Source organism: Leptodactylus fuscus, chromosome 3 (assembly GCF_031893055.1).
Source record: "Leptodactylus fuscus isolate aLepFus1 chromosome 3, aLepFus1.hap2, whole genome shotgun sequence".
Lineage (NCBI taxonomy): Eukaryota > Metazoa > Chordata > Amphibia > Anura > Leptodactylidae > Leptodactylus > Leptodactylus fuscus.
This window is the reverse complement of record NC_134267.1, coordinates 187,849,322-187,993,500: the sequence shown is the minus strand read 5'-3', so window position 1 is coordinate 187,993,500 and position 144,179 is coordinate 187,849,322. Positions and strand designations below refer to the sequence as shown.

At 43.3% G+C, this 144,179-nt stretch overlaps 3 protein-coding genes across 3 annotated transcripts in view; all 3 read right to left on the bottom strand.

The window, feature by feature from the left end:
• Window positions 1-24,318: 24,318 nt before the first annotated feature.
• KCNE4 (potassium voltage-gated channel subfamily E regulatory subunit 4) lies at window positions 24,319-28,526 on the bottom strand. The gene is made up of 2 exons (XM_075266738.1): window positions 28,448-28,526; window positions 24,319-26,311 (listed from the first exon to the last, which is right to left on the bottom strand). The coding sequence occupies exon 2, from the start codon at window positions 26,279-26,281 to the stop codon at window positions 25,790-25,792; it is 492 nt and encodes a 163-aa protein (XP_075122839.1). The 5' UTR covers window positions 26,282-26,311; window positions 28,448-28,526; the 3' UTR covers window positions 24,319-25,789.
• A 34,810-nt stretch (window positions 28,527-63,336) lies between these two features.
• Window positions 63,337-113,259, bottom strand: ACSL3 (acyl-CoA synthetase long chain family member 3). Its single transcript, XM_075268882.1, has 15 exons — window positions 113,131-113,259; window positions 97,269-97,667; window positions 94,130-94,307; window positions 80,842-80,951; window positions 79,676-79,808; window positions 77,760-77,910; window positions 77,460-77,583; window positions 75,025-75,096; window positions 74,003-74,142; window positions 72,285-72,457; window positions 71,962-72,036; window positions 70,731-70,922; window positions 67,685-67,799; window positions 65,968-66,125; window positions 63,337-65,508 (listed from the first exon to the last, which is right to left on the bottom strand). The coding sequence occupies exons 2-15, from the start codon at window positions 97,617-97,619 to the stop codon at window positions 65,351-65,353; spliced, it is 2,130 nt and encodes a 709-aa protein (XP_075124983.1). The 5' UTR covers window positions 97,620-97,667; window positions 113,131-113,259; the 3' UTR covers window positions 63,337-65,350.
• Window positions 113,260-142,252: 28,993 nt separating this feature from the next.
• LOC142198079 (diacylglycerol O-acyltransferase 2-like) overlaps window positions 142,253-144,179 on the bottom strand; it is an 11,396-nt gene continuing 9,469 nt past the window's right edge. The window contains exon 9 of the mRNA XM_075268889.1: window positions 142,253-142,751. Within this exon, the coding sequence (XP_075124990.1) occupies window positions 142,597-142,751 (155 nt within the window). The 3' untranslated portion in view covers window positions 142,253-142,596. The remainder of the gene's footprint in view (window positions 142,752-144,179) is intronic.

Below are 144,179 nucleotides of genomic sequence, written 5' to 3'. Positions count from 1 at the left end.
CCCGGATCAAACCTGCTGAAGTCTATTGTAATAATAATTATTATTATAGTTAATTAACTTAAAACTTCTAATATTAGAATTATTATTGAAATCACTATTACTATTCTATATTGTCATTTTATAATTATCACTATCAATATTGTTAGTTGCCTATTATATTTTTTTTTACTATTTTTATTCCTGTTTCTATTATTATGTTACTATAAACTACATCCCTATCCCTAAAGCTGTTGATCCAGAAGAAGGCGAAAACCCCTGGACACATTTAGCCAATTCGTGTCACAGGGGGAAAATTCCTTCTTGACCCCGGGAAAAGGTGATCAGTCCGAGGACCCCGGATCAAACCTGCTGTAGTCAATTATAATCTAATAATCATTATAGTTCATTAACCTAAATGCTTATTTTTTTTCCTATTAATATAACTAATATTAAAATAATATTACAAGTCTATATTGGAATCTTACAATTATTGTTATCAATATTACTATTTCTGTTTTATATATTACGATATCTATGAATTAAGTCTACTACTATTTTTTTTTTAGTTGATTACTACTATTACTATTCTATTTATTTTTTTTTAATTTTTAAAAATGTTTTTTTTTAATATTAATGTATAATTAGAGTAATCTAGCAATAATACCAGTAAGTCCTATCTCTAAAGCTGTTGATCCAAAAGAAGGCGAAAACCCCTGGACACATTCGGCCAATTCATGTCACAGGGGGAAAATTCCTTCTTGACCCCGGGAAAAGGCGATCGGTCCGAGGACCTTGGATCAAGCCTGCTGATTCCTATTCTAATTAATAACTAAGTAACCTTAATATTAATATTATTTTATACTATTTTTTTCTAAGATTATTATTATACTACTATTACTATTATTACTATTTTATGGCTATGAATATAATTACTATTAATACTATTATATCTGCTGCTGGTGTTATTACAGCTTGGGACTCACATACTTTACCTGCACCATGGATGGAGGAGAATATTGGACAGGATGTTTTTCTTTCCTCCAAGCATCATGTGGATGTACCAGAGGAGGGCATATAGATGAGTCTGGCTGGTTTCTCCATCTTCCCTTTTCTTCTTCCTTGCCATCTCTTCTTCCTCTTCACTGGTCTCCTCAGGGGTCTTCTTTTCTTCTTTCTCTACTCGCTTCCTCTTCACTTGACACTTTTGAGCCTTTTCTTGTATCTTCTCTGTCTCTTCCTTCTTCTCTTGGGACGGCCCAGGTTCTTCCTCCTTCTCTTGGGATGACCCAGGTTCTTCCTTCTTCTCTTGGGACGGCCCAGGTTCTTCCTCCTTCTCTTGGCACGGTCCAGGTTCTTCATCATCCAGCGGAAAAGGCAGATATTTCTTCTGGGCTTCACGGTTGGTCGGCATGAGGCGCTAACGAATAAGGAATTAGTCAACTGTCTATTGAGACTTTCTTATACAACTTTTACATCTATAGTAAGGACATGTGTGAATCTAATGATAACATAGTAGGTTAGTAGGGGTGAACCTAGCCCCATGATGGCGAACCTATGGTACGCATGGCAATAAGGGCATGCAGAGCCCTCTCTGCTGGCACGTGCGCTGTCGCCCGGATCGCTCACTATCGAGGAATCTGGTTCAGATTCCCTGTTAGTGAGCAATCTCTGCTTTCAGCTGTATGTGCAAATTCACATACAGATGAAAGCTGTCAGTGTAAGCTCCGGTTTGCACAACTGCGGTCTACACTGATTGCAGAGAGTGTTCTCTGACGTGACGCAAGTGCGATGACATAAGTCATCAGCGCCTTCTGTCAGAAGAAGGAGGATGCCTGGCGACTTTTCATGGATAAGTTTAATACTGTGTGTGTGTGGGAGGAGGGGGGTGTATTGAGGAGCATATAATACTGTGTGTGTGTGGTGGGGGAGCCCTACTGAAGAGCATATAATACTGTGTTTGTGGGGGGCTACTGTAGAGCATATAATATTGTGGGGGGGCTACTGTAGAGCATATAATATCGTGGGGGGCTACTGTGGAGCATGTAATACTGTGAGGTGGCTACTGTGGAGTACATAATACTGTGCGCAGGGCTACTGTAGAGCATAAAATACTGTGGGAGGGACTACTGTGGAGTATATAATACTGTGTTAGGGCCCCTTCACTATTTGTATCACACAGTATCTGTTGCATAGCAGACATGATATTATTACAAGCTGTAATAACATTGCACGGTGACTATAAAGCTGATCCTGTGCAATATAAATAGCGAACATTAATTGTTCAAAAGTACTAAATGCAGAGACCTTTACCTTTCAGTACAAAGTTGTTGGTATTATTGAAAGCTCTGCAAAGCCCCATTCATGCGATTTGTGGGTCCATTACTGTCTGCAATTGTGGATTCGCACAGTATTAAGGTTAAATTACCGTGTTGGCACTTTGCGATAATTTTGTGGGTTGCAGTTTGGGCACTCGGTCTCATAAAGGTTCTCCATCACTGATCTAGCCTCTCTGCTGCCTGAGGCGAACTATAGAAAGGTGACCCCCATACCGTTCCCCCAAAAAAATAAATAAATAAATTTGAGTTTACATCCGACTAGCATCACATACTCCTATCGTCACACAATAAATGTACTATAACTCATGACAGAAATCTGAGAGGAGATCAGTGCTGCGGAGGGGAGACTATAACTTACTGACAGCTTCACTGTAAAATTATTTAGTAACGTTGTACTACGCAAATGTTCATTTGGAAAAAAAATAATAATAAGACCGCACACAGACCCATTATGGTCAATGGAGCCTCTCACACATCCACAGTCTTTCAAGGATGGAGAGACACTGAGAAAAAAAAAAAACTGTCAATTCCACCTGCCACCCCCCACTTCAATGCAATTGGGTTACTCGCAGTCATATTGACAGTGACACAGCTAGTGCAGGGATTCCTATGTAGCATTAAGGGTATGTTCACACTGACAAATTTGCCGCTGAATTTACCTCTCATTTAGTATCTACCTGAGGTACAAGCCGGATGCTTCCTTTTTCTGCTAGCTGGAAAAAAATCAGCTGCCAGAAAATTTCTGCTTCTTTCTTCCATTAAAATGAATGGGAGGCAGATTTCAGGTGGAATTTGGAGGACATTTTGAGGCAGAATATGGTCCAAATTTCTCTGTATGAACATACCATAAGAGTTCTTGCTGTAGTTCATTCTGGCAGGGGACATGCAGATGTATAAGTATTAACTAGTGACTCCTAAAGCTACAAAGGAATCCCTGCATTAGCTGGGTGACTGCTGTTACTGTCAGACAGATTAAAATGAACCTACTGAAGTGCCTACTAGTGAATTCCATCCACACATTGCAGAAAATTAATCAAAGCAGAAATGCTGTGATTTCCAAAACCATTGTGTTTTTGGAAATCTCATCATGTCAATTATACCTATAGAAATGGTTTCCCTATACGTATAATTGATGCAGAAAAGCCCGCAGAGAAAAACTGCTGGCTTTCTGTGAAAAGTGCTGTGTGAAAAACCGCGATACCTTGCCGCCACAGTTTTTCCTACAACACTTTTTCACTGCGGCCCACTACATGGGGCCTTAGCCTAAAAGAGTTTATGCCATGAGAAATATTTATCCTCTACCCTTAGGATAGAGGATAAATACCTAATTGTTGGGGGTCTGACTGCAGAGAGCCCCAGTGATTCTGAGGACGGGTAGGGGTAATGGTAATCATTATCTCCATTATGAATTCAGCCTGACTGCAGCCAGCATGACTATAGAAGTACCACTTGGTGGATATACAAACCTGCACTCCTATTCACTTGGATAGCAGTGCCAAAGATAGCCGAACTACAGTACTCAGCTATCTGTGGCACTCCCATTGAAGAGAATAGGAGCGAGGATTTGTATATCCACCAAGTGACACTCCTATAATCAGGCTGGCTGTAGTCAGGCTGAATTCACAACAGAGGGAAAAAGACCCCCGTCCTCAGGATCAGTGAGGGTCTCAGCGGTCAGACCACCACCTATCCAGTATTTATCCTCTATCCTAAGCATATAGGATAAATACACTTCTTAGTATTACTAGTATCTATATTCAGGGCCGCCATCAGGAATTTTGGGGCCCCATACAGCCTAAGTGTCTGCCCCCCCCCCCCCCCCCATTTTAAGACTACTTCATTTTGCGACAATAAACCAGTGATTTTCAACCTTTTTTGAGCCGCGGCACACTTTTTACACTTCAAAAATCCCGGGGCACACCACCAACCAAAATGGCACAAAATGACTCTAAAACAGTACATATTATACATATATTTAATAATATAGATTCTAAATGGTTGAATCTTTGGTTGAAATAAACTGCAGCAAAATCTGCAACAAAAACGCTGCGTTTATGCAACGTGGGGCCTCAGCCTTACGCCTCCTGCATACAAGTGGCACGCATGTGGTTTTCACTGATATAAACATTAAAAATTAATTGACAGGGCCACAAATGCAGACAGATATAGGGTATATATAGGACAGATATAGGGTAGGTATAGGACAAATATAGGGTATATATAGGACAGATATAGGGTAGGTATAGGACAGATATAGGGTATATATAGGACAGATATAGGGTACGTATAGGACAGATATAGGGTATGTATAGGACAGATATAGGGTAGGTATAGGACAGATATAGGTGATGTATAGGACAGATATAGGGAATGTATAGGACAGATATAGGACCTGCTCTATAATTTTCAGCTCTTCAATTTGGCCCAGATATACAGCCACAAAAAGAATGGCTGTATATATGGGTCCTTAGAAATGTATAGGTCTGTACTCTTATCCACAGTTGTGTATAAAAAGTCTGGTCATGTATATTACAGGTTACAACTCAATGTGCCTCATATTAATACATGAGTCCCCCTTTGACAACAATAACAAAGGATTAAGTCCCGCCCTTCCTATTTCCGGTCGAAGATCTCTTTCCGGTTTTGAGAGTTTGCCATGTCTAGCAGGGGTATAGGCATACTGTTTCGTGGTTACGACGAGCCTGCTGCAGAACCTCATTTGCTAAATGCTATACAGTATATATATTTATTTGCCGAATGCTATATATATGTATAGCATTCGGCAAATGAACACTGATTCTGCAGCAGGCACGTCCTTGCCACGGGCAGGCAAGAGTTTTTCTCATTGGAATGAATAGTCCGATGTTAGACTCCGCCTCCTCAGACGAGCCTCTGGCAGAACCAGCGTTGATTGGCCAAATCACTGGCAACTGGCCAATCAACGCTGGTCTATTCATTTCAATGAGAAAAAGTCAACTGGTAACAGCATACTTACCTGCTCGTAGCAAGGACGAGCCTGCTACACAATCAGCCTTCATTTGCCGAATGCTATACACTGTATAGCATTCAGAAAATGAGGTTCTGCAGCAGGCTCGTCGTAACCCGAGGACCATACCCTGAAGTACATACCCAGCCCTGGTTAATTCACTAAGGAACAGGAAGTCTTCTTGCCGCCCTTCCATTGCGCATGTGCCAACCGGAAGTTCGCAGGGGGACTCATGTATAGCAGTGAACCCCATCATGTCCCTCACATTAACCCCCTGTGTGCTTTACATAAGGGACACTGATATGTGAGACATATGGAGGTAATAATTAAGTAAATATCTTCATTATATAGTACCCCCATATGTCACACATGTTATTAACTCTTATGTGAGCCACACAGGGGTTAATATGAGGGACATGATGGGGTTAATTGCTATTAATGTGAGGTACATGGAGTTACTAAAACTAAATTAATAACCCCAAATGCCTGACATTAATAAGAATAGTTACTAACCTGGTGTTTTCTTTTACTTTCACTTTGTTCAGCTTCCTCTCCTCCTCTCCTATTCAGGGCTGCAGACGGCAGGAGCTCCTCACGTGTAGCAGCAGGTCCAGGGAGCCCTTATCCTGTGCAGTGAGAGGCTCATCTCTGATTGGTGGGCAGGGAGAGAAGGGGGCGTGTCCTACACCTGAGCTCTAGCAGAGCAGTGTAAGGACGCTCCGTCTACAGTTACAAGTACGCGGGGACTGGCTGCTGTGCCTGCAATATACAGTAGGTCTCCCGTGCCAATCTTGGCACGCGTTTGGGGAACTTTCCCCGCGGCACACCCGGCACACTGGCTTAAACAACCTCCTCTGACCTGGGGCCTGGGCAGTGGGCACTGCAGGGGGCCCGATCGAAATGTCAGGGCCCCGATCGGTCCCCGTCCCCCAATCCAGCCCTTGGACTGCTGGCGCCAGGGGCCGGGCCCCCCCAATTTTTCAATTTGGCCGGGCCCCTGACGCCAGTAGCGGTAGTACTGCCCTATCGGCGGCCCTGTCTATATTTACATAGTATTGATGCTTTCGTGTTGTGTAAGGTGGTGAACCAGGGGGCACAGGGAGGGCTCCAGGCAGACAGAAGGACTAGACCAGATATAGTTGAGAGAAGAGAGACTGCAGGAGCCTTACAGCAAACTAGTGCTGGACAGATAGAAGGAGTTTTCCCCACTGTAAGAGTATGTTCACACAGAGTTTTTTTGCAGGCAGATTTTTTTGTGGAATCTGCCTCCAAATCTACCTGCAAAAATGGCTCCTATTCATTTGAATGGGAGCCGCACGCTTTTTTTTCCTGCTAGCGGGAAAAAGAAGCGAGATGTCCCTTCTTCCTGCGGATTCAGCGGCGCGAGACTCCGTCCTGGTTAGGCCCATTCATTTGGGTCTAATCAGAAGCAGAATGCTGCCACTGAATGCCAGTGCACTGCATTGGCATCCCGTCGCGGCTAGCCGCGTGCAGTTCACACGGCAGAATTTGGTGACCTGGGCTGTGTCAGGTCACTCCACTGCTCAATTGACCTGGTTGACGTGGCTGACGGCAGCAACAGAGAGATGCACTGAGGAGGCGGAGCCAGGGGAGCAGGGATGAGTCATCATCCAGGAGGCGGAGCAGCCCTAATGGAGCAGGAGCAGTGCTGGTGATGCTGCTGCTGAGTGAGTGTGCAGCGCTGTGCTAATATCTGTCTACACACTGCCGAACTCCCTTCATGTCCGTCTTCTCCCCTGGTGTCTACACCTGCCCAGGACTGGTCCCGCTCAGCATGTTTTGAAATCACTAACCTCCATATTGAAGATAGGTAACGGCAGGAACTTGACGGAGTAGATGAGGAGTTGTGCATTTCTTTCTTCCACGGTGCAGGGATAATCTGAAGAGAGAAAAAATAAATAATGGGATCAGTCATAACAGTAATCATAATATCCCAAAAAATACAGTAAAATTCATTTATCCACCAACAATGCAGCCTGCTAGGTGCTGGATTATCAAATATGCTGGATTATAGGATGGGCATAAAACCATATAAATAAACAACATTCAATTTCATCAATGAAATTATGGGGTTAAAAATACTCACTTAAGAAGGGTGTGAGTCCATAAATGCATTCCTGGCGGCGGTAGACGTGCTAAGGAGAAGAGAATACAGTAAGTGTCACTTATCAGGGATGGAGGAGCAGAGGACAATAGGACAAGGGATCAGGTTATAATGAAGACACTGACCTCCATTGATCTGCGATCCATAACTGTAATCCGTAGCAAAATCTGTAAACCCAAACACAAACTCACAGATGAGATAAAGTCTCAAACACTGCAGCTTTCCCGATGTACAGACAGGGGGTGTACGTCCTGGTGTCGCCCCCCTGTATAATGAAATACTGCTATACTATCCCAGTGGTGTTACCCCTATCATTTCTTATTATAGCTTTATAGCAGTCAGACAGTTTCTCCCCCACAGAGGTCACAATCCCCTGAAATGCCACAGAATAAAACTATAAATTCTAGCTGCCTGCAGCCACCACTAGGGGGAGAATAGAGGCATACTGGTGACTGTTATGTAAGTTCAATGTCTAAGTCAGGGATCGGCAACCTTTTATGTACAGCGTGCTGATATAAAGCAACACTGATTCCTGATAATGTGAATGAGCCCCCATGGGAGATAAATCGGGGTCAGTCCTATCAGATGATGGGAAGATCTTACCTCGGCGTTGCTCTGTAACAAACTGAGGAAAACTGCCAGTTGTTTTTTTTCAAATTCTTTTCCAGCGATCCTATTGGCTGCTGACCAGTGATGTAAATTTAACCCTTTAATGGCCAGACACTTTTCTAGCATTTCTCTGCACATAGTGGTTTATTGGCCCTTTCTCATTGGTTAGGCTACCAGAATAATTTTACAACATTCCTTCATGAAATATAGGGCAGTGTATTAACACATTACTTAAAGAGTTTCTGTCTTGCTAGCTTTATTCTGGGTTACCTGTATAAAAGGTGAGAAAGCTAGCCTCTTTTTTAATTTGTAATGTTGGGTATGCCTCAGTTCTGCCATGCCAAGGGGCACCTGGTAAATATGTAATGGCTGAGTCCTATAGAGACAGTGGCTCTGCCGCCTCCGCTACTCACTACATAGCAGACACTGAGCGATATTTACCCTGGTACAGAAAAGACAGTAGTGTTTATCTGTGTGACGTGGGCACTAGATGTGCTCGCCATGTCCCCTTTTCAGACGTGATCAGAACATAAAGTGTACAAGTTACATATAACATGTCTGCTACTCTGCTAGCGTAGGAGATTTGCCTGCTGTTTGTGAAGACATTCCTTTCTTCACAAGCTAATGGAAGAGTAGGCAGGTATGTATGTATATAAGTATCACTTCTCCTATACTGTATATATGGACACTGTACAGAATCACTTCTCCTATACTGTATATATGCACACTGTACAGAATCACTTCTCCTATACTGTATATATGCACACTGTACAGAATCACTTCTCCTATACTGTATATATGGACACTGTACAGAATCACTTCTCCTATACTGTATATATGGACACTGTACAGAATCACTTCTCCTATACTGTATATATGCACACTGTACAGAATCACTTCTCCTATACTGTATATATGCACACTGTACAGAATCACTTCTCCTATACTGTATATATGCACACTGTACAGAATCACTTCTCCTATACTGTATATATGGACACTGTACAGAATCACTTCTCCTATACTGTATATATGCACACTGTACAGAATCACTTCTCCTATACTGTATATATGCACACTGTACAGAATCACTTCTCCTATACTGTATATATGGACACTGTACAGAATCACTTCTCCTATACTGTATATATGCACACTGTACAGAATCACTTCTCCTATACTGTATATATGCACACTGTACAGAATCACTTCTCCTATACTGTATATATGCACACTGTACAGAATCACTTCTCCTATACTGTATATATGGACACTGTACAGAATCACTTCTCCTATACTGTATATATGGACACTGTACAGAATCACTTCTCCTATACTGTATATATGGACACTGTACAGAATCACTTCTCCTATACTGTATATATGGACACTGTACAGAATCACTTCTCCTATACTGTATATATGCACACTGTACAGAATCACTTCTCCTATACTGTATATATGCACACTGTACAGAATCACTTCTCCTATACTGTATATATGCACACTGTACAGAATCACTTCTCCTATACTGTATATATGCACACTGTACAGAATCACTTCTCCTATACTGTATATATGGACACTGTACAGAATCACTTCTCCTATACTGTATATATGCACACTGTACAGAATCACTTCTCCTATACTGTATATATGCACACTGTACAGAATCACTTCTCCTATACTGTATATGTGGACACTGCACAGTATCACTTCTCCTATACTGTATATATCAGACCTGGGCAATGTGCGGCCTGCATAGCTACTGCATACCTCCCAACCGTCCCGATTTCCGCGGGACAGTCCCGATTTGGGTGACATGTCCCGCGGTCCCGGTTGGAGGGAGGTATGTCCCGATTTCAACTCAGATCTGCGTCCAGAGGACGCAGATCTGAGTTGAACACACATGCGGCTGAAGGAAGGAGCTGACACAGGTCAGCTTCTCGCTTCGCCGCTGCCCGCGTCTCTCCCTGACACACGCGGCTGAAGCTGCTCGCGTGCTCGCTTCGCCGCTGCGTCTCTCTCTCGCTGACACATACAGCTGAAGCGAGGAGCTGACCTGTGTCAGCTCCTCGCTTCACCGCTGCTGCCGGCTCCTGGCTTGTACATCGCGTCTACAAGCCAGGAGCCGGCGGCAGCAGCGAAGCGAGGAGCTGACACAGGTCAGCTCCTCGCTTCAGCTGTATGTGTCAGCGAGAGAGAGACGCAGCGGCGAAGCGAGCACGCGAGCAGCTTCAGCCGCGTGTGTCAGGGAGAGAGGCGGGCAGCGGCGAAGCGAGGAGCTGACCTGTGTCAGCTCCTTCCTTCAGCCGCATGTGTCAGCGAGAGAGGCGGCGAGGGAGCGGAGGAGAAGGTAAGTTTAATGTGGAGGTGGAACGTGAATCTGGGGGCAGATGAAGAAGAGGACGGCATGACATTGGGGCAGAGATGGGGGACATGAATCTGGGGGCAGAGATGGAGAGGACATGAATCTGAGGGCAGAGATGGGGGACATGAATCTGGTGGCAGAGATGGAGGGACATAAATCTGGGGGCAGAGATGGGGGACATGAATCTGGGGGCAGAGATGGAGAGGACATGAATTTGGGGGCAGAGATGGAGGGACATGAATCTGGGGGCAGAGATGGAGGGACATGAATCTAGGGGCAGAGATGTGGGACATGAATCTGGGGGCAGAGATGTGGGACATGAATCTGGGGGCAGAGATGTGGGGACATGAATCTGGGGGCAGAGATGGAGGGACATGAATCTGGGGGCAGAGATGGGGACATGAATCTGGGGGCAGAGATGGAGAGGACATGAATTTGGGGGCAGAGATGGAGGGACATGAATCTGGGGGCAGAGATGGAGGGACATGAATCTGGGGGCAGAGATGTGGGACATGAATCTGGGGGCAGAGATGTGGGACATGAATCTGGGGGCAGAGATGTGGGGACATGAATCTGGGGGCAGAGATGGAGGGACATGAATCTGGGGGCAGAGATGGGGGACATGAATCTGGGGGCAGAGATGGAGGGACAGGAATCTGGGGGCAGAGATGTGGGACATGAATCTGGGGGCAGAGATGGAGAGGACATGAATCTGGGGGCAGAGATGGAGGGACATGAATCTGGGGGCAGAGATGGAGGGACATGAATCTGGGGGCAGAGATGGAGGGACATGAATCTGGGGGCAGAGATGGAGGGACATGAATCGGGGGCAGAGATGGAGGGGACATGAATCTGGGGGCAGAGATGGAGGGACATGAATCTGGGGGCAGAGATGTGGGACATGAATCTGGGGGCAGAGATGTGGGACATGAATCTGGGGGCAGAGATGGAGGGGACATGAATCTGGGGGCAGAGATGGAGGGGACATGAATCTGGGGGCAGAGATGGAAGAGGGACATGAAACTGGGGGCAGATGAAGGGTGTATATGAAACTGGGGGAGAGATAGAGGGGGGACATATAATTTACAGGTGACTGTAGGAGGATTATACTGTGTGCGGGCACATGAAAAATTAACGAGTGGGCGGAGTCAACACAAAAGTGGGTGGGGCTAAATTTGCCGCGGCGCGCTATGCGCGCCACACATTTTGTCCCTCTTTCGGTTCTTCAAAAGTTGGGAGGTATGCTATTGTAAGACTCTTCAAGGACCTGTGATAATGTCACCAGGCTGCTGGCAATGGGGGCTGCTGAATGATAGAGAGAGGACCTGTGATGATGTCATCACAGCCTATCACCATGATAGGCTATGGCTCGTTAGTGGGCAGAGCCACACGGGACTGTGTGCTCTCTGTAAGCTGCTGGCAATGGAGGCTGCTGTACAGAGAAGAGACAGCATGTGAGAGCATGAAGAGAGAAGAGACAGCATGTGTGAGCATAAAGAGAGAAGAGACTGCATGTGTGAGCATGAAGAGAGAAGAGACAGCATGTGAGAGCATGAAGAGAGAAGAGACAGCATGTGAGAGCATGAAGAGAGAAGAGACAGCATGTGAGAGCATGAAGAGAGAAGAGACAGCATGTGTGACCATGAAGGGAGAAGAGACAGCATGTGAGAGCATGAAGAGAGAAGAGACAGCATGTGTGACCATGAAGGGAGAAGAGACAGCATGTGAGAGCATGAAGAGAGAAGAGACAGCATGTGTGACCATGAAGGGAGAAGAGACAGCATGTGTGAGCATGAAGAGAGAAGAGACAGCATGTGTGAGCATGAAGAGAGAAGAGACAGCATGTGTGACCATGAAGGGAGAAGAGACAGCATGTGTGAGCATGAAGAGAGAAGAGACAGCATGTGTGAGCATGAAGAGAGAAGAGACAGCATGTGTGACCATGAAGGGAGAAGAGACAGCATGTGTGAGCATGAAGAGAGAAGAGACAGCATGTGTGAGCATGAAGAGAGAAGAGACAGCATGTGTGACCATGAAGGGAGAAGAGACAGCATGTGTGACCATGAAGGGAGAAGAGACAGCATGTGAGAGCATGAAGAGAGAAGAGACAGCATGTGTGACCATGAAGGGAGAAGAGACAGCATGTGTGAGCATGAAGAGAGAAGAGACAGCATGTGTGAGCATGAAGAGAAAAGAGACAGCATGTGAGAGCATGAAGAGAGAAGAGACAGCATGTGAGAGCATGAAGAGAGAAGAGACAGCATGTGTGAGCATGAAGAGAGAAGAGACAGCATGTGTGAGCATGAAGAGAGAAGAGACAGCATGTGTGACCATGAAGGGAGAAGAGACAGCATGTGTGAGCATGAAGAGAGAAGAGACAGCATGTGTGAGCATGAAGAGAGAAGAGACAGCATGTGTGACCATGAAGGGAGAAGAGACAGCATGTGTGACCATGAAGGGAGAAGAGACAGCATGTGAGAGCATGAAGAGAGAAGAGACAGCATGTGTGACCATGAAGGGAGAAGAGACAGCATGTGTGAGCATGAAGAGAGAAGAGACAGCATGTGTGAGCATGAAGAGAAAAGAGACAGCATGTGAGAGCATGAAGAGAGAAGAGACAGCATGTATGAGCAAGAGGGGGGACCTAGGGGCAGATGTAGGGGGGCAGTTAATCTGAATACACATGGGGGGGACATTCAACTAAGGGACAGATGGAGGGTGACATTAAACTGGGGCAGCTGAAGAAGGATATTAAACCATGGGGGGTAGCTGGAGGGGGACATGTCTGCCTCTAGTTGCCCCCAGTTTAATGTCCCCTCTAGTTTCTGCTAGTTTATACTGGGGCACCAGGAGAGGGACTTAATACTGTGGGACATTTGGAGGGAAACGTTATAATGGGGGGGGGTATAATGTTAGGGTGACTGCAGGACGATTTTACTTTGTGGGGCACATGGAAAAATGATTGAGAATGGGCGGAGTCAGCAGAGAAGTGGGTGGAGCTAAATTTGCCACGGCGCACATGGCCCTCTAGAACTAGAGATGAGCGAACAGTGTTCTATCGAACACATGTTCGATCGGATATCAGGGTGTTCGCCATGTTCGAATCGAATCGAACACCGCGTGGTAAAGTGCGCCAAAATTCGATTCCCCTCCCACCTTCCCTGGCGCCTTTTTTGCACCAATAACAGCGCAGGGGAGGTGGGACAGGAACTACGACACTGGGGGCATTGAAAAAAATTGGAAAAAGTCATTGGCTGCCGAAATCAGGTGACCTCCATTTTAGACGAATAGTGGATTTCAAATCCGGGTCATATGAGAATGTGAACTTTGTGACTATGAGACAGGGATAGCTGTACAGGCAGGGATAGCTAGGGATAACCTTTATTTAGGGGGGAATGTTATTAAAAATAACTTTTTGGGGCTCTATCGGGTGTGTAATTGTGATTTTTGTGAGATAAACTTTTTCCCATAGGGATGCATTGGCCAGCGCTGATTGGCCGAATTCCGTACTCTGGCCAATCAGTGCTGGCCAATGCATTCTATTAGCTTGATGAAGCAGAGTGTGCACAAGGGTTCAAGCGCACCCTCGGCTCTGATGTAGCAGAGCCGAGGCTGCACAAGGGTTCAAGCGCACCCTCGGCTCTGATGTAGGAGAGCCGAGGGTGCACTTGAACCCTTGTGCACCCTCAGCTCTGCTACATCAGAGCCGAGGGTGCGCTTGAACCCTTGTGCACACTCTGCTTCATCAAGCTAATAGAATGCATTGGCCAGCGCTGATTGGCCAATGTATTCTATTAGCCTTATGAAGTAGAGCTGAATGTGTGTGCTAAGCACACACATTCAGCTCTACTTCATCGGGCTAATAGAATGCATTGGCCAGCGCTGATTGGCCAGAGTACGGAACTCGACCAATCAGCGCTGGCTCTGCTGGAGGAGGCGGAGTCTAAGATCGCTCCACACCAGTCTCCATTCAGGTCCGACCTTAGACTCCGCCTCCTCCGGCAGAGCCAGCGCTGATTGGCCGAAGGCTGGCCAATGCATTCCTATGCGAATGCAGAGACTTAGCAGTGCTGAGTCAGTTTTGCTCAACTACACATCTGATGCACACTCGGCACTGCTACATCAGATGTAGCAATCTGATGTAGCAGAGCCGAGGGTGCACTAGAACCCCTGTGCAAACTCAGTTCACGCTAATAGAATGCATTGGCCAGCGCTGATTGGCCAATGCATTCTATTAGCCCGATGAAGTAGAGCTGAATGTGTGTGCTAAGCACACACATTCAGCACTGCTTCATCACGCCAATACAATGCATTAGCCAGTGCTGATTGGCCAGAGTACGGAATTCGGCCAATCAGCGCTGGCTCTGCTGGAGGAGGCGGAGTCTAAGGTCGGACCTGAATGGAGACTGGTGTGGAGCGATCTTAGACTCCGCCTCCTCCAGCAGAGCCAGCGCTGATTGGTCGAGTTCCGTACTCTGGCCAATCAGCGCTGGCCAATGCATTCTATTAGCCCGATGAAGTAGAGCTGAATGTGTGTGCTTAGCACACACATTCAGCTCTACTTCATCAGGCTAATAGAATACATTGGCCAATCAGCGCTGGCCAATGCATTCTATTAGCTTGATGAAGCAGAGTGTGCACAAGGGTTCAAGCGCACCCTCGGCTCTGATGTAGCAGAGCCGAGGCTGCACAAGGGTTCAAGTGCACCCTCGGCTCTCCTACATCAGAGCCGAGGGTGCGCTTGAACCCTTGTGCAGCCTCGGCTCTGCTACATCAGAGCCGAGGGTGCGCTTGAACCCTTGTGCACACTCTGCTTCATCAAGCTAATAGAATGCATTGGCCAGCACTGATTGGCCAGAGTACGGAATTCGGCCAATCAGCGCTGGCCAATGCATTCTATTAGCCCGATGAAGTAGAGCTGAATGTGTGTGCTAAGCACACACATTCAGCACTGCTTCATCACGCCAATACAATGCATTAGCCAGTGCTGATTGGCCAGAGTACGGAATTCGGCCAATCAGCGCTGGCTCTGCTGGAGGAGGCGGAGTCTAAGATCGCTCCACACCAGTCTCCATTCAGGTCCGACCTTAGACTCCGCCTCCTCCAGCAGAGCCAGCGCTGATTGGCCGAATTCCGTACTCTGGCCAATCAGCACTGGCTAATGCATTGTATTGGCTTGATGAAGCAGTGCTGAATGTGTGTGCTTAGCACACACATTCAGCTCTACTTCATCGGGCTAATAGAATGCATTGGCCAGCGCTGATTGGCCGAATTCCGTACTCTGGCCAATCAGCACTGGCTAATGCATTGTATTGGCTTGATGAAGCAGTGCTGAATGTGTGTGCTTAGCACACACATTCAGCTCTACTTCATCGGGCTAATAGAATGCATTGGCCAATCAGCGCTGGCCAATGCATTCTATTAGCGTGAACTGAGTTTGCACAGGGGTTCTAGTGCACCCTCGGCTCTGCTACATCAGATTGCTACATCTGATGTAGCAGTGCCGAGTGTGCATCAGATGTGTAGTTGAGCAAAACTGACTCAGCACTGCTAAGTCTGCATTCGCATAGGAATGCATTGGCCAGCCTTCGGCCAATCAGCGCTGGCTCTGCCGGAGGAGGCGGAGTCTAAGGTCGGACCTGAATGGAGACTGGTGTGGAGCTATCTTAGACTCCGCCTCCTCCAGCAGAGCCAGCGCTGATTGGTCGAGTTCCGTACTCTGGCCAATCAGCACTGGCCAATGCATTTCTATGGGGAAAAGTTAGCTTGCGAAAATCGCAAACTGACAGGGATTTCCATGAAATAAAGTGACTTTTATGCCCCCAGACATGCTTCCCCTGCTGTCCCAGTGTCATTCCAGGGTGTTGGTATCATTTCCTGGGGTGTCATAGTGGACTTGGTGACCCTCCAGACACGAATTTGGGTTTCCCCCTTAACGAGTTTATGTTCCCCATAGACTATAATGGGGTTCGAAACCCATTCGAACACTCGAACAGTGAGCGGCTGTTCGAATCGAATTTCGAACCTCGAACATTTTAGTGTTCGCTCATCTCTATCTAGAACCATTAAAATTTCTCATGTGGCCCCATGGGAAAATGAATTGCCCACCCCTGCTCTAAATGATAAAACTAATATTGATAGGCTGCATCTAAAAATATATATCCCACACCAACTTCGTCATTGTTTTTCTAGAAGTGCCAATTACTTCATGTTCATTTGCATGTATTCATAACATCCTAAAGAGAGGAGGACTGTAATAAGCTGTCTAGATGGGGAACAGAGGATATGTTTGGCAGTGTTCCCGGTAATATTCCATTGTAAATCTACAAAATGTAGATCCTTGTCCTTGGTATGTAGGAAAATGAAATGTCTAAATATGCAAACAACCTGTTTTATTTCAGTAAGCGAGACAGGATCTAAATCTATTGTTTCCATTATTCCGCCCTGGACCATCTTCGGTCAAAAAAGCAATATCACTGTTTATTAAAAAAGACAATCTTATTCTGGCTCTTATTTAAGCACAGTCCCATTCAGTGTTGGATTAGCAATGTTTTATATGATGGAAACATACCGAGATCACTGTCCAATGATTGGTGGCAATGGTCACATGTCAGGATGTCATCACTGCAGTAGGAATTGCATATACCAGCAGTAGACTGTGTGCATCAGAGGATCAGTAAGGTGAGTACTATATTTAACCCATTCTGAACTATTTTTAGGCTATTCAACCTATTTTTTAGGGGGTGACACCCTCTGTAAGACAAGATCACAGACCTAAATTTTGCAAACCATTAAAAACCAAAGTGAAAGACAGACAAAGAACAATTGGACATATTTACTATATTGGGGTTACGACAAGACTCTGGAGAAAACATGGCACATCTTAGGTGAATCTTGGCACATCTAACTTGAACTAAAATGCTAGCAGTGCAATTCCATAACGGGTCACACGCACCGTATCATTGTTGCTAATATTATTGTTGGTACTCCAATTGTCATAGCCGTTTGCACTTCTATATGTATACTGACCTCCTTGTCATTGCCATTCCCATTTGAATTGCACCGTTCTGCTCTAAACATGCGGTGTTTCTTTATTTTTTTTTTTGTTGCTCTTAGATACTTATTGACTTTATTATGCCAAATTTGTTTTTACTTTTAACAATGTTTGTTTTCCTCCCTGCCCTCTCTTCCCTCTCTCTTTTCCAGTCCACACATAGCCAGGTGTCAGTGGCTATTCTCTGTCAGACCAAGCACCACTTACTGTAGCATAATTCCTGTTGCCACTTGTGTTTGCCGCAATCTTTAGACTTTTTAGATATTATGGCTTAGGATACTACTCACACTCATGAAACACTAGTCAACTCTGCATCAGCTAACTTTGACAAGAGGGCCATCCCTATTTGAAGGTAGTCTGCCACCAGGGTGAAGCATATTACACCAGCAACACAATTAGGGTATGTTCACACAGCGAAAAATGGATTCCATGTGTAAACATACCACACAGCTAGCCACAATGTAATGCCTATGTAGTGCCCCAACATCCCGTCGCAGCATTCTGCTCCAGATTAGGCCTGAATGAATGGGCCTACATACCCCTAATCGGGAGGGAGTCTTGCGCTGCGGACAATGCGGCTCAGTCAGCCGTGGAATCCGTGGCAAGATAGGTCATCTCGCTTCTTTTTTTCCGCTACTAGCTAGCGGAAAAAGAAGTAAGCGGCTCCCATTGAAGTGAATGGGAGCTGTTTTGGCAGGCGGATTTTAAGGCGGATTCCGCGTCAAAATCTGCTGCCAAAAAACTCGTGTGAACAGACCCTTAGATAGGTCAAGCTTACCTGAAAGTAACTTGTTATTCCCCATGAATACCTGTGCCTTCATTGCCAAGGTATTCACTTATTTCACAATATGCAAATGAAAAATCTGGAGCACCAGGGGCAATTCCCTTGCTCCAAACTACTATACCCCACACTGCTCTAATATGAACCCTTGTTCAGGAATTGAAGTAACCCAAGTGGCGGCTGGGGGTAATAGAGTGGGGCAGGTGTAAAAAAAACACATAAAGCATACTCACTTGTCCCCGTTGCTGCGGTGTTGGTTTGGTGTTGTGTCAATCCATCGATGCTGGAAGTCCCTAGCCTCACGTCACTCTTCTGAGACCAATCATTAGTCTCAGCAGTCACTGGAGAGGGTCGAGTGATATAACTCACAGCAGATTCCAACTATCTGATAAAATATAATGAAAATGAACCTGGACGTGAATGTACCATCTGCATGCTGAGGTCCGAGCTCATTTACAACTTTCTCAGTAACAATATCATGAAATGGACTTTGTGTAGGAATGGAGATGATGGAAATGGCTTTGGGTGTGACACTGGGTAAAATGACATTTGCATTCTTTGCAAGTGTCCTATGTTAAACTCTAATAACATTGTCGCTTTTGGTAAATTTTATTTGAAGCCAGAATAACATATAAATTCTGGAGGCTCCTGAGTAGACCCCACAGGAAGAACTTGCTTGTATCATGTAGTTCAGCCTGCTCTTCGGTCTATCAACATGACATGGAGAGTTGTTCCAGACAAGTATTTTCTTTGGCTCCACTGGACGGTGTGTTAGATGCTCTGTAATCTGTGGTCTGGGGGAGGGGAGACTTTCCATTCCTTGAGATGAAACAGCAGCTTTTCAGCTTCAGAAGGCAACACTTGGAACTGGATCAAGAGACATTTCTTAGTTGTTAATTTAGTTTTAGGGATCTTAATTTTTGTGGTTTATTCATAACACTAAGGTGTGATTTGGTAGTGTAGTGAAGATATGTGGACAGTAACGGCCTAGGCTCTGGCAAGGTCAAGAAAAAACTTTACTGTATATGGAAACAACCACATGGATGAAAAGCATACAGACGTCTCAGGATGAAGTTCAACCATAGTGCAAACAATCTTGAAAGATAGATGGTGGAGGGTTCTCAATGCGTTGCCTATGCAATTTTTACTACCTTGCTTTAAAGGAGTCTCCCTGATCTGTGAGATACTAGAGCAGGATCAGTGACTACTTTATGTCAGACTGTGTGCCACCAAGCAGCACTCCAGCTGCCACTCTTATTGTCTGCAATCTTTAGATAGATACTCTGACTTTATGACGCTGCTCCCAGCTATGAGCCCATGTCAAATTATGCATCAACTAACTCTTTGATGGAAGGCCATCTTCTTTTAAACTATGCTACAGGTCCACCCTAGTAATGTAGCCATCTTGCATCATTGAGTCTTCTGTGGGCCAGACTAATTGTTGTTCCCCTCCGCCATTATGGCATCCATGTCAAGTCTTTCACAGCGCCACATGAGGTGGACAACAGCTTATAGTACCAGAAAAACTACCTTGTCATACACCAAAATACAACAATGATAATCCCTGCAAGAGAGTAACACCTCCACCAATTCCAACTCCTTATATCCTTTAATTGGTGCTGCTCCACTAATTCTGGAACTGTGGAAATTTTTTCTGTAGCAATTCCTGTGCAATAAGTGCTGTTAGTTTTAGTAGCCAATATGCTAATTAGGCTGTCTACTGTCAGGTGGGTGGTTCTGGTTTGAAGCAGCTAGTCTGGGACCATCCATTGGACAGTAGAGAGCTTAATTAGCATAATGGGTACTGACAACTAACAGCACCAAATGCTCAGAAATGATGGGGGCTACAAAAAATACACGTGCACCAGAATCAGTGGAGTAGCACCTATTGAAGGAAGCAAAGAGTTGGAATTGTTGGAGATGGTGAAAGGTCCTCTGGATATAGAAGTCCTGGAAGTCCCCTAGTTAAAGGGACTTCCAGCTCAGTATTGGATATATAGATAAACACAGTAGCTTGTAGGGCTTGTAGAGGCAGTAATCTGCTCAAAGCCCAAACTGCGGACTACATGCCCCTAAAGTCCTTTTCAGTAAATTTACATATTTATAGAACTCTATATCTCTGCAACAGAGCGGCAGTAAGAAGTAAGAAAAGCAGTTTAAAAAACCTTACAAGGTATTGCAATGATTAATTAATGGATCGGTGACCAAGTGTGTGTACCACCACTTAATCACATGGGGTAGTAGGGTGAGTTCACACGGGTTTTTTTGGTCAGGATTTTGAGGCTGTATTCGCCTCAAAATCCTGATGAAAAAGATGGCTCTCATTGAAATCGATGGGAGCCGTTCAGGTGTTTTTGCTAGAAGTCGGCTTGTTCCGGTTCCCGGAAAAAGAAGCCTGATGCTCATTCGGCCTGAAGACACTCCCTCCTCCCGACTAGGCCCATTCATTGGGACTAATCCAGAGCATAGTGCGCGAAAGAATGCCGGTGCAGTGCACTGGCATTCAGTTGCAGCAACCCGTCTTTTGGACCGGAACCTGAGATGGCCTCCGCTTCAGGTTCCGGTCCAAAGAACCCTGTCCGAACTTACCGTTACATGCCCTGTTCTTGCGATTGCTGGGAGCCAACTGTCGTCTACAGTGAGATAACTCCTTTAAGTCATCAAGTACTCAAACACTTTGTCAGCTTCACTCTATCATACGCCAAATCCCTATCCCTGCACCCCTACAGTTTCTCACAAAGGAAGTACACCTCTCACAGTTTTGTAATTATTTCATTGAATATTTGCATGGGACAACACTAAAGATATGACACTTTGATACAATATAAAGTAGTCATTGCGCAGCTTATATAACACTGTAAATGTGGTGTGCCATCAAAATCACTCAATACACAGCCATTAATGTCTAAATAACAAAAGTGAGTACACCCCTAAGTGAATATGGACAAATTGTGCCCCAAGTATTAATATTTTGTATGGACACCATTATTTTCCAGCAATGCTTTAACCCTGTTGGGCTTGGAGTTCATTAGAACATCACAGGTTGCCACTGTAATCTTCTTCTACTCCTCCCTGTTGACATTATGGAGCTGGTGGATGTTAGAGACCTTACACTCCTCCACCTTATGTTTGAGGGTACCCTACAGATGCTCAATAGGGTTTAGGTTTGGAGACATGCTTGGCCAGTCGAGCATCTTTACCCTAAGTTTCTTTAGTAAGGCAGTGGTCATTGCAGAGGTGTGTTTGGGTCATTATCGTGTTGGAATACTGCACTGTGGCCCAGTTTCCAAAGGCAGGGGATTATGCTCTGTTCCAGTATGTCACAGTACATGTTGGCATTCAGTAAACTGTAGCACCCCACAGCAGGCAGGCAGCACTCATGCAGCCCCAAACCATGACATCCCACCACCATGCTTGACTTTAGGCAAGACACACTTGACTTTGTATCCCTCACATTATTCCTGCCATACACAATTGACACCATCTGAACCGAACTAACCGCTGTAAGGTCTTGGCCTCTGTACTGCAGCTCAGTTTCAGGCTGTTTGCAAACTTCTTATACCCTAGATAATCTATATTTAGAGCAATGATTCTTTATTTCAGAGATCCTCACAGTTCTTTGCCATGAGGTTCCATGTTGAACTTCCAGTGACCAGTACAAGAGAGTATGAGAGCGATAATACCAAATTTAAGACTTCTGCTCCGCATTCACAGCTGAGACCTTGTAACACTAACATGGACTGATTGGTCCCTCACTTAGGGGTGTACTTACTTCTGTTGCCAGGGGTTTAGACATTAATGGCTATGTATTGAGTGACTTTCAGAGCACAACTGTTATACGACTATTTTACATTGAATCAAAGTGTCATATCTTAAGTGTTGTCCCATGCAAATATATAATTAAATAATTACAGAAATGTGAGGGGTGTACTTACTTTTGTGTGATACTGTACATAACATGATAAGGGACATTTACTGAGCAAAATGCAGTACTATAAACTTGGCATTAAGTGAAAACGCCCTTGGAAGCCAGAGTCTGTCGTTGAACTTAAATTCCCATACTAGTCTGAGGCCCCACTTTGTGGAAATGCAGCTTTTTTGCTGCAGATTTTGCTGCGTTTTTTGAGCCATAGCTAGGAGTGAATTGAGCACAAGGTAGAAGTATTAGAACTTCCTATATATTCCCCATTCTTGGTTTTGGCTCAAAAAACGCAACAAATTCAGCGTTTGCACAACGTGGGGCCTCAGCCTTAATGTTCTACTTATACAGTCCTATGAAAAAGTTTGGGCACCCCTATTAATCTTAATCATTTTTAGTTCTAAATATTTTGGTATTTGCAACAGCCATTTCAGTTTGATATATCTAATAACTGATGGACACAGTAATATTTCAGGATTGAAATGAGGTTTATTGTACTAACAGAAAATGTGCAATATGCATTAAACCAAAATTTGACCGGTGCAAAAGTATGGGCACCTCAACAGAAAAGTGACATTAATATTTAGTAGATCCTCCTTTTGCAAAGATAACAGCCTCTAGTCGCTTCCTGTAGCTTTTAATCAGTTCCTGGATCCTGGATAAAGGTATTTTGGACAAACAATTCAAGTTCAGTTAAGTTAGATGGTCGCCGAGCATGGACAGCCCGCTTCAAATCATCCCACAGATGTTCAATGATATTCAGGTCTGGGGACTGGGATGGCCATTCCAGAACATTGTAATTGTTCCTCTGCATGAATGCCTGAGGATTTGGAGCGGTGTTTTGGATCATTGTCTTGCTGAAATATCCATCCCCGGCGTAACTTCAACTTCGTCACTGATTCTTGAACATTATTCTCAAGAATCTGCTGATACTGAGTGGAATCCATGCGACCCTCAACTTTAACAAGATTCCCGATGCCGGCATTGGCCACACAGCCCCAAAGCATGATGGAACCTCCACCAAATTTTACAGTGGGTAGCATGTGTTTTTCTTGGAATGCTGTTTCTTTTTGGACGCCATGCATAACGCCTTTTTTTATAACCAAACAACTCAATTTTTGTTTCCAAAATGAAGCTGCCTTGTCCAAATGTGCTTTTTCATACCTCAGGCAACTCTATTTGTGGCGTACATGCAGAAATGGCTTCTTTCTCATCACTCTCCCATACAGCTTCTATTTGTGCACAGTGCGCTGTATAGTTGACCGATGCACAGTGACACCATCTGCAGCAAGATGATGCTGCAGCTCTTTGGAGGTGGTCTGTGGATTGTCCTTGACTGTTCTCACCATTCTTCTTCTCTGCCTTTCTGATATTTTTCTTGGCCTGCCACTTCTGGGCTTAACAAGAACTGTCCCTGTGGTCTTCCATTTCCTTACTATGTTCCTCACAGTGGAAACTGACAGGTTAAATCTCTGAGACAACGTTTTGTATCCTTCCCCTGAACAACTATGTTGAACAATCTTTGTTTTCAGATCATTTGAGAGCGGGCTGTCCATGTTCGGCGACCATCAAACTTAACTGAACTTGAATTGTTTTGTAGAAAGAAATGGTCCAAAATACCTTCATCCAGGATCCAGGAACTGATTAAAAGCTACAGGAAGTGACTAGAGGCTGTTATCTTTGCAAAAGGAGGATGTACTAAATATTAATGTCACTTTTCTGTTGAGGTGCCCATATTTTTGCACCGGTCAAATTTTGGTTTAATGCATATTGCGCATTTTCTGTTAGTACAATAAACCTCATTTCAATCCTGAAATATTACTGTGTCCATCAGTTATTAGATATATCAAACTGAAATGGCTGTTGCAAACACCAAAATATTTAGAACTAAAAATGATTAAGATTAATAGGGGTGCCCAAACTTTTTCATAGCACTGTATGCAAGTGCTAAGCTGCAGACGGAGCACGGGGCCAGGACAAGGCTCTTCTGGTGCCCCCCTTTTGTAAGCTTTCTATATAAGGTAGCGCTACATCTGATGTGCCCTGGCAGCTTCTGCTCGTGAATATGATGGAAATAAAAGACCTGCAGACATTGTTTTATTAGAATCATCATCTTTAATTTACATAGCACCAAATGAATCTGGAGCCTTTACAATCTCTATCACATAGAGTAACATGAGACAAGCACAGAACACAAAGGGAGGAATAAGAAGAGGAGCCGGCTCTCTGCTATGTACATTGTAATATAAATATTAATGTTAAATACTCGAAAGATCACAGCACAATGTCTGAACATAGTCATATCATGGGGATCTGCTAGCTCAGGTTTCTTTATTTTACGTTCTGGGATTTATAGGTAATTATGGGATTTATACACAAGGATTATTAGTGTTACAACTGTTAAAGGGGCTGTCTGAGATTAAAAGGTTTGGATCCCAAAACAGCGCCACTCCTGGCTTTTGGATATATCTGGTACTGCAGTTGTCAGATTGTACTGACCGGTCGATGTTACATTCGGTCCAGGGAGGGCCAGAGTTGTATTATCTAGCATGCTCCTATTCACACAACAGTGAAAAACGGCCATGTGACAGCTGTTTGTATATTGGCAAAGCAGCTATTAAAAATGGAGGCGTCTAATACAGAACGGTCATGTGAATAAGGCCCAACCTGGGCCGGAGAACCACTGATCTCAGCAGTAAAGATAACTCACTGCTGAGAGATCCTGAGGACTAAGTTTGCCTATTACTTCCATAGAGCGAGAGAATGGAAATTGACACATTTTGTGTTCCCTGGGGAATTTTCCTAGATATAGTTCACTATGGGGACTTCGGTCCGGTCAATACCCTACAATTCATTCAGAAAAACTGTATTAAATAAGTTTCTAAAAGTGTACATGGTTCAAGTATAGGTCCTAAAAGACATGAATCCTGCTCATGGAAAAAGATAGTCTTCTTTAGTTACATATCATAGCAGAACATGTTGAATTAATGTAATGGGGCCCCCAGTCAGGACCCCTACCCACTATAGGTAAAAGTAAAACCCTTAGCTAGCAGAAGATAGATCCAATCATGATGAATGTTACAAAAATACACAAATATATAAACATTTTCCAAAAAGTGCTATACAATAGGATACATTTTGTGTCATGAGAAATGGAATATAACACTAATATATACACAACCCTGATATCCTGATTTACAGTCTTCAATAAACTGGATTTCTTTACAATGTCCTGACATCAAATCTACAATTTATAGCAATTTCTGCTCTCCTGTTGCCATAACAGAACAAGGTATATGATACTAGCAGGAGTGTCTAATGCCATCTATAGACCTTGCCTTATTCCTATCACCCCATGCTATAGACTGTCAAAGGTACAGGACCAGCTCGTTCTATGCTTCTAGGGCCAATGCCATTGCTAAACCCTACGATACCTTTTAGTTCACTGCATCTGAAAGGAAGACCATGCTATCCCTGTATACACAGCAGTCCATCTTTACATGCCCCACCTATAGCATTAGTACTGCCTTTCTCTAAAAGGAGCATGTTAGGCATCAAGACCTTAAACACAAGAACCCATACACAGATCCTATAGATTCCTGAGCTTTTGCTGTCTCTATAGTACATCGCTAGGAAATCTGTGTTGTGTCCTTAGATTTTTCTTCATCTGTCTTTTCTGGAACAGGTCCCTCTGTGGCTTCTTCTTGGATGGTAAAGTGGATCTCAGAGGAGGAAGACTCAGAGCTAATACTACTGTCCACTATGTTGTAGTCAGTGCAGAAACGGCTCGGCACAAAACTGTCCTGCAGGATGGTGAACATAGTGCTGGGCTGGGGAGGCTTGGAGACCGACAGAGACGATGTACTTTTTCTGATCTCTGTCCACAGCTTCTCTTCATCCTGATAGAGTAGGAGTAGTTTTGATTCTTTCTCCCTCTTCTTTGATCGCATGTAGACCAGCATGATGCCCATCAGAAATATTCCATAGAAGGACATGACGATGACAATGTAAAGATACTCATTGTTATCTTTCCCATTGTTCACTTGGCTTGGCAGATTCTGGTCCGAGCTGAGGTCTAGGCTCGTCATGGTCGCATTAGCTATTTCATCCATCCTCAACATTGAAGCAGAAAATCGATTTATCCGCTAGATCTGCGTAGAGACAAAACATCTTACTAACTCTTTCATACGCGAAACAGCGGTAGAAATTGTTACAAGCACACATAGATATTGCATGTTGTATTGGTTTCCCAATAAAAGCATAACATAAACTGAAAAGTTGCCCACAATCTGCCATGTGGCATAACAAACAATAAAATGGGTTTGGGATTTGATTTGTTATGAAATTTGAAGGGGACTTTTCACCAACTCCAATGCTTTGCATCTTGACTAGGCACTGCTCCAACTATTTTGGTGCAAATGGAATTTCTTCTCTAGTCCCAACCATTCCATTGCAATCATTTTATTATTATTATTATTATTATTATTTATATAGCACCATTAATTCCATGGTGCTTTACATTTCTTTTAGTTTTAGCACCATTATGCTTATTAGAATATTTAATGTCAAGTAGGAGGTCCCTATCTGTCTCCTCCAGCTGAGGACCGCCCACTTGACAGTGTAGAGACCAATTAGCATATCGGATGTTAAAACTAGCAGCACAGACTGCTCAGGAATGGAGGGGACTGGACTTAAAATTCCAACTCTGGTGGAATCAGTGGAGCTGGTGAAAGGTCCTTTTTAAGTGGACCCTTATTGCATCATCATTGTTGCCACTGGTAATGCTCCCTATGATCATGGCTATGAATAATGAATATATAGTAGATAATATTACTACTTTTATGGGAATTGCTCTATAAGTGCAAACAAATACAAACCTTGATCTATGTATCTATATCAGTAAAAACTCTCCCTATTAGACTGTAATAACATACGTATATCTCATAGGATTCTTTATGACCGAACACACATATAACATAGACTCCTCAATTACTGATCATCTTATCTGGATTATCTTATCTTATCTATCTTACTTAGATTTTCTTTAGTCTGAATACTTCATGATGTGCATATCCCTACTTCATGTGTAATACATTGATGTCCATGGAATTGGAATTTTCCAGCATAGGAAGTGGTGAGTGTGGTTAGTAAGCATAGTCCTGATGCCGGAGAGGCCGCATCAACTTCTGACAACTGTCATGTACAATAGTAAGTGTAACAAAGCCACTATACTATGCTGAAGGTTACTGTATATAGGACAGGTTGTAAACTCGTCACATTGTAGGTACAATGCTAAAGACTGTCTTCAAGAAAGTTCCGGAAATTAAAGCCTTCCTTTGCTAAAATTGCGGAGGATAATCCTGTTTCCATCCCCACAATGCAGTGCGTGGCGTGTCCAGCTTTCCTTACAGTGTTGCTAGGTATTAATATTGACAGTAGGGCCGTGTATTATGATGATGGATGGATTAAGGTTGGATTTTTCCTGGGGTAGAGTTTCACGCTCCCCTTCCTGTGTTATTAAACCTTTAATATTGTTTCACATACACATTCATTCTTTTCAGATTCCCATCTTGCTGCTGGACAGGACATAAAGGAACCTTGCCATTTTCCCTATGTATAATCCATCCACATTATAATTTTCTTCTATCACCACCACTATGACATAAGATTAATTTTTATACAACTACTACTAGTGACTTTCAATTACAATGTATTAGTGGCACACTATAGTGCGAGGTGATTCACATTCATTTGATAGAGAAAACCAATTTTAACATTTGCAAATTTTTGGAAATTTCTACATAGGCTGTAGTGATATAGAAGACTATATTCATATTTTATACATCCCATTTACAGTCTCCTGTCTATATTAGATCACAGAGAAATATAGTAAATTCTCTCCTATTGTGAACCGACTATTCATCCATTCAATAATAATAGTATTATGTTGCATGTATATCACCAATTGCTAATATAAACTTTCCTTTGCATTCTTGCATGTGTGTAATTTCTTGGTTTCAGATTGTTACTTACAGTATATTTCATTGCCTATATACAGCATTTATACAGATGTTGAAGAGTTAGCTCAAATTTCTGCAACTGGTTAAACTACTGCAGCAAAAGGCAACAAAACCAATGAGAAGTCAATGAATATTTTATAAGTGACTTTTTATTGTTTTTTGTTGTCTTCTCTGATAAGATATCACGCTGCACTAGTATAACCAATTGTAGAAATTCAGATGAACTCTACACTGGTATATGCAGGATATTGTATGATATGGACTTACGTGTAAGAAGAACTTGGAGGTCAAGTGAATGAGATCTGGTTCTTGTTCTCTGTATTTCTGGAAAGCTGAGACTAGTTTCCAAGTGATGTTCTGGCATCTGTCTGAGCTGCAGGGTCATATATAGCCAGCGGAGGAGGTCTGCGTGACATGATGTAGAAGAGGAGGGTGGAGGCTGGTGCTCCAAGACACAGAGGACAACCCACTGAACTTGGGACAGCCACAAGGGGGAGAAGAGAGGATAAGTAGGAGATTGAGGGATTTCTAGGTCTGATTGAAATTAGCAAAGTCAGTGAAGTCAAACACACATGATGGGGTTATCCTCATATCTAAGGGTGCTGACAGTAATGGCTTCAATCATGGAACACATTCAGACTGAGTCATGGGTCACAAGCACACTATAAACTGGACATGTGTTACTGAAGCTATACGAACTTTCTTCTTCTGTAAACTATGCAAACAGAGAACGTCTGACGCAAAACTTGTATCTTGTTTCTACAGCGAGAATCTTCCTCTAGTGGGAATAGAAATGTAGACTGGACTTAGTATAATAGTTACTGTATTACAGTATGTGCAGTACAACCTTCTATTGTAGTGGTGAGTGTATATCTAGGGTATATCGTATAACATTCTGCATGAAGATCCACATGTAATCTGTATATCAAACTGAAAATCTGAGGCAAAAATTCATGAGGGCTGGATAACCATGAAATCCATTCAGCGTCATGTGTGAACTTTAACTTTCTCAGTTTTGCACATCATGAAATGTAAAATAAGTGCATAGCAGCCGGTGTTACAGTCTGGTGCTGCCACTTTACCAATATTGCTTTTAGCAATATAGTGACATTCATTTTTTTCGTTCAGATCAGCCCCAAACCAAATCACCCATCACCAAACTACATCATATTGCCCACTTGTAAGTAGGTTTTTATAAAATATGTTTCTTTTTGAGCCGAGGCATGCCAAATTTCCTGGGATTGTTTCCAAAAATCAGAGATCAGATTAACCCGCACTTCTGCACTTGGTTAATCTGCTGCAGTGTGACTTCTTATCATAGAAGACTGCAAAAAACAATGTTTTTACCATAACTTTTCGTAGGTTTTTGTTGTCTTCTGTGATAAGATATCACACTGCAGCAGATCAACCTATTGCAGAAGTTCAGGTTAAATCTGCTACCTCTGTATATGTGAAAGGCCATAACTACCAGGGAAGCAGGTATAGCAGTTTCTAAGGCCCTAATGTAAAGGTAAATCATCTGGACTTCCTAAAATATGTGTGTTCCAAGGAATAAACAATAGGGGATCAAGCCCAGGCGTCCCAGCATCTGATGTGGCTTCAACTGTTCTTATCCTTAGAGGTTCGGGACCCTTTTCTTTGGAAAACTCTTTTATCTCTTCACATGTTGGTACCAAGTTTTGATATTGGGCCCCATTGTTTGTTATACTGCTACAGCGGAGTAACTATAGGGGTAGCAGATTTATTTATTTTTAATAGGCCGTTACCTGTTGGAATAACTCCAGCAGGTATTGGGCCCCATTTACTTACCGATCCTGGCTCCTGCATACAGCTGATGTCACTTCCCCTTCTGTTGAGGCAGCTGTGAGCAGGAGCAGGGATAGGTAAGTAAGGCCATGGGCCCGCAAACCCCTCTCGCAGCATTGGGGACGCCCCCAGTGCTGTTTGAGCGTTGGAGCTCGCTCCCAGTGCTGCGAGAGACCTTATTTGCAAACCAACAAAAACCAGGATTCCTACGGAACGGCGGTGCGGAGAAGACAACGAAAGGTAGGAGAAGAATAGCCTTTCTTAAGGCTATTCCAATGTGTTACTCAGAAAAAAATGTATTTGAAAGATAGGATCCCTTTAAAAGTCAAAAGTTCACCACGGGGCCCTGCCATTCCTAGTTACACCACTGTATTTCTATATATATATGTCTCAAATTTAGAGTTATATAACTTCTGCTTCAAGCCTAGAATGTGAATGAAAGATAGTATTGGTGGTACTTGGCTTCTCCTCAAACCATCATTATACAGATTACTTCTTATAATTCCGTCACAATCTTTGTCCTTACATTGCATACATTGGAAATATAATCAGCTATATCTAATATGTTATTAGTGATATAACCCATAGGAAATATTATATGTGGTTAGCTCCAAATAGGGTTGTCATCTGCTGAACCCTTGTGGCCTGTTTTCTGTCAGCACTTGGACTGATCAGAGGATCATCCGGTTCTCTGGTGGGCCACACAGACCCTGTACAGACGGAAGGAAACATGGGACAACTCTATTCATCACCCAACAATACAGTACTGCAGTGAAGAGAATGTACACTAAGGTATACTGTATATATAACGCATACACATCACGGATAAGGATCACAGAATAGCGTCTTACGCTGTATAACAACTTTAAGTAGCTTTTATAACCATAGAAAATAACCTTTACTTTATATTCCATATATTTCAGATTACATAGTGGAAAATCTATTCATCAACTCCTAAGTCATTAAACAAGGTCTACAACATACACATAAATGAACAGTTCATAGGGCTGAATACGTCATAGGTTCATGTGAATGGTGACATTTTACCAACTAGTATGAAAATCATTGAAGTAGATGACAGTTTATAATAGATAGTAATAAAAAAAAATGTTGAAAAGCGCAATTTGAGCGATTTTTATTTTCTGAAACTTATTAATTCTAAGACATAATAATGTAAGAAATATAAACCACGAATATTCTTACAATGCCACTATTGATTTGGTTAAGGAGTCCAATTTGTCATGAAATTCAATTCATTATCACAACATGATAGCAGGTTGCCATCCCCATCACAACCACGGAGTGGCCACACATAGACACATATGGTATAGAAATCATGTGATTGACTACAGTAAGACCCCGGCATCAGCAAGGAATAAGTTCCAAATCTACCGTGTTACCAAAAACCAAGGAGAGCATCAAACACCATTCCACACAATGTACAGAGCCAGAATTAGATGGCAGTACAGTGACCGAGCCAAACATTTACAGGCGCACTTCACGGCCTATGATGTTCAGGAAAGCTGTTGGGCGCGGGGTGAGTGTCAGCCCCCAATGATCTTATATTACTGAGCTATCCAGAAGATAGCACTCTGTCACTCTGACAAAACTGGGAATTTACTGCATTACAAAATCATTTTTCTTTTTTAAAGCCATGACATACATCTTAGGATAATCCTCCAGAAGAGAAGAAGGCACTCCCCAATTCTTTAAGATTTCTTTAATGCGGCATAATACATTTTTCCATCCAGGAAAATAAAGTGCAAACACCGGACACTATGTTTTCCTGGATGTTCTATTGTATAACACTGTAATTGTATAACCTGGAGTAAAGGTGTCTGTATGTGACCTTGTGTAACAGTGTCATCCACAGCGTCCTGCCCCTTTAAAGCTGACCTATAGCAATGAAGAAAAATGGCTGGATTGTTATGGAAACCTGGAGTAAAACTGTGTGTATGTGATCTTTTGTAACAGTTTTATCCAAAGTGCCCTGCCCCTTTAAAGCTTTCCTACAGTAGCGAAGAAAAATGGCTGGGTTGTTATGTAAACCTGGAGTAAAGCTGTGTGCATGTGGAGACTAAGCGCCTGCGAGCTTCTACTGGCTGATAAAGGACATGTGACCGTGTGTATGGCAGTTGGTATATGAGTAAAAGCCTTGCAGGCTTGTGTTGACTAATGCACGTCATTTTTGAGGCATACTGTATCTCAGGAATGGTACGTCCTAGAGGGCTGAGACCTGGTCTAAAACCTTCCTGGACACTTTATGTACCTTTACGCAAAATTTGGTGAGGATTGGTCCAGTCGTTTGGTCGTGCATAAAGCACTGAAAGACAGACAGAAAGTTGTTGTTTTTTTATAAATTCTTTATTTATATCAATAAAATAACAGCAAATAAACTCAAAATAAAACCTCACAAAACAGTAAAACAGACGGGCTGTATGTGAAGCAATACAGAGCGGGCAGCACACAAACAGGATATCTCAAATACAATGAAGCACAAAGAAACCCCAAAACTGTCCATCAGACAGGAGGAAAGAAAAAAAAAAAAATTAAAAAAAGAGGGGAGGAAGGAAGTGGAGGGGGAAAGAAGAGAGGGAACGGGGGACCCCGACCCCGGCTACAGGGCAACCAGCTCGACACGGGGCCTCAACACAGTACATCTCTGTTTGACTGAGACCCCTGGAAGATGATCCAGAGTGTCTAAGCCTCCATAAACGCCTCCCGAGCGTCTCTGAGAGACGCCGCGAGGTCCTCCATGCTCTGAATGTCCTCCACTTTGCAGAACCAGTGGCGGAGAGAGGGCAGGTTGGGTGACTTACAGAGCGCCGGAATGCACCCTCTGGCGGCATTGATCATGTGCCTCATCGCCGATCTGCGATAGACACGAAGGGAAACATCCGAGAGGTGGAGCAGAAAGAAGGCTGGCGAATGGGGGAGGGTAGTCTGGAAAATTTGGGAAAGTAAACAGTGAACACCGTCCCAGAAGTGTCAGCGCAGGACAGCTCCAGAAAATGTGCAAAAGTGTCCCCTCCTCCACGCCACAGCGCCAGCACATCAGAGAGGAGGACGGGAAGAACCTATGCAACTTAGATGGGACGTGGTACTGCCTGGTAAGAATCTTGTAACCCGCCTCCTGATACTTACAAGCCACTGAGCTCTTATGGGCGAGCTCAAGAATCCTAGCGCAGTGCCTACCATTTGCACAGGAAGGGGGGGGGCTGTGGCCCAGAGGAGGGGAGACCAGGAGCATGTAGAACTCTGACAGGGAATGCCGGAGGAGAGCCGAACCAGTACAGGCCTTCTCAAAGCCTGTAAGGGGCCTATCAAAACCTGCAGAGACGGGCAGCAAAGAGAGAAAATGGGAGAGCTGCAAGACCCGCCAAAGAAACTCATTTTATATATATATGAGATATATATATATAACCCGACTATCATCTACAGCAGAGTAACTATTTCATTGCATGTCCCTATAATGTACTATATCAATAATTACTGTGAATATATTTATTACCCATAGGGAACCCCAACTTTCATTCCAAGCATGGTAGAGGAAGAAAATACACAATCTATAATTTTTGGTCAGATATGTTTGAATATGACGACATTAGTCAGTCCTTACTATAAAAGTGACAGGACATCCTGTTTCTCTCTTCTGGGAAAAACCTTGAAGCAGTTTTAAGGGAACCCTTGCTGGGAAACACTGTAGTCCACAGCTAATAGCAAGTAAGAATTTATGGTGTTTCTACTTTTCTAATAAACAAATAAATTGATATAAAAGTCAAAACCACATAAAAACTGATCATTTTAAGTTAATATTCAATAATGGGTGGTGATTTGCAGATACAGGCAGCCTCAATATTTGGCACTTGACACCAGGGGCTGAGCAAGAAAAATGCGGCCAGAAAATGCGGCAAGAAAAATACGTGGGTGAGAATTAGGAGCTGAAATGTTATCAACAGAATTACCTAACTATTGTGTATATGACATTACATGAAATTTGGATACATACATTAGATAGAAGTAGGTTGATGACTTAACAACCAATGAATGAACCACAGTCATAGCCATTTAAATTTTGGCTTATGTAGAGGTTCACACTGGCCATACACATGCAGACGCTGGCAATATGTCATACTCACCTTTTCAGGGTGCTCCATTGTACGGCCCTGGTCAATAGCTATATCAGAGCGGAGCGGCTCGCACAACTGCTGTATCCAATCACTGGCCTCATTGTTTGCTGGTGACATCACTCTGGTACGCCACCAATCTCGCTCACCAGTGACCAGTATTGCAAAGGAATTGGCAAACACTGTTTTTCGTTTCCTTTTAATTTTACACCATCCAACCATCACTAGGTTTCAATTTTTTTTTGTGAAGAACCCCTTTACACTTCGTAGGACAAATTATCTTTTTGGTTTTTCAATTCTAGAGTCGCTCTCTACTAACAAATGAGTTTTGTATCATTGATCCTGCATATCCAATAGATAGACAAAAAATAGAAAGAAATCTGTGACTCCTTTATAAAGAGATGGTACACCTTTGTACAACTCCACTAAGTCATTCCCAGACTTCCCAGAAAAATCTTCAGCTTTATGGATGTTGTCCAATTCACACATTATGGCTTCTGGATCATATCCATGTGCTCAAGTGGAGTGAATCAGCAGATATCATTTATAGTCACTGGTCACAAGTCCATAGTATCAGTTTCCTCTGGTGTCATTTCTGATGTTACTTGCTGTACTTTCTGGTGGTGCAACAGATAACTGTCTTGGTGCTAGATGAGAGGGCCTCAAGTAAAGGATACCCGGAGAAGCAGGAGAACTCCAAGTAAAGTTTACCCAGAGAAGTGGGAGAACTCCAAGTAAAGGATACTCAGAGAAGCAGGAGAACTGCAAGTAAAGTTTACCCAGAGAAGCGGGAGAACTCCAAGTAAAGGATAGACAGAGAAGCAGGAGAACTGCAAGTAAATTTTACCCAGAGAAGCGGGAGAACTCCAAGTAAAGGATACTCGGAGAAACAGCCTCATTATAACTACCTATATTTCCTTCCTTGTCTCTGTCTGTCACTCTGTCACTCAACCCGTGCTCTCTGTTCACTCAATGACCTAACACTTACATCCTCTATTATCAGAACCTTCCACGCTCGTATACAAGACTTCTCCCAATCTTCACCACTTCTCTAGAATGCTCTACCCCGGACAATCAGATTAACTCCCAATTTCTAAAGCTTCAAGTGCAAACTAAAGACACATCTTTTCAGACAAGCCTATCACAATTCCTAATGTAAACCCTTCCATAGTTAGAATCCCTAATACTAACCCTCCTCTAATTACACTCCCACATTACCCCATAGGATATGATACCATTTCATACTCTAAATTTATATGTCCAGTCACCATCTGCACGTTAAAGAACATGGCTCATACAAGCTTTATATATGTATAATGAAAGTCACCTCTATCACATAAACGGCTGGACCTCTGTATAAGCAATGCTACCTCAGATGTCGACCCTACAACCCCTTGTGTTACCCCCTCTACCTCATAGATTGTAAGCTCTTGCGAGCAGGGCCCTCAGTCCCATTGTGTGAAGTGACTATTTCTTTGTAATGTATCATTTTTGTCTATACTTGAACCCTACAGATTGTACAGCGCTGCGGAATATGTTGGCGCTATATATATATATATTTTTTTTTATTAATTATTATTATTTATTTTTTTATGTAAACAATACCTAGAGAAGTGGGAGAACTTCAAGTAATGGACACCCGGAGAAGCGGGAGAACTCAAAGAAAGGGATCATTAAATATTACTGAACAAATTCTTTATTACTTTAGGATAAACAAAGCTATTAAAAAAGCTATTATGATTCTTATGATGTTACAATTTAATTCATAAGAGAACACCACACTATAAATGTGAGTGTCTAAGATTTGTGGATACTTTACATTTAATACAGAATTTAAAAAAAAAAAAAAAATGTGATTTTCATGGACCCATAGACTGCAATGGGCTTGTTTGGTTTGCAAAACATAGCAGGTCGAAAATAGTGCACCAAGAAATGGTTTTTGGAAAACAAACAAACAAAAAAAACCCTGCATACATCCACTAGAATCAATGGGTGTGACATCTTATTGAGTCACAAATATTTAATGTCCACACTTCTAAATATTAAATCATCATATACAACATATAATTATTAAATCTTAATATTAATAGCATATCTGCCCCAGTGTTTGCAGGGTTCAACAATTCACATACCAGGATCGAATTGCCAAATCGTACATACCAAGTATTATGAGCTTGTTGGAAATAATACAGAATTGATATGATGTTCTTGTGTAGTCACAGCTGTAAGGTTCTTCTGTATATGTCACCGGCAGCTGGGATGTTGACGTAATAAATGATGTTTTCCGGTTTGTTTAATTTTGCAAGATTTCCATTGTTTGGCGGTTTGTGAATGTGACGCTTCACACTGGAGTATTATAGCCATGGAACTGACCCAAACTCCTTCTTTATTTATATCTGGCTGACTTGTGGCTATATCTTAAGGAACACAACCACTGTCATGGAAAATCTGAGCAGTTTTCAACACAAAAGAGCAGATGAGTCCAGACAGGAGGCAGCTAGAACAATACACACTTCTCCTTATCGTGCTGATGTTAAGGTGCCACATGACTGATCCTCCGAGTATACACAGACATCTTATTGAGTCACAAATATTTAATGTCTTACTATCCGAGAGAAGGGAACACAAGATCCTGTCCCAGTACATTGGGATGCGGAGTTATTCAGCAGCCTCTTGTTAGTACAACGCTTCTCTTTATGTATTTGCCATTGTCTAATAATGCCATAAAAGGTTCTGCTGTAAGGAAAACAGATGGCAAGATATACAGAAACAAAAAACAAAGAGGGATAGTCTAAGCCCACCATCTATAAGGCAAGATATACAGAAACAGCACTTCAGATGCTCATTTAACACTACAAAAAAAATTAGAACCGATGGGAGGTTTGTATCAGTGTTCGAAAACTATCCATTTATTTGTCATGGAACGCTCTGTTGAATGGCTGGAAAGAGTTAGAGTGGGTGGTGACCTGCACTAATAAACCCTCAGAACCTACCATTAACCCCAAAACAGAATAACGAAGGGGGGAGGGGGACATGACTTATGGAGGAATTACAATAAATTAATACCCAAAACCCGCCCACCCCTGGGGACGAAAACCCTACGCTATTTGGCACAGTCCCAACCAATCAGAAGGACTCTTTTATCGTGAGAGCTGAAACCAGGAATGAAAGGTGAGGAAGGGGTCTATAGGGCTGAGATATCGGTAAACAGTCAGGAATGCCATCCCTAAGTGGATCGGCGTTCTCCCATATCCCCAGGTCACTTGTACCATAGACTGCAATAGTTAACTTATTAAAAGACGGGCCATCAATATTATATCTGTGGGGATCATCTTACCAGGACAGCGCCGCTCCTGGTACTGGGTTTTGCAGTGCTGCCGCTTTGAAGTCAATGTAAACAAAGGTGATCTGAATGAGACCGGAGTGACAACAAAAGATCTAAAAATATTAGTCTATACTAAGTACAGGCCATCAGCAATACAAAAGTGAGAAAAAGAAAAGGTGGCATTACTGAAGTCTATAAAATAATCAATACCCAAATTTCAAGAGGAGATATCAAAATGTGGACGATGGTCCAGAAAACCCCCTACGGGTTGTGCCATACATTTCTAGTACAAGTTCATAAACACAGCAAAATTCGGAGAGATAAGTGGGGGGCACTCACCCAGGGCGTTCTTTTCATAAAAAAATGAATCCTTTATTCCATCATCAATTTAAAACAAAGCCAAGGAAGTGAATAATGCAATGATAAAGGAGGCCCACAATGGGGCATAATACTGTGTTCAGGAATGTGTACTATGCCCCATAGTGGTCCCTACACACAGCATAGTGCCCCATAGTGCTAGGAGAGAAGAAGCTTTATCTTTGCTTGGATTTATCACAAATCTTTAGTGACTGGTTATGTTTGGAAATATATATATATATATATATATATATATATATATATATATATACATACACAGTATATATATCACTGCATACCTCCCAACTTTTGAAGAACCGAAAGAGGGACAAAATGTGCCGCGCACCTAGCGCGCCGTGGTAAATTTAGCCCCGCCCACTTGTGTTGATTCCACCCATTCTCATTAATTTTTCATGTGCCCGCACACAGTGCCCCTCTATCTCTCCCCCAGTTTCATATACACCCTTCATCTGCCCCCAGTTTCATGTCCCCCTCCATCTCTGCCCCCAGTTTCATGTCCCCCCCATTTCTGCCTACAGTTTCATGTCCCCCATCTCTACCCCCAGATTCATGTCCCCTCCATCTCTGCCCCCAGATTCATGTCCCCCCATCTCTGCCCCCAGATTCATGTCCCCCCATCTCTGCCCCCAGATTCATGTCCCCTCCATCTCTTCCCCCAGATTCATGTCCCCTCCATCTCTGCCCCAGATTCATGTCCCCCCCATCTCTGCCCCCAGATTCATGTCCCCCATCTCTGCCCCCAGATTCATGTCCCCTCCATCTCTGCCCCCAGATTCATGTCCCCTACATCTCTGCTCCCAGATTCATGTCCCCCCATCTCTGCCCCCAGATTCATGTCCCCTCCATCTCTGCCCCCAGATTCATGTCCCCTCCATCTCTGCCCCAGATTCATGTCTCCACATCTCTGCCCCCAGTGTCATGTCCCCTCTATCTCTGCCCCCAGATTCATGTCTCCACATCTCTGCCCCAGTGTCATGTCCCCTCCATTTCTGCCCCCAGTGTCATGTCCCCTCTATCTCTGCCCCCAGATTCATGTCTCCACATCTCTGCCCCCAGTGTCATGTCCCCTCCATCTCTGCCCCCAGATTCATGTCCACTCCATCTCTGCCCCCAGATTCATGTCCCCCCATCTCTGCCCCCAGATTCATGTCCCCCCCATCTCTGCCCCCAGATTCATGTCCCCTCCATCTCTGCCCCCAGATTCATGTCCCCCCATCTCTGCCCCCAGATTCATGTCTCCATATCTCTGCCCCCAGATTCATGTCTCCACATCTGTCAGAATCTGTGTATTAGAACCTCTGTTTCATCATGTGAAGATACTGTTCCAAGGATCTCCACTAGTGGCCGCTATTCAAGTGTCATTATTACTCCTACCACTGGAGGCTGCTGTTCCCTGACTCTTGCCCACAGTTAATGTGGCGAGTATTGCTTCATGACCCTGGCCATCTTGTTTCCTGTTTGCGGCCATCTTGTTTCCTGTCTAGCCCTATATATACCCAGAGCATATTATAACCAATGCTTGAGTATTGTGTTTGTTCCCAGTCCTCTAGCTCTGAGGTATTCTTGCTCAGTATACCTTGGCTTCTCCTGCTTACCCGCTCCGTGTACCGACTCCTGGCTTCTCCTGCTTACCCGCTCTGTGTACCGACTCCTGGCTTCATCTGACTACCCGCTCTGTGTACCGACTCCTGGCTTCACCCGACTACCCGCTCTGTGTACCGACTCCTGGCTTCATCCGACTACCCGCTCTGTGTACCGACTCCTGGCTTCACCCGACTACCCGCTCTGTGCACCGACCTCTGGCTATCCATCGACCAAGTCTCCTACTCCGCTGTGTCTGCCCTCCTTCCTGGCTATCGGATTCCAGCTGTATCACCAGTATCGTAACAGGATACTCAAGCCCTAATAATGGAGTCCGCCGGGATTAAGAGTCTGGAGGATCGTGTGAACCAGATGCACGGTACACTGTCCAAACTTCATAGTGAGGTGCGTGACTTCAAGACTAAACATACGGCCTTGGAAAATCAGACCACACACCACATTCAAGTTTATGGACAAGCCATCCAAAACTTGCAGGAATTGGTACGTGATCTAACTGACCGCGTGGTCAAACTGGAGTCCCAAGAGCGTGGTGGAACAGCATCTGCCCTTCCCACTCTGCCACTTCCACCCTTTAGGTTTGGTGGGGACCGAGATAAATTTCGAGGATTCCTCAATCAGTGCCAACTCTTTTTTGAAGCTCATCCCATGCATTACCCCACAGACCGATCCAAGGTTTTGTGCGTCATCATGCTCCTGACACATAAGGCATTAGCCTGGGCTAGCCCTTTCATCGAGACAAACGATGTTCGGCTGAATAATTTAAAAGACTTCCTGGCAGCTATGAGTGAAGTGTTTGACGACCCCAACCGAGTGGCTACAGCGGAGGCGACTTTACTAGCACTACGCCAGGGCAAACGCTCAGTAGCTGAATATGCCTTGGAATTCAGGAGGTGGGTAATTGACACTAAATGGAATGATGCTGCTAAGCTTACAATCTTCAGAAATGGACTTTCTGGGACAATAAAGGATGAGTTGGCACGTGCTGAAGCCCCCACTGAGGTGGATAAATTCGTACAACACTGTATCCGGATTGACACTAGATTGGCTGAACAGGAGAGATGGGGCTCCTTGTGGTTCCGTAATAATAACAGCTATACTTCTGTTTCAGCTCCAACTACCAGAGACTCCCAGGAGAAAGGGTACCAGGAATCCGGAGTAGAGCTGATGCAAGTAGACAGCATGCAGAGACGTGAAAATGCTGAAAGAAGGGAACGTAGGCTTCGAGAGAACCAATGTTTCTATTGCGGGAAAAATGATCATTTCCTCATTAATTGTCCCCACCGGGGGCGCAAAACTGTTGCTGCCGTGGTCGAACCAGAATTTTCAGATGAGGAATCCGTGTGCTCTGAACATGTTTCACCTGTGGTTGCAGTTACTCACTCCATCTCACCTGGTATAGGAAAGGAGAACAAGGATTCCCACTGTGTTATGTCTGTAAAGTTGCTAGCCAACTCCCAGTGGATATCCACACAAGCTATGGTCGATTCTGGAGCTAACGGTAACTTTATGGACATTGACTTTGCCAGAAGACATGGGGTGAAACTGCAAAAAAGGCGGTCTCCTATCGTTATGGAAACTGTGGACGGGTCTCCACTGAACTCAGGACCAGTTGATCATGAGACCGAACCCCTGGAGATGGTCATGGAGCTTAATCACCATGAGGTCCTATCCTTCCTTCTAATTTCATCTCCACATTTCCCTATTATACTGGGACTGCCATGGCTGCGTACACAGAACCCTATAATTGATTGGGAGACTAAGAAAATATCCTTCCCATCCGAGTCTTTACAACAAGAGTGTTTTTCTGAACAATCCCAGAGCAAGCCAGAGGAGAACCCTCAATCAACTACAGGACTGCCATCCATATATGCAGAATTCGCTGATGTCTGCGATAAGAAGAATGCTGACAAACTCCCGCCACACCGCGATTATGACTGTCCGGTTGAGTTGTTACCAGGTGCGGCTATACCTTTTGGAACCATCTAAGCCCGAACTGAAGTCTCTCAAGGAATACATTGATGAGAATTTGGCAAAGGGATTTATTCGTCCATCTTCATCACCAGCAGGCGCACCCATATTTTTTGTTAAAAAGAAGGATGGTTCCCTTAGACCATGCATTGACTACAGGGAGCTGAATAAGGTTACCATAAAGAACCGTTATCCCCTGCCACTGATTCCTGAGCTGCTGGAGAGAGTCCATCAAGCAAAAGTATTCACAAAGCTAGACCTCCGAGGAGCCTATAATCTTATTCGTATTAGACCAGGGGATGAATGGAAGACAGCGTTTAGATCACGATATGGGCATTTTGAATACATGGTCATGCCCTTTGGTCTTTGTAATGCACCAGCAACCTTCCAACACTTCGTCAATGATCTTTTCAGAGACTTACTAGACTTATTTGTTGTCATCTACCTTGATGATATTCTAATTTTTTCCAACACGTTAGAAGAACATCAAGATCACGTGAAGACCGTGCTGAAACGTTTGAGGGACAACCAACTCTGAATCAAGCTGGAGAAATGCGAATTCCATCAAAGAGAAATACAGTTTCTGGGTTATGTAATCTCTCCCTCAGGACTATGCATGGATACTAGTAAAGTTCAAGCAATCATGGACTGGCCCATTCCCAAAAATGTGAAGGAGGTGCAACGTTTTGTGGGATTTGCCAATTTTTATAGACGTTTTATCAAACATTTTTCAGAGATAATTGCACCAATTACCCGATTAACAAAGAAGGGAGCAGTCTTCGTCTGGTCCACTCAGGCACAAGAAGCTTTCTCTCAGCTAAAGACTAAGTTTACAACAGCTCCCATACTGATACATCCTGATCCGGAACATGCATTTATTGTCGAAGTGGATGCCTCGGATTGTGCAATTGGAGCCATTTTGTCACAAAGAGTGGGGGAAAAAGACATGCTACACCCTTGTGCCTACTTCTCAAGACGCCTGACCTCATCAGAAAAGAATTATGATGTAGGAAACAAGGAGCTCCTAGCGATCGTAGCCGCTTTCAAAGAATGGAGACATCACTTACAAGGCGCAACACAGCAAATAGTGGTCTTAACTGACCATCGCAATTTAGAATTTGTCAGATCTGCCAAATGTCTGTGTCCCCGTCAAGCCCGATGGAGCTTGTTCCTGAATCAATTTAATTTTTTAATTTCCTACAGGCCTGGTTCTCGGAATGGTAAGGCTGACGCCTTATCACGAATGTTTTCCACTGAATCCTCTCCGGCAGAGCCGCCAAAGACTATCCTCCCTGAATCAAGATTCTTTGGGGTGATCCATAACACAGACCTGCTGGGGAAGATAAGAGAAGCCTATACAAGTGACCCAGTCTTGGCACATCCTCCCAATGATGTATCATTAGTCTTCAAGAACAAGGTGTGGATCCATGAGGACCGTCTCTATGTTCCTGAAGCAGTACGACTAGAAGTCTTAAAATTAATTCATGACTCCAAGATAGGGGGTCATAAGGGAGTTCAGAAGACACAAGAATTCCTATCCCGCTTCTTTTGGTGGCCTGATCATCTCAAGGATGTGAAGAAATATGTGACATCTTGCAGTACCTGTGCAAGGAATAAGATTCCGCGCTCTTCACCTATGGGGTTGTTACAGCCCTTACCAATTCCATCTCGCCCCTGGGGATCAATTTCTATGGACTTTATCGTAGAGCTGCCAGTTTCTAAGGGGAAGAATACCATTCTGGTGGTGGTGGATCGTCTCACTAAAGCCGCACATTTTGTTCCTTGTTCTGGATTACCTTCAGCTGAGGAGACAGCTGATCTTGTGATTCACAACATTTTTCGTCTTCATGGAGTGCCTGATGAGGTTGTCTCAAGATTCTGGCGAAGTTTTTGTACTGCATTAAATATCGATATTAATCTATCATCTGCCTTCCACCCTCAGTCGAATGGACAAACAGTGCGCACCAATCAGACCTTGGAACAATACCTACGATGTTATACATGTCATCTGCAGGACGATTGGTTCGACTTACTTCCTGTGGCAGAATTCTCTTATAACAACTCACAGCACGCATCAACGAAACAGACTCCATTTTTTGCAAATCTAGGTTACCACCCCAATATTCTGCCTAACTTTCCGATTGAGACCTTCATTCCTGCAGTCACCGATAGAATCCAAGCATTACAGCAAAATGTCAAGATGTTAAAGGAGACTCTGAAACTGGCTCAAGAAAAGTATAAGAAGACAGCTGATAGGTTACGCAGACCTTCACCGACCTTCCAGATAGGGGACGAAGTTTGGCTGTCTACTAAAAACTTAAAGCTCAATGTACCGTCAGTTAAACTAGGACAGAAGTTTATTGGTCCTTTCAAGATAACAGCACAAGTAGGCTCTGTGGCTTTCCGTCTCCAACTCCCCAGGACAATGAAGATACATCCAGTATTTCATGTTGCACTATTGAAACCAGTTATTCCTAATCCTTTTCCAGGCCGTCTGTTGCCTCCTCCGGGTCCCATTAAAGTTGCTGGAGAAGAACACTACGTGGTTGAGAGAATCCTGGATTCTAGGATCTTCAGAAACCGTCTGCAATATTTAATACAGTGGCAGGGATATGGTCCTTCAGAAAATTCATGGGAGCCCATCAGCAACTTCAATGCTCCTCGCTTGATTAAAGAATTCCACCAAAGATATCCAGACAAGCCAGGTCAAACAGCGTCCAGAGGCCGCTGTTAAAGGAGGGAGTAATGTCAGAATCTGTGTGTTAGAACCTCTGTTTCATCATGTGAAGATACTGTTCCAAGGATCTCCACTAGTGGCCGCTATTCAAGTGTCATTATTACTCCTACCACTGGAGGCTGCTGTTCCCTGACTCTTGCCCACAGTTAATGTGGCGAGTATTGCTTCATGACCCTGGCCATCTTGTTTCCTGTTTGCGGCCATCTTGTTTCCTGTCTAGCCCTATATATACCCAGAGCATATTATAACCAATGCTTGAGTATTGTATTTGTTCCCAGTCCTCTAGCTCTGAGGTATTCTTGCTCAGTATACCTTGGCTTCTCCTGCTTACCCGCTCCGTGTACCGACTCCTGGCTTCTCCTGCTTACCCGCTCCGTGTACCGACTCCTGGCTTCATCTGACTACCCGCTCTGTGTACCGACTCCTGGCTTCACCCAACTACCCGCTCTGTGTACTGACTCCTGGCTTCATCCGACTACCCGCTCTGTGTACCGACTCCTGGCTTCACCCGACTACCCGCTCTGTGCACCGACCTCTGGCTATCCATCGACCAAGTCTCCTACTCCGCTGTGTCTGCCCTCCTTCCTGGCTATCGGATTCCAGCTGTATCACCAGTATCGTAACAACATCTCTGCCCCCAGTGTCATGCTGTCCTCTCCGTCATCTGCCCCCAGTTTCACGTTCCACCTCAGTGTACACATTACACTTACCTTCTCCTCGCTCCCCCGCCGCTCTCTCCGCGCCTCTCTCTCGCACACAGTTGTAGGCGCGATGTGACGTCATCACATTGCGTCTACTCAGCCAGTAGCCGACGTGCAGTGGTGAAGCAAGGAGCTGAGCTGTGACAGCTCCTTGCTTTAGCCGTGTATGTGTTCAACTCAGAGTTAAGATTACTTACACCCTAAAACTGGCATAAGTACCACGTGAAATCTACTCAAGCTCCTTCAGTTTTTGGTGCATGGACTTTCCAATATACATAATTATTAATAGGCCTATGCCACTCAACAATTGTGGGACTTCACACACCAGCGGAGGACACATTAAGAGCGGTGTACCTAACACCAGTCATAAAGAACCTTCCCTATCAGCTTTTCTGGATATAGAGTAGCAGTAGTGATGATGGATTCTCCAAGGCACTGCTCTGTCTCCCAGCTTTTCTAGGAAATCTCTCTCATATTTATGGAAATAAAGAAAATAAATTCTGGGAAAATACACAGGATTGTGGCCTTGTAATGATATAATTTTTCCTATTTGCGCACATTTATCTGCACATCTACCTAACTTTCCAGCCATGGTTTCTAAGGTTTAGTGAAGGATCGGGGAGCTAGAGACATGTTCTAATGTTCTTCCTTTGGCAGATGTTACAAGTAAGGGATGATGGTCTCTAGAAGGGAACTATTTGTATCTTTCTCTTTGTTGTCATGGAAAGGAACTAGATGACCGCCAAAAATAAAGTTAGATTTCACATACTTGATCAATTTAAGTTCCATATTGGATTCTCCAAAATATGAAATTGTACTTTAATAAAGTACAAGGTCTCAGCTATATATAGAAATATTCCAGTATTTTGCTAAAATTTGGTAAAAACCAACCCCTTTTTGTGACACTCACATTTGGCTACAAACTCTACCCGTGTGTCATCGACCTGAATGTGGATTCAAATCCATGCATGCTTGCTTTATTATGCTGAACTCCAGGGTCACATGTCTAATTCCTGTACAGAGTAGCTCAAATCATGAAAGAGCAGGAGGACATGTTGCTCATAAAGAGTCCGAATATTAAACTTAAAGGGATTCTACTATTAAAATCAAATTTATTGTCGTTGACACGTAGGAATTGCCTTAAGAAAAGCTATTCTTCTCCTACCTTTAGATGTCTTCTCCGTGATGTCATTCCGTAGAAATCACGGTTTTCATTGGTATGCAAATGAGTTCTCTCACAGCACTGGGGGCGTCCCCAATGCTGCGAAAGAAGTCTCCAGTGCCGCCTCCATCTGCTTCAGGATCAGCCTCTTCACGCGTCTTCTTCTGCCGCTGGGGTCAAACTTCTAGGCCTCGGGCAGAGCCGACTGCACATGCCCGAGGCCACAAGAAATATGGCTGCTTACACGGTAAGTAAGCGGCCATTTTCTTGTGGCCTGTGGGCATGTACAGTCAACCTATTGGTCTTTGTGGGGGAAAATGCAGCATATGCTAAAGAATTTCAGTCCATATTGCAGAGAACATAGATTTGAAGACCATTGGTCCCTCTCCTCCACAAAATTCAAAGAATTTATAATATGTTCATGTTAATCTGACCAAAGCATTATATTTGAAAAACCTTCCTGGTCTTCTGCATCCAGATCTATGACCTAAAATAAGGACATGTTCACACATGAGGATACTTAACCAAGAATCTGACACATGTAGATTTTACAGCAGATTTCATCTCAAGTATGGAAGTTTCCCACTGTGTGGGAACGTGGCCTAACAATGGCGGGGTCAGAGTTACGTACAAATTATGGAACCAGCATGCACTATCTCCCTCCCCCTTCCCCGGTTAGTGGTGGTGACATCATGGTGTGAGCTGTGTATTCATTTCAAAAACGTGGCCCCTGGTGTCACACGACTATGTAGTAAGATAATGTTTATGCTAGATGAATAATTAATCATCTAGCATCATATCAAGGAACTCATGTTCTAACTAAGGGTAAGTCCATATGGAGGAAAGTTAAGAGTAATTCCTCTTTGCTCTTTGCCCACCAGATACCTGCGATGGGATGCCAATACATTTGGCTTCAGCATTCAGTCGTGGCTGTCTGCTGCCGATTCCAGATGAATGAGCCTAGTCAGCAGGGAGTCTCGAGCAATGGAATTCACAATTGAATCATCCTCGACAACTGCAACAAGATGGAGCAGGGCACCTACTGCAAACTCTGCATTCCATTGAAAACAATGGGAGGCAGAATCTGGAGACAATCTACCACTGATTTGAGGGCAGAATCTGCCCCATATCCATGGCAAATTCCTCTGTGTGGACTTACTATAAGAATCCACTATATATAGCTTGCCTGAGGAAGGTTTGGAGTCTATGGCAGAATTCAGATTATACTGAAGGCCAGAAAAAACAACCACACACGTTAGATGTTCATTGGTCATTTTTGTCTGGATGGTGGACAAGGAAATTGTGGGACCTGCTCATCCACTGGATCAAACGATCCTGAGCTGCCCGGAATCTGTCCACTGCCCCCAACATCTTCTAACAGCTCCGTCAGAACCGCCTAGATGCCAGGCAGTTTGTTGCAACGACCATCCTTCTCTTAATTCAATGGTGTGTCCCCTCTAAATGTGTTTCAACTGGGCAAAATGTCTTCAAGTATCGTAGTGGCTTGTGTAGCAGTCAAAGATCTCTTACCAAGAGGTAGACTAGCCAAACGTAGCCTCTGGGAAAGTTTGTACAGGGTCTTAGGGGAAGCATCATTAGGTCCACATGTGGCAAGACCCAGTGTCTAATAAGACCACGCCAGTAATCATTTACATATCTGCAAATAGTGACAATCCAGAATTTCTATCAGGTTTTGTTATTTGTTTTTGTCATTGAACGTATATGAACATTCCCTTAAAACGTCAAAGTAAGAAAGCACTGGGCAAGAATTTCATCATGTTAGTTCTATGCAGAGGTAATCTGTCACCAGAGTTGTCCAGCATCAATTTATTCCTCCCTTGCCATTAAAACACATGCACTCTAGACTGAGCTGAGCATGCATGTATTTGTTAGGTACAGGTGTAACAGCCATTAGAAGTGTATGACCTGTCGTAGATGTAGATGCTTTTTTTACAGAGCATTAGAAGCCATGTTTATGGTCCCATGCACACAAATGTACTTTTGCCCCACAATTGTGGATTAAAGTCCAGACACATGCATTTCAATGAGCCCAGACAAATCGCTACAAAGCTGCATCCCACTTTATTCATTTGATCGTATTGGTTAGTGAAAACCACAAGTGACACTCGGAGTCACACGGTCGTGTGCAGGAGGCCTAAGTGAATGTCTATTAGCTAGCTAGTAATATGGTAGGGGTCTTCGAACTCTGTTTTTCCACTTACTAACACTACTTTTCCCAGCAGTTTTGTAGTTTTGCCACATTTGGAAAGCCAAAGGTTAGATGCTACAGCGTACTGCATGTAATAGACAAAGCCTCCGCATCTATAGGTTAAGTATTATCTAGATATTTTCTTAGAATCTTTCGTAGATTTACAGCTGGTAAGATTTGGGGGCTTTTTCTTAATTTCCCTGGAAGATGTAACTTTTCCCTTCTGTTCTCTCTCACAGTTACAGCTACTGAAATAGGATTATTAAGATTTGTTACTGGAAGAATGAACTGTCCGGAGTGACACATGGTTACAGACCTCCTGTCCATTCCTCTTACTGATAGGGTGCAATAGAAGACATCTGTTGCCATCACTGTACGTGCTATGGATACAAGTCCTGAATGGCCTGCCATAACGTAATGCTATCTCCCAAACGTCTAAATCTCTTGTTGAAACAGCTCTGGTAAGGAATAAACAATTGTGGTGTTGTGGTACAAGAAGCATAAGAAGCCAAGAGCTGCAAATCTATATCATGTTATCTGCAAACTTTACATACATGGATGCAGTGGCGTAACTAGGAATGGCGGGGCCCTGTGGTGAACTTTTGACATGGGGCCCCCCTGACCGACATCGAAGACCTCGATTGACCGACCAATGCTCTACTTTGCCCCATAGTGGCTGCTGCACACAGTATTATACCCCATAGTGGCCCCTGCAAACAGCATTATACCCCATAGTGTCCCCTGCACACAGTATTATGCCCCCATAGTGGCCCCTGCACACAGTATTATACCCCATAGTGGCCCCTGCACACAGCATTATACCCCATAGTGTCCCCTGCACACAGTATTATGCCCCCATAGTGGCCCCTGCACACAGTATTATGTCCCATAGTGGCCCCTGCACACAGCATTATACCCCATAGTGGCCCCTGCACACAGTATTATGCCCCCATAGTGGCCCCTGCACACAGCATTATACCCCATAGTGGCCCCTGCACACAGTATTATGTCCCTTAGTGGCCCCTGCACACAGCATTATACCCCATAGTGGCCCCTGCACACAGTATTATGCCCAATTGTGGCCTCTGCACACAGTATTATGCCCCATTGTGGCCTCTGCACACAGTATTATGCCCCATAATGAACACCCATGAACAATCATTATACTCTGGGGTCTCTTCAGACCCCAGAGTATAACAATCGGAGATCGAGGGGAGATACAAACATAAAAATACTGTCACTTACCTTTCCCCGGCTCCGCTGCAGCCCTCAGTGGTGTCAGCCATCTTCAATGATATCAGGACGTCACATGAACCGCGATGCAGGTCCCGGTCAAGTGACGTCAGGGACATCACACAACTAGGCCCGATGCCAGTATGGAGCGCGGAGAGGTAAGTAACACTGTTTTTTATGTTCCCTTACCTCTCCGGGGCCTCCAAAAAGACCAATGAGTATAATAATAGTATTTGTGGGGTCTGTGGCGTCGCTTACCGATCACGGCCCCTGCCAGGATCGGTAAGTAAATAGCGCCCATTACTCCAGCCAGTAATGGCCTATTAAGGAAAAAAAAAAGCATCAGTAGCGGCTGTCGCCGGACCCCTAATGTCCCAGGCCCTGTGGCAGCCGCTACCCCTGCTTCCCCGGTAGTTACGCCACTGCATGGATGGGAAATGCACATCTATGTTTTAAAACTGGTCATTCTTTATTATACATTGTGGGGTTTTGCTGCGCTTCGCTATGTGGAGCCTTAACCTAAAGAGGTACATTCATCATATTGGTGTTCTCTAGGTTTAGGCGGCTGCAGACGACCATGTGTATTTTGCAGTCTGCAAACTAGCAGTCAGTATTCCTTTTTTATGGACATAGTGTCATCAGTTTGACTTCAGCATCAGTGCCGTATGTCCGCAAAAACAGACAGTATGTCATCAGTGTGTGATCCTAGTTTGCGGATCCACAAAAAAACACAGGAGACATCTAATGATGTCCATAACTTGTCTGCAAATACGGACGGCACACTGATAACACACTGAGTACATCCGTATGCCAATTTTAGTCTCCCATAAGCTTCTATGGGCGCGTCCGTTCTGCAAACACTGAACAGAATAGGACCTGCTCTATATTTTGTGGCACAGACCCTCGGCCTGCACACTGATCAATGGAAATCATGATCATAGGCATGTCCCCATAGAAATGAATGGGTTAGATAGCACACTGATCTCGCCCACGGTCGTCTGCAAGGGGCCTTAATCAATACTACACTGGCGTCAGATGTGCCCTATAATTCGGATGGATCTCGGATGCAAGCAGCAGTAGTAGGTCTCAGGAGTTACTTGTGATAAAAACTGACAGAAATAATTTGGAATGTGTCCACAAAGCTTTTTTCTGATTTTGACGCTGAATCCGCCTCAAAATTCGCCTCCAAAAAAAGCCTCCCAATAGTGTTGTATTGGGAGGCTTTTTTGGAGGCTGATTTTGAGGTGGATACAGCCTCAAAATCAGCGCCAAAAAACTCTGTGTGCACTGACCCTATGTCTGCACACCCCTCTAAGGCTGAGTTCACACTGAGATTTTTGGCGAGGATTTTGGAGAGGAAAAAAATCCACTTCAGGAATTAGGAAATGTTTTTTTTTTAACTGGATTTTTACATGAGGCATTTTTAGGTTTTGTTTTTTCTCCTCCAGCACAGTTTATGAACCTTAAAAAAACACTCGTGGTTTTTGAAGACGTTTTTGTTAAAAACTGCATCAAAAACTGCTAGCGGTTTTTCTGCCTCCCATTGACTCCCGTTGTTTCTTTCAGGCAGAATCCACCTGAAGAAAGGTCTTGTTGCTTCTTTTGGTACTATTCCGTTATCGGGCCAGCAGAGCTTATCAGCACCAGCATCGGGACAGCAGCAGTCAGTATTTCAGCATCGGGAATGATATCCGAGGACTGACTGCTGGCCCGATGTTTGTGCCCAGCTCTCCTTCGATCTGCCCCGTACCCCTCTCTGGCCCAGCTCTCCTTCCATCTGCCCCGTACCCCTCTCCCCACCACGTGACTAGGCTTGACCGACATTACTAGTCGCCGGGACGCTGCAGGAAGTTTGTCCCTCTGGGTCGCCATAGCTCCCCACCGTTACTATGGTCAACGCGTCCCTGAATCTCCGCCGCCACTTTCAGGACCCTTTATTGAGCCCCGGTGTGTGCTATTTTTTTCCTTCCGGTCTCCGTTCTCTGAACCGGCCATGGCTTCCAGTGCGAGCGTCTTTCTTTCGTCCTGAACGCGAACGGCCAGATTGAGAGTGCCAAGGTAAGGCCTAGTCAAGTGGCAGGGAGAGGGGGTACGGGGCAGATGTAAGAAGAGCTGGGGGGCAGCACTGGGAGAATGAATGGGGGCATTGATGTACTGGTTACTAGAGACAGGGCGCCAGCAGTCAGTTCTTGGGACGGGCCAGAGAGGGGTATGGGGCAGATGGAAGGAGAGCTGGGCACAAGCATCGGGCCAGCAGTCAGTCCTCGGATGTCATTCCCGATGCTGAAATGCTGACTGCTGCTGTCCCGATGCTGGTACTGATAAGCTCTGCTGGCCCGATAATGGAATAGTACCCTTCTTTTTTCCGCAAGAGGAAAAAAAAACCGCTAGCGGACAAAAAAAAGATTCCGCTTCAAAATCCTGACCAAAAAACTTTGTGTGAACTCAGCCTTTTACTTTTAATATTTGCTCAATCCACTCCTGGATATGGCTCAAAAACACAGAAAAATCTGTAACAAAAAAGTAGCTTTTCCCCAACGTGTGACCTCAGCCTTGTAGTGCAAAAGCTATATGGTCAGCAGATTTCCGCAGGTGTGTGGATCAAGGCAGGCTAGCTCAAGGACACCTCAACCCATCAGATGTAACATTACTCATACCTTTCTTAATAAATTACCCCCTCTCCATTATAACTGGATTTGTAAAGCCAGAGATTCTAGTACATTTTCCCATGCACACTAAATTGTGACTCAACATCCTCTTGTGTGTGACAAAATAATGTGTGGAGACAGATAATTGTCAGGGCATCAACATGTGCACTTTTGTATGCGACAGCTCTCAGGAAAACACACTGGTGTTGGACCTAGATACTAGCGAAATTGTGGCGTACCTTTGGTGCAAACTTTTTTTTTTTTGCACATCTGGTTTGAGCTAAAATTTTTCAAACTTGCTAGAACTAGGTAAAAAAGTGGGCACGACTTAAATGCACAAAGATTTGTGTTGTAAACTTCTGGCTCAAAGCAAGACAACAAAAACGTGGAGTAAAGTTAAACTAGACACTGTTAAAATATGCCAAATTTATCATTCATTTTGATAATCTGGCGAATTTGCAGACTGTGTAGATTAAGATCACATGGACGAAAAGGGCGCGGAAACCTTTACCGCTGTGTGAACATTCTGTGCCGCTCGCTGTGACGGAATGTCGATGGAGCATAGACATTCTGTTGCGGCATCCCGCTCTGTAGGGCCGAATGAATGGAAGCGTGTCTAAAGCCGTGGATGCTGCGGCTGATTCAGCTGCAGAATCCGTGGCAAGATACTAGCTAGTAGAAAAAAGAAGCGAGCAGCTCCCATTGAAGTCAATGGGAGCCGTTTTCGGCCCAAAAATCTGTGTGAACATACCCTTACGGGGCATTCACACAGAGTAAAGTAGCGCTGTTTCTGCCACGATAACTCACAACAGAATCAGCGCTGATATAAAGCCTCCCATTGATTTTAATGGGTTTCATGCGGAAAACTGAACACATTGAAGTCAATGGGAGGCTTTCTACCAGCGCCGATTGTGCCGCAAGTTATCGTGGCAGAATCAGCGCTACTTTACTCGGTGTGAATGCCTCCTTACGCTCTCTAACTATTAATACCTAAATAAATTTTCCCTGACGGAAATTCAGCAGCATGTCTGTCCCGTGTAGAGAGGGCTTTGTGTACATGGTGACAGTCATGTTTGTGCCGTTACATGGCCAGAGAAGAGTTAAGGCTTCTATTAGATTACAAGTCTGTCCTCTCACGGACTATTCACCAGGGAGCATTTCTGAAAGCAATATAATTGATAGCGCTTGGTGATGTCATTCAGAGAGTTGGAGAACCGAGACTCCCAGCCAATTATATGATAATTACAGACCCCCACCCCATAAAATACTGTTAGGATTCAGAGCAAAACACAAATATGTCTTTATGTAACAGTACATTAAATAAGAGCTAAGAAATTAGTTCCATAGGTATTCTAGCAATGTTACGTTAACCCCATTGAGTGGAAAGGGGATGCACAGAACATGGGTCTTGGTACCCCAATATGAATGGTGTAGCTGACTGCACATGCACAACTGCTCCATTCACTTCTATAGGACTACCAGAGATAGAGTTCAGTCCACAGACAATGAATGAGGCAGAAGAAGGCGTACTTGACCTGAGGCTCCATTCAGATGATAGACCCCCACCATTCTAGACCCTTTTCACTGATCCAGTTGATAGGATAAAAGCTGAAAAGATCAGAATACCCCTTTAAGTTTATGTCAGTAGGATAGCTGTAAGATTGAGTCTTTAATGGAGTGACTTAAAAGGAGTGTCATGGATCCAGTAGGTGGCGCTGCTTCAGCTCCAGGAGGGTTAGCTGTGTGGTCTGGCCGCCCATCATGGCTAACAAACCAGGAGCCTTAGCATTTTCCGATGTTGCATTGCAGAAGTAGAGGCTAACTATGTCTCTCCTATGTAAAACCCTAACTGGTCTGGGTGGAAGTGGACACAGCATTTAGTGCCTCATACTAACAGTCACAGGCAGCGCCACCTAATGGATCCATAGCAGCCCAGGCAATACCCGATTTTACCCACTCCATTCTAGTGTCTACCAAAGCTAAGAGCTATAGTTTCTACAGAAAAAGCTGCAACCAAGCACACTACAGTACCTAAAGTTATTCACTGGAGGGAAGAGAAAGAAATGTGGTGCTCCATAGTGTACACTGTGTGGATACTGGAAAAACGCAGACAAAACAGCTGGTGAACTGCTCACCTGGATATATTGCTGTAGGTTCAGTCATGAACCCACTTCTGTAGAGACGCAGTTCTGGGTTAGTGACAGAATGTCTATATACCAAGTGATCAGAAAATCAAAATTTGCAGGACACATCTGTCACTGTATGTATGTAGATGCATGGACCTGAATGGCGCAGTTAAAGGGGTGTTCTGGGCTACAAATATTGATGAACTATCCTAAAGATAGGTCAGTAATATCAGATTTCCTAGACTCTGATACCCAATCCCATGGAATAGCTGTTCTTAGTAGCTGATACACAGAGAACAGAGCAGGAAGCAGACAGTGGCTGAACTGAGTTACTTTAGGTTTAGGTCCTATTCACATCAATGGGAGCTGATCTGCAGTACCTGGTCTGGCCACTACACAGTGAACAGAGCTGTCTGCTTCCTGCTCCATTCATTGTGTATCCGCCGTATAGAGGAAATCCATATTTTTAACCCCTTTAGATCTTTTATTGGTTGTATCTACATCCATCAGGACCAGAGATGACCCACTAAATTAGATTTTCTAATGATACAGTTGTCACATGTAACTAGATCTCAAGACATGAGTGCTATATACATTATATGCTGAAACACATACAACATATTACTTTACACAGAATTTTCTATAGTTACTACATGAGATCATGGCGGTTTAGGGACCCAAGTGTGACTGCTTCTGCACGGCCATTGGGACCACACAATTGCAGCAGAAACATCCAAGCCCCTAAAACTTGAGAAATAGCTGCAATGATGTAGAATATACAGCCATACAAGTAATGTTATTACTCCTACACTGGGCAGCGCAGACTTGTACATGAATACTCGAGGCCACAGAAAAAGATCGACCCATAACAAATGAGTATAACATCTCATAACGGATGGTTGGAAAGTTGACAGGAGATGAGCTGGCAACAAGCCACGGTGATTTTTGTTCGTGTATCCCACAGAGTTTGCCAAGATCTGCTGACAGTCTAACTGGGATAACCCAACTGTTCCTCAATATCTTTCATTGGTGACAACCAAGAAGGGAATAAATTCTATTTCCAACTCATTTGATCATTTATCCCCAAATAAGCAGTGCTAAGGAGTCTGGGTAATAAAGCGGCAGCTATACCGTCCTTCTATATGTATCCTAACAATGCAATATAATGACATGGTCCTCTTCTTCGTCCTATCCCTGATACCAAAGCTTCTCCAAACATTGCATGGTCTTAGAGTTACCGATTGTATCCAGTGTTCACCTATCATGCTGTTAAAAAGTATATGCCCCTCAAAGGACCGCAGGGAGCAGCTGCAGAGAAAAGGAGAGACCCATACATGGCTGCTGCTTCTTCTAGTAAGTGCTCTGTGTCACCACAGTAACATTGTTCACTACTGCAGCATAATGTCCTCCCTGCTGCTTTTGGCAGTGTTACCTTATGGTGTGAAGCTTTGGTTTGATTCTTATGGCATGCTACCACTTAGCTGCTGTGTATAGGAGACGACATAGAAACCTCTATCCTCTACCCACTTTTGAGATGAGATCAGGGAAAGCGAACATGCAGCAAGCAGAAGGATAATCTGCTATAAATGCAAGATACAAGTCATCTAATAGTCAGAAGGTGTCTTATTACTCATGTACACACAAGCTTATTCTGAAAACTCACCTGGTATACATGTAGAAGAATCAAATCCAGTCTCTCAAGTTAGCAATCTTAGGTGGGTGAGTGTTAGGGTGCATTCACACTACGTTTCCTGAAGCTTATTCTGAACGTAAATCACGTTCAGAATAAGCGGCGTATAAAGCAGCTCCATTCATTTCTATGGGAGCCGGCATACGAGCGCTCCCCATAGAAATGAATGGGCTGCTTCTTTCACTACGAGCAGTCCCATTGAAGTGAATGGGAAGTGCCGGCGTATACGGCTAGCTCTGCTCATGCCAAGCCGTACACGCCGGCACTTCCCATTCACTTCAATGGGACTGCTCGCAGTGAAAGAAGCAGCCCATTCATTTCTATGGGGAGCGCTCGTATGCCGGCTCCCATAGAAATGAATGGAGCTGCTTTATACGCCGCTTATTCTGAACGTGATTTACGTTCAGAATAAGCTTCAGGAAACGTAGTGTGAATGCACCCTTATAGAGGTTTTCCAGAAGTTATTATATGATGAAGGCTTAGGACAAGTCATCAATTAAAAATGACCAATGAATCTCCCTTGTAAGTCAAGCTGGTTTATGGAGTAAATTAATAAACTACTCTAATGCAATGAACACACATGACCTGTGATGCCTCAACCAACTAATCCATGGGGATACTGGGTATTGAACCCCCCCATGGATTTTCAATTGACCTATCCTAAGGATAGGTCTTCAATTAAAAAGTCCTGGGAAAAATAAAAGTACCTTTAATGGCCATATACAGAGTCCCTGCCCAAGACACCTTAGCAAGCCCTTTTTAATGTTCTGTTTATTAAGTATTGTAAAGTTTTGTATGCAAATTATACAACTAAGGTCAGTTCTAATATAAAGGGGCGTTCACACTAGCCCTTTGTGAGCCAGTCTAAACTGCTCGTGGACGGCTTGCCGGTGTTCATATGCAGCCTCTTCACCGTGATACCTTTTTTTTTTTTTTTTTGCACAAACACAAAGTCCTGCACGTCTGACTTTGTACATGTGCAAAAAAAAAAAAAAAAGTTGTTGCCTGGTTCTCTTTCTGACACAAGTATAGTAGTTGCTGCTTTAGTCCGTCTTTTTGTATGGTAAACTGTAGAACAGGGGTGCCCAATACGTCGATCGCGGGATGCAACCAGGGATCCCCCAGTGTCTGCAGGCCCCGCCTGCAAGTGTCCGGAGATAACTCTCAGCCTGCGCTGTGAACAAGCAAACACCGGGGATCCCTGAACGCCGCTGTCTCCTGCTCTCACCCTCCGCCCGACTGCGCCCACATGCCTGGCCCCGCCTACAAACACACCCCGCCCCACAGACCCACCCTGGCCTCGCCCACAAGAAGTGGGTAGTAGATCTTATCCCTTGGTCAGTTTATAAAGTAGCTCACATGCTGAAAAAGTGTGAGCACTCCTGCTGTAGAATAATTATAAAAGGTTTCATAAGTTTTCCTATTCTTTATGGGACATTTGACACCAGTCTCTCCTGGGGTCTAGCTTTTGATTAGTTTCCAATGTGTGTTGTATTGGGGTGGACCTCATGTATTTGGGCTCCGGCGAGGCCACCTATTTTTTGATGTCTTATGCCCTTTTTTTGATCCTTTAATACAATTTTGTTGATTTATAAATGTTTCGTAAGTTTTTACACTATTGACAAATGCATCAATTTTATACAGACTCAATATTTAAAGTGTTGACCCTTATATATCAAGACTCCTGCAATCAGCTTGTTGGCTAAATCCCATTCTTGCTTAAGTTTATTAAACTTTTTGCTAAACATAAAATAAAAGTTTTTGTTTTTCCAACCAATTTTTAAGGATTGGCTACAAGTTGTCGATCTGGTGAGTTTCCAGGACATGAACACAAAAATTCGAGGATTCGTTCACCACTTAGTGATCACATTTGTCTTGTGACATGGTGCATTGGTCATCACTAAGTTTCTGTAGGATGGTTGGGAGACGTTGCTCTTGGAGGAGGTTTAGATACCATTCTTTATTCATGGCAGTGCAAAAATTGTCAGCAAACCCACTTCCTTGGATGAAAAGCAACCCCACATGTGAATAGTCTCTGTATGCTTTACTGACACAGGACTCATGGTAGCTCTCACCTCTTCTTCTATGGACAATCATTCCTTCAGAACTCACTTCTCTCCAAGAAAATCCATCAAGAACAGGCTGACATTCTGCAGGAAGTGACTGGACGGCGGCGTCCCTTCTTTGCGGATATGAACAGATGACCACGACACAACTCAAGTTAATTCACATAGTTTATTTGAAAACCGCAAACCATTTAGATTAACCAATAAATAAACAACTTAATCCAAAAATGACATTTTGCCTCAATCCCTAGCAGAGCCCACGCCTTCATACCCTTACATTGTAACAAAAACGCTGAAATCAGGCAGTCCCTGGGCTCGGCTACAAACAAGAGGCCATATACAATTCAAAGATCAAAGGGTCGAAACAGATCACATTTAAGTCGTACACAAATATTAGGAAGAAGGTGTTTTATATAAAAAGATTTATTGGTTTCATAGAAAGAGACACCACGCCATGACCCTTGTCTTATAAAAACGCCACCCTGAATGTCATTTATCAGCCAGGATAATGGACTTGCTTCATAGAAGCATAAGATAGTCAGAATATACAGACCCAAGAATATATATATATATTTATACAGGTGCACTGGCAAAATAGTTTTCTCTATAGAGGAGAGAGGCACTGTACAAGAAGTTCTGATCCAGGGAGAGGTAGGACGCTCAGCAATATGGAGGAGATCAGGGCTGTGTCAGACATTAGAAGATGCAAATGTTCCTGGGGTACAGTGCACCAAACACCGGCCTACAGTTTGTATTGATGGGTTAAATACAATTTGATCATGATTTATTTTATTATTTCAGAAGCAGAAACCAATAGTCCATAGGCTGTATGTAATATTGTAGATTAACCCCATCCAAATTCATAGGGTGGTCAGATGCAGCCCATGGACGAGAGTGGTGGCTATTCTGGGGAAAAAAAGCAGACCCCTGTTTCTATTGCTGGACAACCCATCTAATGGCAGCTCCCCACATGATACTAATCCCTGTATACATCCACTAAACTTACAATATAAAGTCATAAAAGGCCAAGACGTTTTGCACATATATTCTATAATATTTATTCGGCCATATCTCTATAATATACCTGGTCTGTAGTGGCTGAACATTCACATTTGGCATCAAAGGCTCCTTTAAAACTACTCTAAGTTCTGGTCATCATGGACGTCCCTTGGATTGCTTTTAAGACACAAAATACAATAGCAAAAATACATTATTAACAGGAAAAAATAAAAAAAACATAAAATCATACTTCCTACCATTCACAGCATAGGACTAAATCACACACCGCTAGTGCCCTATAACCTGGAATACAGATGGGACACATATCTAGTTTCTCTACAGGTATGAGAATAATGGCTAAAAAGAAGATAAAGTAAAAGCTATCATGCCAGTAAGGACTATCTATCTATCACAGGACACTTGCTGTATTAAGGGCAATGGGTATACACATCAGGGTATATTGGGGGTCTTCATCACTACCAGTAATACATCACCGTCATATAAAGTGAATAAGTACTACTGTGTTTTCAACTCTTGGACCACATGTTCTGACATCTATATCAAACCAGGAAGAAATCCTAAAGGCCATGCTCACACATCAGATGAAAATCCAGCATATATGTCCACAACATATCCAAGGCTGTAACCTGGGACCTGTGCTGCAGACATGCAACAGAGAATCAGCATCAACCAACCCAAACCAACCAATCTGTATTGAAATTTTTCCAAGCATGTGAGCGAAGAAACTCCATTAACATGCATGGAATACAGATTTATAGTGTGGGATCTGTGCCAAAATCAAAGACGTGTGAATACACCCTAATAGGGCATGCTATGAATTGAGAAATCTGCTGCACGCCCTAAACCGGTGTGGATTTCTCTTGTTGCATGTGAACTGCGCTATAAATTTTAGTCTGAGTCATCAATGCAAATCTACTTGTGAAGAGGGCCTTAATGTATACGCCAAAACAATATAATAAATTAGGACATCGCAGAAAAAAGTAAGTCTGCAATGTAAAGTTTTACTGCGCCTTCTTCTAAAAAGTGTTTTCCACTGTAAAGTTTGCAAGGCTGTAAACAATGTAAATTCCCTGCTAAAACCACTAAAATTTCAAGTGCTCCTCGTGGTAGCCTGTGCTAGAAAACGGCATCAATGGCTCTAAAATGAATGCAGCAACTGTGCAAATACATCGGAGTGAAAATATCCCCCCAACTTAAGTCTAGAGACCTATATGAAGTCACAAATTACAAAACACCCCGTGTAGCCTTATCCCTGCAGTCACATCCACCCCACCAGTCCCCTATGTCTTGCTAACCTACCAAATCTAAGCAAGGAACAACAAAACTGAAGTAAGATTGCAGGATCTGACTACAACCATTGTATTTGTAGTTTGCAACCTTGGAGACAATTTTAGATCAAGACCGTTTTAAAGTTCGAATAACTTGATCTTCGATCCAATGGAGCAATACATTGTGGCAGAGGTGGACAGGGCCTTAAAAGGTTTCGGATTTGAAAGGGCGGTATTATAGTTATATAAAGCAACTTTACATAAATTAATAGTATAAGTGAATATAAGAAACTTTATAACAGATATTATTGGGAAAAAAAAAAATCTCTCCTTTTATCAGGCTGCTTCTACCTTAACTGTTCACTCAGCCTGATCAACTTCTGTCTATCTCCTCCATCTCCATATACTTCGTTTTTATATAGACTTCTATTGTCTGTCTGTGAGGCTGACGGCCTGTATTCACTGTTAGGATTCCGATTCTATTAGTTGTATCAGATTTAAGGTGGGCAGCAACCAGTTAAAAGGAGAAAAGATGGTTTTCCAGGAGATATATTGTCTCACAGTCTCATGTACTATTCATTATGAAAAGTTGCTTTGTAATCGGAGGAATGCTATAACGTTGCTTCTCGGACGGTACACTGCACCACTAGCATGAATAAATAGTTTTTGTTTTTATTTAGAATGATGGCCCAGCCTTTACTACCAGTACCATAGGCTGTATTTGTATATGTGCCAAATTGAGCTTTGCATTATGAGGCCGCAATGATCTGCAGACACAATAACTACTACTTAGACTGTATAAACTAAGACTAGACAGTCCGAAAATGTTCCATATTTATCACAGTGACAGATGATGGATGACATTTCTGTGCATTTTTAGACTGTGTAAAGTGAGTCTATACCACCTTTTAGTTGGCTTCCTTAGAGTCAGGAATTGTACACCAAACTTTTGGTGAAATGGAGAAGCAAGATATTACATCTTAAGCTGCACTCCCTTTTACCCAAGCCATGATCCCTTGTCTAACTAGTTGGAAAAAAAAAAATTAAAATTTGATACGCCTTATTTATCCTCGGCGACCATAGTAAATTTTCCCATTTGTGTATAAATCAGGCAATCATGGCACTGTGGAGAAAATTCATTATCCCACCTACAATAGTTTCCTGGCATAGATAGAAGCTAATGTGGTCCTTTCTTGCACCAAATCAGTGTCACAGACCCCATTCTGCAGCTTGCGTGCCACTTTCCACAAAAGTGGGTAGAGCAGGGGACACCTTAGCCGGTCCGCTAGTTTCCTGGAGCAAGTTATACAGGAAATCTATGCCAGTCCCTGACCTACGCCAGTGAACCTGATTTATTAAAGGGCCAGAACCTTTACTAAGACTGGCACATGAACCGCCAGTCTTAGTAAATCTGCCCCTACGAATCACATAGAATTTGAGCAATATGACGAGTCCTGACCTCCCTCATCTCTTATAATAGATTTTATCCATATTCAGATATTTACTATGATAACAAGGGGAGCAAAAAGCCCCAGAATTCTGGTATAATTTGAAGGTGCTTTCACGTCATATTTGATCAGAAACAGGCGTAGCCTTAACTGTGAAACAGTGCGCCAAAGTTTTTAAGCCAAGTAATAAGTGGTGTAATAGTAGATAGTCTAACAATACCCCAGATGTATCATACAGCATCAGACACCGTGACAAACCTGGTGCAGTTTTGGACTGTCTAATAGACACTTTTAGTAAATCTACGAGCAGGTAAAGTGTCTGCACATACACATGAGGGTTGAAGCATCTATCTAGGCTTTTCTTCCTCTCTTCACACTTAGGTGCACTTCCTCATAGAAAATGGGACCCCCTATGTGGAGACAAAGAGGAGTGATGGGCAGATAATGAAAAGTACGCCATGTATACTCTGCTTTTACTGACTGGGTCTACTTAGCTCTAAAGTGCTGATGTGTTCTTTATCATTCTAAGGTCAAGTCATGGAGAACAGTCCAAAAAACAAGTGAAGGTCACTGCAAGCATTTCTGGAGTGCACAAAACCACAGATATTAGTTACAATAAAAAAAGGAGAAAATAAAAACAGATACAGAACATACATCCTATATAAACACTGCTATTTGATCATGAAAACCTAAGCTCTGGTGAGGACTCTGTATATACATACATTTCATTTATACGCTCCACTTTATGCAACCGTTCTCTGGTCTAATGCTATACAGATGGAATAAATGGTAACAATATGAAGCGAGTAATCCCTCTGAGCCCAGATACTTGTACAATAGGAATGATACAGGTGTAAACAACCAACAGTAAGAAGGTCACCACTTCTGGCGTGTCTAGTTTAGTACATACATATATCCTCCAAGCAATTACTCTGAAGCATCTTTTCTTAGAACGCTGTAGTGCCGTTCCTCTGTTATTCCTCCTAGTCATGTATTTGAATTAATAAAAACATTGACAACTGGGTGGTACAAATTGGGGGCGTGTCCCAGCACAGTCAATCCTAAACTATCAGACTGAGTATGTAGGGACTCAACCCTTTGACCAGCGGAATGGTGAGAGTTTCTAGAAGGAATACTAAAAGGAACGGCACTAGACACAATGAGAAAAGGTTCTTCAGAAATATTTATTTATAAGGAATGCAAGTATTTACTAAAACAGACATGTCAGGAGAGATGGCAGGTCCTCTTTAAGAAACAGGTTGACCCAATGGGATGTGTTCTTCTCTCTGGAATACTCATATCTATCGTGGACATATACTGAACACTACAAGCACTCTATAACAAAACAGGAACAAGTTACATGACTGGAGCACAGCAATGTTAGTGAACTGATGCATTATAATAGGTTCAGCCAGACAACTTCTATCATACGAGCCTCGGTCGGCTTACTATGCAGATGCTCTGTTTCCATAGGCGAGATACAAACCAATGACCGTGACAAACAGCATTACAGATATACAGAAATAATGTCTCTAACAATCCAGCACTCACTCAGCCGTATAAAATCCTGCAGCACTGAATATACAGGGTACGTTTAGAAGGCAGCAGTCTATAGATCATGGGAAGATTTGGTGAAAAAGCATTGCTTGGACGGGTTGTGTTTTATTACCCACCTGACAAAAGAGCTACGGTATTTTATAGACACAGTCAAATGCAATTACACACTATACAGTACTCAAACCTTGTTCACATAGGCCCAGAGAAAAATGACCTAAAACCCTTCGTGGGGTTAATAAATTAGAAATTTTTGAGATTTTTTTTTTTCATTGTGGTACAAAGTTCACGTCCTGCACTTTACAAGTCATGTACATTAGCATGTTTGGACTACAACATTAAAGGGGATTATTTAAAGCGGAAGCCAAGGTTCAAAAGATGTAACACGTAATCTGTAGTGTAACCATGGAAGAAGAAAAAATAAAAAGACACTGGGCCAATAGTCTGTACGACTTGTAGGACTTCTAGGAAGCAGGCCGAAAGGACCAGTCAGTCAGGCATGGAGACGATACATGGATCCCCCATCTTTGCTACACCAGTAATCCTATTTTGCAGCAATTGTAATTGACATTAAGTGCATACCTCTACGGGGGAAAAAAATAAAAATAAATCAGTGCTTTTAACTAATTGTATTTAGTATCATATGTAAAGCCTTGCCCTTCTTAGGTCAGCCATTACTACTGCAGAACTATCACCATCTGACAATTTACGTAGTGGAAACCCAAGGTTTGTGACTTTTTTTAAAATTTATTTTAACTTGTGTAAGTGAATAATAAATCTGCCCTGTTGCGCCTGCAAACTCTATTGGTACAGTATATTGTGGTGGTCACACTCCTATCTGACTCCAAAGGCCGCTTACCTGAACCAGCGCTGATGCTGCAGCGATTACAGGAATTTTTTGGATACTACAGATACACAGATTACCTGTGTAGGAAAGATTTCTCACCTCTCTTTATCTATACAAGATACAAGTAAAGGCCTGCAGTAATATCTCACAATCGGCAGGGGAGAAGTAAAGGGCTGGAATATCTCAAGTCTCCTGTTACTCTTTCCAATACTAATATGAATGGAGTGTGTAGCTTGCAAGTAAACAGCTTAGCTCACCCATTTAATCCTAAACTTTAATTTAAGCAGCAAAATTGATGTCTTTAGAAGTTTACAAATGAATCACTAGAAATGCACTTTAAAATTGAGTGAACTGTTTGCTGCAGGTCCAGCGTAGCCAAGAGAACAGATATATGAACGCACTGACAGACAATAGATATATTCACACTACAGCTTACTGAAAGGTACCTGATGGAAAAGATACTGCACTAAACCATGTCAGCAAGTCTGGATTTACAATTAACACAGTCAAAATCTTTTTAAAAACTGACCTCGTCTTACAAAAGGTTTCTAATATTTTTTTGACCGGCTCAGTGAAGCAGCCTAAAAACTCCCCGTCTGTGTCAGCTTCAAGTACCTTGTGCAAACAAATAAAGCACCTCCGCTGACCTGAAAGCCCGTAGGAAATACTTTACAGAGAAAGAAAACTTATTAAAAATAAGGCTTTGAACTGTCGCTTTAAATAATCCACCTTAAAAACAAAACAAACAATACAATAATATATCTATATATATATATATATATATTATATACACACACACACACATATACCAAGGATAACCCCCACACCATATAACGTAACAGCTTTACAGCATGGAGACTTACTCTTGTACAGTTCTTGAAGTTGGAGGCCACGGTAACTCATTTGTCCACATCCCTACCCCCTTCCCACCCCCACAAACAAAAAAAAACAACAAAATAAACCATAACATTCATTCCAACTGCATGGTCAAGTGGTGGGTGGAAAATCAGATTTGCCTACTAAAAAGAATATAATGCAAGTTTGTTTTGTTATGAATTTCCTATGTCTTGTAGAAACATTTTGATATAGGGGATATTCAAGCTTTTCCATTGATCCCAGGTCTTGCTGCAGACAGGCTCTTAGTCCAGTCTACTGCAGCAAGGTCTAGAAGTAACTGTTTGTTCCAAAGAAAGAGGAAAAAAATAAAATAAAAATAGGAGACTGTGAGGGGTATCGGAGAAAGGCTCCCAAGACTTCATTTTCCCCCATACATCCTTTCAATATCTTCCTGGTAATGACTCTTAAGCTCCTTGCGTTTCAGCTTGAAGGCATCTGTCACCAATCCCGTCTCAGGAGTCCAAGGCTCAGAAACAAGGCGAATCTTAGCAGGGACTTCAAACTTTTCAAGAGTGGCTGGAAAAAAACCCAAAACAATTGCCATCAGTTGTGACTACTACAACAATGCCATGTGAAACCGTAAACCTTCAAAAGGGAGCTGGAGCTGCACATTTACTAGGTAGCTGGACAATTAGGATAGGTTCTAATACAGTAAAAGGGTTTTTCTCGTTACAGAAGCCCCATAGAAGTGAATGGAGAGTTGGTTGGAAAAGTGCACTAGCACTTCATCACATGGAAGGTGCAGGGGGAATTTCATGGCCCCTTGTTTCTCCAATCGCTAGAGGAAGTCCCAGTAGTTGGCCTCCCAGTAACATGGCACTTGCCCCCTATCCTGTCGACAAGGTATAAGTGTGTGTAATGATAAACCTGTACTCAGAGTAGCTAGAACAAGAACATACAATGTTTTGGGGGCTTTCATGCAATTTTTGTGTTTATGATCCCCTTTACTTTCCCGACCACTTATCAGACACCTACCAGCAGCAGGAGATTCTGCCAAGACTCTCAGCACTTCCTTCTCCATGATCGGATTATTACACAGAGACTCAAAGCTTCCTTGCACTCTCTTGTTCTCTGCCAGCTTGACAAGCTCCTTCTGATTTGGCACCACAAAGCCAATCACATATGACTGATCGCTGGAACAGAAAGCATGAAAAGTTAGCAAACAGGTATCTTCTATTCACTTAAGTCTACTATTGCTTAGGATTTCTCAGTTACAAACAATTCACTGTGGCTGTTAAACCAAAAAATGATGTAACATGTGAATATGTCACAAATGAGCATGGACTGAAAACCAACAGAGGAAAAACATCATACCCGCTTACAGAAATTTTCCAAAATTAGTTGAAAATCCGCGCCATGCAAGGTCAGCAATATTCAGAAGCCAACAATGTCACCCTCTATAGCAAATCAGTTCAGGAACCTTGTAAACCATATCTGTGTGTCTTGCACAGAGGAGAAATAAATCTGGTCATACGCCTCCAATAGCTATAAGCCAAATGCTCGTTCAGTCCACAGCTATTCCTTCTGACTTACTAAACACATGCATGCTCATCTGATCTGCTGACTTGTATCTTATCTGCCCAAGAAAGTTGTATTCAAGGAGTAAATGGCTGGAGAGTCACAGTAAGGCTCCAGTCACACTACCATTGTGTGACCATTCAGGGACTCCCATTCTGCTTAAAATACGAAAAGAGAAAAGTTCTGCAAGCAGGAGGCTTCTCTCTGCCGAGTTTGGACAGAAATCCAGCGGGACCTCATGATAGTCTATGGGGTCCGCGGCTTTCCGCTTTTTAAGCGGATAGGGTTTCCATTTTTGGGATCCCTAAGTGAACCCAATGAACTGAAAATACGAACGCTAGTGTGAACCTAACATAAGAGCTAATACAGATGAGTGTATTATCTCTTCATTCATTATACGGACCTGAACTTAGATCATCATAGATCCATGTAATGCAGTGAAATCAAGTCAGAAGATCACTGGTCAGACTGGGACAGACACGTGTAACACAGATATTCTTATGTGTCGGCAATACCCTTTTCTGGGGGAGTTCTTAGTCACAGGGGCAAATAGGTATAGTCTCTGTATGGCTTCTCAATCCTATATAAGTTATAAACTAATCATGAAGAAAATAAACCTACCAAAGACATAAGAGCAAGAATCTATTCACCCACAGAACATGTCCTGCTCAGAATAACACACATTATATCATTATATCATTCATCACATAATGCTCTTCACAGCAGACACTTCTGTAGACGTAAATACCAGGGAAGAAGTCTATTGTATTGGAAAGATATTACTCATCTGTATGCAGAAGAAATAAAGCATGACGCAATCCGAGCACCAGGATGACATTCACCACACAATCCTGCATCATTACTACAGCACTTGGAAACATTCCAGGCATTGTTAAATCAATGGAAAGGATGAGTCTTGGAGGAAGAGGATGGTGAGAAGACGACAAAGAACTGCAGCCCAGGATCGACATGTTCTACATGGTTAACTCCTTGATCCATCATAGTTTTTAATGCCTAAAGCCGACAGTTTAGTAACTCTGTCCCAATGTTTGTAAAGATGTAGGGAATAGGATGGCGCTATATAAGCGAGAGGAATAATAAAGACCTCGCCTAGCACCCCAAAAATCTAACTATAGTCTGATATTCAGTCATTTCTATAAAGAGATGTCCTCACCTGTTTGCATACGCACAAATGTTGTCCACAATTGGGAGATTCTTCAAAGCCGCCTCCACTTTCCCAAGGGAAACATATTCTCCTGCTTGAAGCTTTACCAGGTCTTTTTTCCTGTCTAGAGAACAAGTTAAAAATTTTAGATCTGCTGTACAAGTACAAGGCACAACGCACCAGTGGATCACTCAGACGATGGACACCAGTGACTTACAATGGAATCCACCGAGTTCCACCAAGGTGCCTGTCTTTTTAATGGGAAAAAATAGCACCATGCTGTGCAATCTCTCCTCGGGCAAATATGACAATCTCCTACAGAGGTTCCAAATGGAGTCTCTGATGTAGATTGAACAGATCCTAGGTGATCGTATCTATAGAAGTTATGAGCGCCATTCAGAAACACATAGACCCCAGCATTTTCTCTATAGCTACAAAATATCTGAACATGTGAAAAAACAAAATGAGTGCAAAAAAAATCTCTATCAAGAACCAGCGTCTCAGGGAAATCACTAGTTCTACTACGTATTTGCAGGTGATTGTGTACAGGCACAGCGCCCTCTATGGATGTTTATAATCGGGTCAGTGTGTTCCATGGATGGCTCTGTTAGTAGTGACCGGTCGTCTTATCGATTACAGAGCAACTACAATTAAGAGAGCGCTAAAAGGAGATTACAGGAGATCTACGATTGGCTTCTTAGTAGTACACAGACTACTGGAAAACTTAGGTTGTTAAAAGGCGTTGGATAGCAACTGTGGAAACTGGTACCTTAAACGTTCACTGTATATTCATATATAACTTATATATGCTAAAAACAAGAGAGAATGGCCATATTGAGGTAACCTCCATTTTAAGCAGATTATACATTGTGTATGACTTACGACATAAAACACCTATTTAGCATTTACAACCATCTCTAAAAACATTGTATCTGCTGATAGAATTACTGGCAAGTTATGACAACACTTGTAATAAAAAGGTCCCCAACCACAGAAATGTGAGCTATCGGCTGCTGCTATAGGCAGGGAAGCTTTGGCCAGTCATATCGCCCAACAATCCAACCATGGCAAGTCCACTGGAGTGAGGCCTCATGGACACGGGCGCTGTTCAAGGAGGGGTTGTCATGCTCCGTTCTGATAATTTATAGAGCAAGTCCCATCCAAAGGAGACTCTGGTGCAGGCGTGAACACAAGCCTTAGATTGGCAGAGTAGGCATGGGCTCTGGGGGCATCTTACCTCCCTTCAGAATAAAGGATCTGGCGTGTTGAAATTCATCAGGCCCAGTCAGTTTTTCACCCCTGACACAGGTCAAACAAATCTCAGGCAAATGTCAAGTACATATTATATGGTCATCCAGTCCCGCAGAAATCACTGGCACAGCTGACCACACTAACATGTATGGCCACTATAAAGGGTATGAGAAGGTGACAGGCAGAGTGCTGGAGTCACAGTATATCTCCCCAAGATCCCTGACATATGTGTGATCTTGAATAATCTGCAGTCCAGGAGTGGGTCCCAGGCTTGTTACTGGGCCATAAAAGTCCGCAGAGCCTGCACATCAGGGCAGATCCTGAGAGCGAGAGGAAGTGCCTGGGTCTGTCCTGACACAGAGCATTGTGTTATGTACACTGTTGTTTTGGTTGATTGATTTTACGTGTGGCTTACTACCAGCCACATATACAGTTAGTATTTTCTGTTTAGCCCTCAGATGAGCAGGTTTTGTTTTGATTTTTTTGCCTGAAGTTAATGCTGAATTTTATTTTGCTTATCCTGTGCCTTAAGTAAAGGTTTGTTTATTTTGCGTTTTTTTTTTTTTTTTTTTTTTTTTTTTTTTTTTTTTTTAACAAAGAAAGTTTTTTTTTTTTGCTGCAAGATTTGTGTTCCTGTCTCTGACTAGTTGGGTCCGCACCCCTGCTCTTACCGAGCTACCTTCCCCACAAGGTATATTTCCATCTAAATAAGCCATCCCTTATTCATAGGTTAGTCCCTTATCCATTGACACTGGGGGACTAAATGCTCCACAGTTCTCCTGATCATTGGGGTAAGAGTGCTCAGTCCTATGATCAGAGGATAACTTGTTAAGATGGGAACAACCCTTTTAGTACTGCTTCTTCTCTACTTAGCACGAAAAAAAAATCTGTCTTTATGACACCCATATTAATACTTTAAATAAAATATAACTATATGCCCACAGAGATATGCCTGGCTACATCCTGCAAAAAATAAGATAACCAAAATGTATTAGTTAACATTCTGGCCAAATTCTGCAAGCTCACAACCCGTGTCAACGATCCCTATGGTCTTGTTAGTCCCTATACTAAAATCAAGAAACAATTCACTGCAAAAACCATACCAGCATCGCTAAAAAAAGAGGCCATATTTGATGGGTGTCAGATAAAGCCGTTATTTTCTGCTGTTAATAGTGTGAATTTCCATCACGGATTTCACCATTAGCAATGCAGAGGGTGAAATCTGCAGCAGTCAGCCACAAAACCTGAACTGATCAGCTTCTTTATTCAGTACTGTTAATAGGAATTACTGTGATTCATGGCTATGAGCCAGCATGTTATCAGAAGACACAAGACATTTACGAGAGTAGGAAATCATACAATACATGTTCTTTTACCAGCTAGTGTTTCGACAGTGAGGGATAAGTGGGGAACTACTTTGGCTGTGATCACCTTTAAAGGATTTCCTTAACTTCCAATAGTGAGCTCAGCGTCCCTTATGTGAAAGAAGCGGCAGTGTGCATGTTTCATCATCGCTTTAATAACTTCTATGAGCCAGACTAAGATAACTATGTACAACGTTCCATCTGTTCCATAGAACATAATGTCCATGCATGCGCGCTACTACTCCATATGCATCGAGGCTCTGGGGAATGTAAGGTGGGTAGGGGTAAAGTGTTACCACTGGAAAACACCTTTAATAAATAGAATAGGGATCTAATAGGGCAGCATCAGAAATCTGCTTTGTGCATTTTCATTGGCTGAAATCGTAGGAAGTCTCTACACAGGCGATGAGAAATCACTTCTCGGATTCCCTAAGACTCACCAATTATTTTTAAGCAGCCATCAGGGTGGAATTCTCCAATATCTCCAGTACAGAACCAGCGCTGGCCCTTTATGTCCACCAAAAAGTCCTCTCTGGTCTTCTGTTCGTTTTTGTAGTATCCCATGGTCACATTAGGTCCTCCAATCAGAATCTCTCCCCTGGGATAAGGCTCGTCAGTGTTGAAGTAGCCGCCTAAGTGGTGAATTGAGTTATAAGTTAGGATGGCAAATAAAACAGAAATGAAGGAATAGTATGACCCTTAACCTCAATACAAAGCAGAGTTAAGAGAAATGGCAGCAATGGGAATAGGCATTTAATAACTCCTATTGAGAATAATCATTTCAAGCCTAAACCTCACAGATTCTATCCTGGGAAACTGCATGAAGGATATTAAGAGTAGAAAGTCTCATGGCAAAGAAAAAAAATTAAATATAACTATAAATATACTTAACAGTTCAGGCAAAACCGATACATAACTAGTGTATGAGCTGAGGAGGTGGTGCATGACAAGGATACTCTTCTCTGGTGTTCCTCAAATTCCTGACTCCTCAAGATGCAATCCTTGTCAGCGGATTATTGCCTTACTCACATGGGTCATGATAAGGGAATGAGCATTTTCTCCAAACTGCCCAATGTTCTACAGCCCTCAACTATAGAAGCTCTGAAGGAAAAACTCTTCCGTAATATCTGATGGTGGTGAAAACAAGGAGTAGGCATATGGAAATAAAACATGCTCAACCTTAGGTTTCCATAAAAGAACAGCAGATCTCGTGTGGCCAGTCTAAGTGTACGTTCACACGACTGTTCTCAGTGTCCATTGTTGTTATCAGTCATAGTATGACAGCAGCGGACGTGAACTGTAGCAGAGTAATGGACATAGACAGAGCCCCCTCCATGTGTGCCCACTTCCACCAACTCTAATGTAAACAGACACTAGGTTTCTCTACTTTTGTAGTGGACCATTTCTTCCGTCAGAAAAGTAAAAAACATGACGGAAGAAAGCTTCTGTCCTATGACGAATGATAGCAACGGACATAAAGAATGGCTTACCATTATCTTTCTCTAAAGCCCATTAGAAGGCAATCATGGAGGAACAGTAGATGGACAACAAAGCATTTTTATGGCCTTTTAACTCCATTAAAACACATTTCAAAGTTATTCCAATGAAAGAAGACTAAATCTTTGAAGTTATTTTATCATTGACACAAATAATGCAAGTCTCTGAAATTACCTTCTTCCCAGTTCTTAAGTTTTATATCGCAACAGACCAAAGGTGCCCCGACTCTGCCCGTACTGTAGTCCCACACTGAAAAAGAAGAAATATTAAGATTGGTAAAGCGATGGCGATCTACTATATGATGTGATGGACCTGACCGCGAGAGGTTACAACACCACAACACGGGAAGGCAGCAGTACACAATTCTTGGTAAACCAATGGACTGTCTGTAATGTACAGCTGTGCAATGCCCCTCCTCTACTAACTGAATTGCCTCATAAGGTACATGAAAATGGCCCTTACTATATGGCTGTTGTCTTAGCAAAGACCACACTCACTTTCTGTGATTGTGCCAGCGCCACATGTTTCGGTAAGGCCATATCCTTGACCAACAGGACAGCAGAAGCAGATGTTCATGAATCGCTGGGTGGCAGCTGACAGCGGTGCTCCGCCAGACAGGAGGACTCTCATTTTTCCACCTAGTAACTTCCTCACTTTTCGAAACACAATCCTGAAAACAGGAAATTTACAAAATGTTAAAAAGAGGACACCTCAAAGGCTAGAAAGTAGTAAAAGAGTGATCGTAACTGGATCAGAAGTCCTGATACACAAGAAGCAGATATATACTGTATATTATAGAGTGACAGTAACTAATAAGTAAGAGCTTATACAACGAGATCACAAATAGCCCAGGATATAGCAGGATTTATTTACCCTGCAGGGTCACTATTCTTCAGAACAATTCTACAAGAAAACAGCTGGAAAGATTCACATAGATTCGCAGATTCTTAGAAGAGGAAAACCCAGAATGAAAGACAGAGGACCGACTACACATGCTCCATCTTATGAACGCTACACAAAGCCATTACACTTTCCAGGCACAGACTTCCTACTTCTCTAGAATGCAAATTACGACTTTAAAGGGGTATTCTCAGAACTCTTGTTCTGCCGCCTGCAGAGCTCTGTGCTCTCTTCACATTGGTGGGCGGGATGCTCTGCTATCTGCTATGTTTGCAGTTTAGTAATGAGGGATTGGTTGTAAATGCATTACCACAGTATGAAGCTGAAGTAAAAGCTGATGTAGCAGAGCTGGATTTGAGTCTGCTTGCATTACATACAAAGGTAATGACCTCCTTATCTCAGACCTTATCAGCCATATTCAATTAAACCAGCTGATAAGTGGAAGAGCAGAAGATAGACAGCACAGTAATCCTGAAGCTCTTTCCTGCCCCCCTCCACTATCTGAGGAGCTCTGTTGCTTGTCAGCCCCTCCCTTCCCCCCTGAGAGCAGGCAGCTAAGTCACTTGGGAAATGAGCAGATAAACCCAGTGGCCACAGAAATTCAGTGTCAACAATGAAGTGAATAAATTAAGATAGCGGCCAAACAAAGCAGTTCTATAACTAGAGAAGGGATAACAAGAATTGGGTGCAGTCATAGAATATGAAAGAATGAACACCTTGTAGATGGAGTGCACAATCCATGCTCTGGGACCACACTAGTGGTCTGCAATGCCATGCTGGGCAGTGCCAACCACCTGGACACAGAAAGACTTGTCCACGTGTGGTAGCTCACATCTCAAAAGAGAAGAGGAGGGACACATAGCTCGCACCATGTAGCCATCTTCAAGTTCCCCATATGTAAGAGAATGAGGACTCTCTAGACACACGTGGCTCTCCAGAAAAGAGTCTACACATGCAGCTCTCTCCATAATAATTCAGGGGAATTGTGAAATGCTAGGTTGTTACCACAACACCTATAAACCACAATGGACAGAGCCACATGCAGGCAAAGGTGTTCCTCCCTGGATTGCCCACGTGCAGGGTTAGAAGGGGACCTCCTATTCTCCAAACAGATGGGCAAGTATAACTCCCACATATCAGCTATTTATAGCAAATACTTTTGGTTTGCCCTGAATATCTCATATGAGCATGCCCCTTTAAATTTTATTACAGCCTTGGGAGTAGTTCAATATGACAACATGACCCTTGAACCAGAAAGTTTGTGCACCCCTGCTCCAGAGGAAGACTTTTGAAGCCTCAGTATCAGGAGTATTACCTGTCACACAGAGGTGTGTTGTAACCTCTTTGGATCTGCTTCATTTTGTAGTTGTATGCAAGGGCAAAGAGACCTTTCTGAATAGGACTCATGGTGGCTACTTTACTCATGACGTTCTTATAAATGCGGTCCATGATTTCCTAAAATAAAAAGAAAATGATATCTTATTATATAAAAATGCTTAGAATCAGAAATTACCAGCTAAAGCAAAATAGCAGGCCTGAACACGTAAGGAGAAGCAGTGTATAGCTAATGATATAGTTATTGTATGGTCATCTATAGTATGTAGGGATTAGAGATGAGCGAACAGTGAAATATTTGAGATTCGATACTCGTTTCGAGTAGAGTCTCAATATTCGACTACTTGATCGAATATCGAATCCCATTATAGCCTACGGGGAAAAAATGCTCGTTTCAGGGGAAACCACTATTCGACTAAAGGAGAGTCACCAAGTCCACGAATAGCAGGAGTAGAGTGTTTAGGAGGAGCGCTGTGCAGTTAAAGCGCACGGACCCCATTATAGTCTATTAATCACTTATTACGGTATATTTTTCTAGGGTATCCAAAGCATGTTTGTCAACCGTTATTTTTTGGAAAGGTGTCCAAGGGGGAAGAAGAAGAAGGGAAAAAAAAAAAAAAGAAAAAAAAACCACAAATGAAAAAAAACAAAAATCATGATCATGAAAAGACGACATATGGTTAAGGAGCTTCTAGGCTGGAGGCCATGTGTAAAATACACATACATAGCATTTAGAACTGTCCACCATGATGGCTGACATACATCCTTCGGGTTGTAATAAAACCTCACAAAGTGTGACGTGGAAAGGGTCACAAGGCACATGTGATGCACTTGCTCCATTTCTATCACTCATCTTAGAAGCTTGCAGAAAATCGGTGTAAATATTTGTACCTGGACGTCTTCACACCATGTCCTGTGCCTCTGAGTCAGACAGTCTAACGTCAGGGCAGATCGTTTACTTACAGTAACAAAAAATAGCATATTTTTTTGTAAGTAACTTACAGGGACAGCGGCCATAAGAGTTGGTTGAAGTTCGGATGCGTCGCCCTTGCTTCCCTTCTTGATTTTGGTGGACTGCAGGATATAAAAAGTGTTATTTTATTCCTTTTTAGAGGTTAATTCAGATGTATACACAAGGCTGACAGGTGCTGAGGATACAGAAAATATACAAAGCGTACGTAGTACATGGTTTGCGTCATTTCAATGTTCTCTCCATCCTAATAATAAATGACTTACACATTGCTTAGGTCAATATACCCCTCCCTAATTGTTCTACGGAAACAGCAATTCTATGTTATATGCACTGGCAGATTCCTGGAATATATTAACATACAGAACACTCTCTAAAACACCTAAAATACTAGAACCAAGGTCAGTCTCAAAAGCTTAGGTATACAGCTAAAGCAAAGAAAAAAAATATACCAACAACTCAAAAAACTGTGCATCTTACAACAAGATAATGATGAATAGATCCTCATATAGTCCGCCATGTATACCTTTACATATAGAGTCAAATAAGCCATATTGTAATGACATAATATTACTATGCAGATCAAGAGATACAGCCTGTGTTATAACCTAGAGATGCATTGATTTTTCTACCAAATATTAAAAGAAGAAACTGGCAAGCTTATATAATGGGGAGGGTGGGGGATAGGAGTTATCAATTTGAGCCATCAACTCCATAGTCCCTCTCTCCTGCAGGACACGACTGATGCTTACTTCAAGACCTGGTTTTCCTGGTTCCAGTTCCAGGGTACCGGAGAGTATCGGACGCTCCTGGGTTCTGGTCCTCTCTCACAGAACTGAAGGCCTTCACTATCTGCTGATTTCGCTGGTACTAGGGTTTTCAGGTATGTCTTCTGCTCGCTCCCCGTCCAACCCTTCCTATTCACCCCCCCCCCCTTTTTTTTTTTCTCTCTCTCTCTCTCTCTCTCTTCTTCTCTTCTCCCCCTTTCTTTTCTCTCCCCTCTTTCTTTTCTACTCTCCTGCCATGGTTTGATACTTTTTCTTTTCTCCCTCTTCGTCCTTTAATCTGCTTTACTTGGTTTGTCCAGGGATTCTCCCTGACGATTCCGTGTTGTTCGGTGTTTTTTCTTTTTTAATTGCCATTTGTCATTTTGCTTTGTTACATTGTCTTTGTACATCTGTGGGCGATGGTTGGCCCTGATGTTCACTGTTTTTGTGTGTTATAAAAACTTGCAATAAAAACTTTGAATTCAAAAAACTCCATAGTCCCGTGCACAGCAGCAGACTAGGATTTGGGCCAGATTCTTTCTTTGGCTCGACAGTAAATGAAGTGAACCCATAGGCACTGGATTGTCGGCAGATATCTGAAAGCAGCTGTAACGTGAGCTGTAACTTAGGATCCATACATGAACAGTAATGTAAAATATTCCAAAGGTAGTTGACCTTGTATAAAGAGTCTGATATTGCCATGCAGTTCTCCAATACACAGTGATGGCGAGGTCTACGTTCTCAGCTTTATTGGAGAAGAGCACTTACCTCTAAGTAAGGATATGGTTTTTTAAATTTATTTTATTTTAAATAACCCAGGCACAGACAGGCTTATTGTATGCAATATTTGGGAAACTAAACCATCGATTCCCCAAGGATCTAGTAGTGGGTTTAGGGTCTCTAATGCACCAGACAAGTTCCCTTTAACATATCCAGTCAACACAGTCTAGTTCACCAGTAGAGATGAGCGAATAGTATTTAAAACTCTAGTTTCGAATACCTCGCTCCCATAGGAATGAATGGAAGCGGTTGAACACCAACGGTTTAAGCGCCGGCCGCTTCCATTCATTCCTATGGAGTGAGGTATTCAAAACTAGAGTTTCAAATACTATTTGCTCCTCTCTACTCACCAGGTTAAAGTTGGATGAAGTTTTATTTCATCTTCTTTAGACACAAACATCATACATAACATTGTAACCATGGCTTGGACAGGCCAGTTATTGACAGAAACCTCGCCTATCCTGGACAAGATGGAGTAAAGACAACACTTTTCCACGCCGACTTATGCTAGGTTCACACTAGTCTACGGAAATCCGATCTGCTTAAAAAGTGTTTACACATGGAAATTATGGACCCCATAGACTATAATGAGGTCCAATGGGTTTCTACCGATTTTAAGTGGTATCTGGGACAGAGTGCCTGAAGGCTAGTGTGAACGTAGTGCTACTTGGAGGCCAGTGTGCTGTTGTATGAATATTGTAGACGGAAGGTGGTGACATCCGGGGGCATATGATATAGACTATCCACAAATTGTGCTGGGGCATACACATGTATTTTCATGGCCATAACATATGCAGTACTACATTTCAACTTGCAGGGACAGCCAAATATATGGGTGCCTGGAGATTTCCTAAAGATCCTAAGAAGTAGCTGTTTTAGCAAGTCTTTATATAGTGACTGAATAACTGCCAATTACTTACCTGGTCAGAAAGAGTCTGTGGTGAGGAATAGCCGACACGACAGCCACGTGATACGCAAACCAATTCTGCACTCAGCTCCAATACATGGGCCAGAGGTAAGTAGCCAATGTAAGTATCAGTCTCTCTGCAAAAAAGGATACTGGATTTAATGCACAAAGGCAAAGCTTGTCTATAAGCGTTTACCAAATAACATTTTCTAGATCACAGAATATTGTAGGGTAGTCCAGTACAATGCCACAATATACTCAATTCCATATTAATAAACTGCAGTACAGGATGGACAAGTGTCTGAGAACATACCCCAGGTTTGGTATCCTCTGTGCCATCCCAGTTATGCCAGCTATTATATTACTGTGAGAGATCATCACTCCTTTGGGAAGTCCAGTGGATCCGCTTGTGTACATGATGACTGCGATATCATGTGGTAGAGGGAACGGCGGCCGCTTGTTTGCTGTGGAATAATACATAGTCACTTATAAAATCACATGAAAAACGCTACTGAAAATATTCTTAGAGTGTAGTCAGGAGGATAATATTGCCCAAGATTACACAGAGAGATCCCCAGACTTTTCTATGAAGGACTTTAGGTGCAGTTCTTCAGAGCTTAGCAGAGGAAGCCCCGAATCTACACAAAGCACACATGAATGCTCAGTCGCACCGAGTGTGCACATGGATGGGCGAGTCAGCAAGAATCAGTATTGGCCGAAACAGTGCTCTGCCCACACCTATAGCAAGAGCAGCTTCAGTGTAAAACAACAGGAATGCCAGAGGGTACAGGTTACCAGTTTGGGTAAATTAAGTCACATGACACCACCATAGCAAAATATATAGAGCTCACCATTATACAGCAATGGGGAAAACACTTTCTAAAGCTGGGTGACAGTCTAAAGTGTATGGAAAGTGTCCTGACATACCCAGCAGCAGATGCTGAGGGGGAAGGGTCATATGTTATATTTTAACTCCTTGATCCTTCTGTTCTCAGGAAAGGTAAGGATCCCGTGAGAAGAGATCATGTCCCGGACTCCTGCATGTAGCACTTGGAATGGACTTTCAGTAGAGATGGGGTATTAGGGGGACATTACTGATATAAAAGACTTATGCATTAGTACATCATCAATGCCTGATATTACATAAACCTGAATTGTGTGCTAGAATTACAGGAAAAATGATGAATAAGTCACACAAAGTGATAATACTGATGTAAGAAATGAAGATACAACACAGAAACATCCCAGAACAGAACGGCTATCACGTCTATCACTACCAGGTTCTTTGCCAGCAAAAGATCAAAGTGAAGATTAAAAAAAAAACCCCAAAAAACAGCAAAGCATCCAAAACCTCTGTACCACCAAGTAAACATGTGCTGTAAGTGTGTCAGGCACCAGTTGGCACTGGGAACAAAAGCCACGAACAACTTGATCATGTTCCTATAATCTGGAGCAGATGTTCAGGTCCTGAGACTGCAGCATCTGTTCACATGGAAAGAGAATCCTCCATCACCATAACATAGTGGGGGATGGGTGGGATGTACATCGGAGGATTCTCAATTTCCTGCTGTGTGTGAGGAAGCCTAGCACGGGGAAGTCCTGACGTTTAGGAGCTCATCATTGATGATGAACACACAGAAGACTGCTGGTCTCCAAGACGGGCAAAACACAGCAGTACATATAAATAACAGAAAGACCTAGAACCGAGCGGTGTGTAATCTCCACATAGAGAGGACTAATTCCTGACATTAGTGGGGGCATCACCAAGGCCTTGTTCACACTGGAGATGGTGCTGAGGGAAAAACACACATTTTCCATGAATTTTGGGATCAGGACCACTTGGAAAAGGTACAGTATTTAGATCTGCACTTTGCAGGGTTCTTTGGTTATGAAAGTATATGAAACAGGGTTTGGTATACAGTGCAGAGGCTGCAGTGCTCGATCAAATACTATGGACTCCTCAAACAGCTGATCTGTGGGGGTCCTGGGACCCCCACTGACCAGATATTGAAGAACTAGCCTAAGGATAAGGTATCAACATGTAGTCCCTGAAAACTCCCTTTTACCATTTATGTGCCTCTGAATAAAATAACAAGTATGGCTTCCTACTTTGGCTTTACCCAACAGTTTTCATTCACTTTTGGAAAATAACTATAGCGGCAGTAAAAAGAAACGAGATCAGTCTGACGGGCAAAGGACACCCCTCTGTGACTAATATTGCCCCCTTACCCTGCTTGGCTCCCAGAGCCTGTACTGATGCCATAGTGTGCACGGTGATGTTGTTGGGGTACGCCGTCTGCTGGGTACTGCTGCCATCCACAAGGATAATATGTCTTAACAAGGGGAGTTGAGGAAGGATGTTCTGTCAAAGAAAAACACAACTGTATTAGTATTCAGCGACAATACATTAGATCATGGTCAATAAAATCATATTAAGCGCCTCCAAAGTAGTAAGGACACATCTTATTGATGGGGCACTGGTAACACCCTCTTGTCAATCTAATTCCAGGAGGAATAAGGATCAACAAGATCTACAGATTTATTGAAGGATGCTCTTGAAAATCCTAGTATTTCCGAAACCTGACGTATCAGAAGCAACAGCAACTTTATAGCAAGTTTACAAATGAAAAGAACAATCTGAGCCTTTTAACCTAAAAATGATCTTAGTTGTTCTTACACAAAATTCTGTTGTTTGCACTGGTAGGCTGCCAAAATATACATAGAGTATACAAAGCAGGAGGCTGAGAATATCCTGGCCACAGTAACAAGTATCAGAGGAAGATAGGATTTGTATATATGGGCTGCCAGAACTGGCAAACGTTCAGCACTAAAGGACAAGGATACACAAACCAGCACCTTCAGCTCTGGCCATTCAAGATACACATAATGCTCATGTTTACTTTATGAAAATACCGCCATACTGGGCAAATGCTAAATATGGACAAATGTACCTAGATATTCACTGCAGCAATATTACACCGAGAACCAGGAGCTAAAATTTATCTTCATGAATCTGACCGTGTAAAGAGGGATACAGAAGGGACATAATTTAAGACTAGAGATGAGAGAGTACTATTCAAAACGGCTGTTTCGAATAGCACGCACCCATAGGAATGAATGGAAGCAGCCGTCACGCAGACTTTGCCGGGGGCCGGCCGCTTAACTTCCTGCATCCATTCATTCCTATGGGTGCGTGCTATTCGAAACGGGAGTTTCGAATAGTACTCGCTCATACGGGCTGGGAAGAACAGGGCCCCAATGTTAGGTCAGTGGGATTGAATAGGCTATAGGTTTTTTTTTTGCTGTAATTTTACAATCTTCTGTGCCCTTTGATTTTGCCCAGAAAAGCCCTGCGTTCATAGGTAGTGAAAAGTCTGCCCTTAGAAAGATTTTACCTTCAGCTTGGTTTGCAGGAGCTCCTTGCTGGTAATAATGTGGGTGACTTCTGTTTCATTGAGTCCATGAGCAATCGCAGAACCGCCAAGAGTTGCATATAACGTAACAACTGAAAAGAGAAATCAAGACATTGACATTTTGTACAAATGAGGAATGTGACCCTCAAACTTCTTAGGCCAGACCAAGTGGAACATTTTCAGTCAACTTTTCCAGAAACAATGGTGTATCACCAAGTCAACACATGGAAACAACTTTTTATATGTTATTTTAATAAAATGTTTTAAAAAAAAAAATCAGAAATTTACAAAACGGGCCTCATGAATAATAAATAATAATAATAATGTGGTTTTGTTGTAGAAAATAAAAGGTATATAGTAATTAGGTGCCAAGTGGAATTTATTCCTTCAATATACCACGCACACACATGCACCATCTAAGGCCAATTTCTTAGAAAGTCACTTGATGTATTGATGTATGTTGTATTGGCTGATGTGCGAATCACAGAGAGCTGGAGACCCATCACGTGCTCAATAAATGCACCACCTTCACTGTTATGCTGTAAGTCGGTGGGATTTCGTAATGAATTTAGTGAGTTAGACATGATCAGACTGGTGGTCCAAAGCTTCAACACAATAACAGGCCACCCAAGCAACCAGCAGAAGGCAACCACTCTTAGACCATACTTAAGTCGATCACCGCCTTTGGGGCATTACAACCCCTCTGTTAGGTCCTGCAATGGTCTTCCCAAAAGGTGGCGCTAGAGCAGGTTTTCCTTTCTTTTATCATGGAGAACTTAATTCGACGTTCTTTTCCCAGAATTCCTATTAGAGTATGCTCTTCTCTTTATAAATAAATAATACCTTTTTAATTAACATCTAGGACCTCTTACCTAGCCAACTAGTACCCTGCTTCACACTGATGAGGCCAAATAAAACCTCAAAACCTCTATCTGTAGATGGGTCTGTCGTCCTTCTGGAAGAGATGTTCTGATTTGGCTTTAATCTCAGTCAATGTCACTAGGTTTCTTAGAAAATCATGCATTGATCTATAAGGAACTACCTTCACAAAGGTGGCACTAGAGGAGGTTTCCTTTTTCCACCATGGAAAACTTATTTGCTAATTGCTTTATCAAGAAGCCCAAGAAAGGTCAAATTAAAAAGGTAAAATGCAAAAAGATACAGGGTTGACTAGAAAGGCTTTGTGATTATTGTGGTTAACAGATTCCAAACCCGTCAAGTCCATTGGAAAGTGCTCTATTTTAACCTTCTCTTGTAAAACCTTGGGAATGGGGCGTCAGGCCATGGTCGAAGCACTGGGTTGGAACATATTTAAGCTAATGCAGACCAGCTGCTTGAATTTCCAAGCATGGAGGAAAAGCTGAAGGCCTTCTATGCGCCCTTTCACCAATTGAATGCGGAGCTGTTCTTTCTCCCCCACAGAGAGGAAGACACAAGGGGACAGCAGCTGCACTTCTGCCTGGGAGCTACAGGCTGCTGTGGGAGAGAATGAAATCGCAAAAGTACACACTGTCCTTTCCTGGTGTTCTACTGCTGGAAGTGACAGAATAGGCCTCCATACACCCTCTGCTACAGGTATCCAAGCTGCGGCTACAACATCTGCACGGGTGTCAGGGCCTAGGGATGAGCACATGTATCGCTGGGGATACCACTGCTACACTGATACATCAAAGTAAATCTGTAGGGTAGTTTTGGTACCCTCTCTCGGAGCCGGATAGGACAGTGGGAGCAGCAGAGTTCTGTAATGTATAGTTTTATGAAACCACCTTAGTATTTTCCTGAGTGGACTCCTAAGAGAGACTGTAAGAGTCCTGGTTACCATGTCCACAAACAGCTCTCCCTGTATATGACTACAGAGAAGGCCGTCAATAACGGTGTGAGGTCAGGATCAGTAGGACTCTCACTGTGTCTTCTAGGAGTCCTGTTAGGATTTAGGGTAAGTTCATATCCACATTTACAGTATCTGATCTTCTGTTCCATCATAGGAACAGACTAAATAGTAAAAATATATTTGTGTAATAATGACACCAAAGATCCTGAGAGACATCACTGACCACTAGAGATGAGCGAGTAGTATTCGATCGAATACCTCCCCTACATAGATATTGGTGTACTCAGTCGAATACCACGCGGTAAACACAGTAAAAATTCGATGCCCCTCCCACCTTCCCTGGCACAGTTTTTTCACACCAACATCTATGCAGGGGAGGTATTCGATGGAATACTACTCGCTCATCTCTACTGACTACAACTAGGAATCCACTGTGTTCTCCATTGGCATATTCAGCTGTATTAATGGGGCCTTAGATGGACATGGCCAGTCTCCTAGTGGAACCTCCAATGCCTTAAGCTACAGTCACATGACCGTGTTTAATGTCCCTGTGATTTTTTTTACCGGATGTCAAATGGCAGCATTTAATTCAATGGGGGCTATTCACATGACTGTTATTATAATGGTCCGTTGTCACAGACTGTCAAAATATACCGTAGACCACATCCTATTTTTGTCCATTTTCACGGTTCCATTGAAATTTATGGAGATCCATGAAATTCGATACCCCTTGGGTGCAAAGACTGCTTTGAATAAAGGATGTTTTTCACGGATGTTTCGCACCTCAGTCATCTACTCTTTACTCCAAATCATATAAACCTATATCCCAGCTGGTCTCCCGCTCTCATATAGGTGATATCTGCTGCCCTGACAAGATTACTCTAAGAGGACAAACCCAGAACTTTCAATTAAAATTTCATCAGCACTCCGTCTCTGTTTTTGTGACCATTGGCACTAATGGCTGTCAGATTTTAATTCATGTGGTTCTTTGGGTCAAAGCTACAATGTGTCCCAGACAAAAGGGCAATGTACTACTGATTCAACAGGACATAAAACCCACATCTGAAGCCGAATGCAATATTATTATTATTATAATAAGACTTAAGGACGAGTGATGAAGCCTGGAAAGTCGGCAACTAACTCGAAGCAAGAACTGATCAGACATGGGAAAACGGATTATGGATGACCTTCTACCCCTTTTATTTCTTTCCTTCAGTGTTTCACGAGTCCTGGTTAATAAAAGCCATTCGATGTTGGGAGACATGCCATCATTTCATCAGAAAACTAAGACAAACACAAAAATTAAATTTGATGTTTCCAGTATTTTTTTTTTCACAATTTTACGATAAAGTTTGGCAACCCTTTGGAAAAAAAAAAAAAAAAAAAAAAAATATGACCAGAGGCTACAACTAGTAGAGTATTTTTTATGGAACTACACAGATCCATTGCCCAACTATTGAAAATACCGCTAAGTAATTGGCCCCAATTCTGAGAAATAAAATTTACAACATAACCACGTGACAAATTCTAGGCAAGGCGGCCAAGTGTCTGCTGTGTGACTTCCCGAGAAATCAATTACATCACAAGACTAAGAAAACCCAACGATACTGGAAGAGATCGGGAAGACGGGCACGACTAGGGCGACCTTAATGATAATCTTGGCGATATGTATATATAAGGTAGGGAATGAGGATGAAAGCGGTTTGTAAAGAAGACTCTTCTACCGACACGTCTGTCTGCACTTGTGTTCCCCACAGTATAACAACTCTGGAGCATATTAGAATGAGCATATTAGAATTTTTGAGGCGAAATCCACCTACCGTATTTTCCGGACTATAAGGCGCACATAAAAACCTACGATTTCCTCAGAAATCGTAAGTGCGGCTTATAGTCCGGTGCGGCTTATATATGGATGGAAGCGGCGGCAAAGTCTGCGTGCCGCTTCCATACATACATAAAAGGCACCGTAAGGGTGCATTCACACTACAGAACGCCGGCGTGTATCACAGCCGTACACGCCGGCGTTACAGCAGGGCTGCCGGACACTTCCTATTCATTTCTATGGGAGCCGACATGCGAGCGCTCCCCATAGAAATGAATGGACAGACACTTCCCATTCATTTCTATGGGAGCCGGCATGCGAGCGCTCCCCATACAAATGAATGGAAAAAAGCAGTCCATTCATTTCTATGGGGAGCGCTCGCTTGTCGGCTCCCATAGAAATGAATAGGAAGTGTCCGGCAGCCCTGCTGTCACGCTGAAACAGAACGTGAAACTTACCGAGCGGTGCAGGGCGGGCGGGCGGGCATTCAGGCCTCCTCTTCCTCCGATGTTCCGTCCTTCTCCTCCGGCGCTCGCTGATAATGGCCGGGGCGCATGCGCAATATCATAATGCTTCTACTACTGCGCATGCGCCCAGGCCATTATCAGCGAGCGGCGGAGGAGGAGGACGGAACATCGGAGGAAGAGGAGGCCTGAATGCCCGCCCACCCTGCACCGCTCGGTAAGTTTCACAACATTACGGTTGGGCTCTATCAGCATGATTTTGCTGATAGAGCCCCTCCTCGCCTGCCGAGCGCTTCCAATAGAAGCGGCTGGCACGCGGGGGGTTAAGCGGGCGCTGGCAAAGTCTGCCTGCCGCCGCTTTCAAGAACATATAATGCGCACCGGACTGCGGCTTATAGTCCGGTGCGCCTTATATATGAACCGAGACGAACTATAAGGCGCTCATGGGCAATGCGGCTTATAGTCCAGTGCGCCTTATAGTCCGTAAAATACGGTAAATATCAGCCTCCAATCATCTTAATGGGAGGCAAACACTGAAATTTTTAGCTAGTGTTATGAATAAGCATCAGGCTCTATTTTTCAGGCAGCTTCCGCTCCACAAGGCCCATTGAAATGAATGGGAGGCAGAATTTGAAGGGGAATTTGGAAGTTCAGTGGTAGATTACACAGTGGATTTAGGGTCCATTCACACAGAGGAAAATGGTGAGGAATTTGGTGTGGAATTTCAGCACTAAAAAGCAAAAAAAAAAAAGCATCCCATTGACTTCGATGGGTTCCTTTTTCTGCTAGCACAAAAAGGAACCCAATGAAGTCAATGGGAGGCTTTTTTTTCTGCCTTGAAATTCCACACCAAATTCCTCACCATTTTCCTCCGTGTGAATGGACCCTTAAGCTGAAAAATTCAGCTTCTCAATTCCCGAAACAGAATTTTCCATTCCATTGACTTACCCTAACTTGGCATTCTGCCACTCCTCTGTGATACCCATGATACTCCTCTGTGAGGGTGTGACCCTACACACCCTCACCGTGCAGTCAGTGCTGCCAGAATCAGACTGTATACACTCCTAATAGGAACAGTATTAAACAATTGTCAATTCATTCGTACATTTCTAGAAGCCATAACAGGAATGGCTCAGTGTAAAAGGTGTAAGAAAAAAATGCTCCAGAATTGATAGTTCATGGGGAACACAAAAATATACTAAAACCAAAACGTCAGGAGAGGAGACCGCTCCTCTCATATACAATAGAGCCCATACATAGAGGTTCCATACACTTGAATCTAAATATTTGATGTAAGCTACATAGTAGCTATAAGTACCGCCCGCACACATAAATCACTCCTACGGCCCGTGCACACACACACTTCACTACTATTTATTTTTATGTCCATTATGTGAAACCTAATGGGATGAGAACCAAAGGCGAACACACATGGCCTGCACATGTATGGGGCTTTTCCTGCCTCTTCCTTCTGAACTAGTGGGATACAGTTTAATAAAAAAAAAAAAAAAACCAGCAAGTGGCCGGGCTGGTTCCCACAAGCTGTCTTAACTCACTGCAGTGACCCCAGTTACATAAACAATGAATGGCAGGGAAAGCCTGCATCTATGGCTCAGCAAATGTGCTGTGCATGTCACGCACCCTTTACGCTCTGGACTCTTCCCATAAACCCATGACGGTTTTGCAAGCCAAACTAGCAGAGTGTCCAAGACTCAGGTCACAGTACTTTTCAGGAGCTGCTAAAGGTTCATGGATACATACATCATCTGAAACTCCCCAAAGTGTTATGGTTTGTATTGCCGGATGACAGGGCGGACAGACAATTCATATTCTCAGCAGCTAACATGTCAGCCCATCGATAAATGGCTTCACAAAATCCTGTAATCCACACACTGTAAACTGTTATAAACAACAAAAGCGCGGTCGTAAGGTAATCCTGGGAAAATCCTACCGTGTCTTAATGCTGCTTATAAACTCTCCTGAGGAACCCTCTGCCCGGTACTTGTTCCAGCGTATCAGAAATGTATAGAGTACTGAAAGCTTTAGGTTTCTTTTTAACGATATTTCCTTAGCGTGACATTTTTATTTTTTTTTATTTTTTAAATCTTTACAGTCTTAGGGTTAGGTCACACGGGGCTAGTGACTGCATATTTTGGTCCCGATTTTGATGTGGGAAGCCGCGTCAGAATAGGACCAAAATGAGCCTGCCGCAACTCCTGACAGTTGCGTCTTCCCGCACTGGAGTAGGCCCAAATGAATGGGCCTAGTCCGGAGGGTGCTGTCGCAAGGCGGACGCCTGAAGAAAGGGCAGCTCACTTTTTTCCATGAGCAGGAACATACCACTCATGGAAAAAGGAAGCTAGCGGTCTACATAGAACTCTATTGTGAGGGGGCAGATTCTGAGGTGGATTCGGCATCAAAATCCCCCCCTCTTGCCCCGTGTGAACGAGCCCTTAGGGTATGTTCACATAGAATTTTTTGCAGGCTGATTTTGAGGCAGAATCCACCTCAATGGAAGTTCATGGAGGCAGCTAGAAGGAGGAGGGGAGGTGGGGGAAGAAAATCTGTCCAAAAACATTTCCTATAGCAGAATTTTTTTTTTCCAGCTAGCATTGCCACTTGTTCAGATTCACATTGAAACATCTTTTCCGGATTTAAAAAAATAAAACATCTTTGCACAAAGGACTTTTTCCTCCGGCGTATATGTGAACATAAGCCAAGGGCGCACTGCATTTAATGACTGCATCTTTCTAGTTTTTTTGTTTACCGGGCATAGATTTATGATGTTGTTTTAACACCTTAACAAATCCAAAACTTTGGGGGGGAGGGGGGGGGGGGGGGAGTTTCTTAGGGCGAGTTCACACGTTGTTACATGAAAACCGCATGTGAACATTCTGTCGTAGCATTCCGCTCCGGATTAGGTCCAAACGAATGGGCCAGAGCCTCGCACCGCGGCTGAACCCATGGCAAGATAGGGAAGCTTGTTTAATTTTTCCCACTACTAGCTAGCGGAAAAAAGAAGCGAGCAGCTCCCATTGAAGTCAATGGGAGCAATTTTTGGCAGCGGATTTTGAGGCAGATTCCACTTCAATATCCGCTGACAGCTTCCCCCAAGTGAATTAGCCCTAGGCATGTGTACTTTTTATTTATATAGTTTTGGGTAATATCTGACCTTTTGATTGCTTCTTATTGGGAGGCGAAATACTGAAAAAAAAATGCCCCGCTGTTTAAACATTTGATGGTCTACCCATAGAGATTGGTGGGCTCATTTACTCAGCTGCACATGTGCAATATGACCACTACATAACACTATTCAGAAAATAGCTGATCAGTGGGGGTGCTGGATGTCATACAACCACAATATCATGCCGATGAGCTATCTTATGTGTAGGCCATTTAGCAACAGAAGTGAAAGGGTGACCTAAGCCACCGAATACCTATACAGAAGAATATGTGAAAGCTTTCCACCACAGCTATATAGGGAAAACTTTCCAAAATATCTCTCAGATGGAAGGTTCAAAGCACAAAGTATTACACAACGACGGCACAAGTTCTGCAACAGCTTGAAGATTTCAAGACTAGAAACATGTCTGAAAAACGTATGTGTAGAGAAATGCTTAGAGAACTGAAGCTCCAACCCTAACAATGGCCAAGAGGCCCACTTGTGACTGATTCGTGAAGCCTGTCCTGGCCCGGGGAGGTTAAATCATATGAGAATCCTGTAGACTTGCCAAAAGCCTGCTCTGACGTCACGAGGAAAGAAGAGGAAGCAGCTGGAAGGAGCCGGAGCAGCGCTCTGTAGAGGCCTCACTCCTCTGTCCAAGTGCACTCAATGATGACAGTGCTGCCTGAGTTCATAGAGACTGTGATACATGGAGAACAGCACAATGTCAAAAAGTCAGAATCTCTCAGAAAAGAACAGGATCTCCTTGTCCTGCTGCTTGTTCATATGTACCAGGTAACAGACTCCACAATGGCACATGTGCGGCTCTACACGTTGCTGACAGGAAGGTTTACAGAGCAGCAATAAACAATGGACACAAGTGTTCTTTTACAAAGGCATTAGTACACGGCAGCATTTTCCCATCATCTACCAAGTAAACAGGGAGAGTCTTTGCATTATATACTCCTAATTCCCAGACACAGGCCTGCAGAAATCTGTACACATCTACAGATATTAGGTATTAATAAGAGTAACACTACAATAACTATTGTCTGCGTACATCAGTATGTCTACCAAGGGAGTACAGGCCATACCACTGCTATAGACCTGGGGTACAGATACACGGGAGGAGTTTCCCATTGTGGGAAATAAGAAGTGGACTTTCCCAAATGGAACATTAAAAAAAAACGCTTTGCAAAATCTGAAATTCACAGTGAAAAGTGTAAAACTGACATAAAATAGCTTGAAAAACTCACACCGTGGGTCAATATGTGGCAGACCAAGTCTACTGTATATACTCCAAGAAGGACAGGGTTAGTCAAGAGGAACCTGAACAGGGAATGACTCCCAGGCTCACTTACTTCCTATGAAGGTTCTCAGGTAGGTCCAGACAACTGACAAGGGACCTGCCAGAACTAGAAAGCAACAGGAACGCCGCACCACAGGATATCGCTGATCAGAAAGGACAACGCAAGACTTTGGGGCTACGTTAGGTAGTCTATACTCTGGTCAGAAGCTATATTTTATTAGGCTGGGGCGTAATAATAAAATTACAAAAAAAAAAAAAAACACCCTTGAAGGTCCCATATGATAGTCATATAGCTTCCCTGGGACTACTAAACGTTCTCCAGCCATATTATTTGTAACCCTTTCATTATCGCTGCCATGACAGGCCTTTGGGCAGGAGATTGCACAGTAAAATATTTCTACTCTTACTGTAAAGAACCATCACATATGCGTGTGGTTACAAAGGTGGTCTCCTGCTACCATGCTTTTTATGGCCTAAACCTAAGTCCTCGAAGAAGTCAAGTCAAGCTTTTTTTGCAATTGGATTGGTGAAAACAAGAGGATTAAGTTTTACTTTATGCAGACAGTAATCGGTGGACTGTACAGAATACACATATGTATGTGGAAGGGCTCTGCTTTGGATCAATCACCTCCCCTGATGTCTGCCCCACCCCATAATATATTAAAGAGGACCTTTCACCACTTTTGGGCACATGTAGTGTTATATACTGCTGGAAAGCTGACAGTGCGCTGAATTCAGCGCACTGTCGGCTTTCCCGATCTGTGCCCGGTGTAAAGAGCTTACGGTGCCGGTACCGTAGTGCTCTATGGTCAGAAGGGCGTTTCTGACCATTAGCCAGAGACGTCCTTCTGCACCGCGGCGCCTATCGCGCTGTGCTGTGGAGCGGGGAGGAACTCCCCCCTCCCGCTCCTGATAATGCTCGTCTATGGACGAGCTGTGTGAGCAGAGGGAGGGGGAGTTCCTCCCCGCTCCACAGCACAGCGTGATTGGCGCCGCGAGGCAGAAGGACGTCTCTGGCTAATGGTCAGAAACGCCCTTCTGACCATAGAGCACTACGGTACCGGCACCGTAAGCTCTTTACACCGGGCACAGATCGGGAAAACCGACAGTGCGCTGAATTCAGCGCACTGTCAGCTTTCCAGCAGTATATAACACTGCCTGTGCCCAAAAGTGGTGAAAGGTCCTCTTTAAGCTAATATCCAGAATCTATAAAACAATCTGCAAAGACTTTGTATGGTTTCCCTGTGTTTGCTTAGGTTTCCTCCCACACTCCAAAGACATACTGATAAGCGAATATAGATTGTGAGCCCTATTTGGGATGGGGTCGAGGATGTCTCTGCAAAGTGCTGCACAATATGATGGCACAATATAAGCCAAATACCTTTTTTTCCGATGCGACTCCACCACCTCGTAGCTGTGGATAACTAGAGGAGTCAATGGTTTTAACACTGTCTAGTTAGTCCCTACAGATACACCGTGCATTGACATAACCCTGTAACAAGAGGCTTGGTAACACCTTTTTTTGTATGTTTTTGTTTATTTGTTTGTTTTTTTTTTTTGTTTTTTTTTTTGGGGGGGGGGGGTTTAGGAAGAATGACAGGGATCACCGTAATGCCGAGTTACAAGAAAAAAATGCTTAAGGACCGACAGGTCCTCTTTAAGTGACATTTCACAATTTTCCACTGTTCAGGTCCACCTACAAAGCACGTCGTATTACACAACTTGTACTTTGTTTTTACACATTTTAGCAGGGAAGGTCTGATTTCACTTAACATTTTTTTTTTTTTTTTTTCTATTAGATTTTAGCATGCACAGACCTACACCACACACCATAAATGACAAGTCATATAATGGCAGCCTTATACCACGTTTCATGCACAGACAGTTGGCGTGTTAATAGGACAAGCCAGGAGTGAGAGAGCGCACGTTTCAAGCAGTCAGTGCAGACGTAAAGACCTCCTGCCCTGAACACTGTGCGCTCGCTCCCCCTCACATCCTGCTGTAAGGCCCTTGTAATATCATCCAACATGGTGGGAAAGCTCGAGCCGGGGTGACAAGGGGACTACGATTATTTACGTTACAGGCAGAGCTGTCATGTCACAGGCGAGAGGGGGATGGGATATTCGGCATCTTCTGGGTTTCTTTAAGCTGATGAATCATATAGCCATTTGCTGCATATTGGTGAAAAGACTATATGATAAGGGGAAGGAGGCGGAAAATCTTGATAAGCGCTGAATATGACAACATATCAGCATCCCGAAGTCTGTTTAGTGTATATGACATCAATAGCAAGGGAAAGTACCAGATTGCATGGATTCACGGAAAAAACGCGATGGGAATGATAGCATCACAGCCGTCGTTTCAGAAAACATCTCTACCCAACGACTGCGCCAGTCACAGATTACTGGCTATAAAAATGTTATTCTATGAAGTTGATTTGTGGAAAATTATAAAAGATCGGAAACTACAAGAACCAGGCCAACGTTTCTGGTAAATGACAGCGTCACACAGCTAGGTAACACCGCACGGAAAAACTTATCTTATCTTAGTATTGTCTTAACATCAACAATTAGAACCTGCATGCAAAACAAAGGGCTGTGTTATGTACCATGTGAACAGTGACATTAAGCACCTGACATCTGGAGTGTGCTGCAAGCACGGTGCCACAAGTCTATAGATGGTACCAGCTTGGAAAGCCACGCGCTTCAATCTCCAGTGCAAAATAAAACAACATCCAGAGATCTGCAACCTTTCCAAGATGTCAGTGATATATTGTATTATTCTCCTGTCAACATCTCATTGAGTGACGCAGGCACTTACGTTAGTCTGCCATTAGGAGTAGGTAGATATTCATGCCAGGCCATGGTTGTTTTTTCGAGGAAGATGTGGGCAACATTAGGTCTTGGAAACCTGCCCGCTAGGATGTCACAGACCTAGACAACTGAGTTACAGAACAGCACAAAAAGCAGCAAAAAGCTTTAAGAGACTCAAGCACTATAGGTGTCCAACATTCAGCATCCATGAGGCCAAGAGGCCATCATGGTCATAGAGGTCTGCAGCCTATTGCAGGGCAGTGTCCCCTGGAAGCAGACTTTCTGCCTTTTCCTCAGATATTTTGGAGAAAAGGTACCCAAACAAGTATGTATATAGCTAAAGCTTGGCATTGAGAGTTTTAGGTAAAGCCTGTATTTTGGGAAAAGATGGTAGAACATTTTATGGTCCGAGGGCCATAGTCTGACTACTACATGAAGGACCTACAGGACTACTGTTCTACATAAAGGACCTGCAATAACATGTTGACTGTATAGAATACATATGGGGGACTAGTGGTCATATACATATGTATGTAAGCTTCATACAATACAACTTTTATTCTGGATCTCGGAGCAAGACCAGAAGGCCAAAAAGGATGTAAAGTTGGCAGAAGGGAACATTAGCTCCACATGTAGCCAAAACTATATGTATGCTGGAAGGGAAGATTAGTTAAAGCTTAACATTTCTAGTACCGGTGCCCACCATCAAGACATCGGGAACTGCGGTTTTCACTGCAATATTTATTATTTGGGGGCTGAACTCTCACTTTCTCGTACCGTCTCTCCTGATCAATCTGGTCATGACCTTGTAGACCAGAAGAAATGTGTTGAGTGTTTTTTCATCTATCTGTGCTTGCAATGGCAGTTTTAGTCTAATCGTGAACAACTCTGTGGACATATCTACCTATGTATTGAGGGTCATTATAACCAAAGTAGTTTCATGGCTATTTAGCCTGTAAACTAGGGCAATAATGTAGCAGACTCACTAGCATAGCTATTTACCCTGCTGGCACTCTTCTATAGAGTTTGTTAGTAGGTGAGGGGGTAGTTTCTTTATTGAAATGGTATTAACCCTATACTACATCTACCCTTCCCTTATTTGAGTGAGTGTATTAGATACCTAGGCGTGCAGTGATGGTGACTACTTCACTCCGCCTAGCTATAGTGCACTACTCTTTTGTTGAAGACTTGTTAAGCTGTCAGCAATATCTTAGCGCAGCCATCATATGTGATTTTGATGTGGCAGTGCAAGACCTTGGTCCTTATATTGTACTATAGACAATCCTACATAGACGCTATATCGTGTGTTTAGGAGTAATAGGTCCAGTCTATATTTAAGTGTCTAATAGTGTAGTGACATTACATATGTCTACCGATAAAATTTGAGTTTCATTTATTTTGGTACCTTCATACTTTTGAGTTGGATAATTGTATATTAGACCTAGTGATTAGGCCATACAGTTTTTACAAGGCATTTTCCAGGCTTATTAATCCTGGCTGATCTGAGCTATACTCAGAGTCAGGCTGTGGAAACATAGAAGTCTGAGTCAGTGGTTTGGCCTGGCCCTGCTTGCTGAATGATAAAATTACAATGTAAATCGTTTCCACTTGGATAAGACAACTCCCCAACTGATGCACTTACAGAACAATCCTCCATTGCTGCTCTATAGGGACAACGGTCACCAATGTGCAGCATAAATGAGTCCCGAATATAACACAAAGCAGATGTATGGAAAGCAGAGGACAACATATTCCAGCATAGAAGAAAATCATTACAGATAGTCGTGCAGTGTCTTCGTGTTACAGGACGTTGGATTACATTCCCAGACAAGCAGTCAATTCCCCCAAGATTGCAGAGTATTACTCACGTGGGAAATTGTGCATGAAGCAAGCCTGCGCTGAGATGATCCACTCCGCTCGGGTCTCGCAAAATATGGCGATATTAGACCTGGGTTTTTGACCAAGGGCAGAAAGTCCACCACCGAAGTTGGATGCTGCCAAGTAGACTTCTTCATAGGACATCCAGTTGTACTTTCCCAATATTACCTAACGACAGAAGACCAGAAAGCATGTAGAGTATTAGTGGTGAAGTCATGCTGAGTGTACACCAGGGTACTGTGCCGTGAATGGCTATGGACACTTACATCAATTTTATTATTTAATTGCATGAATTTTGGGTTAAAATTATTTTTGTAGTGGTTTTTTATTCTGAATTTTAGAAAGTTCGGATTTAGCAGCTGGCGTGTATATACAACACATAGCAAGCTGCAGAATGCCATTCAATAGTAAATACTTATATGCAGCCAGGATATTGCATTTTAAGCTACTTTGACATTGAATTTAAAGTATCGGTTCCATATATGCGTAGAGTATTCTCAGCACAAAAGCGAAACAGAAAGCTACTGGTGCAGATGTAAGACCCATAGACCCGCAATTACCTGACTCCCACTGTTTTGCTGCAGAGAATACTGCAGCAGCTTCAAGTAAAAATAACGCAGACCACTCACTATGAATTTTCTTTTATATGGCTACCTATAGTGAACCATAACATGCTCTATGGCAGAGGATGAAGCAGAAATGGGGTAAATGACTTAGGAGGTAAGAAGAGCCTTGTACTGTGGGCCCAACAGAAGTACAGAATGGAGTCAGTCCTCTGTAATGCTATTATAATGGTAGGGGTGGAGGCCAGGCTGGTTTTAATCAAATTCAGTTCTCGGAGTAAGGGTTGCCGTACATATTAGATATATGCTGACCATACCTGCCGATTTCGATGGGACAGGCCAACTGTCTAATGTGTATGGGGATCTCCAGAGAAGCATTGGGCCTGTTTTGGGGGAAATAAGTCCCCACCAGGAGTCTGGAAATGGCTTCCTCCCTGATCCCATTCAGAAGATATGCATGTTCAGCCAAGCTTGTATGTGGGGTCTCGCGCTTGGTTGTATCTAATGTGTATGGCTAGCTTTAGGGTTGTGAAGAATAGTTTGGTGATGTGATATGATATATGTCCCAGTAAACAGATAATGTTTTACAGCGCAAATTCACTAAATGATTCTGACCAGACAATCAGATTACTATAGTGAGGGGTATATGGCTATCAGTCCCTGCACAGCTCTGCAGATTATATTGCTGCTCTACAGGACATATTAATAGTACGAGGATATTCGAGCACAGAACTATTACCAGAATTCCTGCAGCATCCACCACCCAGTGTACACTAGGATTGACTGACTAACCTTTCCACAATAACAGACTGTGACGTCGGTGGTACAAGTAACCAGCACGTGCACAGATTCCTCGTCTAGGATTATTTATATAGTGAGCACGCCTGTCACTCCGGGCACTGTAACGCACAAAGCAGGAGGTTCCCTAATGACCAGCGTAGAGGATGAGCTCAGTCTCCAGCGTGCTCTCTATTCTCTGAGGAGCTGTCCTAGTGCACGTCAACCCTGATCATATGATAGGGAGTCCTGCTCTCTATCACAAGGATGGCCTATGTGCTTGGAATACAAGTCATCAGAGAGCTACAACTCCCACATACATTTATATATACATGAAATGTGCTGTTGAAAGGGATCAGTATAAAGTATATCACAGAGATCATTAAAACTCTACCCTATCCTGGGGAAGGGACACCCACTAACTAATCCTGACTGCTGGGTGTTACAGCATGGCTCAATTATTTTTATATAAACTTGTACTTGTAACATTGTAGATAGTAGCAACGTCTCCCAGTGCAGAGAGGACAAGCTGAGTGGACTACGGACAGAAGTGCAAGGCGTGACATCACCAGAAGAGGGGGAGAATATTGGTAGAATATCATGTGAACAATCCAGGAACGTCGATAACAGCACCATTATGGTAAATACGTTACATCGGAAAATGGGTGCTTTAACATCACTGAACATTTACTGGGGTACTCTAAACTCTAGAGTCCTGGACAAGCCCTTTACACAGATAACTTTTCTATATTGCTCTGTTAAAATGGAAACATTGCCATCTACTGGCAATAGATAAAACTGCTTCACGTTACTCATTTTGAGCAAAGGTTATCCAATAAAAAAAAAAAAAAATAAAATAAAAAATAAAAATTGGCAGTAGGCTCAGAGTGGGTTAATAAAACCCAAAAATAACACATAAAAGCAGCAACACTTACCCCAGTGATCTCCTGCCCAGGTCAGCGTGCAGGAAACAAGCACTGGCGGCGGCGACTTCTCACCTCACTTAGCGATTGACTTACAGTAATGTACTGCTAATTTAAATTCGTACCTGATCGTGAAGTATATACGGTAACTTTTTTCTAATCCGATTTTATTTTCTGATTGTAATTTTTTTTTTTATTCCATTTTCTGCACATGACTATGGGAGCTGCAATATTGCCTGAGCTTCTGCTCTGTTAACAGAATTTAGTGATGCTTTACCACAGTCATATCCATCCACTCCAATAGACTGGAGCCAACTCATTGAGGTCTAAGGCTGTGCGGAAACACAGCTTTCTTGTGGTTGTTGTTGCAGATTTCGTTGCAGTTTTTTGAGAATGGCAACAAAAGGAATGGGAACTCTTTAAAAAGTTCTTCTACTTCTACCTTTTGCTCAATCCACTTCTGGCTTTGGCTCAAAAAACCACAACAAATTCTGCAAAAAAAAACAAAACAAAAAAAAAAAGCTGCATTTCCACAACGTGGGGCCTCAGCCTATAGGAGTTGTCCACACCAGTTCTGTGCAGGGAGGAGTAGACAAGCGGTGACATCATTTATTGCCAGTGAGGCATGCAATGAGTGATGGGTGGCGTTATCTTCTATTGTGATATGTATGTATTGTAAATGAAACCTCCTGTACATGTAGATGGGGTTTAATAACTCTCTCCATGTACTGTACTGGAAGTTGTCTTGGATCTGTGACTTCTTCTCCAGCACTGTACTTACAGAGTGATGCTGCCCTCTGCTGGCAGCTGCTAGTAAGCCTACTAGTGTTTGATCACAGTCCCTACCAGCAGCGATTTTACCTCACCTTTTTGAAGACCTTTCCGTTGGGCTGGATTTCATCTTCCTCACTGAGCACTTCTCTAGTCCCCAAGCAACCCTTGGTGCTAAACAGCTGTGCGGCATGCTTAAAAACCTTGTCCAGGGTGTCACAGCCAGGGTACAGAGAATATGCCAGGCTGTTGAAGCTGTCCACCGAGCGGAATGGGCTACTTGGATCGTCGTTCACAGGCTTGGCTTTTACACGCATTGCTTTCCTCTGTCTTTCTTTTGCGCCAGTAAGTAAGAACCACGGCACAAACGTGACCACGCCATAGAGCCACATAAAGAAATGGAGGACGTGCCGCAGCACAGGATTTATGTCCTCTTTTATCTGCATTTTTAAAGTCTAGGAAAGGGACCTGTGGGGGGGAAAAAACAAATGTACCTGCAAAAGAAATAAAATAGGGTTAAAAATGTGACGATATTACGAAGTAAAGCAATAAACCTGAGACAGTATACACAAGACACTACTGAGATGGTACCAGAGCACAAAGACATGGAAAATCCAGCATACGAAAAACAGTCCACGTGATGGGTGACAGCGAGTACGACAGAGATGGCTGCAATGTGTGCTAATCCTCGTATAGAGCAGACTACTGGACTACTACATATGAGGTTTATTGTGAATTGGATGTTCTGTATAAATATATATTTGTTATTTTATATCTTGGTTGTATGTGTGCATTTTTAAATTGGAATCAATAACATGAATACATAAAATAAAAAATATCAATAGCATAATAAGATATTAAATAGGTTATCTGGTTTCTAACATTGATGGGCCAAAGTCTGACACCTGGAACCACCACAGATCACTGGGACAGCACCGAGGCTCTTGGTATTGGGACAGTACTGCAGCATCCAAACTCACCATACAAAATACCAAGCACAGTCTAAGGATATGACAGCAATATTAGATCTTCGGGGTCCGACACCTCAGACCCCCACAGATCACCAGGGCAGCATGGCTCTTGGCATTGTTTCCATAATGAGAAACAGATTTCATTGGGACAGTATAGCAGCAGTCACACTCGCCATACACAATACCAAGAGCTGCATTGTGTAAGGATAGGCCATCAGTTAGAACCCACATAATCCCATTAAACAAATAATCATATTTTATTATATTTAATATCATCATCACCACATTATATATGCTAGCATCAGATGAACAGCGCAGACATCACTAAGGTTGCATTACCGTTGTGATTTTTGGTAAAAAGTTGACATATAATTCAGTATTATAAAACTGTGGCATTTGTCACATTTACTTATGTTTATTGATGTGCTTTCATATAGGACACCCACCACAGAGACCAGGGGTGCATCACTACACAGTCAGACATACTCAGCACTGACTGCACAAGGCTAGCATAGGGGCCCTAGAACAGGAGGAACGGAAACACACAGTGGTCAATACATTTCTAGGAGGAACCTCTCAGCACACTTATAAAACTCCATATGCTCCATATGTTATATGCTCCAGAATAGTTACACCACGGCACTACTAAAGCAGCCATATCAGCAGAGATGCCAGGTCACCCTTAAAATACTCATTTGCTAGAATATATGAATAGATAGATAGATAGAGATGACATCACTGTAACCCATTTACTGATCCAATTATATTTTGGCCCTAGAAAGCAGATTGTAGAGACTGAGTAACAGATCCATGAAATGACATACTGAGACTTGTAGTTCCATAACCACTAGAGGACCATCATTTGCAGACCACTGGTGTACATTGAACATCAATGCCCTGCCCTCCAGAATTCTGCCATCAAAATGTTGGAACTGGAATATTTTTGACTCATTTGTGTAGATATTTGGAGCCTGGAGAGTTTCAGTACACAAAAATTCTGCATCGGTACAGAAAGTGCAGCAACAACTCATACAGAAGTGTTAGACTTAGGCTGGTCTTACACGACAGTAAGTTTAGTCTGCAATTGTGGGTTCTCAATTGTGGACACAGTGTATTCAGTGTGGCCTCTTACACCACCGCATATTTTATCTGTGGTGTGCCGAGCCGTGACAGGGTCCGCACGGCACGGTCCCATAGAACTCTATGGGTGCCTGATGATTGACACGGACATCTGCAGAATGACTTTTTGGAGTGAAATTTAGTGTTGCTGATCAGCAAATCGTGGACCGCAAAAACAACTATGGTCGTGTAAGACCAGCCTAAGGGTGGGTATTATAACCAAAAGCTACATCTGCCCACAGCTGGCACAGATTTCAGTTTTAGGTGCGTATATTGGTGCTATGGAAGTGGGAACGTCTGAAGGACTTTTGTGTCTTTCATTATACAATGTGCAAAGTGTACTGAAAATTTTCAGATTCTTTCTAAATTTGAACCATTAGGTGGCAGTAAAGAAGCAATTAACTGGGGCAAAACAGGGACCATATACAGTAGTCTTCTCTTAAACCATGCATATATGCCAGACACATCCATATTCTCCTAAGGATTTGATGTACAGCCTGCAATTTATCATATTTTCATACAATTTAATACACACAACACTAATGCTACTAATATGGACAACATCTGCAAGGGGTTTGTACGTTCTCCCCGATGTTTGCCTGGGTTTCCACTCACACTCCAAAGACACACTGATAGGGTTCACAATCTACATTCCCTATCTAGGATAGTGACTGACAAGGTCTGTAAAAGCGCTGAGGAATATGATGGTGCTATATAAGTAATAGACAGATACTAAAAAATACTATTAATAGTGATTGATAATTATTAATCATTATTAATATATTACCATACATCCTTCTAGGCCATGTGTTTTGATACATAAGTGTGAGAATCGGCATGAACACAACTTTAAAAAACACTGCATTAATCTGTGTACTTTTTCTTAATATTCCTTTTTTTGTATTTTTTGATTTGACACACTCATTCTGCTTTCTTTATTCATAGCTGCTTTTCCTTCCACTTTTTCCACCTCTATTGCTTTCACCCTTACTGGAAAGCCAGAATCACATGTGAGCATAAATTCCATTATTACAGAATTTCCCATACTGCATTATTATCTGCGGCCATGTGCTTTCATACGGTCGCAGAGCTAGTATTATAGCAGAGAATACAAGATATATAATGTACTCAAACCTCAGCCTAGCAGAGCATATAGAAGAGGAAGCAATATGTCACCGGGCTGAGCCTTCACACAGGAAGCAGCAGCACTTGTGGCTATTGGGGATTCACATTCCAATAGGTTTCTGGCAATTGGCGAGAGCAATGGCGTTCTAGAGCAGCCTCACTCCTCCTGTAACAGACAGCAGCTTGGAAGGACTGCAGCATTGGACATGTGAGACTGTCTGCGGTGCTGTGTACGTGGCAGAATATTAACCCACGGAGGACGAGGGAAGGGAAAGCACAACATGCACCAATATCTTATAATATGCACATTAACATGAGACAGAAGAACACGAGGGCTCAGGAGTCTGGATCAAAACCAAGGGGGGGTAGTAATAATGTAGTTTCTGGTAAGGCGGCTGATGTAGTGAATCTGGATTTCCCCACAAACGTTGCAAAGTACAGGTCAGATGAGAAAACTATAATGTAATTTGGGAAAATGTAGATGAACTTACTCAGAGGCGTCACTAAAGGCGCACAGGTTCAGAAGCTTTGGCCCCCTTGAGCAACTTCTTCCCACAACCATCAGCCACGTCCCATCTGAACATTTCCTTTTCCTTCCTTATCCAGGCCCAGACTGCCATGAAAACTTATATATCAATATGCCAGCGCACACAAGTTTCCCATCCCTGGGTAGTGCCCCCCACACACAGTAATTGTGACCCTTTTTTTTACAGCAGACTCCCTCCTTGACGTGACATGCTCCATAACTGATAGTTCTGAGAGATATATATATATATATATATATATATATATATATATATATATATATATATATATAGTTAGTTTCTCCTTTCTGACAAAGTCTGTGTATCATAAATCCTCTTCTAACACACTCCAGAGGGCAGGGGACATACATTTAGGATCCACAAATTTTCAGCTAGAAAATCAGAAAGGATATTAACATTATCAGCATTAGTGTACCGGGGGGCGGGGTGACCTGTGAGCCCCCTGGCCTATAGACCCAGTGGCAGCTGTGACCACTGCAACCCCCAATAGTTATGTCAGCAGGTATTTCCTTCTTCCCTTTGCTGGAAATCCCTTCCCAGTTCTGGGGAAGAAGCATGGAGGGGTTGTGCTGAGTATCTATCAGCATAATCCAGACTACCATTTAAAGTTTGCTTTTATGGCCTCACTTCTGATTGCAGGTATGTTACAGAAGAAATTAGTACCCACACGCATTATTACACACAGTTCCTACGGAAATCAATATATTATCTGTGTATTGTGGGACCAAACATATCCTCCAGAGCAAGAGATATACAGTATACATTCTCCACTGTAGCATACAGCATTGAGGCCGGCACCTTGGTTGTGATTTGACTGCAGGGACTGTAAGATCCCCATGATCATAACAATGCAAGGAATACAGCACAGGCTCCCTATCACAGTGGTGCGCCAAGTCACAATTTGTGAAATAGACTATTGAAGAGCTCTGTATAAATGAACAGGGTTGGGCCATCATTCTCTGCACAGTCAGCGCCACAGAGCCCCGCTATACAGGGCACGACACTATACAGGGAGCAAGTGTTAGAAGGGTGCTGCATCACCAGCATGCTCTAAAAAAGGGAAATCTGCCAAATCCAGATCCTCTAGCACAGAACATCAGTATGACCCAAGCCTAAATTCCCTTTTATACTACTGTGGTACAAATCTTATCTGGAAGGAGCGATCCTCAGAATAAGCACATGGTACACTGTAACTTATAGTACATAGCTATAAAAATGTTAATAATAATAATGAATACAGTCAGCCCTCCATGCCACAGCAGAATGACAGCAGTGTAAATGCACATAAAACCCTGCACTATGCATGATAAATAATCACCCCCATTTACATACATATGAATGGTACAAAGAATCTACTGACATCTGGCTTCGTGCCAATACCAACCACCAATAAAAATCCCGAAGTAAGTGTTGGTAGCTGAGGCGTTTTATAGAAGAGAGGTCTGTAGCGCTAATGTGTGCAGGATTTCAGAGCAACCTCAAGGATAAAAATAGTCAGTGTTTGCCCCCCCCATCTATAGATCACACACAAACCTAGAAACTCTTTCATGGCTGCTCCTTTAATACAGCAGTGACCTGAAGTGAACCCAAGCAGATTACAGTGTCTTATAGGCCTTATGTAAGGTGCTACATCACCACCCGACACAGCACAATATGAAGATAATACATACAAAAATAAAGAAAAAATAAATAAATTAAATTTTGGGGGGGATCCATGTCAAAACCCCCCCAAAATGTTACCACTTTTTGCATTTTGTTTTTATGACATTGACTCTGCATTAAAAAAAAAAAAAAATGACATGGCAGCTTTGTCCGATGGGTGGACGATGGTGGAGATACCATATTTATATTGGTTTTATAACAAATTTTCCGCTTTTACAACTACGTCGTCTCCTTCTGAAAGTGAACCATTTTCCTGGGGTCACCGTATTATGACACGCATAACTTTTTTACTGTTTTGTTGATGTAGATAAGCAAGGTCTCTTGACTGGCAATGGAAACTTGTACTTGTTATTGGTACCAATGTTTGGTATATAGGACTTTTTGGTCACTTTTTATTATTTTTTGGGGGGAAAGCTAAGTGACCAAAATCTGTTACTGCTCTCACTGCGCTTTTTGGTTTGTTTGTTTTTTTTTATCTATTTATCCATCCATCCATCCCACAAGGGGATTTGAACCTGCGATCAGAGATGCCCAGTACAATGTAATGCAACTGTGCTTACATAATCAGCCGAGTGTTTCCCACCCTCCTGACTGCCAAGGCAACCCCTCAGATCTTGCCTATAGGGAAACCGCCAGTGTTTTCGTAGGTATAACAGAGGCTGCAATTTGAAAAAATGTAGTTTTTTCAGAATTAGCATCTAACATTTGTTTCACATTTGTTATGGACTTCCCAGCCAATGTGCTACATAAGTTTTGCTCCCCATGAGGCTCAGTGACAGATCTAGAGGATCTAAATGTTAATCATTCCATTTCCACGTTCCTCATATACCAGGCAGACATCAGCAGGGAAAACTTTATGTGGATCCAAAAATAGGAAGGACTTTGTAGAGCCAAGAAAGATTAATTTAATATGAAGGCGAATGAATGAAAGACTCTCACCAAGATCCTCGATGTCTAGCATCACCTCTAACACTTCTGGCCTCTCTCTATATAAATGACAGCACTCAGGACAGACAGCAATAAAATATGACTCACAGATATTTCATTTTCTAAAGCACTGGTGCAATGTTGGAGGTCTCCTGTGATACAGATATATACAATATACTGCAATGCTACTGCATACTATAAATGATAAATTCCATTGACTTCTAGTACATGCTATAATAGAAGCAGAGTAATGACAGACCAGGGTGCCTCCAGTAGGGTGCAGGTTGTCACTGTACTAGACTGCCACCCACACCAATGGGGAACAAGGATCCCAGTAAATTTGGCAGCGCCCTTGTACCATCGCTCTTTAGGTACCTTAGTCACAACTGACCATCTACTGTGTACATAGCCTAAGGTTACATTCAGATGACCAAGGCGCAAATCGGCTGTGTAGCGTGCCATTTTTAAAGGAACCCATTTTCATGGATCCCCCCTACATCTGTGTATGAAGGGGTCTCTGAAAATGGACAAAAAAAATAAAAAGGGCTAGTTCACACATGAATACAAGTGTGCATACTCCGTCACGGTTGCTGCGACAGGATGCTGGTGCAGTGCACGGCATCCTGTCGCGGCTTTCCGCTCCGGATTAGGCCCAAATGAATGGGCCTAGTCCGGAGGGTGCTGTCACGAGGCGGGCACCATGGCTGATTCAGCCGCAGAATCCGGCTGAAGAAAGAGCAGCTCGTCTCTTTTTCCTGCTAGCGGAAACATGCCGCTAGCATAAAAAGGGAACACTAGCGATCTACATAGACCACCATTGTGAGGAGGCGGATAATGACATGGATTCTGCTCCAAAATCCGCCCCCTCTTGCCGCATGTGAACGGGGCCTTAGATAGAAACATCATTCATTTGAAAGTTACATTGCTTAAAATACACTGAAGATTCTGCACACAGCACTCACAGATAGTATAAATAGGCAGTGTGATTGGGGGGGGGGGGTTATAGCTTTGCAACTAGTCACTGTATGGACTTATACTTTCCGTAGCATTCGAGATATGGCAGGACATACTAAGTTGCTGCTTTTGCAGGACATGTTCTTTTGCAGCAGATTTGTTGGAGAAAATCCTCTGGGCCATAAATATGAAAGCTATGGTATCTTCAAGATGTGCGTTGATTTCTACAAGCAGCATTTGGAAGAACACTGCAGAACGCCATAGCAAGTCAAGATTAGGCGTATGGAATATCCTGCCTGTTGAAGTCACGGAGTCATTCCGTGTAATATTAGATATGTGATACCTCTATATCCAATGTCCCAAACCTTACCAGGTGGTTTCATACAGACTCCTGTCATCTAACTCCAGCCACTGATGTAGCAGAGCATTAGTGTAATGTATCCAGAGCAGAGGGCTGCTGTGTGCAACAGTGTAGAAACCCATTACTTCCAAGTCATTATATAGACATCAGGGAGTGCCTGAAATCAGGAGGATTGTGCAATTCCTCAGAATTTTTTGCAGAGCCCACGTGAGTTGTTTCAATGAACTGTTCCCTACAATTTCACAGCAGCCATCACCATGTTAAGCCTGGAAGCCACACACCCTGCCCATTAAGTATGCGTGAGTCAGGCCGGGCTGAGCAGAAGACACTGACTGCAGATGGAGAGATAGTAACATCTATATTACCCAACTAAACTGTTATTGTATGGGAGTCTACCACCTCCCCTGGGCATATTTAACTGCTACCTCCGCATTACTGTGATAGATACAATACATTTTGTTATGCATGTCACTTTTGTAGATTTAGAGGTAAAAAACAAAACTTAAGTCATATGCAAATTAAGGAATTTGTGCACTGAGGGTGGGTCTTCAGCGATGGCAGCATTAATAGGATGGGTGATGTCATGGCAGTGGGTGGATCTGCTCTCAGTGCATGGCAAATGCAGGAGATGCCAGGTAATAATGTGGAAAAAGTAGTGCCCAAAGGATCTTAAGGCCCACCCCCAGTGCACCAATTACCTAGTTTTCATAAGATATCAAAGTAGTTTTTTCTCCAAATCTACATAACACACATGCACAACAGAGGTGTCACTGTAACATGCTCTGTATCATGGTGATGGCAGCCAAATCTGCTTTGGGGAGGTCTTCAGGACTGTTAAATTACCCAGCTGTTTGAAGAGGCTGCAGCATTCTTGTAAGTGCTGCAGCCCCGTCAGTACTTACTAAGCACAGCACTGTACACTTGTATCGCCGCTTAGCCCATGAACTGTGGTCAGGCCATGTGACTGATTGACATGACATTACATGGTCTGTAAAGTAGAAGTTGTGCTCAGGAAGTGACTCCAACATGTAATCCACAGGGGGCCCGGGGTTCAGAGCCTCACTGATCCTCAAATGAAGACCTATCCTAAAGATTGATTAAAAAGTCCCAGAAAACCCCTTTAATACACTGTAGATCCTTTATAGAGTGGCCTGTCCCTTCCCAGTCTGGCACTGGCTGCACCGTTTGGACAATGTCAAACTGTAGGTAACACCCAGTTGTCTAATACTACCTGCATCTGTAGGAGGAATTACTCTGTGTCGTTCCTCTGTTATAAGAAAAGATGTTCAGAACCTATTAGATTATGAAGAATGCAAGTATTCCCTAAAATGGACAGGACGGGTTCTCCTGCCCCTTCTGCATCCATATACCCTAATAACATAGAGAGAACGGTACATGGACGAGTAGCAGAACTGAAAGCAAGCAATTGTGGGAAGAAAAGCAGGCCCTATTTTTAGCCTCTTTTAATCCAGGCTTCATGTACAAGCAGGCTCAAATTTGGGACAGATGGCAAAATAAAACCCATTTAATCAATGTAATACAAGCACGAAACGCAGACAAGTATTTGCTGGGTAATAACCATGCTACTATGTGTACTGAGGCTATAGGTGGGCCAGTGGCATAAGGTAAGTACATTACTATGGAGACTCTTGGTTTATACCCTGTACAGGTCCCAGCACAGCAACAAACACAGGCAACTAATCAAAAGGCTAAAAGCCAACTAGACATGTGAAGACAGGACGCGCTCATCTCCGCTGGCTAGAGATGAGCGAACACTGTTCGGATCAGCCGATCCGAACAGCATGCACCCAAGTCAGCGTCACAGGTGCTTCCATTCATCTCTATGGGTGCGTGCTGTTCGGATCGGCTGATCCGAACAGTGTTCGCTCATCTCTATGCATTACCAGTCATACAAAATGTGGCCCAGTGGCCATGTCCTCTTAAGGGTCTATTCACACGGAGGAAAATGGCGCTGTATTTGGCGCAGTATTTTCCGTACTGAAAAAAAGCCTCCCATTGACTAACGGAACCCATTGAAGTCAATGGGAGGCGCTTTTTTTGTGCCATTTTCCTCTGTGTGAATGGACCCTAAAGGAGTGATCACATTTAAAGGGTTATTCCAGTTTGCTTTTATTTTTGAAGCAACACAGGACAAATACCTCATTCACTTTATAGTATTCGTAAGTCAAAACCATGCATTAATTTAAAAAAAAAAAAAAAAAAAAAAAAGTGTACCTTTTGTGTTTTTTGAGCCTCTTCCAGATATGAAGTGTGAACAAGACCTAAGGATGATATACTTTTGTTGATCTCGTATAAGCCATGTTCACCCCTTCATTGATATTTACATTTTTCTGTTCAGTTAGGCTAAGTTGTGTTGGAGACTCCACCCCAGAAGTGTTACTTGCATAATGTAGAATATCAAATGTTAATACCTAATGCATTTTTGGTTTTCTTAAAGGGGTTGTCCAAGCAAAAAATGGACAACCCCTTTAACTTTTAAATCAGCCGAGGGCAGGAAGAGAAAATAAAATAAATTCACACTCCCTTGTCCCATCCCGCCCAGTTCTTCACCTCAATGGGTCTCTTCTGGAGTTTTGCTGAAGTCAATCAGCGAAGGGCATGTGAAGTCACTACCTGTGACATCACGGGTCTCTTCCAGAGTCCTGCTGAGGCCACTGACTGACCTCAATAGTCACGTGATCACTGAGGTCAATTAGCAAAACTCAGAAGGAGACCTGGGAGAAGCTGCCGGAGGAGAAGAACTGTGACATGTTGGGAAGAAGCCGGAGGATCGGGGACAAGAGAATATGCATTATTTTTCTTCACTGACCCTGTGATTACTTCTTAAAGGGGGTTGTCTAATTTTACCTGGACAACACCTTTTTTTTTTTTTTTTTTTTTTTTTTTACATTATTGCATCTTTTACCTTATTTACTTAAGGAACATCTGAAGGAGTGCACAGCATTTCTTACAACAGAAGGGATATGCTGCAGGTTTGGAAATTCCCATGTGAACAGAATCTCACACATCTTTTGCTTTAAGTTTTAAAAACCCATTCACATGTATGGTATAAAATGTGAACCAATAAAATTGTGTCTGAATATAACCTAAAGCTGCAGTCACAGGTGCTCTCACAAATCACACTATACCATAATATAGAGAATAAGATGACAGCTTGTAGTAACACCAAAGTCTAAAAATAACCATCTTAGCCGAGCAAGTCACCCAAAGCGTTCCATCAAACCTGAGTTTTCAGAGGACTTGCTATACACAGCCTGGAAGACAAAACGCAGAGTAATGGTCTAACCTTCCATGTGAAACTGGAAAATCTAATTTGTACTCTGCCTGGGCCAAGAATTCATCATGCGCAGCAGATGGCTGTCTGCGAGACCAGATATCACTGCCTAAAGCAGGAAACAAAAGCATCACAAGAGACATCTATCATAAAGTCAGCCAGCCAGGACACTGACCAGACCCCTGGACCCCCTACAGACGATGTCAGTGACTGAGGCAGCAAGTGGTGGACTGCTGGGGAGACATCTTACACCAGCAGGGGAATGGAATAAGACTGGCGTAGAAAACATCTTAATACCCCCCCAAGCTCCTGAATACAGACCCAATACTTAGGTTACACTACTCACATAATACTGACTGGCAAGAGCCCCTGAAACCATAGCAATCACCATCGTCACTAAGATGTAGATGTATTTTATGATCTGGATCTGCAATCTCTCTATAACAATGATGGTGTGGTCAGATATCAGGACAGGCCATGTTGTCAGGCAGATCTCAGTAATAAAACCTCTGCAGCCTCATTCAAACACATTTCTGCATGGAAGAACAGAAACAATTTTCACAATTTCACTGAACGCTTTAGGACCTTTTATCTGGGTAGGTGGTCTACTTTAAGGGTCTATACCTATAAAAGGCAGAACACGCAGGCCGAGTCTGTGGAGAAGTATATTTTTTCAAAGAAATCAAAGCAGATCCCATCAGACTTTTTCTCTTTTTTTCCTTTTTTTTTTTTTTTTTTTTTTTTGGGGGGGGGGGGGGGGGAACAGGAATCATACATGTCAATGCAACCTATACAAAAGTTGTACAAAAGAAATGCTAAACAGACAAATGGCTTCAGGACTCTGAAAAGCAATCAGAGTCGGACATCAATAGTAGAAAGATGGTTGGGGGTGGGGAGCCAGTATAATAACACATGCTGCATAGAGACGGCCACACAGTGATCATGTATGATCCATTATAAGCAACACTTCTAGTAAACAGTGACGTCAGCTACCACCGTATGCTAACTTTAATAGACCTTACAACCATGGCTTCTCTATGCGCTCAGAGGCATCCTGAAGTGTCATCCTATGGCATCATACATTTCCCTAGGAAACAATTGTGGCGAAGATTAAATATATATATATATATACATAAAATCAGTAATACAGTATGGACAGGAGTCCCATGCACACAACCAGGTGAGCTTCCAGTGTGCACCCGAGTTTGCAGCCGAATCTCAGAGTGACACCCGAGTGCATTTTCTCTATGGGAGTCTCCCACCCATTCTGCTCCCATGACATGGATGCTTGTAGAGCAGGTGCTATGCTGCTTTGCGTCATCAGAACAGAATGAATCAGAAGCCCCCATAGAGGTGAGTGCATCACAAATTTGATGAGAACTTCCTGCTGCAAACTCGAGCCCACACCGGAAGCACCTCATGTCATGTGCTTGGAGCCTTATAGAGGCGTTACAGTGACTATATACCCACCTGGCTGTTCGGCCTGGGACCCAGCAGAGTCTCTGTTTAGATCCTGTTCCTGCACAGAAGTATGACATCATCACTCAGACACTGATTGGCTGCCGCACTCATGTGCAAGGAGAAGGTAAACAAAGACCAGGGACCTGAATAGACTCTGCTGGAGCTCTAGCTAAATGGTCAAGCAAGTATATAATGTATTATTTTAAGCCTCTCTATGGGTTATTGCTACACCGCTTTAAGCTTTGGAATCAGTCACTTTACAGACAGAAGCCACTGTGATAATAGAATGGCAATGTACTAGCAGCACTAGGCTCTAATCCCACCAGGCCCACTTTGTATGGAGATTTTAGGTTCTCCTTCCTCTTGTGTAGGGTCAGGGTCCTTACCATTCTGTGACTACTACGAATAGGCTGACTTTTATGAACTGGCCTATATTATCACTCAACTACACCAAAAAATTATGAAAGACTCCCCCCACTGGATTTACACTGTAATGGTCAGTTGCACAAAAGTTTAATGAGAGCCCATCGCCTCTCCTGAAATACTTGAACTCTCCGTGAAATTCTGGAGCAAATGCAGACAATGAATTGTGCTGTTCCTCTGTTATTCTTCCAACATATTTATGAATAAATTGATGCCAACTGGATGTGGACACTCCCCCTTGCCCAAAGGGTGTGTGCCTACACAGTCTGACATAGACAGTATCATACTGTGTAGGGTCACCCCCCCACCACCACCACCACCAAATAAGACCTAGTTATCTATATTTCTAGTAGGAATGACTTAGGAACAATACAATGCAGTTATAAGAAATATTCCAGAATTGTGATTTCATTGTGAATTCGATTATTTCCTTAAACACGAGTATGGGGTATAACCTTACAGATAAGATTCTATGCAGTGTTGTAAGGCACAGCCTTCCAATCCAGCTTCTAATAGTTACAATATGCTCACCGACAAAAGCATCCACAGATCACTGCTATGTTTCCATTACTTCTGCCATACGCAGGGCTTCTATTTATAGGAAGAAAGGCATTGGCTTCTGCTTTTGGTAGCATCATATGACTATAGTGTTTACTGATAATAGACTCCGGAGCTGTCAACATAAACTCTGTGTCGAGGCCTCAATAAGAGAACAGGAAGCCCGGCCTGTGCTCACCGCCGCCATCACCATGGTACTCGCATACATAGTAGAGGTCAGGCTCTCTACTGCATAGGTAGGACTTGTACATCTGAATATTATATAACAAGATCATGCTGCAGACATCGGGTGTAGTATCTGGAGACAGCCCCCAGTAATAAACTGTTACTGATATTTACGTGGATAGATATGCAGATGCAACAGACAAGACAACAAAAACTAATGGTCAGAAAAACATTTTTCCAATTATTGCATTGGTTTTTGTGGTCGTCTGTAATAAAATATCACACGGCAGAAGCTTAACAATTGTACAGGTTAACTCTACATCTGTATGACTGGGAAGTTCACTGAAGACGGGCTGATGCTAGAGATAGTAGCCTGTGGACACTACTGCAGACTATTATAGTGATAATGGAAACAGACAGGTGGCAAGAATTGACATGTGCCTTTTGGGGTGTTTGCTGCAATGAAACCAAGTCAAACTGCACCTATAATAGCACATGTGTAAGCAGCGCCCTAAATATCCCTAGATTGCAACGTGACAAAACTAACAGATGGCACTGCAGAAACTCCATGCCCAGTCACAGGTCTGCTGAACGCCCTGCATTATTTATATGGCACCTAGGAGAGTGACACACAGATCAGCAAATACCACTGGGATATACTAACTGGTTGTGTATGATCAGACTTTTTCTAGTCTTAAGCTGGCCATACGAATGACTCAAACGTCAACAAGAACAACCAAACTGACCAATGATTGAGGGGGCAGCTTAGTTTTTAAAAAGAAAAACAAAAAAAGGGGCAAAGAGTTTCTGCAAGCAGCTGATCAAGCCTAACACGGATATTTTCAACTGACCCCACATGTCTAACAGGGCTGACCTCTTAAACTAAAGCTTACCATCACAATATTTTCACAACCAATGAATATCTAATGCATGTGACCAGCTTTAGGCTGTCTGTATACATTAGACTGAAAGCTCATTCGGCTGACAGCTATTCCTTCCAACTCTGGCGCAGCTGAGTATTCATGTATTCTTGATGGGAATAAGGAAAATGTTTGTTTTGGTACCGTGTTAGCCAGTGGTTATAAAATATAAAAAACAAAAAAACAAAACTTGCAAAGTTTTTTTTTGTTTTTTATAATTTATGATGGGAATAAGGGAGACTGGTTGATGCTAGAATGAAGTAGATGTCAGTACTTCATGGCATTAATCCAGGAGCTCCAGGTGGGTTACCTGAGTGGTCTGGACGGGCCCTTCTCACCAGCACATCACACCCTACACCTCAGGATCTACTGTGTTGTTATAGAATGGTCAAAGACTTTGACTCAAAGTTACAGTAATTAAATATGGCTGTCCTATGCAACCCTAACCCATCTGCAATGACATGGACACACAGGATAGCACCTACCAAGCCCAAACAGAGGCAGTGCCATCTATTAGATCCATGCCAGGAAGAACCTACTTCTCTATCCACTATATTCTAACATCTACTGAAAGTCAATACTAGACATCTCCTGAGAGTACAAAAGGAGCAGACCTATTGAAACCCAATCAATCCTTCTCACCACCATTGCTCTTGGGAAGGATTGAGAGGCCTCTACACACATCAGATGGTCCATCAAATAGATATGTACAAAAGTGACACTATGTAAACAATAGATGAACCTCACTGCCTATGATGGACACCTCACCCTTCCATCAAGGAGCACAGTTATATGGGGTGTAGAGGTAACAGTCACTACCTGGCCCTAGAGCTTCAGGGGGGCCAAAACCCTCTCCAGAACATAAAAGAATACCAGTATTAGAGATGGTGTCCTCTTATAGCAGGTCCTCATTGCATAAATGACATCGAGGCCCAGGAGCTGCTAGTGCCACCTGCTTCCATACAACAGCACCTTCATTGAATGCTAGCTTGGTAAATCTGGGCTGTGTTCACATTAATGCTAGTTGATGCTACTAAGATAGTCTGCCTATCATATAGGAATAAATATTATATACACACACGAGATAGATATATATATATATATATATATATATATATATATATACACACACACACACATAATATACATACATATATACACACACACACACACATATATATATATACACATAGGGGTGTGGCACAAATACGACCCCATAGAGATGGGCCAATTCATCCCATCCCTGTAGTCTCCGGCTAGAAGAGACAGGGCGTAGGGACAATCCCCGCCATGAATAACACAGTGTGTCAGGAGACATTGGCTGCTGCTGCTGCTGCTGCTGCGGAGCACACGGCATGACTGGAGGCAATATGACCGCCAGTTACCTCAGCACGCGCAGTGTGTAATTGGTTCCCTTGGTGACGACGAGAGATATGGTAACAAAGAGGAGAGGGTAAGGACAATAACTCACCCCGGTGCTGGGACCACCGGCTCTACCGGCCGCTGATGGACGCTGCTCTACGTACGACACACACGTACAAGGTGCTCGCCGCAGCCGGTGTCACCGCCGTGAACACGCACAGCAGGCAACGACGCCGACACCACGTCTATAGCAGCCAATCAGCGGCCGGAGGTGCGACCAATACGTTGTGCCCCGCCCCCTCACATCCTTCCTCTAGTGTCATTGAGGACAGAGAGAGCGACGCGCTGATTGGCTGCGGAAAGTGGCGCGTTGTGGGGGCCTGTAATTGTGACGTAATACGGGGCGGGGCCGAGGTTATTAGAGGTCAGAAGAACCAAGCCAGGAATGTGAAGTCATGTACATGTGTAATAATAATGGAGCGGCTGACACATGCCGCAGAGGGAAGATTCCGGGCACGTGATAAAGGGGCATCAGCCACATCAAGAGGGCTTGTATGAGAATCACTTCTCTCTCCCAGGCACTGCCTGAGACAGGCCTGAATGCAGCAGGGATCAGCTGCAGTGCCATTCACAGCCACGGACAAGAGCGGCGCTATCTCATTCAACCCCTTTAGTCAGAGTGACGTCATAGCTAGTGGTCACACACGTATTCTATGTCACCTCACTATACAGTGACTTGTGGCATTAGGTGCAGTGACTTTGTGTCCAGTTTAAAAAAAACGGTTTCACTGCGGAGAGCACAAAACACTCACCGGTACTCACAGCCGGACAGTCTCCAAACCCATTCAAATGAATGGGTTTGACAATTGACTGCAGGTTTCTGTATCCTGCCCAGTTTCGGGCAGGAAACGGAGGCTGGGGCGCAGGTGTGAACCCGGCCTTACCTGTGGTATATTGTGTTGCTGTGGAGATACCTCCTGGTCATTATTACTTTGTTACTCTGCAATACTGCAATATATATGTCATGTAATATCTGTTATGTTATAGTGTTCTGTATACTCTCCTGTAGCTAGGTAGTATTAGGCCTAGGATATTATTAGGACTTATATCTATGGTACTGAAGTCTGAGCTATCGCCAGTATAGGGCAAAGGTTTTGTGCTTTGTCCGTAAAGTTATAGACCAGGAAGCGATAACTAGGTGAGGGTTCAGAATGAAGTCAGACCGATGTCAGTCTGCACTTGATCTTCAGTGCACCATACATTGAAAAATCGCTGCATGTTCATTTTAGTTGTGGAATCGCAAGTGTTTTATCTGTAGACTTAAGAAAAAAAGATGCAGAGGACAACTGAGCCACACATTTTCTCTTTTAGGCCTTAGCCTACAATTCATTTGCCATTTCCCTGCTCATGCTTCCCTCTGTAATGTTCCACTATCATCATCTGTGTTGACTACGTTACAGAGTTTAGTATCATCTGCAAATATCGAGATCCTACTCTTTAAACCCTCTATCACAGGGGTAGGGAACGTACGGCTCTCCAGCTGTTGCAAAACTACAACTCCCAGCATGCATACTTGCTCTGCTGTTCTTGGAGCTCCCATGGAAGTGAATGGAGCATGCTGGGAGTTGTAGTTTCACAGCAGACGGAGAGCCGAAGGTTCCCTACCCCTGCTCTATCAGGTCATTAATAAAGCTATTATCAGGATGAGGACCTAATATTCACCCCTGTGGCACCCAACTGGTGACTGTGACCCAATCCAAGTATGTGCTATACCAGGGGTCAGCAACCCCTGGCATGCGTGACATATTTTGCAGGCATGGCAGCTAGCACAGGACCTGCAGATATTAAGAGAAGAGGGAGCATCCTTTAGTGTTCTGCTACTGCAATGATATAGGAGCTCCTTCTTCTCATACTAGAGAGTGGTGAGGAAAGCCCAGGAGACGCAGCTCACACTGTGCAGCACAAGGACCCTGCCTGCTACAGTGATGAGCCCCTGCAAAGAAGAGGAGGAGAGTAAATCTCTGTATAGCAAAGTGAAAGTAAAAAATAACAGGTACATGCTGGAGTCACTATTCTTATTAAAGAGGACCTTTCATGGTCCGGGGCAAAGGCAGTTCTATATACTGCTGGAAAGCCGACAATGCACTGAATTCAATGACGAAGATAATTATTATCTCTATATGTCCCACATATCAGTAAGTCTTACGTAAAGCACACAGGGGTTAATGTGAGGGATACGATGGGGTTAACTGCTATTAATATGAGGCACATGGAGTTACTAAACTGTAATGCACATGACCAAACTTTTTATCTGCAATTGTGGATAAAATTATGGGCTATTATTTTTCAATGGGCCCGTACACAGAGTTGTTTTTGCGGTTGTGTGTCCAGGTCAAATTGAAGGGCTGCAAATTATGGAGCAGGTCCAATATCTGTCCTATATCTGTCTGCGTCTACTGCGCTGTCAATTCATTTCACTGTATAGGTCAGTGAAAAGTGGGGCCTCAGCCTTAGGGTGTTTCTTTTCAGGTGGTGATACACTGAGTACCAAGGTGCAGCTATAGCCAAATCCAGTCCCAGGGCACCAGTGCTGTCATTTTGGGGTAAATGTGACACTCATTAAAGAGGACCTTTCATCAGATTGGGCACAGGCAGTTCTATATACTGCTGGAAAGCTGACAGTGCGCTGAATTCAGCGCACTGTAGGCTTTCCCGATCTGTGCCCCGGGTAAAGCGCTATCGGTCCTGGTACCGTAGCGCTTTACAGTCAGAAGGGCGTTTCTGACACTTAGCAAGGAATGCCCTTCTGCCCAGCAGCGCCTATCGCGCTGTACAGTGTGAGCGGGGAGGAACGCCCCCTCCCTCTGCCCACACAGCTCGTCCATAGACGAGTATTATCAGGAGAATTTCAGTGAATGCATGTGGCTGGGAGCACAGTATGGTAGCAGCCCTGTGTTGTGCTTTTTGCTATATGACTTTATTATAGGTTTCGTCAGCCCTACAATTATTACCCTGCACTCCAAGGGCCTCATCTTTGAATTTTTTAGTTTAAATCACCACGCTGTACAAAAAAGGCTGCCTACTAGAGATGAGCTGATCCGAACAGCACGCTCGCATAGAAATGAATGGACATAGCTGTCACGCGGAGGGTTAAGCGGCCGGCGTCAAAGCGGAAATACCAGGTGCATCCATTCATTTCTATGGAGCGCGCTGTTCGGATGGGCTGATCCGAACAGTACTCGCTTATCTCTATCCCGCCTACCTCTGTACCATACCATTACTAACCATCCCCTGTTTCCTATATATAAGCCAGTTGTTAATCCAGTTTTCCCTAAGTCCCAGACTTCTCATTTTATATACCAGTCTTTTATGTGGTACAGCATCAAATGCCTTTGAAAAATCCAAATACACCACATTTATCACATCCTGCAGGTCCAGTCTGGAATTTACCGCCTCATAAAAGCTGATTAGATTAGTCTGACAAAACCAATGCCTTGTAAAAACCAGGCTGGTACCGGGTCATAATTGTTTTGGTTTTTTTTGTTGTTCGTGTGTCCCATATAGGGATCACAATGTACATTTTTTTCCTATCAGTATGTCTTTGTACAATGGGAGGATATTCACGCAAACATGGGGTGAACATACAAACTCCTTGCAGATGTTGTTCCTGGCGGGATTCGAACCCAGGACTCTAGCCCTGCAGGGCTGCAATGCTAACCACTGAGCCACCATGTTGCCTCCATAAATGTTTTATTATTGAGATACTCCAGGATAGCAGATCTTTGAAAACCTTCAAATCATTTACCCAGAGCAGAGATTAAATTTACCGGCCTATAGTTTCCAGTCTCACTTTTAGACCCCCTTTTGAATATTAACACCACATTTGCCATGCACCAATCCCGTGGAGCAAACCTAGTCATTACTGAATCTGTAAATTTTAGATATAAGGGTCTGTCTATTTTAGTAGGTTGAAAGTGTCTCACTTCCTACTGGATTAAACAGGAGACATTTAATATAGAATTTAGATGACCCCTTATCCACTATTACACCCACATTATTTTGAGAGGGACCACTTTGTCAGTTTTTAATTTATTATTTTTGTCGTTGAAAAATATTCTCTTTGATGCCTTTATTTCTCTTGACACTATTTTTTCTTTATAATTGTTTAATACCTTTGTACTTTAGTATTTTATACACTTTCTTTTAAGCACTATGTGCACCCCTTACTGTTTTAGCTTGTTGTTCTACTGTTTTTATTCCTAGATCAGGTATATATTTTTGTACAGGTCCCAGTTTATGCCATTAAGGTCCTCTCTTAGCCAGTGAACTATCTGGCCTTCCTGATAGTTCAGTGTTATATACCCCTCTATTAACCATCCTATTAAAATATACACAAAAAACTTATTATGTCGTTGTGCGCCACTAGAGATGAGCGAACAGTGTTCTATCGAACTCATGTTCGATCGGATATTAGGCTGTTCGGCATGTTCGAATCGAATCGAACACCGCGTGGTAAAGTGCGCCATTACTCGATTCCCCTCCCACCTTCCCTGGCGCCTTTTTGCTCCAATAACAGCGCAGGGTAGGTGGGACAGGAACTACGACACCGGTGACGTTGAAAAAAGTAGGCAAAACCCATTGGCTGCCGAAAACATGTGACCTCTGATTTAAAAGAACAGCGACGCCCAGCTTCGCGTCATTCTGAGCTTGCAATTCACCGGGGACGGAGGTTTCCGTCCAGTTAGCTAGGGCTTAGATTCTGGGTAGGCAGGGACAGGCTAGGATAGGAAGGAGAAGACAACCAACAGCTCTTATAAGAGCTAAATTCCAGGGAGAAGCTTGTCAGTGTAACGTGGCACTGACGGGCTCAATCGCCGCAACCCAACTTTCCGCGGATCCTGAATGGAATACACTGACAGTGTATTCCCGTATACCCGATATATACCCCCGATACCCGTTCCAATGGTGTGCCCCCCCACCTTCACCCCAGAAATACCCTGCAAGTCCCCTAGCAATAGAATTGGGGCTATATACACCCACTATTTTTGCTACTGCCATATAGTGCCATTGTCTCACTGGGAATTCAAAGAATATATTGGGCTTACATATAACTTCAATTCCAGGGAGAAGCTTGTCAGTGTAACGTGGCACTGACGGGCTCAATCGCCGCAACCCAGCTTTCCCAGGATCCTGAATGGAACACACTGACAGTGTATTCCCGTATACCCCATATATACACCCCAAATCCCCGTTCCAACGGTGTGCCCCCCCACCTTCACCTCAGAAATACCCTGCAAGTCCCCTAGCAATAGAATTGGGGCTATATACACCCACTATTTTTGCTACTGGTATATAGTGCCATTGTCTGACTGGGAATTCAAAGAATATATTGGGGTTACGTGCACCCACAATTTTTGCTACTGGTATATAGTGCCATTGTCTCACTGGGAATTCAAAGAATATATTGGGGTTACGTGCACCCACAATTTTTGCTACTGGTATATAGTGCCATTGTCTGACTGGGAATTCAAAGAATATATTGGGGTTACAAATACCCTCATTTCTTGCTACTGGTATATAGTGCCATTGTCTGACTGGGAATTCAAAGAATATATTGGGGTTACAAATACCCTCATTTCTTGCTACTGCCATATAGTGCCAGTTTCTGACTGGTAATTCAAAGAATATATTGGGGTTATAAATACCCTCATTTCTTGCTACTGGTATATAGTGCCATTGTCTGACTGGGAATTCAAAGAATATATTGGGGTTACGTGCACCCACAATTTTTGCTACTGGTATATAGTACCATTGTCTGACTGGGAATTCAAAGAATATATTGGGGTTACAAATACCCTCATTTCTTGCTACTGCCATATAGTGCCAGTTTCTGACTGGTAATTCAAAGAATATATTGGGGTTACAAATACCCTCATTTCTTGCTACTGCCATATAGTGCCAGTTTCTGACTGGTAATTCAAAGAATATATTGGGGTTACGTGCACCCACAATTTTTGCTACTGGTATATAGTGCCATTGTCTGACTGGGAATTCAAAGAATATATTGGGGTTACAAATACCCTCATTTCTTGCTACTGGTATATAGTGCCATTGTCTGACTGGGAATTCAAAGAATATATTGGGGTTACAAATACCCTCATTTCTTGCTACTGGTATATAGTGCCATTGTCTGACTGGGAATTCAAAGAATATATTGGGGTTACAAATACCCTCATTTCTTGCTACTGGTATATAGTGCCATTGTCTGACTGGGAATTCAAAGAATATATTGGGGTTACAAATACCCTCATTTCTTGCTACTGCCATATAGTGCCAGTTTCTGACTGGTAATTCAAAGAATATATTGGGGTTATAAATACCCTCATTTCTTGCTACTGCCATATAGTGCCATTGTCTCACTGGGAATTCAAAGAATATATTGGGGTTACGTGCACCCACAATTTTTGCTACTGGTATATAGTGCCATTGTCTGACTGGGAATTCAAAGAATATATTGGGGTTACAAATACCCTCATTTCTTGCTACTGCCATATAGTGCCAGTTTCTGACTGGTAATTCAAAGAATATATTGGGGTTACGTGCACCCACAATTTTTGCTACTGGTATATAGTGCCAATTTCTAACTGGGAATTCAAAATGCGCAAGGCTCCCGGAAAGGGACGTGGACGAGGCCGTGGGCGAGGTCGGGGGAATGGTTCTGGGGAGCAAGGTAGCAGTGAAGCCACAGGGCGTCCCGTGCCTACTCCTGTGGGGCAGCAAGCATTGCGCCACTCCACAGTGCCAGGATTGCTTGCCACATTAACTAAACTGCAGGGTACAAACCTTAGTAGGCCCGAGAACCAGGAACAGGTCTTGCAATGGCTGTCGGAGAACGCTTACAGCACATTGTCCAGCAGCCAGTCAGACTCTGCCTCCTCTCCTCCTATTACCCAACAGTCTTGTCTTCCTTCCTCCCAAAATTCCGAAGCTTTACAGAACAATAACCCAAACTGTCCCTGCTCCCCAGAGCTGTTCTCCGCTCCTTTCATTGTCCCTCAACCTGCCTCTCCACGTCACGATTCCACGAACCTAACAGAGGAGCATCTGTGTCCAGATGCTCAAACACTAGAGTCTCCTCCATCTCCGTTCGATTTGGTGGTGGATGACCAGCAACCCACCCTCATCGACGATGATGTGACGCAGTTGCCGTCAGGGCATCCAGTTGACCGGCGCATTGTGCGGGAGGAGGAGATGAGACAGGAGTTGGAAGAGGAAGTGGTGGATGATGAGGACACTGACCCGACCTGGACAGGGGGGATGTCAAGCGGGGAAAGTAGTGTGGATGTTGAGGCAGGTGCAGCACCAAAAAGGGTAGCTAGAGGCAGAGGCAGAGGTCAGCAGCTTAGGCGAAGCCAGGCCACACCCGGAATCTCCCAAGATGTTCCAGTTCGTACCCAGCCCCGAAAAACTCCCACCTCGAGGGCACGTTTCTCGAAGGTGTGGAGTTTTTTCAAGGAATGCACCGAGGACAGATATAGTGTTGTCTGCACAATTTGCCTCTCGAAATTGATTAGGGGCTCTGAGAAGAGCAACCTGTCCACCACTTCAATGCGCCGTCATTTGGAATCCAAGCACTGGAATCAGTGGCAGGCAGCAATGGCAGGACAAAGGCCGCCTGCTGTTCACGCCACTGCCACTGCCACTGCTGACTGTGCTGGCGATGCACTCCAGAGGACGAGCCAGGACACCACTTCATCTGCCTCCGCCACTTTGTTGACTTCTCCCTCATCCTCCCCTGTTCCTGTCTTATCTCCTTCTCCTGCACCATCAAAGGCACCATCAGGCGCTTCTTTACAACAACCCACCATCTCTCAGACATTGGAGCGGTGGCAGAAATACACAGCTAACCACCCACACGCGCAAGCCTTGAACGCCAACATCGCTAAACTGCTGGCCCAGGAGATGTTGGCGTTCCGGCTTGTTGAAACTCCCGCCTTCCTGGACCTGATGGCAACTGCGGCACCTCGCTATGCCGTCCCTAGCCGTCACTACTTCTCCCGGTGTGCAGTCCCCGCCTTGCACCAGCACGTGTCACTCAACATCAGGCGGGCCCTTAGTTCCGCACTTTGCACAAAAGTCCACTTGACCACCGACGCGTGGACAAGTGCATGCGGACAGGGACGCTACATTTCACTGACGGCACACTGGGTGAATGTAGTTGAGGCTGGGACTGCTTCCCAAACTGGCCCGGTGTACCTCGTCTCCCCGCCTAACATTCCTGGCAGGGACACGAGAAGAACACCCCCCTCCTCCTCCTCCTCTACCGCCTCCTCCTCCGCCACCGCCTCCTCCTCCGCCACCGCCTCCTCCTCCGCTGTTAGATTGACCCCAGCTACGAGTTGGAAATGTTGCAGCACTGGCGTTGGTAGACGTCAGCAGGCTGTGCTGAAGCTGATCAGCTTGGGGGACAGACAGCACACTGCCTCCGAGGTGAGGGATGCCCTCCTCGATGAGACGGCAATATGGTTTGAGCCGCTGCACCTGGGCCCAGGCATGGTCATTTGTGATAACGGCCGGAACCTGGTAGCAGCTCTGGAGCTTGCCGGACTCCAACATGTTCCATGCCTGGCCCACGTCTTCAACCTAGTGATGCAACGTTTCCTAAAGAGCTACCCCAATGGTCCAGAGCTACTGGTGAAAGTGCGGCGCATGTGCGCCCACTTTCGCAAGTCGACAGTAGCCGCTGCTAGCTTAAAATCTCTCCAGCAACGCCTGCATGTGCCACAACACCGGCTTTTGTGCGACGTCCCCACACGCTGGAACTCAACGTTTCAGATGTTGAATAGAGTGGTTGAGCAGCAGAGACCTTTGATGGAATACCAGCTACAAAACCCTAGGGTGCCACAAAGTCAGCTGCCTCAGTTTCACATCCATGAGTGGCCATGGATGAGAGACCTTTGTGACATCCTACGGGTCTTTGAGGAGTCCACAAGGAGGGTGAGCTCTGAGGATGCGATGGTGAGCCTTACAATCCCGCTCTTGTGTGTTCTGAGAGGAGTTAGGGATAGCATCCGATCCGTCACAGCTGGAGAGTAGGTCCACACATCTGTCCGCTTCACTGCGTTTAATGGAGGAGGAGGAGGAGGAGGAAGAAGAGTTGTCCGATGATGTGATGGTGATACAGGAGGCTTCCGGGCAACTTCTAATCGTCCCATTGTTGCAGCGCGGATGGGTAGACATGGAGGATGAGGAGGAAATGGAGATTGAACTTTCCGGTGGGGCCAGAGGAGTCATGCCAACTAACACTGTGGCAGACATGGCTGAGTTCATGTTGGGGTGCTTTACAACCGACAAGCGTATTGTCAAAATCATGGAGGACAACCAGTACTGGATCTTTGCTATCCTTGACCCCCGGTATAAAAACAACATCTCGTCTTTTATTCCGGTAGAGGGGAGGGCCAATCGCATCAATGCTTGCCACAGGCAATTGGTGCAGAATATGATGGAGATGTTTCCAGCATGTGACGTTGGCGGCAGGGAGGGCAGTTCCTCCAGTAGGCAACCAAGTTCTCACCGGTCCACACAAACGAGGGGCACACTGTCTAAGGTCTGGGACACCTTGATGGCACCCCCTCGCCAAAGTGCCGCCACGGAGGGTCCTAGTGTCACCAGGCGTGAGAAGTATAGGCGCATGTTGCGGGAATACCTTTCCGACCACAGCCCTGTCCTCTCCGACCCCTCTGCGCCCTACACGTATTGGGTGTCGAAGTTGGACCTGTGGCTTGAACTTGCCCTATATGCCTTGGAGGTGCTGTCCTGTCCTGCCGCCAGCGTCCTATCTGAGAGGGTGTTCAGTGCAGCCGGTGGCATCATCACTGACAAGCGCACCCGTCTGTCAGCTGAGAGTGCCGACCGGCTCACTTTGATAAAAATGAACCACCACTGGATAGAGCCTTCATTTTTGTGCCCACCTGTGTAAAGCACCCCAACATGAAACTCCATGTCTGTACTTAACCTCTCCAATTCCTCCGCATCCTCATACTCATCCACCATAAGCGTTGCACAATTCTGCTAATACTAGGCTCCCTCCACCCTGATTTCCCCCAACTCTGCTGGTTAGAGGCTCCCTCCACCCTGATTTCCACCAACTCTGCTGGTTAGAGGCTCCCTCCACCATGAATTGGTCCAAACTGGGCTGTTTAGAGGCTCCCTCCACCATGAATTGGTCCAAACTGGGGTTTTTAGAGGCTCCCTCCACCATGAATTGGTCCAAACTGGGGTTTTTAGAGGCTCCCTCCACCATGAATTGGTCCAAACTGGGCTGTTTAGAGGCTCCCTCCACCATGAATTGGTCCAAACTGGGGTTTTTAGAGGCTCCCTCCACCATGAATTGGTCCAAACTGGGCTGTTTAGAGGCTCCCTCCACCATGAATTGGTCCAAACTGGGGTTTTTAGAGGCGCTCCACCATGAATTGGTCCAAACTGGGGTTTTTAGAGGCTCCCTCCACCATGAATTTGCCCAAACTGGGCTGTTTAGAGGCTCCCTCCACCATGAATTTGCCCAAACTGAGCTGTTTAGAGGCTCCCTCCACCATGAATTGGTCCAAACTGGGGTTTTTAGAGGCTCCCTCCACCATGAATTGGTCCAAACTGGGGGGTTTTAGAGGCTCCCTCCACCATGAATTTGCCCAAACTGGGCTGTTTAGAGGCTCCCTCCATCATGAATTGGTCCAAACTGGGGTTTTTAGAGGCTCCCTCCACCATGAATTGGTCCAAACTGGGGTTTTTAGAGGCTCCCTCCACCATGAATTGGTCCAAACTGGGGTTTTTAGAGGCTCCCTCCACCATGAATTTGCCCAAACTGGGCTGTTTAGAGGCTCCCTCCACCATGAATTTGCCCAAACTGGGCTGTTTAGAGGCTCCCTCCACCATGAATTGGTCCAAACTGGGGTTTTTAGAGGCTCCCTCCACCATGAATTGGTCCAAACTGGGGGTTTTTAGAGGCTCCCTCCACCATGAATTTGCCCAAACTGGGCTGTTTAGAGGCTTCCTCCATCATGAATTGGTCCAAACTGGGGTTTTTAGAGGCTCCCTCCACCATGAATTGGTCCAAACTGGGGTTTTTAGAGGCTCCCTCCACCATGAATTGGTCCAAACTGGGGTTTTTAGAGGCTCCCTCCACCATGAATTTGCCCAAACTGGGCTGTTTAGAGGCTCCCTCCACCATGAATTTGCCCAAACTGGGCTGTTTAGAGGCTCCCTCCACCATGAATTGGTCCAAACTGGGGTTTTTAGAGGCTCCCTCCACCATGAATTGGTCCAAACTGGGGGTTTTTAGAGGCTCCCTCCACCATGAATTGGTCCAAACTGGGGGTTTTTAGAGGCTCCCTCCACCATGAATTTGCCCAAACTGGGCTGTTTAGAGGCTCCCTCCACCATGAATTGGTCCAAACTGGGGTTTTTAGAGGCTCCCTCCACCATGAATTGGTCCAAACTGGGGTTTTTAGAGGCTCCCTCCACCATGAATTTGCCCAAACTGGGCTGTTTAGAGGCTCCCTCCACCATGAATTTGCCCAAACTGGGCTGTTTAGAGGCTCCCTCCACCATGAATTGGTCCAAACTGGGGTTTTTAGAGGCTCCCTCCACCATGAATTGGTCCAAACTGGGGGGTTTTAGAGGCTCCCTCCACCATGAATTTGCCCAAACTGGGCTGTTTAGAGGCTCCCTCCATCATGAATTGGTCCAAACTGGGGTTTTTAGAGGCTCCCTCCACCATGAATTGGTCCAAACTGGGGTTTTTAGAGGCTCCCTCCACCATGAATTGGTCCAAACTGGGGTTTTTAGAGGCTCCCTCCACCATGAATTGGTCCAAACTGGGGTTTTTAGAGGCTCCCTCCACCATGAATTGGTCCAAACTGGGGTTTTTAGAGGCTCCCTCCACCATGAATTGGTCCAAACTGGGGTTTTTAGAGGCTCCCTCCACCATGAATTGGTCCAAACTGGGGTTTTTAGAGGCTCCCTCCACCATGAATTTGCCCAAACTCTGCTGGTTAGAGGCTCAATCCACCCTGATTTTCAAAACAAATGTTGGTGCCAACCTCAACTTACTACAAGGGCCAAATTCACTGCTGGTGACAAGCTCTCCTCACTGCAAGTGCCAAATACACATGTTTCAAGGTGTTTTCCTACTGTCAGAGAGGTGGTATTGAGTGTGTAAAGTGTGTAGTTGTTAGGCTGTGATGTTGGGGTAATAGAGGGTCTTTGGTGTGTTAGATGCCCCCAGACATGCTTCCCCTGCTGTCCCAGTGTCATTCCAGAGGTGTTGGTATCATTTCCTGGGGTGTCATAGTGGACTTGGTGACCCTCCAGACACGGATTTGGGTTTCCCCCTTAACGAGTATATGTTCCCCATAGACTATAATGGGGTTCGAAACCCGTTCGAACACACGAACATTGAGTGGCTGTTCGAATCGAATTTCGAACCTCGAACATTTTAGTGTTCGCTCATCTCTATGCGCCACTATTATGTAGATGACCTTTAAGCACCATTTGTCAAACTTAGGTTTAAGGCCGGGGGCCCCATATGGTGTAAGCGCCACGGAAAAATATGCAGCATTTTATAGGACCTGCAAAGTAGATGGTATTTTGGCGACTCCACCTATTGTGTAAAAATATGTACAGTGGACACGCTGTGATTTCTCGAACCGTCGCGGTTTTGGAAATTGCAGGATGTCAATTATGCCTACGGAAATGATGGTGGTTTCCCTGTATCTATAACGGAAGCAGAAAGTCTGCAGAGGAAACCTCTGCGGACTTGCTCTGAAAAGCGCTGTGAGAAATACCACAATGACTTGCTGCCGTGGATTTTCCCACAGTGCTTTTTTTTTTGCTGTGGCCCGCCATTGCTTGGTACTGCATTGGTTGTGAAACGTAATGGCCTTTTATAACCATCAAAAATCTGTTACCTTTGTTGGACCTGCAGGTATCTGCCTACTAAGTACGTGAAGTCCATCATAATAATGTCTTCATTGTTTTGCGGCCTTATCTATTAGTCTTATTAGTAAATTCTCCCTTATTAGTATTTTATTATTCTGTATTCTGCCCCTTATTTCCACCTATCAGGACTCCAGATATTCGTTTTCCTTACAGATGTTACCATGCAGGCTAAGGCCCCATTTAGCGAGTCGCTGCGGAAAAGAATGTTGCAGAAACACATGGCGTTTTTTTCCACAGTGTCTTTCACAGGAACTCCGCAGAGTTTTCCTTTGCCCCTATTATACCTATCTGGAAAACTCCAGTGTTTCCATAGGTATAATTGACAGGGTGCGCTTTTGAAAAACGAAAGAAGCTTTTCCTCTGAGGATATTTTTCCGCAATGTGTGGATGGGATTAGCCAGAATCATTTTACAGGTAATGCCCGGTTCACACATGCTGATGTGTTCCGCCCGTAAGGGTCCGTATGAGGACCCCTACGGACGGAACACAAGGGCAACTACAAGCGCTGTGCCCCATAGAATCGTTCGTGCGGGCAGTGCGCGGCAAGCACACGGACCCCATTATAGTCTATGGGACCCGTGCGCTTGAACTGCACAGCGCTTGCAGTTCCGCTTGTGTTTCGACCGTAGGGGTCCTCATGCGGACCCTTATGGACGGAACACATCAGCATATGTGAACCAAGCACAACGTGGTGCCCCAGTCTTAAAGGGTTACGCATAGAATAACATAGAATGGGGCTAAGCTGCAACAGCAGAAATATCACATGGAGGACAGACAAATTTCTCTATTTCATGACTTACAAGGACGTTTTCTTCTGTTGTAGTTTTAGCGTTGTATCTTATTTGCCTTGTGGGTGTTGCTCTAAACGTTTTACAAAATCAATACAATACAAACCACAACTGTTTTCTTTGTGGCGGGAATCAACTCACTGTCACTATGTACTGAATCACTAGCCTTATACCTTATGTTTCTCCTATTATAGTAATAATGTCCTGTAGGACACGGCTAATAAAAGGGCATAGAATTGATGAGCTCTTTATTAATATGAGGTCCACACAACGCACCAATACCAGGCACCATTACCTAAATCTATCTCCCTTTGATCAAATTTTATTTAAAGTATTATGGGGGAGATTTATAATCAGGAGAATTTTTAAAGTCACTTTTGCTGGGGTCTGTGCTGATCATAGCTGACAAATTTAGTATAGCTGTAAGTATTACACTTTTTTTTTCTTTAGTCCAGAGGAGAGCTCCTCGCTACTAGTAAGGCTCCGTTCCCACGGAGTAACGCACCGCTCATTCTCACACGTAAACACGTGTCAGAATGCGGAGCTTCAAAACAGATCACATTGACATCAATGGGTGCCGGCTTACGTGTGCTACACATTGAAATCAATGGGTCACAAAGCCTCCCATTGATTTCAATGTGTAGCACGCGTAAGCCGGCACCTATTGAAGTCAATGGGATCTGTTTTGAGGCACCTCACTCTGACACGTGTCTACGTTACTCCGTGGGAACGGAGCCTAAGTCTTACACTTCTGTCTTGAAATGTTACTCTACTTTGAGGACCACCCACCCATTATGGTATGGTTACACAATGCATTGAATTTACAATACTATTTCAATACATTGAAAGAATAAACAGTTCAATACTAGTAATTTCTATACTTCAATACCAAGCTGATCTTCGAGTAGCAGGTCCCACCATGCTGTTCACTAAGGACAGTAGGATCTGCTGCTGCCAAGTGCATCTTACTATTTCAATAGCATTGAACTATTTGCTCCTCCATAGAAAATGATGCGTGAATTGCTCAGCACCTGCCATGTTCTTTGTTCAGTGCCCTCCCCAAACCTCCATTGGCCATTAGTGTTTCCTTTCTCTGCTGCTACCAAAGATGTCTTGAGTACTGGGAGCTATGTATGAACATAGGAGAAGGTCCCAAGTGGTACAGTATGTAGCGAGCACCATTAGAAATGTGTGTGTACAATTAGTGACAGCCCCAGACAGACATTAAGACAGTCACTAAGGATTAGTCGAATCTCATTATAATGTATCGTCGGGACCGGGAAAATAAATACATTACAAGGTGAATATGTTAAACGTATCCACGTATTTCACGGTGCCGGACCCCGAATAAGCTATTCACGATAGCACCTTTTTCGGGCCTATAAAATACAGTACGTACGTGCGTGTACGTCATACGCAGAATGTCAGGGGTAATTCATTAGACACATATTAAAGGCCAAATTAAAAATATTTACATTTATTTGCTGTATATGTACAAGGTGTGATATTCAGTCAATTAAAGATTGGCAGCCCTGCGGCTTCTATAGTACTTACCAAGCATAGCACCATTTGTGCAGCAGCCATTCTTGATATACCAGCTCAGTCCATTTACTTGAACGTGACTGAACAGCGATCAGTCCATCTGACCATTAAACATGATTGTCACATGGTCTTACAAGACGAAGGACACTCCCACGTGTCAGACACCCATTGAGCTTCAACTGATGACCTGTCCTTTCCCCCATTTCACTCAACTTCCCTACTTCACCTATTAATCACATTTAGGGCCCGTGCACATGATGTAACGCGGTGCTGATTCTGACACGTAAACTCGTGTCAGAGTCAGCGCTTCAAAACAGAATCTCATTGACTACAAAGGGTTCTGTCTTACGCGCGCTACACATTGAAATCAATGGGAGGCTTTTCAACCCATTGATTTCAATGTGTTACGTAAGACAGAACCCATTGAAGTCAAAGTTATGGTCAGCAGGGTTTATTAAAAAAACAAACAAATGAAAACCCTACGGAGCCCTCTGGGCCACTGACTACCAACCAACCTGGTGTGAACACGAGCTAACAGTTCCTGTCACTGCCAGCTAAAATAAAGGACCAGGTGCGCTCTGTTAACATTCACAGAGGCATGCAGTCAGAGCAGCCACACAAATAAACAAACTGGCTAGCCTGAACTCCAGGACTAGCCAGAGACCAAGTAAACCCTGTGTGTGGTAGTTCCACCCAACCAACTACTGCCAAGCCCACTCCAGTCACCCTGTCTGAGAAGTTTTGCTAGCTGACCCTACTGACTTTTACCACACGTACAAGGCAGCATGCTGCCTGAGTAACTGTGGAGTTGCTAGCTCAGGGGTCATTTGCTAACTAGGGCAATTTCTAGTTTACAGGCTGGAAAACACACACACACACACTCTTCAGGGTTTGGAATTTGAATGAGATCATAGAGCACCAGGTGTCCAGACCAGCCCCCCATCCAAACTCTTAGGGTGCCTTCACACGGCGTAGCGCACCGCTCCTTTAGCCACATATACATATGCCCGAGCGCGGCGCTTCAAAACAGAGCCCATTGATTTCAAAGGGTGCTGATATATGCGTGCTACCCATTGAAATCAATCGGAGGCTTTTTTACCTATTGATTTCAATGGGTAGCGCGCGTATATCGGCACCCATTGAAATCAATGGGCTCTGTTTTGACACGCCGGGTTCGGACACGTGTATACGTGTCTAAAGGAGCGGCGCGCTACGCCGTGTGAAGGCACCCTTACTCTTTCATGTCAACTACACCTCAATAAAATCTCTTGTATCCGCTCCTTCCCACTCCAGTCTACTTATTCATGCCATATTCATCTCCTGTCTAGACTGTAACGTCCTTCTCTGTGGTCTTAACTGTCAGACTTAACACCTAATGCAGCCCTGTATACAGAAATATAAAAAAAGTTATGGGTGTCATGATATGGCGGCTCCTAGAATGTTTTTTTTCCAGACTTAGATTTTTGTTAAAGTATTAAAATATTACAAAAACTATATATTCTTGCTAGTGCCATAATTGTAAAGTCTGACAGAATATAGGCAACATGTCATTTTGTCTGCAGAGTGAACGCCATAAAAATGCAAACCATACAAAAAATGTTATATTCCCCCCATTGAAATTTTTTGCAGCTTCCTAATGCATTATATGGAATATTAAATGGTACAATTTTGAAAATAAGCTCTGTAAACTGAAAAATAATATATAGCTTTTGGAAGACGAGGAGTTAGAAACATAAAATGGCTGTGATAAAATCTTTTCATATTTGTGCTACGTTTGGTGTCCTATTTGCCTGTAGAAGTATTGCAGTGATTTTTTTTTTTGACATGTAGGTATGGAATTCCCTAGTTGTTAGCAGTGGGTTAGTTTGCTGCCCTGATAACTTTTGCTTTCTAGTTGTCTGTGCAGAAAATATATTCATGGGATTTAGCGATGATAAGAGAAGATAAAATTAAACATTTTTTGTAAATATAAATAATTAAAAATGTTGCAGAGTTATAAAGATTTTTTCCAACCATTTTAGTGGTGTTAGTTATTTGTGTTGCTCAGTTGTCAATCGATATGACCGTAAATTCAGGAACTTCCTGCATTCAAGGTCATGTCCATTAGTAATGGGTCAAGACAAAAGACTCACCATCAAGATGGACAGAGAAAATCTTTAATACTCTGCAAAATGTTTTATTATTTATATTTGCTTTCTATAGTATATATACTTTTCTTTCTCATCCTGAATATTATATCATTATATCTTACTATTATTTCCTATACCCTTCTCTGCACTGTTATAGACTTTTGTTCCATTAAAATACACTTATCCTTTTATCACAGTCAAATGTCACTCCATGGCACATTCCATCACTTGTCTCCAACACTTAGATAAACAATGACTTATTTTTCTTGGCGGATTCTTCACAACGTGAGAAATATTTGTTCTCCTATCAACTTTTTTTTTACTAGATCCACTTAAAACAAAATCTCACTAATTTATTTATTTTCTATTAGACTTTGTTCTTTGGGCTATGGCTGCCTTAAAGGGAGTCTACCACCACCATAATGACTTGTCCACTACTTATATGCTGTTACAGGAGTGGTTAGTGGCATGTTGAATATACCTTTTTGTCTCAAAGTACAATGTTTTTGCTTTGAAGCTAAGACATAGCAGCTAAAAAATGCTGCAAAAAAAAAAAAAAAAATACAGTGGAAATGCAGCCAAACACTTGTGTTTTTCACTACTTTTTTGCAGTGTTTTTCATTTTAACTTTCTCCACCCCATGTACATCTATGGGAAAAGGGCAGCATTTCACCAGGTAAAAATAATACATGGGTTTTTTAAAACACAGCTTTTCCACAGCGTTCTTTTCCCACAACATGTGAATGAGATTACACTCATTCACTTTGCTGCTACTGAAAAATGCAGCAATTTTTTTTTTCTGCTGCGTTTTTTGCAACAGCCAAAAATGCATTTGCACAACGTTTGGCCTTTTAGTCTTAATCTGTATGTAGATAAGCTGTTTGGTTTACTCAGGGCATGTCTGAGTATACTAGAGCACCCGTTTCAGGGCCGGGACCGGTCAACTGCAGCCACAGTCAGCAACAGCAGTGCCAGACCCCAAGCTGCTGAAGGGGCCCCTGGTGCTGACTGCAGTTGCTTTTTTTTAATTTTAATAGGCTGTTACTAGGGTTGAGCCGATCTTGACTTTTCAGGATCGATTTTAAAATCCGATTTCCGATCATTTTTCATTCAAACCCGATCTCGATCCCAATGCAAGTCAATGGGATTTTTTTATTAATCGGAGATCGAATTTTAAAAGCAATCCTACCCCCTGGTGTCCACTTACCTCCAGAGATGGCTGGTCCTGTACCCCTTGCCTTCATTCTTCGCCTCGCTGCTGCTTTTCTTCCTTCGCTGCCCCCTCCCTGCCAGGTTAGGAGAGTGTGGGCGGGTACTGGGAAGGAAGACGTCACGTCTCCCCGCCCTGTACCCACCCACACTCTAAGCCACAAGCCCCGCCTACATAGCACTTTAAACCCTAACCTGGGAGGCGGGGCAGCGAGGCAAGAAGAAGGAGGGCACTGGAGCAGCCATCTCTAGATGTAAGTAGCTGCTAGAATTTAGTTTAGCCTTCCATTCGAATGAATGGAGGCAGCCGGCACGCAGGGGGTTAAGGCTGTGTGTCGGCTGCTTCCATTCATTCCTATGGAACTGCAGCGTAGCCTTCACACTGAATATACAGCATATACTCAGTGTGAAGGCTAAGCAATGCATTGTGGGAAAAATCACCGATCTCGATCCCACATAAAAAGATCGTGTTCGGAATTCCGATGGCGATCGTGAAATTTTCTTGATCGCCGATCAGAATCCGATCTTTTCCGAACACCATCGCTTAACCCTAGCTGTTACCTGATTGAGTAACCCCATCAGGTAAGTGGCTCTATTTACTTACCAATTCCTGACCTCCCTTGGGCTCTGGCGTGACTCCCTTCTGTTTTCCGGCATCTTCAATGATGTCACAGACATGAGGTGGTTCATGACGGCATCACAACACATAATGGCACTGGCGTTACCCATTTAAGAGGGCCAAAAACAGCAGGAAGTCACACCAGAGCCTATGAGAGGTAAGTAACAGTGTTTTTTATGTTTGTCACCTCCCCTTGGCCTCTGATCATTATATTCTGGGGTGTGAAAAGACTCCAGAGTATAATAATAGTTTGTGGGTCATGAACCCCAAACATTTGGGGTTGTGTTGAACCCAAAATTTTTGTCATATTTTGGCCCTGACCTATTTTCACATGCGGTCACCACATATAGGCACCAACCAATCTTTTTGTTAGGGGGCAGCATTGAGTGTCAACCACACGTGAAAATGGGTGGCCATTGTGGTCAAACCCTGATTTCACTGGCCAGCTCAGATGAAAAACTGACTCTTTTGCATTTTGGCACAATGAAGATATGTTTACTATGCCGACAACAATACGTATACTGTATGTGGTTTATATGATACTTTGGTGGTGGTAGACTTCCATTAAACAGTTTGTTTGCCCTGTCACCAGTCTTTGTGTATCGTACCTCTATGAATCTCTGGTTACCTTTTCTTTACATGTTTGCTTAGGGTGAGTTAGTACATAGTTGGCATTATGTAATCACAGCATTATAGTTTATACATAGTGCCTGCAAATTACATAGAAAAACCAGAGCCGCCTCTGCTAGTGCAGCCTGCCAACTAAAAGTAGATGAACAAGATTAGGCAGTGGGAAGGGAGACAAAAAAACTTGCTTAAACTGCAGATGTCTGACTTATATTATTCATTTTTTTCCTCAAAATCTGAGGGAATGTCCACAATTGAACATCATTTTTTTCAATTCTCAATTGGTCCAGCATTCTGTGTGGATTCATTTCCTAATATATCCTATCAGCAGTCGAATGGTTAATAAACAATTCCCGAATTACACTAATAATTAACAATTGCAGAATTTTTTTTTAACCAAAAAATGTGCAAAGTTTTCAGAATATGCAAATAAGCCCCAAGCGCAACAGCAGCATGTCAGGGTCTAGATAGGATCAGTTTCCAGTACGCCTTGTTTTTAGCAGAGTGGATCATTGTGTACCATTATGCCAAAACTGGAACGGTGCATCAGCATTGGCTGTCTGATATATATCACTTGTGACCACGTCATGTAACTGGTCATCCCATCAGCTCCCCTTTCCATTATTATGGGTACATTATTGAGGGATTACCATTGCAGCTGGTGGTTTAGAGAAGTCCCCAAGGACTGCCCTGCTTATTATGTGAGTCCAGCAGATGTTACAGGAGGCAAACAAGATACAGAGTACTACAGAAGGATCCCAGTGTATTATGTGAGAGAGAGCAAAGGATCCTCCAATTGTACGACTAAAAAAAGTTCTATTGTGTTTGCAAAAATGAAATAAATTTAAAAAAATCTCCTTATACATTTATAAAAACCTAAAAAAAAGCTGTACGTAAGTAGCATGCCCACAAACAGGAATGATTCATGTGATAGGTTAACATTAGAGAGTACCGTATATACTCGAGTATAAGCCGAATCTTTCAGCACAGTTTTTGTGCTGAAAAAGCCCCCTTCGGCTTATACTCGAGTCAAGGAAAAAAAAAAAATAATTTTTTTTTCGGGAAGGGGGTCTATGACCAGCCGCAATAGTAATGTATAGAATCTCCCATAAAATAGTGGAAAAAAAAAAGCTTTAAAAAAATATCATAAAAAAATAAAGTAAATAAAAGTTCTAAATCCCTCCTTTCCCTAGAATACATATAAAAGTAGAAAATGACTGTGACACACATACACATTAGGTATCCCTGTGTCTGAAAGTGCCCGGTCTACTGAATATAGGGGATCTGCAGTGCTCCTGTTCCGTTGGGAAGGGGTTAATAGGAGCACTGCAGATACCCTGTATTCAGCCAGGCTGAGTTCCAAGCGGGGGAAAAAAACCCAGTCCTCAAGCTCAGGGAAGGGGCAGACAGACAACCAAAACACCCCCTCCCCTTCCCCAGCATCTCCTGCACCCAAAAACTCAGACCATTTTAATTTTTGCTGCTGCATTTCCCCCCCTAGGCTTATACTCGAGTCAATAAGTTTTCCCAGTTTTTTGTGGTAAAATTAGGGGCCTCGGCTTATATTCGGGTCGGCTTATACTCGAGTATATACGGTATATGGGATTTTCTGCCTTATGTGATAATGCTATAGATGTTTTTAGTTTATCATTGTACTGACACATGGGATATCCATTTCCCAGGAAGTTATCTCAGCTATTACTTAGGGTATAATTATGTTATTATGGAATACTCCTGATGACATTACAGCAGTATACAGTATAGGCTGCTGGTATGAGACCTACATGGCGTCAGCACACAGCAACGTATCATTTACCACTTAAATCATATACCAGCAACACAAACATGGTGGGAAAATATTATACATGCTTTTAGGCAACAATGGTATGTGTATGTCTAACTGTAATTCTATGGCAGACATCTCTTCACACTCCATATTGCATAGTTTTTCAGATTTAGGATATATTCACACGTGTTAGATTTACATATTACAAATCGAACACGTATTTTTCTACAAGTTCCACCTCTCGTATTCCTTTAGTACTTGTGCAGTTTGATGTGCTGCGGATCAATACAAGGTGTAGTCGTATTCAATGGGGCTAATTCCCCAGTAGCCCCCTGCTTAGTCTGGATTTAACATGGGGTATTCTGCATGTGTGAACAGACCCTTACCATTTTAAATTTGTTCTGGCAGCTCTTTAGCAATAGAGGACACGAGGCTTAGGTAACAATAATGGATCTCCATTTGTTTGGAGCTCTTGTGTTGTCACACACATTGCATAAATGGACTTTGGTTTGTAAATTCATGTTCTGGTTCCAGCCTCATTGGAAAGAATAGTGATAAGGAGCCAGCATGGATTGTTGATTTGCTGTTACATTGGAGTTTCTGAGGTAGTTGTTTGTTATCATAATGCATCTCAACAAGAAAGATAACATCTCTACCACAACCTCTCTGCTTCCTTCTTTAAACCCTCTGTCAGGAAGTCCATTGCCTGCAAACCCAATGCCTACTGTCTGATAGCTGCCATGAAGCATTATTGAAGAAACAGTCTACAAAATTATTGTAGCCATTAGTTTAGAAGACATGGGCTCTGATTTATTAATCCTATATGAGATCTGGATAGTGTAGACTAAGGCCTGTTTCACACCTGCATTCGGTGATCCGTGCGGGGAGTCCGCATGGGGACCCCCTCCAAACTGAATACCGAATGCATTAGCAAGCAGAAAGCTGATGAAAGCACATGTACCCCGTAGACTATAATGCGGTCCATGTGCTTACTACGTGGTGTCCGCACGAGTCATGCAGACAGGAAAGTAGTTCACGATATACTTTCATGTCTGCATGACTTGTGCGGACAGCGCGCGGAAACCACACGGAATACCACACATTATTGCTAATGCGTTCGGTATTCAGTTTGGAGGGGGTCCCCATGCAGACTACCCGAACGGATTAGCGAACGCATATGTGAACCAGGCCTTAGGCTGTGGTCCCACGTTGCTAAAACGCAGGTTTGTTTGCTGCAGATTTTTCTGCGGTTTTTTGAGCTAAAGCCATGACCAGAAGGTAGAAAGTACTTCCTATATATTTCTCATTCCTTTTGTAGCCATTCTTGGCTTTGGCTCAAAAAAACTCACACACGGAGTAAACGTGTGTGTATTTTAGCAAAATACACATTTAAAAAATGCACGTGTAAAAAATAAGACTCCCATTGACTTCAATGACATTTTACACGTGTATTTTGATGTGTATTTTGACGTGTTTTTATACACATGTAAAATTGTCATTGAAGTCAATGGGAGTCTTATTTTTACGCGTGTACTTTTTACACGTGTATTTTGCCAAAATACACGCGCGTTTACTCTGTGTGAACAGGCCCTAAGCTGGTTTTACACAGCTGAATTCAGGCCAGGAGACTCGGTCCATGCATCACCGGATTTATAATTTCGAAAAAAGCTCAAAATAAAATCACCAATACAATAATGGGCATGACCACAGCAAAAATCCTTGTATATCCATAGATCACACTGCAAGACATGCCTAAATCTACTTGAAGGAGCTTTTTACGGAGTGATGCATAAGAGATAACTAATCATTAACGTTTCAGACAACCAAGTCTCATTTAATAGAGCATATTATTCTGGACAAAAATGTAATTTATTTAAAAATGTTGCTTTTATGTCTGAAAACCTCTCTGCCACTAGGTGTCTCCCTTGTAGCTACTGTGCTGTTCACTCCCTGTTACTGTGGAACTTCTGTCCTTAGATATCACTGTGATCCAAAACAAGTTCACAGTGAGAGGAAACACACAGTAAATATAGAAGGGAAAGGACTAGTTTTCCTCACAGCCTCTATATACGTCTTTCCCTGCGTACACACTGAAATGAGAAAATCTCACAGATTAAAAATATAATCGTCTATTTATGTACTTGTATCTACTTCTGGCTGCTTATTCCTGATAGGATGTTAGTGAAAGAGAGCAAGCAGTTTTCCGGACTGTTCTCAGATTTCTCTTTTGGTCAGAGATTTGTGAGACTATACATGGTCAATAAGCTCAGGTGAACTGCATTGTCGTGCTGAGCTCAGCTCAGCTGAGCTGGGGTCAGGCCAGTAAATCCAGCCAATACACAGACATATTGTTACATCCTAAAGCCATACTCACTTCTAGCACGCTACCCCTTTCACTAACTCACTCTACAGACACATTACTTGATGCAAGCTTTTAAGTCTTGATGATAATTCCAGCAATTAATTTCTTTCCCCATTATAAGGAATAGAGAGAAAACCATTACTAATTACTAATGGGCTATCCTTAGACATTATGAGCTCAACAGTGTGAACAGTGGCGTAACTACCACCATAGCAGCAGAGGCAGCTGCCACAGGGCCCGGGACATTAGGGGCCCGGTGACAGCCGCTATTTCTTTTCGGACCCCGAGTATAATGATTAGCGGACCGGGAGAGGTAAGAAACATAAAAAACACTGTTACTTACCTCTCCACGATCCTGGTCAGGCCTCCTTCCTAGTTGTCTGACGTCTCTGACGCCATTCCTAGTTACGCCACTGAGTGTGAACATCTACATATATGTTTCAAATGGATCAACTAAGAATTTAGTAGTGAAAGAGAACAACTAAAAATCAACTATACTTAGATCTATAATACAGTATTTCTGGTCACTGTTCCTTCCTTTAGCAAATGCATTCAACTTCTTTTTTTCCCATAGTGCCTTTCCCATTGAACAAGATGAACATCTGTCTATTTGTCCCTGCTGAGATACTTGTTGCTCCTATAAACATGAGACGTTTATACAGTAACATTCTGCATACTGAGAGCATGAGTGCAGTCAACAAATGTTTGAGACATTCAACCATTAACTCTGCCACAGTTTTTTTTAAAGGGATTGTACCAAGAGTAAAACTTATCACACATCCACAAGATAAGGGCCCCACCGATCTTGTAAATAAGGTTCCCATGTCCCCTCTTTGAATGGAGATACATCAATTGTTGAGGTCTCAATATCATCATATAGAAATAAAGGCATTTCTTAATGCATGCTATAAGTATCATAGTTCTGACTATTTAGTATGGAGCTCTGAATGAGGCCCCAGTGGTCAGACACTTCTTACCTATCCTGTAGATATATAATAAATTTTAATCTTAGTGCACCCCCCTTGTCTGTGGTGTGCTCCATGCAGGAGAATAAATCCCACCCCATGTATGAGACCTTGATGGGACTTGGCAGCAATGTAAGTGACCGTCTGCTTCATCCCAAGTGTGAGAAGGAGCGCTATCGGAGGACCCAACTGCGGTCAGTCTGTATAATCTACATCAGACCAAGCGAAGAGAGAGAACTAAATGATCCTGAAGTCTTCTTTCTTTCTTTTTCTTCCTTAGCTGCTATGGCTTCCTAGTATTTTTCTCAGTTTATTTGTCTCCTTCTTTAATATATTACTGTTATTATCCTGTATCTGTATTACTATGCTGCTGTAACAATGACATTTCCCCACAGTGGGACTGTTAAAGGATTATTTTATTTTTTCTTAATCTCTAGATGTAAATCCAACTATTCCTTTTGACTGAATGCAAACAGAGATTTTGAGAGTAGTAGGGAATTGTAAGGCCTAGAAAATCATTTAATAGCTGCCGCGATTCCGATAGCCCACAAAATTCCTGAGCATCAATTCCTGTTCATTTTAACAAATGATATGCTAATTAGACCTGTTAGATTAGGTGGGTGGTCCCAGACTGTCTGCTCAAACCCAGGACCGCCCACCTGACAGTAGAATGCCTAACTAGCATGTCAGGGGCTAAAACTAACAGATGTAATTGCTCAGGAATTGTGGGGGTTAGGGGAAAAAATTCCAACTGGTCCAGAATCAGAGGAGCAGTGCCTACTGAGGAATTCAAGGAGATAGAGTTGGTTGAGGTGGTGAAAGGTCCTCTTCAAAGGGGTTCCATATCTTCTAAAAGGACAATCTGATCCATCAGCCACGGTGGGAAGTTGCTGCAAAGAGTTGCTCTTTCTTTAAAGAACTCAGTTTTTCCATGCATTAAATGGGCAGTCCATTGATAACCATGCTGTAAATAAGGAGTGAGCACTTGTCTGTTAGATACCCCTATCTCAATGGCTGTTGTAAGGATACGTTTCTTGCTTTGACTCAGCGGATTGTGGAAGAAGGCCAATAAAAGACTTTCATAAAATAAACTATATGACAACTTTAAACAATGAACTACTTCAAGGAGTATGCAATTGTTTGTATCTATGAATGCTATGAGCCAAAAAAGCAGTAACCGATGTGAGGTGTCTTACATATTCAGAAAGGGCTTCAGTCAAAGTAAAGACACCAAATGGACGCTGTAGTCATCTCTATACTGTACATACCGAGCTTTATGATCACCTATACATCTACTGTGTACCTAAGAGATAGCAAAGCTGAGTCAATTACTAATCGGTTATTATAGATAGCTTACATATGATACAGCAGATATTCTAGAAAGACAGGAAAGGATTATTCTGTTCTGCATAAATCATTTATTGTTTCCTATTATTCACATATTGTTCCAATGGCAATGAGCAAAATGGTCAAAAAGCAGAGGTGTACCTAAAGACTCATGGGCCCTGGTGCAAAGGCTCTTTCAACAGATCCCATCCATACATCTTAGCAGCATTTACATGTCTCTTACTTCTCTATCCAGGCCCAGATAACCATAAACTTCACAACATGGCTTTGCACATAACCTTCCCATCCAATGTCAGCATCCCCATACATAAAGCATTTCTGCTTTTGGTGTCATAGCTCTCCCCCTTGACTATATTCTGTTGACCATCTGCTCTTAGTGCCTGCTATAGTGAGAGTAAAGTGTTGTGCACCATTGGTACAAGGGAGCGTGGCTGAGGGCCCACCCTGACTCAGGGCCCACTGAGGGATTTTTCTGTTCTCCTGTGGGATGGTCCAAGCCTGTGTACCATATGACAATTTTGCAGGTGTAAAATACAGGTGTACATCACTTTGACAGACTTTATCCCCCTTAGATAGTATCTAAAGTTCTGAGTGCCCCGAAAAATTAAGTGATGTGCAGGTCAAGTACATAGAAACGCACTTCTCCTTGTTCTCACTTTTAGATAGACCTTTACCTGCAGAACAAGGCATTACAGAAGAAACCAAATAGCATGGCAGGAAACTGATGGTTATCTTACCACGCAATAGCTAGTCTATTCTACTGGATGCATGTCCTTAGTTTAGCTGAGTGCTGGGTCAGGATCTTGGTTACACAACCTGGCTGTTATCGTAAAAACCAGTTTGGAAAAAACTGCTTGAATCCAACTCTGATTCCAAGGATGATGTACAAACTATAATGGGTAGATACAGGTGCTTCCTTGGCCATGGAGCCCAAAATGGTGACCATGCAAGAGAGAGTAATACAGTTGTGTTCTGAACTATTCCTTCTGACAATGACCAGCTACATCTTGAAACTTTGTTGTTTTCAAAACTCTGTTATGTACTATCTTGGCTCCATAGTGGTTTCTTAAGCGTTTTATTATTCAATATCATTATTATAAAAGACAATAAAACAAATACGATTTAGCAAATATGAATACAATGTATCTAAGTAATATTATATATTATATCCGTTCAGTATGCCTAAATATGGCATTTTTCTGAAAACAATTAAAAAAATCTTCTCATCTTTTCAGTATTTTTTTTAGTGTGTAAGATATTGGGACAGATGTACTAAAAAAATATGGCAGAATTCTGGTACACAAGTTGTGCGCCACTTTTATGTTAAAAGCATTTTTACCTCTATATTTGACAACAGGGAGTGGCTAAGTATAAAGGGGGCATAACTTAGGCTGCGTTCGCACGGACTTAAATGCCTCCACCAAAAAACCCCTCACCATACAGTTCTATGGAGAGGCGTTTTTTGAAGGAGGAATGTGAGTCAGTTTCCTGACCAAAAAACTCTGTGTGAACTCAGCCTTGGGGTCCATTCACACGGAGTAAATGCGCACGCATTTTGGCAAAATAAATGTGTAAAAATAAGACTCTCATTGACAATCAATCAATGACATTTTTTACACGTGTAAAAAACGCACCAAAAAACTGTGTCCAAAAATGTACGAAACTCATCATCCAGCATGAACCACTGTGATAAATTTGGTACGAGGCCGAATTATTTTTATGCCTTGCACACCAGTTTTCTGGCATGCAAAAAAGTTGCAAATTTTTACTGTTTTGTGCCACCCATGCCACTTTCATGGATGGGGGCTTGGCATGGGCAGCTTTATAGATTTATTATAATTTATGTCAGCTCACTGGTGTAAAGGATCCCAGAAATCTATGCCAACTATAAATTAGCATAGACATTAGTGCAGCACATGGTCCTGCAGAGGGTGTGCCCTATATGTGAAGAGGTGTGTGCTTTCATAAATGAGGCGCACCCTTCACAACTGCAGGTCATTTGAGGACATTGAAAAGACCAGTTTGCGTAAATTGCCTCCATTTAGTCTACTAGTAACCTGTCTGAATGTAGATCAAACTATTGATAAATTTGCTCCAGTATGTCCAGGTGATACCTGATGACTGATCTGCTGATCTTACGGTGGATCTCTGTTAAATTATATTTACAGTATTTTTCTGTGGGCTGTAAGTCTGAATAGTACATTAGCACTTCACCTCTCCGTCCTTAGTGGTAGTCATCTGACAACAGCAGATTAAGACATCAGTGATAAACAGCCGAAGGCAAGTGTCATGCACCTCAGTAGTCAGATTTATTAAAGCAGACAGCAGTGTATCAGTGAATTGTAAATATGACACCATAAGGCTCACCATTTCTAAGGTACACTTATCCCATCATTTGTCGGATAGTTACCTGATCATCATGTTCCTTTGACGATTTAGAAGTCTATACAATATAATCATGGCATCCTCAAAAGATGTATCACTGGGGATTAGCTTATGTATTACACCAATAGCAGAGAAGCCACCCTATACAGTAGGAGTGATGGACAGAAGTGGAGATAACAGCAACAAACATGGTAATACCCGTGGGATCTTTGACCCCTATAGACGCCACACAGTATAAATGTGATGGAGTCTCAAATTGAGTCTGCAATTTTATTCCAGCCTGATAACACAGGGAAATTTTAATATCTAAATTTTTTATTATTTTTTACTTCATTCCCTATTTGGTTTGATGAATGTCTTTGAAATCCAAAAACAATTGTTGAGAGAAAGAAATATGCATCTAAGGAAGAAAGATGACAAATAAGCACAGACAATCCATTAAACAACAGGGTACATTCTTTATTCCAAAATTGATTATACAGAACATTATTATCATACACATTACATTCTTCCTATTACCGTACGTACATTCTTCTAACCCAAGTACTTGACCGTGCCCAGAGCTACGACACTGCTTTACTTGACATCTGATGCTGGAAGACTTGTCGTGTGTCACACGAACAGACAACGGCTCACACTGGACATCAGAAATGAGAGGTTTCTCATTATTCCTGCCTTGTTTGATAAGGTGCAGTAAAGGATGTCTCAATAACCAGGAGTTAGGATGTGAAAACGCCTAACAATATGACGCAATTGTCAGTCAAGTCCATCATCACTCCTTTGTTGGTGTTTTGGTCCAGTTAGTCTATTAAATCTGCTCTCATATCAACACCAAAGAGTCACTTTGTTGAAGACCAAACTTTTCCTTGTGAGTATTAAAAAGGTCTTGTAGACTTTTAATGTAGAGAGCATGATATGTGTCCACCACATGCTCAGAAGGATTCTCCATTTTAGGCACAGGGATAGGTTTACCAACTGAAAAGAGAAACAGAAGTTCAGTATGGAGGAAATATAACAACAGTCAGGATGTCACCTAGTGCCAGGGTTTGATGCCCTTGAGAGATAGCACACCTTGTGATACACCCTGTATCCTGCTTTATTGGGCAAACAGCAGACATTTATTGTTATGCAAATTTGCAACAATTATTATTGCTCAAGCTAATGTATAGTAAAATATTAAGCTTTGTCTATAGATTTGATTAAGACATACAAGCCATAGAACTGGGACAGGGAAACGTTCAATGAGCCCTGAATTTTCTGTAAGCAGGCAGATAAAAGCCTTAAATACAAGAACAAACAACATAGTGCAATGTCAGACTCTCATTTCAGCTTATATATGTATAATGCAGCTTTCCTTGCTAAACAATAAATGGATAAATGTATCAAGCGTAGATAGAAGAGAAAATGAATCTACCCTTGCACACGACTGTGGGCTAGTTCAGTATGCAATCTGAGTTTTACCTGAATAGCACACGGACCCATTCATTTCTGTCGGCCCATACACATGACCGTATATTACGCTAGGTTCACACCTGCGTTCGGGTCTCCGTTCTGTGGTTTGCGTCTTCTGCATGCAAGACGACGGAAACCACAGAGCGGGTCCAGCCGTGAGTGGCGGTGAGCGTTTTATGCTCTCCGCCGCAAAACTGTTTCTTTTTTTAAATCCGGACACAGAGTACTGCATGTCCGACTCTGTGTCCGGATTAAAAAAAACGGTTTCGCTGCGGAGAGCATAAAATGCTCACTGCCGCTCATGGCCGGACAGCTTTCAAACCCATTCAAATGAATAGGTGAGAAAGAGTACTGCAGGTTTCCGTCTCCTGCCTCTGGTTTGTGCAGCAAACGGAAACCTGCAGAACGGAGACTGGGCGCAGATGTGAACGAGCCCCAACACGGATACACATGCATGCAGACAGTCCAGGCCAAATGAATGGGGCCACGGAAGCACGGCCAATACCACCTGTGCACCAACCTTTCTGTTCAATCACAGCCAGTGTGCAAGGGGTAAGTCTGTAATTCATATCAACATCCCTTACCAAACTGAGAGCAAATGTGAAATACTTAATAGGAAATTATTTGCCTTTTATCATCACTTTTTCTGGCAATCCTACTCTTCATCTCACACCTTACATTTAGGTACTTAAAAAGAAGGTTGGATGGAGAAACTTATCTGATGTTAAAAATCCTTGACACACAATGCTTCCCTGGGAAACAATATGCAAATGCTAATTTTTACAAAATACAGCACCCCTAGTGCCACCTGCTGGAAGGTAACAAGCCTATAAGTCAATGTTCAGCCTCAGTCACTCATCTGCAGACAGTTGTTTCAGGGTGAATGCCCATCATCAGTGCAGAGTGTTATGCTGGTTGTCTGGGTGAGAGACTTTTATTTGTGCTGTTTGG

What these genes read in the sequence shown, in the direction of transcription:
- KCNE4 (XM_075266738.1), bottom strand. Translation starts at nt 26,281, where the DNA reads ATGTTGAGGATGGATGAAATAGCTAATGCGACCATGACGAGCCTAGAC.
- ACSL3 (XM_075268882.1), bottom strand. Translation starts at nt 97,619, where the DNA reads ATGCAGATAAAAGAGGACATAAATCCTGTGCTGCGGCACGTCCTCCAT. An exon ending in CAGAGGATACCAAACCTGGG is followed by an intron (nt 77,584 to 77,759) that starts GTATGTTCTCAG and finishes CCTTTTTTGCAG; the next exon opens with AGAGACTGATACTTACATTG. An exon ending in CTCTTATGGCCGCTGTCCCT is followed by an intron (nt 74,143 to 75,024) that starts GTAAGTTACTTA and finishes TTTTTATTTTAG; the next exon opens with GAAATCATGGACCGCATTTA.